This window comes from Python bivittatus, unplaced genomic scaffold (assembly GCF_059951505.1).
Source record: "Python bivittatus isolate LINGU-HERP-01145 unplaced genomic scaffold, Pbiv_v1 ctg000020_np1212, whole genome shotgun sequence".
In the NCBI taxonomy this organism is placed as follows: domain Eukaryota; kingdom Metazoa; phylum Chordata; class Lepidosauria; order Squamata; family Pythonidae; genus Python; species Python bivittatus.
This window is the reverse complement of record NW_028277030.1, coordinates 56,095,115-56,239,293: the sequence shown is the minus strand read 5'-3', so window position 1 is coordinate 56,239,293 and position 144,179 is coordinate 56,095,115.

Below are 144,179 nucleotides of genomic sequence, written 5' to 3'. Positions count from 1 at the left end.
TGGTGGCTGCCTCTGATTTCATAAGGAAAGGAATGTCATATGGGTTTTAACCAAAGAAACAAAAACATAAAAATATTAGCATTTAGTACATGGTTGTTGCAAATAACATATTTTATTGAGTGTTCATACCTCTCTGAGCTACCCAAAAAAAAAAAAAAGTCTATTTCCCACAAAGTGGAAATGTTTCCACAAAATGGAAATGTTGCTTTTTTGAAAAATTGATTACAAATAAACAAGTAAATAATTAGACTCAAGGAATACTGAATCTTCAATATGAAAATTAGTATGGCCCTAATTAAAACACTGACGTACTGTTTTAATTAAACATTATTCCTTTACTAATGCCTAAACTTCTGCAATATTCTACTGAAGTCAACTGATGTTGTATTGGAGTGTTATTTAAAGCAGGGTTCCTCAACCTTGGCAACTTTAAGACGGGTGGACTTCAACTCCCAGAATTCCCTAGCCAGCCTTGGAGGCTGGCTAGGGAATTCTGGGAGTTGAAGTCCACCCATCTTAAAGTTGCCAAGGTTGAGGAACCCTGATTTAAAGGGTTAACCTATTAAGGCTGAGTACACTTTGAAAAGGATTTGGAAGAACTGCTTAGGAATTTGCATAGTGCAGCCCCTCTCCTTACCAATCAAAGCTGTCAATTATTGTCACTTTTAAAACAGCCACATCTCTTTTCACTTTTGCGTGGAAGTCTGTCACATAGATGTTTGCTTTAATGAGTAGCCGAGACATGCTGCACTTTCTGAAGTAATTCTTTCAAATTTCTGAAACAATTCTTCCAAATTATTTTCAAAGCAGGCATGTTCCTAATATCTTTGTCTTACTATTTCTTGAACTCTTCAAGTAAGGAAAAACTACAAAGATTTTAATGAAGTACTGAAGACTGCCGGTTAGTGTCCTTGCAGACCTCTAGGGATAATGTTGCTTATGGGTTCTTCTCCAGCATCATTATAATCCTAGTCATCTCTACTGAATACCCTAATTACCACTTTAGGCTGCTGCTTAGACACATATGAGCTAATCCTCAGGGGCTGGCTATTGTCTCAAGTGCTGTGCCTGACAATATTACTGGATGTTGTGATCTGAGACACTGGCTGCTACAATGGATCTAAGCTGTGTTGTGGCTTCTTTTCAAAAGCTCTCTTGGCCTCCAGAGAAACACATTCAGAGAAACAGAAAGCTGCAGCAGGAGTAGCAGAACTGTGCAGCATGGACCAATGAAGATGGCAGCATTTCCAAATGGGATTCTTGTTATGGTGCTTCAAGCGATGCCACTGGCATTAAGTTGCAGGAAGTCCAGAGCACTCTTCTCTGGGTTACGGTTCATCCCAAATAAGGGGTTTGTCATGTGGCTATACCCTCTATATGGCTTCATATAAGAAATCAGAGAGAATTAATATGAAACAGCCTAATGTAGAAAACAGGAGTAATACTTTTATAATCAGTCATAGTAAACAAATGGACCTCACAACATTTTCAGTTTTTGACCTCTAAAAATAGCTGGAGGGTACCCACTTGCAGGGTAAAGCTTGCTGTTTACACTGAAACAAATTTTATTTACAGTAAGACAAAAACACTATCAAAACTGGATCACAGGGAAGCCAGCATCTCAAACCCAGTGGTACTTACAACCAGTCCTCAAAGTTCCAGCTGTCACAGCATCCCTGCAGTCATGTGATCGTGACTCTTGGCAACTGGCTCACAATTACGACGTCTCAGCATCCAGCAGTCATGTGATCATCATTTGCAACCTTCACTGCTGGCTTCTGACAAGCAAAGTCAATCGGGAAGCCAGCAGGAGGTCGCAAATGGTGACCATGTGACATCATGCTTAATGATGGTGTAGGATTCACTTAACAACAGCAACTGGAAGTGCTGGAAGTGCTGTCACTAAGCAACATGATCATGTGATGTTGTGCTTTATGACCACATTGCTTAACAATGGAAATTCCAGTCCCAATTATTGTCATTAACTGAGGACTACCTGTAATATCCAATTACAATCAATATAGAATTAATTCAGTCCTTAAGTTTATCATTAAATCTAAATCATACTACTTCAGCTTCTCATTTTTAGAACATATTAAAAAGATTATTAAGAGCCTCACATCCTGAATCCATTTCATACTATCAGATGAATACAATTCTTTCCATTTAGGTAAGATCATCCTCTTTGAGAAACTTCAGGCTTAACAGAGCCAAAACTTGTCATAAAATGACAAATTCCATATTTTATGAATATAGTTTACCACCTCATTTATATCTTTATTATATTTCTTTCCAAAGTTGTATTAATCAAAGCAGTGCCAAGTTGGCAAGATAAAGTAAATATGAGTTACAAGTACCTCAAAATTATCTTAATGCACAAAAAAAATCTGATGTCCACCCTTTTTTTAACATTCTTTGAAGGGTCCAGTATACATGAAGTGATATTTTCTGAGGAATAAATTTCATTCTGAAATCATGAGAATTCTATTTTATGCTTTTTAAAACCTGGACCTATTGATTTTCCAAGTTTGGGTATTCCAATTCTTCATTCCACAGTTCATATATGTGACTTCTGCCAACTTTCATTTTGCTTTTTTAATTCCTTATAAAACTGAATTGTTGGTTTCACTTCAAATGTTTCATCTCTTAAGGTTGCTAAGATTGTAGGTGTCTCTGATGCTGCTAAAGCATCTGGACCATACTGTTTATTCAGTACATGTTTGAATTGTATACATTGCCAAAAGGATGTTATAAATCAATCATACTCAGAACACAACCTTTCAAAGTCTTTAAAACAGCCATTAAAAACCAACTGATTTAAGAATTTTTCCCTTATTTGGGTCAGGCATTCCAAATCAACATCTTCCCATTAACTTCATGTTTGAATTGTTCCACAATTTCTCAGTGTGATTCTGGTTCAAAACGAACAACTTATCTATTAATAACCAAATATGTCTAGCAGCTTTCATGACTGGAAAGAAAGATACCTGTTTCATATACCTGGACCCTAAACTTGCCAAGATGTCAGAGGAGTCACATTTCCTCTCCAAACACATGCAAACATTATATATATATAAAAAAAGTGTCCATTCCAGAAAAAGGTAGGTGTTAAAATGGAATCCAATGGTACAGATGAAAATCTGGTAATTCACAACTACATTCATGATACACAACCTCCATTTAGTCAAAGATATTCAAGGGGGTTTGGTCTGCCTTCAAAAAATTCCCATTAATTTGTTGGTGTAAAGTCTCCAGTAGGAATTAACATTAGAACCCGTCTTAAAATATACATTCATCTTGATGTAATATTTATTTAGTTACATTAATCTTGCTCCAGACACTTAGTGGAAGTTTTTGCTATCGAATTATATTTCCTGAAATTGCATCTATATATTTAGACATTTTTAATTCAGCATATTGTGAGATATTTAAAAAAAAAAAATCCTCTCTCACCCCTATGGGTGGTATGTGTCTTCCTCAATCTCGGGTCCTCTACCAGAGGCCTGGGAGTTTGAAGGTTCTGTGCAGTATCTTAGCTGTTCCTAGCACTGCACTCTTCTGGACAGAGAGCTCAGATGTTGTTCCTGGGATCTGTTGGAGCCACTCTCCCAGTTTAGGAGTCACGGCCCCAAGTGCTCCTACCACCACTGGGACCACTTTGGCCTTTACTTTCCACATCCTCTCTAGTTCCTCCTTCAGGGCCTGGTACTTCTCCACCTTCTCATACTCCTTTTTCCTGATGTTGCTGTCACTTGACACTGCTACATCTATCACTACCGCTGTCTTCTGGTCTTTGTCTACTACCACAATGTCTGGTTGATTGGCCAGTACCTGCCTGTCCATCTGGATCTGGAAGTCCCACAGGATCTTAGCTCTGTTATTCTCCATGACCTTCTGTGGAATCTCCCATCTGGACTTGGGGGGGGGGGTCTAGCCCATACACTGTGCAGATGTTCCTGTACACAGTGCCAACTACTTGGTTGTGCCATTCAGTATATGCTGTTCCTGCCTGCATCTTACACCCTGCCACTATGTGTTGGACTGTTTCTGAGGCCTCTTTGCAGAACCTGCACCTTGGGTCCTGTCTTGTGTGGTAGACCCCTGCTTCTATGGATCTGGTGCTTAGTGCCTGTTCTTGTGCTGCTATGATCAGTGCCTTAGTGCTGTCTTTTAATCCAACCCTTTCCAGCCACTGATAGGATTTCCCAATGTCAGCCACCTCAGCTATCTGTTGATGGTACATCCCATGCAGGGGCTTCTCTTGCCATGGTATTTCCTCCACTTGAACTTCCTCCATGTCTGCTGCTGCCTGAGGCATTCTCTCAGCAGCTTATCTTTGGGTGCCATCTTACTGATGTACTCCTGGATGCTCTGGGTTTCATCCAGGACAATGGCTTTGACACTTATCAGACCCTGCCTGCCCTCTTTGCAGCTGGTGTACAATCTCTGGGTGTTGGACTTGGGGTGTGGAAACCTCTGTACGTTGTGAGGAGCTTCTGGGTCTCCACATCAGCAGCCTCCATGTCTTCCTTTGGCCAGCTCACTATACTGGCAGGGTATCTGATGACTGGCAGGGCATATGTGTTGATGGCATGGATCTTGTTCTTCCCATTCAGCTGGCTCTTCAGGACCCGTCTTATCCTTTGGTGGTACTTGGATGTTGCTGTCTTCCTTGCCTCCTCATCATGGAGTCACCCATGTGACTGTGGGACACCAAGGTATTTATAGCTGGTCTCTATCTGCTATGTGGCCCACTGGTAGTTCCACTCCATCAGTCTTAACTACCTTCCCTCTCTTTACTATCATCCTGCCACACTTCTCCAGTCCAAATGACATCCCAATGTCCTCGCTGTAGATCTGTGTCAGGTGGATCAGCGAGTCAATGTCTCATTCACTCTTAGCATACAGCTTGATGTCATCCATGTAGAGGAGGTGGCTGATGGTGATTCCACTCTTGAACTTGTACCCATATCCAGACCTTGTGATTATTTGGCTGAGGGTGTACAAGCCTATGCAGAACAGCAGTGGGGACAGTGCATCACCTTGGTATATGCCGCACTTGATGGCCACTTGTGCGAGCTGTCTTGAGTTGACTTTCAGTGTTGTCTTCCACAGTTCCATTGAGTTCTTGAGGAAGGTCCTTAGTGTCCTGTTGACTTTGTATAGCCCCAGGCATTCACAGATCCATGTGTGTGGCATTGAGTCATAGGCTTTCCTGTAGTCAATCCAGGCTGTGCTCAGATTGGTCTGCCTAGACCTTGAGTCTCGGGCGACTGCTCTATCAATGAGTAACTGGTGTTTTGAGCCTCTGGTATTGTTCCCAATGCCCTTCTGAGCTGTGCTCATGTACTGGCCCATATGGTCTTGTAGCTTGGCAGCTAGGATGCCTGATAGAACTTTCCATGTTGTGGGGAGGCAGGTTATTGGTCGGTAGTTAGATGGTGCTATTCCTTTGTGAGGATCTTTCATGATCAGCACTATCCTTCCTTGTGTTAGCCAGTCTGGGTGGGAACCTGCTGCTAGCAGTTGGTTCATCTGTGCTGCTAGGCACTCATGCACTGCTGTTAGTTTCTTTAGCCAGTAGGTGTGGATCATGTCTGGGCCAGGTGCTGTCCAGCTTTTCATGTTCTTGACCCGCTGTTGGATGTCTGCTACTGTGATGGTGACTGGTTCTTGTTCTGGGAAATTGCTGTGGTCTGCTCTCAGATCCTGCAGCCACTTTGCATGGGTGTTATACGTCTTCCCTTTCTCCCATATGTTCTTCCAGTACTGTTCAGTTTCCACTGCTGGTGGCTCAGCTGTTACTGTGTGGTTGCACTGCAGTTGGGAGTACACTTTGGATGGTTCTTTGGAGAACAGGGCATTTATCTTCTTGATCTCTGCTTCTCTAGTGTATCTCCTTAGCCTGGCAGCCAGTGCTGTGAGCCTTTGTTTAGCAGTCTCTAGGGCTTCAGATGGAGTCAAGCCCATATAGTTTTTCAGTAGCTGAGTCTTATCCTTAATCTCCACACCCTTGTGTAGTTCCACCAGCTGATTGACTTCTCTCCGAGTTGCCTTGATCTTAGCCTCCAATCTTATTTTCCAGGGTGGGTATGTACTGCTGTTCTTCTTGATTGTGTAGCCAAGCATTTCCAGGATTACAGTGGCTGTAGCATATACCAATTCATTGGTTTCAGTTATGGTGGTAGTAAGGATTGCCTGGAGGGCTCTGTTGGCATCTTCTACCATACTATCTGATGGTACTTCTCCACTGAGCCTTGGTAATCGGACTTGAGGGTTGACTGTAGCTAGTTTATCCATGATCTTATGCCTCATATCAGCTGCTGTGTTCTGTAATGAAGGGGGTGGCAGTGACATTCCAGCTTCAGGTGTTGGCTGCACATCCAGTTGTTCTTCCAGGTCTGCATGAGTCTGGGTTGTAATGTGGAGTTGGTCTATCTCAAGTTGTGAGAGCAGCTTCCTCTTCACTATGTTGAAGCGCTGGGTAACAAGTTGTTTCTCAATTAGTGTGGATGTAGGCCATCTGTCTATCCATAGTTCCCTCATACGTTCCATATATCCCCTCTCATTAGGTCTGCTGTTGTAGTAGCATTCCATCAATTCAAAGTTCTCTTGTCTCGTCCATGTATGGTTTGTTCCAGTAGCCCACTTAACATCAGATTGTCCTGGTTCCCCAACATCTGACGCGAACCTTGTTAATCCAGGCAACGTCCGAGATGGAATGACTCTCTGAGTTCGTGTCACTCTCATATTTGAGGCAGGCAGGTGAAGCATTAGGGGGTCTTTGCCCAAGGACCCCTACTGGTAAGGTAGGTACCAGCCGGGATTTGAACCCCGGTCTCCTGCATCAAAGGTGGTGTTCTAATCACTATGCTATCCAGCCGTATATAATATATAACAAATCCATACATTTGAATTGTTTAAGAGTTAGTATAAGAGTCCGTATAAATTGTAAATCCTAATTTCTTTCAATAATCTATAGTTAATATAGAACCCAAAGACAGCAGAAATAGACCTTTTCCAATTGATAGCGTAACTAGAATAATAATTAATATATATATATATTGCTGTGCAACTTCAATAAGCAAGGTCTATCTATAAGATGTTCATATCAAGTCCCTAAGGGTACCTGGACTCATTATAGTAATACCTATAATATTAGGTAATACGATTTATGATCTCCACTAGATATATATTAGCATATGAGTTTCTTGCTTTCCTTAGATAGCGATGTATTAATGACCCATATATGTTGTGAATATAAGAATGATATTTCTTATATTGCTGCACATGGCCTTTTATGTGTGCTTTTTTTAAGTGCCCTGAACATGACTGAACTTAATTTATCATTTACCCCCTTTTGTTTTGCCAAGTAACCTTGAAGCAAGAAGAGAAATTGATAATGCATCACTTTGCTTTAATGAATGGCTTGTCAAACTCCAGGGTGGGTGACTTTTTCTTTGGCTACAAACTTTTCTTTCACACCCAGATCTTCAGTTGTTGGGATCTGGATCCATGCCCTTGGTCACATCTGTCAAATTCTTCATTCAATGTTCAATCACTGTCTGGAAGCTTTATGTAATTAAAGGATTGTTTATTCATGATGACTCATTTTGGTTTTTTGTTTCTCTTGATGTTTGGCCATCTCTCTCTGAGATTTGTAGGGAAGAAGATTAATCCAGATTAGTTCATTTCTGTCTTACTATTCCACTCACTTAAAGGCCTCTTCCCATTATACTGTCTGGGGCTATAACCTTTTTGATCTGGCAGAATGCCATCATTCCCATGATAAATGTTTTTGAATTATTTTCATAACCCAGGTTTTTATTATAAATTTTGCTCTCCATCAAGTACTACTCTTTGGTTTGTCTTCCCTCTGCTGTCTTTCACATGTCAATCTATACCTCTGTGGCATGTAATAGAGTCGTAATAAGTTGGGGACTTGAATGATCAGGGGCAGATTTTCATGCAGAAGCATGGTCTTTGACTGAATAAATCATCACACAGTCTATTTAGTTCACCATTTAAACACATTTAAATAATCATTTAGATCATGTGGTGTGGGACTCCAATACATAAATAAATAACCCAAATACTTAATAAAATTAATTATAAAATTAAATGAAATCATACTGATTTTTAAATTAGGTCAGAAAAACAACACTAAAATACCACCATGATCCCAGACATTTGGAAATGCTGATGATCAGCTGCCTCAGGGCCACCTTCAGGCTAGGTCTGAGTAGGCACTGGCCTAGGATGCCAAAGCTTAGGGTATGCCAATGCCACCCCTCTTTCCGAATCATTCTAAAAATGCCAATGGTCACATTGGTGGGAGGTGGCACCATCAGTTAATGTGGCCTAAGGTGTCATACCGTATTCCCATGCGGTAGCACCGAGCTGCCTCTGATGCAAGACGTTATTTTACTGTTTACTCTCACTTTTTTTCTTTGTCTCTATGTGTATGCTATAACAGGGAAATGTTTTTATGGGCATAGATCATATTTTTGAAGGGACTGAACCACGCTGAAGCAATGTAAATAGAGCTGTGCCACATGCATGGCTGCAGGCTGGGTCTTCTGGCATTTTCTTGCTTTAGGAGACAAATAGGAAGAGGAATGACAGTTTAAGCCTCTTTTATGGCTTACTGTCCATTTTCATGTGTTTTCTATCTCAAATCCATGTGCTGCATTACAGTGATTATGATCAGTTTCAACCACAAAAAAAGTGTAGGGGGGCACACCAATTTAGATTTTTGAGGGGGGAAGGAAGGGACAGAGGAGGAGAGGGAGGGGGAGAGACAAATCTTAAATAGATTGTTTTACCTATTTAGGAAAGTTTAGTGTTTGTTTTTTTTTAATAGTGAGTGGGGTAATTGCTGGCTTTTAAGAATTGTTTTGACTATTATTGTAGCTGTGTTTTAATACTTTCTTTTAATACTTTAATAATTTTCATACTTGTCCAAAGTTTATGCTCACTTAGTTTATTGTTACATCCTTTCTTTTTCACGTGAAACACCTTGTGAAAACAGATAATTGAGAAAGCTAGTTAAAAATATGCGAATTTCCCTAAAATGAATAGTTCCCAGCATAGAACCTCCTGTAAAGCAAGGTATTTTCCATCTCAGAACCTGACTTTGAACTAGCTTTCAAAGGACCACTTCACTTCACTTCTCTTGGCAAAAAACATTTCTATGCATGTGAAGTGCATACACAATAGGCTCTTTTCTCAAAGCAAGGCAGCCAGATGAGGCAGATCAATGACTCTAAGAGAAGCCCTGAAGTGGTGCATGCTCACTCTGCACACCCCTAGCAATCAGCTGAGTTCTATGCTTCAAAACAGAGCCCTCTCCACCTGCTCTCTTTGAAAGATCAATAGCAGTTTGCAATATGGAGGGTCAGTGAACTCAGCAGGTTCTTTCTCCATTCACTGAAATTCCTATCACATTGGCATTGCAATAGTGTTGTGTCCCCCCGCCCCCCCCACATTAAACTTCATATCTATAATCAGGGAAGGCAATTTGGGATCCATTTGCAGTTCTTAGTAACAAGATGTCCCAGTGATGATAATGTTGGTTAAGATCTAAAACTTCATGTGTTCCACTGGTACAAGGGCCTCTTCCTTCTGGACTTTCTTCCACTAATTCTTCCACTCAACTGTCCTCCTTCACCATAAAGTTCCATTTGAAAAACTTAGTTCCATTCCACTGCTGTTGAAGATGTGCTCTTTCTACTTATTTTGGTGATTCTTTTAGGGTTTCTTCGGCTTATTTTTGGTTCTACAGGGGAAGTTCATATTTCTTTCCAAATACTCAAAGGCCTTAACTGACCATTATGCAAGGTCCAAGTCTATGGCTGTGCAGTTGTTCCATGGCAGTTCATAGCTATAGCCATATGATTTCCCATCTTCTAGCCAGCCATGTTTAGGATCTCTGATCCCTGCTCCAATCCAACACTTTTTAAGCAGAGTTGTTATTGTAAGTATTAGATGGGGGACCATTTGGGAATATCAAGTCTGTGGATTACACTGGAAAGTCAAAAACAAAGCAAATCACTTCAGAAGAAGGCAATGCAAAGCACTGGTATTATGCTGGAAAAAATGCATGGCTGTTTCAATGCGTCCATGTAAGTTGTGAGGAATCAAACTTCACTCAAAGGCTACTTTACTTTTACCTTTTATCAGCTGCTGCTCCCTGTTGTTTAATTGATGCTGTCTTCATAAGCTTTGTTCAAAGATTCCATTACTCTCCCTTTGGCTTTATTTGTTTTGTTTTATTTGGGAGGAAGGCCCTACGTCTACTTCCAATGGTAAAAGATGGTGGCAAACCTACAGCCTCATAAATGCCCTGCCAACCTTTACAGCACTGGCAAATTAATTGATATCCAATCACTCCAGGATGATTAAAAAATTGTTCAAACGTACACACCCACACATTCTTTCTCACACATATTTTCTCTCTCTTTCTCACTTACACACACACACACACAATATATATATGTGTGTGCGTGTGGGTGTGTATATGTATGTGTGTGTGTATGTATATATATATAGTGAAATAGTCAGGGATAGCATAATAATAATATCAAATAACCCAAATATAAAATATCTCATGAATACAATTCCCTCTATAGTAAAAGTTGATAAACATACAACAAAAGTGAAGCTGCATTTATTATTTATTTATTTATTTATTTATTTATTTATTTTATTTATTTATTTATTTATTTATTTTATTATTCTTTATTCTTTAAACATATTCTTTATGATTTTATCACAAATAGAAACCTGGTTCTGTACAAACTCAGACTGATCATGACATGCTTAAGATTAGATTGAAGCGGTGATTCCAACTGAAAATCAAAATATCACTAAGAAGCTTATCAACTACTACCAAGAGAGTATTAACTATCCAAATCCACTATTCTACATGATTGTGTTGAGTGTCCTAGAAAAACAGTGTAAAAGCTTAAAAGAACATCAGTCTTGAAGAGATAATGAAGCAGTACCACTGAAGATGTGAAATTTATTTATATATCATAGAAAGTCTCAGATAACATCAGCAGCTGGGATAGGATGCTTTTGGGTTTTCTTTTTAAATTTCACTTTCATTTATCAGATGACTATGATGACTTTTTTAGTTTTTTAACTATTTTGATTGAGGCATTGCAGGGATGGCAAATCTGGGTCTTCTTAAATTACAACTTTCAGCAGCCCCAACCAATAACAGATGTTGGAAATAAGCATCTTGATGATGTCACATATTCCCCAACCCCAATGTAGTGTCCAGATTAATTGATTCAGTGACAAGACATTGCACCTCAAGCGTTCTTTGTGAGAGGGATTGGTTATTTATTTATTTGTTTATTTTAGATTTAAAGGCTGCCTGACTCCAGAATGACTCTGGGCAGTTTACCCTAAAAAGAAAAAAGAAAAGAAAAGAAAAGAAAAGAAAAGAAAAGAAAAGAAAAGAAAAGAAAAGAAAAGAAAAGAAAAGAAAAGAGAAACAATAAAAAGAGCAGAAGAAGGCCATGTATGTCCCAACAAAGCATTCTACGTATACAAAAGAATAGCACACCTGACAAGGGCTCCCCAACCAGCCCATCTTAAGGACTGGGAGAACAGCTAAGTTTTTAAAGACTTCCAGAACACCCTCAGGTTGGGAACCACATGGACCTCTATTTTATTCAAACTTTGTTACTGCCCCTTTTCCAGATGGGAGGGGAAATATTATCATGTCATGGCTTAACTAAGCACATTTCCACATTGGTATTTTATTATCAAAGTGGCTGTTGGATGTATTCCTAATACTTTAGGGTTCACCCAGTCCAGAAATAGTTCAGTGTTACTGCTGAAATATGAATTATTGCTGAAAGGTTCAGTAGTAGCTTAACAGTCAGGACTAGGATTTTACAACTTGAATCAGGCAGCATAGCCACTGAATAAGGGAACAGGATCACCATTTCCTTATTCAGTGAAAGGAATCATGGGATAATGAGTTCATTTCTTCTTGATTTAGGGACACAGTTGAGAAAACCACCATGCATGGCTTCTTAATGGATTGGTAGCACATAGAAATGTAATGCTTGTTGGTTGCAATATGCATTTCTATGAGAGTAGATTTGACAGTGTCATCAAAAAGGATTCCACTGTAGCATGGTTGACTACATGGGACCGGAAGGCCATTCATAAGCTTCCACAAAGGGGAGGCAAAGGAAACAAGTAATGAAAGTGTTGCAGCAGTGTGATAGTTTCATATTTCTGCCTTTTCATATTTCTGTGTGACATTGTGACACAAACATGAAAGGGTGGAGCTTGCATTGTGATGTCACAATGCACTTTTCATTATGTTGGTGTCATAATAGTTAAGAACAGGCATACTCTACAGGGTTCTCAGGATGGGCCTTCTTGAACTCTGTCCCTTTTCTCTTCTATGTATGGATCTATCTCTGTCTCTGTCTCTGTCATCCCTCTCTCTCTCTCAGCATAGGAACATTCTGTTATTTAAGTTAATCTTGATTATTTATCTGGGTTATGTTTTTGGATGCTTTAATCCTGTTAACCTACGGTACGATTGCAAGGTGCTCAGAGTTGGCCAAAAATTGGAGTGGCATATAATCTAACTAGGATTATAGTTGTCTAATCTGTCTAATTCTTATTGACTGTAATAAAGGAGAAAATAAGGAGACCGAACCAGCAAACAGAGTTACAAGGAGGCAAACTTAATGTAATGTTCTAAATGCAGAAATCAGCAGAAACAGGCAGCAAATACTACCTTCATTCCAGTTAGGGATCCCATTGTTCCCCCCTTCGGACTCAGTCAATTTTCTTTATTTTTTTGAACTGCCATATGACAGCAGGTAGCCATCATTCACTCCATCATTAGAAGACAAGGACTTGAAAAAAGTATTGTCCCCACATCATAGAAATGGACAAATTGTTTAAATAAATCCTGTCTACTGCACTAATAATTCAATAATCCAATATCTCACTCTCGCTCTCACTCTCTCTCAATTTCTCTATCTTCTATGACTGTTTACACCTGCAGTGTTTTGAATTATGCAGAAGCTAGGTAAATGTTCATACAAATTGGCCAAAAACACTGTTATACACACATGCATATTTCAGTCACTTAGCTTTTGTTCTTTGTTTTATTTATTTATTTTGGCAATTTATATGGCTGCCCAAGTCTCCAACTGCAACCTTGGTCAGCTAACACAGGATTAAAATCAAGAACAAAAGTTAACCTAAAAAAATAAAAACAGCAAAAAACATAGCACAAACAAGGCCAAACCATAATCATATTCACTTTTGCAACCATACAAGATGGGCTCATTAAATCCTTCTTTTGAAGGTTATTAAACACAAATCCCATATAAGTTCTTTTAAAAAATATATCACTACCACTGTTTGCACACAACTTTGCATAAAGATCCTCCCCCTTCTCCTCCCATGGCCTACCTTGGGAGAAAAATTAGACCAGAAAAGGATAAATATTAGTGGAATTTGTTGGACATTATCATTCATGCTGTTGTGAAATCCAGTAGGACTGGACCCCCCAGATTCAGTCTCAATGGGACTTGTGGCAGAATTGTGTTACATTCCTACTGAGTACAGGCAAAAGCTGCTCTTTGCCACAATACTGCTTTGATATACCCTGAGATTAATTGCCTTTTTTCTCTCCATGAGTATGGATCAGTCATGGGAAAGAAGTGATAACAGCTTCTGCTATTTTACCCAGCCATCGGTCTGGAAGCCAGATTTAGGAGGTAAGAAAAGAAATTAGTTGGGAGGAAAAGAAATTAGTTGGGAGTTAATTGCTCCTCATGTGAGTGAGGAGTGGAAGGGGTGGAAGTAGCCTAGACTTTGTCTCAGCCAGCCTATCATTTATGTTCAACATCTTTAGTCACTGCATCCTTTCTTGATAGTTACTACACATCTGATTTTTAAAAAACCTTGTTGCCATATGAGACTGTCTATTGTATACATATTCATATTTGTGTTTACATTGTAAAACCAAAATACATATCTAAAGAAAAAACTTCATAAATATTCTTTTCCTCACCTTTGATTTGGTAGTCAAATTAATGGTGATGGTGGGAAATCTTTATTTTAAGAATATATGTCAATTTTCAAAGCTGAAAAGTTCTCTGGAAATGTCTTACAATCTAGAAAATTTAAGAATAAAACATAATAATTCTACTTATTAAAATAAAAAAGACATTTCAAATTATCTGTAACACTGATAACTAAAAGCAAGATATCAAAACATCAGTTAAATCACTAATTCAAATTACTTCTATAAGAATTAGTCCAATCCTATACATTAAAGGTGGGTTGAACAAAGAGCATGAAACATATCCAAAATGTATAGTAGAATATTTCTGGTATTACCTGAACCATAATGTTTGTAAATCTCAAGCCAGATTGCCTGACTGGTTACGTCCCATCAAGTCATCACTGACTCTTAGTGACCACATAGACAAAGTTCAATTTAAATAATATTTATCATTTGCTATTAACTGATACAGGTTAAAAATAGATATGGTAGCAAAGCAGTAGCAAGCCTTGAATAAATAAAGGTCCCAAAGAGCTATATCTTAATGACAATAATTATACTTTGCAATATCGAATGTATAAAGTTCATCCTTGCCTTGTTCAATTAATGATCTGATATTGTAGAATCTTATGAGATCATGATACATAGAAATTAAATTTGGGACTGGCTATCACTAATTTCAAATAGAAAAGAGAATAGAAAAGAGAAGGGGTGGCTTGCTGATGCCATGGATCCCATTGCAAACGTTCTAATGGGTGGTATAATTTACAATGTAGAAGAATGTTATAGTTTCCTCTGAATCATCTGAAGACAGAGGCTGAAGAGGCAGACCGGACAGACCATGAACATACAGAGTCAGCAGGCAGATAACTCACAACAACTCTAGGAGACAGTAAGCCCGAGCCAATAGGGCCTGATTCAGACAATGAGGGGCCACATTCTGGCAGGGCACTTAGCCCAAGAGACAATTACAAAGGGCAGACCAAAGGCAATCATCATGTCTCCTTGAGGGAAGAGGCAGAAATGGGCCTAATTAAGCCATGCCGGCCCTTGGGGCTATATAACAACAGCCCCCAAGCCCTTGCCCTTCTGTGGGTAACAACTCTCCAACTTCAGCTCTGTGCATCTGTTGCTTTTCCTCCTTGCCCTGCATCCAGACCCTGAATTTCCCATTCAGACCAGCTCATGTAATTCTCTGGTGCCCAAACCCTGGAGTGTCATGGCAAATGCTTTTATCCCCACTTCTCCCTATCTCCTGCTAGCAGAATGAGAATGATTCATATTTCAAGGCAAACCTTAGTGCTATCTGGCTAATTATTGCCAGCTCCTCTAAGGGAGTTTACAATATAAAAATAAAGCCTGCTACATTTTGAGGCAAAATGGCAGTTCCTATGTGAGGCTGCTTATAAGATCCACCATTTGCACTTAGCTAAATGAGTTGTATCATACCTTATCTTGGAAATCCTTTCATATATCCTAGCGTATCTTTTTTCACTAATAGCAGGTATAGCATTCTTAGGCATCTCTGATGCGGTGTCTGAAATGTCCCATATTCAAAGGCATAGGCCAACATTTGGGAGCCAAAGGCTACATTTAATAGTTTTGGGAGGATGAAGGCCATAAAGTAAAGTGCCTTTTTAGACCTTACAATACAGTGTTCATGTTTTCCCCCTCAAAATGTCAGGGAATCATGTTAGGGCTATTGCATTTCAGCTGCAAAACTCATGCAATCACTACATAATGGCAAGGAGATAAAGTTTTCTGCATCTCTTTCCTTCCATCTCATAGTGGTTATGGATTTTTGTTGCTCAGATGGGAGCCCTAAGGAATGGACAGTCATCAAGGATTGCAAAAAGGGATTTGGGCTCTTAGGTCTTCTAAATGTTCTAGATTAGTGTTTCTCAATCTCAGCATGCTGGCTCAGGAATTCTGGGTGTCGAAGTCCACACACCTTAAAGTCACTGAGATTGAGAAACTCTGTTGTAGATTAACAAGTCTGGCTTTCTTTCAGTCATGGGGCAATTAAATGACATCCAGCCAAGAGTGAACCATGAGTACAATGGTTTCTGCTCGATTACAGGTAAGCAAGCTAAATTCCTTTTGCTCAGTTCTAGTCAAAAAACTTACATGTGCCCCTCTTATTATGGCACAGTGATACCGTCTTCTTTCTCCGCAATGTGACACACTAAGGCTTTTGACAGAACAGAAACAGAGGAGATATGTACATTGCCATGTTTGATTTCTGTCAGAAATCCACCGATACCACTCCAGTTGCCTGGAACTGTCATTTCCCCTGAAGTCCGCTGCCGGCTCGCGGAAAAGTGACATGTGGCAATATTTACATATCACATGCTTTTGCTGTCTTTGGTCTGCTATATATAAATCTTGAGGTTTTTCCCCTTCCTTTTCCACTGTGACTTCCTGTCTTCTGGATAGCCCTGATCCTGCAAGGAAACATGTATTTCATAATTTAATGCAGATGCATGTTTATTCTGCCTCTATGTGGTCACTGAATATTTAACAACAGGATCTATCTTTATTAGATAACACAATTTCAGAAGATTTTTTAATCTAAGAAGAAACCTTCAAACTTTGCCTCTATTAAGTGTCGGGACAGGTAATGTACTGTAATGTTTTTCCACTACTCAAAAGAAAAGAAAAATATATTTATTTATTGAGCAGGTCCTATAAATACTCCTTCTATAGCCTGCTATTGGGGTATCATCAGGGTCGTACACTTTCTGATATAAAAGATGTGGCTAAAATACTGAAACAGAAGACCATGGCTCTGAATTTTTCAAATTTAACATTGGTTCTAAAGACCACATTAGATAGTACAAGGGTTTTTTTTTCCTCCTACGTATAGTCAGATTTTATTTCACTAACCTTTTCTTCCAAGAAGCAGAGACACACATTTCTTCCTGATGAGGAAGTCTGTGTAAGTAAGAATCACCAGGCTAGAAATGGGGAGACTGTGAGTTCTAATCCCCCTTTAGGCATGAAAGCCAGCTGGATTACTTTGGGGCAGTTGCTCTCTCTCAGACCAATAAACTTCACATGGTTATTGATGGAAAACAATACTGTAATAAAAAAAATAATACCCTAATCAAGGAACTACCAAGGACAAACCACACACATACACCCCACCAACACCAAGCTCAGAGAGCACCAAGGACTCCACAGTTACCTCCCTATGCTTGCCCCAGCCCTGGAGTTGACATTGAAATGAATCCAACTGACTTAGTCTGCAAAGAACAATGAAAGTTGTTTACAGCAACCCTCTTACTGCTCTGGCTCCTCTCCCCCAATATTATGATAAGTTGTGAGAAGTTACCTCACAATATTTTATTGATTTATTTATTGATCATATAGATATAGCTGCCCATCTCAGAAAAGAGTGACTGGGTGGTGTACAACACTCAATTAAAAACCCATAAATAAACATAAAAACAATCATTAAAACTAAAAAAACTATAAAAAACTACACAAAACAGGAGAGGATGATATTATTTATTTATTGATCATAAATGCAGAATAGCTTCACCAACCTGTACTGAGCAGAGGCAATGAAGGCAGATAAGTAAGCTTGAATTCACTATATAAACTGCCATGAAGTACAATATCAGATGGCCCACTTCAATGGCATCCTAGAGGTCTTTGGTTTTAATGTGGGCTTGCAAACCTGAATTGGATTGGATAGTATTTATACTGTGAAGCTCTTGGTGCTCTTTCAGCTTTGCTTTGCTTGCAGATGTTTTATTACCCAACTAGGTAACATCATCGGGGTAAATGAGTGTGGGGTTTGCTGCCTGTTTATATACAATAGCTTTCCCTGCCAATTTGGGGGGGTTATGGTTTCCTCCTTGGAAATTCCTTAATTAGAGTATTGTTTTCCACCTGATTACTTGTCAGGTGTTGATCCCTGCTTATCTGAATGTTGGCTGCTGGAGGGGATGTGTTCTAGTCCTTTTGTTTCCTTCCTAGATTTTTGTCGTCCCTTTTGCATGGTGTGTAAATGTGGTTTATCTCTATGTGTCTATTGATGGCTGATTTGTCTGAATGCCAAGCTTCCAGGAATTCCCTAGCATTTTGGATTTGGCTTAGTCTAAGATGCTAATAGTTTCCCAGTTGAAACTGTGGTTGAGTCTATCCATGTGTTGTGAGATTAAGGAATTTTTGTCATGTCTTCTGACTGCTAGTTGATGTTCATAGATGCGTCCTGCTAGTCTTCTGCCTGTCAGTCCTACATAGTGGATGTTACAGTCCTTACACTGTATGTTGTAGATGACTCCTGTTTTTTCTTCTTGGGCTACTGGGTCTTTTGGTTTACTTAAGATATTTTGGAGGGCTTTGGTTGTTTGTGTGCTATGGTGATGCCATGTGGTTGCAATAGTCTGTTGTTGTTTCTGAGATGTTTTTGATGTATGGGAGTATTATCCTATCCACGGGTTGTTCTGGTTGTGCTGTAGCACGTTGTGCAGTATTTACATATACTGCTGAAAGCTTGTTTGTTGGGGAGTGGCCTGAAGTCCTTGAAGCAGAGGAGGGCAATTCCAGGAAAGATTGTTGAAGTTGTAGAGGAAGAAGCCCCAGGAAACCTTGGCTATTCATTGTCTTCACAGAGACTGAAGATGATGGGAGATCAAGGGTTTTACCAGTAGAGGAAAGCAAGCTGCCAGGCTGACTCAAAGAGCAAAAATTACCACCAGTATTTAAGTCCTTCCTTAACTCTTGTATAGGATGTATATAGGGTTAGCAACAGAACAAAACACATATATCTGTTAAGCAAGCATTATACAGTGCACAAATCCCCAAGAAGAGCCCAGGTTTGGCATTTTTAATTGTACCTAACGTTGCTAGTTCTGCTATGGAATTTGGGAAATTTAAAGTAAATGCTGGACAAATGGTTGCTTTTATGTCTGGTTGTCTGAAGAAAAGAGGGGGGAAATCTGAAATGGTGTTTTGCACTGAGTTTCTGTTATATCCTGAGAACTCATAGGAAGCCCTCATGACATGATTAGAGACAAGGTAATCATAAGGACTCCTCTTTCTGATCACTGGATCCAGCTGAACACCCAATCTATATCCTGCTACATGCATGGGGCCAGAAACCAGTTGCAATAAGTACATACTCACCATAGGACAGATGAAATCCTAAACTATTCTTGACTGAGTTACCTAACCGGGCAATGAAACATTTGCAAGAAAAGAACCAAGCTCAGAGAACCCAAGGACTCCACAGTTCAACCCTGAGCTACACATATTCACCTCTATGAGCAACCTCAGCATGATTTTCTGTGTTAGCTTTCAGTTAACCTTATGTCTGCTGGAAAGTTTAGTACTGTATACAAGAGGATCCCTATATTTTATGAAAAAGGAAAAATCATATTCTCAGGGACAAGTTCTTACGAGTATGAAGTCCACCTCAACAGAACTTAAAAATAAAGATGGGAGGAAATTAAGACTATGCTGGTAACTGTCTTAATGCTCATGACAAATCCTCACATGGGATTTTTAGTGCCAGTTATCTAGAAAGTAGTTCTGGTGACTAAGAAAGAATAACTCCTTGAATGGAACCATATAGGAAAATCTTGGTACAATCAGAAGTACTTATACGAGCTCTTTGTAACAGTGTCTAGCTATATATCGTTCAGTAAATAGTGCATTGCACAAGCTCTTTTGCTATTAGCCAGTTAGTTAAATGATAAAACATTAAAAACATCTGTTTTAAAAAAAAATAAAGGGGGAAACTTTTGAAAAAAAGCTTTCTGCAATTAGTAACATTTTGAGGTTGTTGTTTGTACCCATTTCTATTTGAGTTAGCCAACTGTTTCAAAGCATATGAACTGATGTAATAATCCATATTCCAAATGATAGCTGGCAGTCATCCACAGATTCAGAGAATGATAAAGTTACCGAATAATTAAACTGTGGAGACAATAACTAAATGATACATCTAGTCCAATTCTGTTAAGAAAATGTCTTTATTGCCTACTTTTTCAAGTTCACTGCTTCCTTTTCAGAATTCTTGATGCAAGCTGTAAATATTTATGTGAATTGCTGCCTGGATGGAATTATCTAAATAATTTAGAATTCTCTAAATAATATTTAGGGAGAGAAAGGGGGGCATATCATTAATGATGAATGACTGCAAAGTTCCTTTTCCTCTTTCAGAATAAATAATAGCATACGTTTTGATGATGTAGCCCTGATTTTATTCTACAGCCCAGATGTGCTTGGACAAGCTACAAATTATTATATTGCACTCAAAGAGTTTCAAAAGCAAGCTTTTTATCATTGTTTTTAAATGTAAACATCTGTGGAAATTTCAGCAATTGAGCATTATATGAATTGTTTGATTTATAGAGCAATTACAAATGAAGTGCTTTATCACTTCTGAATAATCTAAATTGATATTAGGTATGTATTAGAAAAATAACTTACAATAAATGTCTTATTTTGCCAAAGGGCTAGGGTTAGAGAAGCCAAGATAACAGACAAGGAGTAGTATCTAGGAGTAGTAATCAAACTTTTTCTATTTCTTCTATATAGTCATAAAAATTAGAAACATCAAGCAACATAGAGATTTTTTACATTTTGCATAAATACTAGTGTTTATGTTGGGTTAGTGTAAAATGGGAAAAAATTCAAAAGGCCCCTATGTTTTAACTATTAGGAAACGTTGCAGAAAGTGCTATATGAGACTGGCAGGTTTAAAAATAGTGTCTTCATTCTCACCCCCACCCCACCCCCACAGATCACCAAAACTGAGGAACTCAATTTAACATGTAATAGTAAAAGTATATTTGTTATTCACTGAACACCCTACTTTTCCTCTCCAAAAAAGGTTGGCACTCAAAGAAACATACTAATAAACAAAGATAAAACTAGCAATCTTCAATAGTCAAAACCTAAAAGTATCAATAAATACAAAAGCACAATAAGACATGACAAACAATGAATGAAATTAAGCAACCAGGGTGAAAGGATTACTTAAGCATTAAAGGAAATGTTTTCCATTTCTGGCACAGCATTATACAGAGGAAGATAAATTACTCTCTTGTGGCAGGGACTTCCACATGGGAGACATGACTTCTGAAGAAGATCTCTCATCTTAGTCATTAATAGTGACTATGAAGGCCATGAACTACATAAGAAGGGATGGAAAGTTCACACAGTAAGCAACACTTCTTCATATCACTTTGTCCCAATCCATTTAGGGCAGACCTTCTTCAACATGAATGCCTTACAAACATGTGACTATCTCCTCCCAGAATGTGGTGGCGGCTATGTTAGCTGGGGGATTCCAAGAACTGAACCCCATATATCTGGAGGGAGCCCAGACTGGGGGAAACTGATTTAGAACTTCAGAGTAACTTGGATCAACTTTGGAACAAAGCAGCAGTCAAGGCAGCTATTGTTTCTCACAATGTCTTCAGGTTTTTAGTCAACATAGAAAGATGATGAAATTTATCTCAAATGTCTAGGTTATTACAAACCTGTTAAGGAAAAAAACTCTTTATAGATTTAGCCCCGGGAGTCTAATGATGTTAAATTGCCTGGCATAAAAGAGGGGACCATTCTAGTTAATATGTTAAAGTATATAAAGGAGGAAAAATTCTTCATAGATAATGTGCTGGAAACAAAAGGTAACTAAAAACAACTATCAGTGAAATTGCCTGGAGCGTCAAAGAAATTATTATACAATGGAATCATATATTTTTCCTATGGTAATTACAGTATTAATAATTAATAAGGTAATAATGCATTAGAAGGGCCTTTGATATTAGTAAATAAGCAGTCTAATTATTGCCCTATAATATGGAAGATACTATTGACATTTCTGTTTATTACTGAAGGAATTAATGATCCTTGTAACATGGCCAAGATCGAGTCATTTATTTCACAATGAGAAAATTTGATTTACTGCATTGAGCCAACTAGTTACACCCAGTGAAAATAATGCAGCATTATTTATTGCAGATTCTATTATTGCTACTACTACTACCATTATTCCTATTGTAGATGAAATAAGTAAAACTTAGGAAAGTGTCTTAATTAGATTTATCTGACAGTTCCTAATTTAAAGACAGTCCAGTCCATACAATCTTTTGATTTCTTACTCCTATGATAACATTTGCATTACATCCTAGTAGAAAAGTTTTTCCTGCTTCTATGAAGACCTACAACACCTTCTAGAACTAGCACCAAAAAAAGATGTCCTTTTCATCATAGGGGATTGGAATGCTAAAGTAGGAAGTCAAGGAGTAATCGGAATAACAGGCAAGTTTGGCCTTGGAGCACAAAATGAAGCAGGGCAAAGGCTAATAGAATTCTGTCAAGAGAACAAGCTAGTCATAGCAAACACTCTTTTCCAACAACACAAGAGACGACTCTACACATGGACATCACCAGATGGTCAATACCGAAACCAGATTGATTACATACTTTGCAGCCAAACATGGAGAAACTCTATACAGACAGCAAAAACAAGACCAGGAGCTGACTGTGGCTCAGATCATGAGCTTCTTACTGCAAAATTTAGGCTTAAATTGAAGAATGTAGGGAAAGCCACTAGACCACTCAGGTATGACTTAGATCATATTCCTTGTGAGTACACAGTGAAGGTGATGAATAGATTTAGAGGATTAGATTTGGTAGACAGAGTGCCTGAAGAACTATGGACGGAGGTCCGTAACATTGTACAGGAGGCAGCAACTAAAACCATCCCAAAGAAAAAGAAATGCAAGAAAGCAAAATGGCTGTCTGATGAGGCTTTACAAATAGCTGTGGAAAGAAGGAATGCAAAAAGCAAGGGTGAAAGGGAAAGATATAAGCAACTGAATGCAGATTTCCAGAGAATAGCAAGGAGAGATAAGAAGGCCTTCTTAAATGAACAATGCAAAGAAATCGAGGAAAACAATAGAATGGGGAAGACTAGAGATCTCTACAAGAAAATTGGAGATATGAAAGGAACGTTTAGTGCAAAGATGGGCATGATAAAGGACAAAAAAGGCAGGGACCTAACAGAAGCAGAAGAGATTAAGAAGAGGTGGCAAGAATACACAGAAGAACTATACAAGAAAGATCTTAATGTCCCTGATGTCCACGCTGGTGTGATCACTGACCTTGAGCCAGACATCCTAGAGAGTGAAGTCAAGTGGGCCTTAGGAAGCATTGCTAACAACAAAGCTAGTGGAGATGACAGTATTCCAGCTGAGTTATTTAAAATACTAAAAGATGATGGTGTTAAAGTGCTGCACTCAATATGCCAGCAAGTTTGGAAAACGCAACAGTGGCCACGGGATTGGAAAAGGTCAGTTTACGTTCCAATTCCAAAGAAGGGCAACGCCAAAGAATGCTCAAACTATCGCACAATTGCACTCATTTCACATGCTAGCAAGGTTATGCTCAAAATCCTACAAGCTAGGCTTCAGCAATACATGAACCGAGAACTACCGGATGTACAAGCTGGGTTTCGAAGAGGCAGAGGAACTAGAGATCAAATCGCCAACATTCGCTGGATCATGGAGAAAGCACGAGAGTTCCAGAAAAATATCTACTTCTGCTTCATTGATTATGCAAAAGCCTTTGATTGTGTGGATCACAACAAACTGTGGCAAATTCTTAAAGAGATGGGAGTACCAGACCACCTTACCTGTCTCCTGAGAAATCTGTATGCGGGCCAAGAAGCAACAGTCAGAACCGGTCATGGAACAACCGATTGGTTCAAAATAGGGAAAGGTGTATGACAAGGCTGTATACTGTCACCCTGCTTATTTAACCTATATGCAGAGTACATCATGAGAAATGCCAGGCTGGAAGAATCACAAGCCGGAATTAAGATTGCAGGGAGAATCATCAACAACCTCAGATATGCGGACGATACCACCCTAATGGCAGAAAGTGAAGAAGAACTAAAGAGCCTCTTGATGAGGGTGAAAGAGGAGAGTGCAAAAGCTGGCTTGAAACTCAACATTAAAAAAACTAAGATCATGGCATCTGGACCCATCAATTCCTGGCAAATAGAAGGGGTAGAAATGGAAGCAGTAACAGACTTCATTTATTTGGGCTCCAAGATCACCGCAGACGGAGACTGGAGCCATGAAATTAAAAGACGCTTGCTCCTTGGGAGGAAAGCTATGGCAAGCCTAGATAGCATATTAAAAAGCAGAGACGTCACCTTGCCGACAAAGATCCGCATAGTCAAAGCTATGGTTTTTCCAGTAGTAATGTATGGCTGTGAGAGCTGGACCATAAAAAGGCCGAGCGCCGAAGAATTGATGCCTTTGAACTGTGGTGCTGGAGAAGACTCTTGAGAGTCCCCTGGACTGCTAGGAGGTCAAACCAGTCAATCTTAAAGGAAATCAACCCTGATTGCTCATTGGAAGGATCGATAATGAAGCTCAAGCTCAGATATTTTGGTCACCTAATGCGAAGAGAGATCTCTTTGGAGAAGACCCTGATGCTGGGAAAGATTGAAGGCAAAAGGAGAAGAGGACGGCAGAGGATGAGATGGTTAGATAGCATCACTGAAGCAATGAGCATGAAACTGAGCAAACTCAGGGAGGCAGTGAAGGACAGGAAGGCCTGGCGCAATATGGTTCATGGGGTCGCGAAGAGTCAGACACGACTTAACGACTAAACAACAACAACATGAAGTGACATTCAGTGCATAAGCAGGCAAGGTACAGACCTGAATACCAGTGAGTAGTTTAAAACCAAATACCACTTATGTTACAGGAATAAGATTCAAGCATTCGTGAGTTGTGTTGGTGTTGGTGCTGTTGGTGGTGAGAGGGGTAAAAATTACATGTGCTGTAATCCCCGCACCTTTAATTTAAGAAATGATAGGATAAGAATATTAAAGTATAAACAGCACTGACACTTCAAAACTAAAAAAAAAAAAAAAGTTCAGGGAAGCAACCGATTTGTAATGAAGAAATATTTTCTCTTTTTCATTATTTTAAAGAACTGTTCAAACCTCCTTCAGTTCTACTTATTAAAAGCCCATTTCTCAAGATTCCAGCAACAGTACGTCACTTGTGGATAGAGCATATAGAAGGATCTCTTCACATAGTCTCAGTCCCCAGGCAGCTCTGAAGGTGATCATTAACAAAATGAAGTCTAGTTAGTTGAGGCCTGGAAAACGGCTAGCAGTCAATATATCTATTTTTGTTTACGAACAGAATCGTCTGTTCATAACTGGTCAACTAGCTGCGTACTGCATTTTGAACCTGATGAACTTTCTGGCAATGTTGAAATCTAGCTCTATATACAACTGTAACCTGGTATGTCCACAGTGGAAGTCAATGACTTCAAAGCAGCGAGCACGGCTGGCTGATCAAAGTCACACTTCTTTTTAAATGCATGCCACACATGTTAGAAAGGGGTGAAGCTTTGATTGCCTGGTGATGCTCACTTTTTTGACATTGTTGACCACCTCTGTGGATGCCTTTGGCTATAATCCAAAGATAAGGCATGTGTCACCTTGACTAAATCAGATATTTCTAGGAAGAAGTATAGTTTACACTTCAGCTGAATAATGGAACAAGCTATTGCCCAACCTCAGCATTCAGGTCTATAAGTCAATCCAGGAAATTGTTAAATCACAAGATTGATCTTTCCAAGTAGACCCACAGTATCCAATTGCCTGATTTGCCTTTGTATTACCCATTCGCGCCTCTGTCTAGCTTGGATTCAGTTTCCATTTGTTGTCCCATTCATTCCATTGCAATGAAGTGTAAGACATTTGTTGAGATTCTTGGATTGTCATGAAAAAGGCAGAATTAATCACTCTCTACCTAAGGATGTCAATCTTCAAAAACTGCTTCCAGTATTATCATATTAATTTCATATTTCATAATTCTGGGGGCTGAACAGAACAGAACCTCATTGGCCTCCACAGGTGAATAACTCTGTTGTTGGAAGAAGTCCTTCCAAACCATCTTCTGAGAAGTCACTGCAATTAAAACAACTGTGAACAGAGAATATAGCATAATAAATGGTTCTGAAAAAGACAAGGGATAACAACACAATTCATTTTTAAATTTATAAACTGTATCAAGCTTTCAGATGTCAGAATTACAAAATAGATTTTAAAAGTGTTATTCTTTTAGTATTTACCAAAGCGATATAAGGGACATTCAGAATAATAAAGTACTGGTGCAGGCGCTAGCGATAGTGGATTTTTTATAATCTTAGTTGGAAAGGAACTAGTCTAATTCCAAGATCTTTCTCAAAATTGACAAAATGTCAGAGTTTATTTTCTTGGTGGGGGGGAGGAACCTGCAGACAATGATCTGAGTCCAAAAGGGAGCGAGGGAGGGAGGAAATGTGTGTCTATAACTACACAAATATGTATTTGTGTCATATATGAATGCTAATGTTAACCCGTGAATGTCATTTTGTGATTCCGGTATAATACAAAAAACTGAATATCAGTATAATATTGTTACAGCTGACTTCTTGTTGAAGTTGGTACTTCTCATATGGACAACATTGGGTACATTTGATCAGCAATATTTATGCTTCTATTGTTTCAGTCAAGAAATAATTTTTGGTTGAACAGGTTTCATGCAATGTAGGAGCTCATGTGATCTCATGTAATTGCTAATATACGCAGCATTGATAGAGACTCAGGGAAGACAACAGTGTCCTGAACTTCTATTTCAGTCTGATAATAATAGAACAGGTCCTCTTCATAATCTCTATGCATAATAAGTCCATAAGTGTATGGTAGAGATTCTTTGAACTGGAGATAAATATCATTCCTGCTACAAAAGACTCATGTTTCATTCATTACTGCTATGGAGAAGGATCCTTTCCTATTATAACCTCAAATGTGCAGGTTTTCTTGCTAGTATGTCATCCAGAATTTTGCTTAATAAAATTCTGCCTTTTCCTCATACCAACCCCAGCTATTCTTAAATGAATTTTCTAGAACCTCTACAAATAGAATAAGTCTGAGGAATGTTAATAAGATAAAATGTCTTAATTTATTACCTAGGAGAACACTTAATTAAAATCAATAAAGAAAACTCATGTGAAAAAGAGCTCCAAATGCATCTGATGTTCTTCTTATCTCCTCCCAAAAGCATGTCCATTTTTTCTTATTGATTTAAAATGAAATGTTGCTATATTTACATACCTTGTGGTCACAGTCAAATTGTTAGTAAAAAAAAAAAAAATTCCATCATAGTAAGACTGAGGAACTGATCTATAACTCTACCCAAACTTCCTCAGACATCTGTAACAGCTAATAAGAATAATAATTATTTAAAATATGTATCAGTTATTTTTAATCCAAACAAGAAAATCAAAGCCCTGTACATAAATAAAAAGAACATTGAAACAAATTCATATTAGAGGTGTTTAAGGCAGAGCTATTCATTAAAGCAAATCATAAAATGAAGTAGATTCCATATTCAAAGCCAATAAACAAAACAAAATGCTAAAAGATAAGCAAAGGAGACAGTGACATACAGTGGTTTATGTGTTAAACTAAAACAGGTTAAAGTTTATTCTTAAACATGAATGGAGTAAACTTGGTTAAAGATTTTAACCAAGATTTTAGCACTCACAGTCCAATTGATTTCACAGGGTTGTTGTTACTGGGTAAAAAGAAGAAGATCCACCTTGAGCTCTGGGAGGAAAGGCAGGATATAGTTCTAATGAATCAATAGATACATAGATAAAATCTATCAACTTAATAGATACACTGATTTTTTTCCACCGAGCAGAGGTTCATAGTCCCATAAAAATCCAAACTTTTTCTGGTAATAACGGAAGAAGGCAAAGATGATCCAGTGTGTATCTACTTTCTAATTATACATTTTGCTAATTTTCTCCCTCTTCAAAAGACAAGCTTTTTTTTAGAAAAAAAAGTAACATTTTTCTTCTAGTAGAAGAACGACTATCTGTTTGCATGTAGGAAAAGCTATTAGCATGGCAAGTACCCACTTAAGGCTATCCAACATTATGTGAACACATGTTTACAATTTTCCAAAGTAGTTTTTACAGTGAGGGGCAAGGGAGGATATTCAGGACCTCTTCTGCTGTTGGAACAGCATCTGGCAACCAAATGAGACAACTGGGCACAACCCTTAAGTACTTGAGGAGTATAGCTTCATGAAAGAGCTCTATGGCTATAGAAGGTCTTTGGGAATACACCTCTTGGTAGGAACTGTCTTGGTAGGAACTGCAAGGAATGGCAGATGATGAGGAATGTAAGGAAATATTAAACACTGAATATTCTAAAGTTAGTAACAGGCATCACCTGAAAATGCTTGAACATAATAGATGCTTGTATAATCAGCATTTGATACTTTAGAAATGTACAATATTCAGTGGTAAAACATCCGTTAATTGCAAAGTCAAAGTGTAATGGATGATCCAGCACTTTAAATGATTAAAAAAGAAAGAATATTCAAAACTGAATTGTATGTCAGTGGTCAAACCAAAACCATACTGTTAATTATCTGGCACCTCATACTTAACATTTAATGTTTGCCTAGGTTGTATTTAATAGAGAGAAGATGCTCTGTAATATTTTATAGTCAACATTTAACCATATGTTTTCAAAAATCAGCAGTATTTAATACTAGATAGCAATGAATGAATCAGATTATTTTAGTTCATGCCAGCTGAATAAAAACAGCACAAAAATGAATATTATAGGCATTTCATTCTAAAATAAACATGGTTATGTGTGTTTTATGGTAAAATACATGTTTCATATGCATTTTATAATGATTACACACAATTTCAATTCTTATGCATTTTAAGGCCAAAAATTGTTTCAGAAAATTCAGCAAATTGGAACAACATGCTGATTTGTGCTTTAATCCAGAATGTCTGTTGTTAATAAAAAACAATGGGGAGGTACAGACAGAGTCCAAGGGAGGTGTGAAGAACCTTTCAGTTACATTGTTACAACAAATCCACCTTTCCCAAAGTTTCATTGCATTGTTTTCATTGTTCATTTGTGTTCATTTTGGTGTTTCGATTTTTAAGGGAGGTACGTACATTAAAATTACACTATAGGGAGGAGGGATGGCAAAAAGTTAGGAACCCCTGCCTTAAAGGTTTACTGCTTCTCCAAAAAGTTACTCCTGGAAATCTTAAATGATGACTTCATTATGATGAGAGGATCCTATGGGAGAACGCATTGCAAGGATTTCAAAACTAAAACTTTGGTTTCTTCGTAGAAACTTTGTAGTATATCTTTTGTGCAGTCTGAGTGAGCCAAGAAAATCCATTGCCTTTCAATCACTAACCAGTATCACTACTGAGGTGGGCTCTAACTCTACTTAGCTGCTTGGATTTATTCAAGGTCAGGCATCCTGTAGGAAGTTAAAGGAGGATAGTGAAAAGCAGGTACTTTGATTTTCCATTGTCAATTTTTCTAAGTTCAGCTGGCTTCCATGAAGGTAAAATCACTAAAAAAACAAAAACAAAAAACCAACCCTCTCACCCTAATGGGTGGTACGTGTCTTCCTCAATCTCGGGTCCTCTACCAGAGGCCTGGGAGTTTGAGGGTTCTGCGCAGTATCTTAGCTCTTCCTAGCACTGCACTCCTCTGGACAGAGAGCTCTGATGTTGTTCCTGGGATCTGTTGGAGCCACCCTCCCAGCTTAGGAGTCACAGCGCCGAGTGCTCCTACCACCACTGGGACCACTTTAGTCCTTACTTTCCACATCCCCTCTAGTTCCTCCTTCAGGCCTTGGTACTCCTACAGCTTCTCATACTCCTTCTTCCTGATGTTGCTGTCACTTGGCATGTGTGTGTGTGTGTGTGTGTTTGTACACTCACATAAATGTGCATGCACACACATGCATGCACATACACACATATCTTGTATGTGTGCAAGAGAGAGAGAGAGAATTTGGTTCAGCTGCCTGTGGAGAATTCCTATACAAAACTTGCTGCTTCGCAGTTGGAAGTCAAGTGAGTGAAAAATTGCAATATAGCGGAAGTAAATATAATATTTTTTCAATAAGCTGTATAAACAAATTTCATGCAGAGAGAAGCTGTGTTATTTCAGAAATATGATTGAGACACTGGGGGGACACCTTTTCATCAAAGCTTTGTTTATCCTGTGATACAGTCTTCCAGTGGTGCTATTCTTTCGGATGTCTCTGAGGAACCGCAGACGTTTTGTTTTTGTTTTGTTTTTTTCACATGGGCAAATTATTCAGACAGCTAATATTTTGACCATGGTAGTTATTTTTCACAAAACCAAAACCAAAGAAAAAGGGCCATAGAACTGAATTGAATTCTAGGCATTTTGAGACAAGATGTAAATTATGCATCTTTATAGAACTCAGGGCTGTTTTATCCCTGCTTGATTAAGGGGGGAGCACGTAACAACCTCAGAACCCAGCCAGATTTCTCTTCCTCTTCTGCATTAGATATATAAAATTGGCTGACCGAATATAAGAGCTACTATGGAAACTGATAGCAGTACTGAACGTTGCAGAGCTCCCATATCCATATCTCTAACATTCTCTTCTTCTACCAGGCCTCCGCCAAGTGTGTAGAATCTGAGCCAAGCTGTTAATTTAAAAGGCTGCCTTTGCAACAAGCATAGGACTACCAGATGTAGAACACTCTTATTGTCTGGATTTTTGCAACCCAGATTTGATAGCCTACCCAAACGTATTATCAAGTGTACATTGGAGCTATTTCTAAGAAAATCCAGAGTAGGTTCTATAAGGATCTAGCTTCGCACATCATTGGAACAGATAGCTTTTCTGACGGTTCCACATGCTTAATTGGTCTTTGCCCATACAGTATTGCACCCAATCCTTCGTATGATTTTTGTAGAAAATGGATAAGACTCTAATTGGTTGCAAGAAGGCAGATTCTAAACATATATAAGGAAGATGGCTTATTAAAAAAAAAAAAAATTAAGAGCAACAGAAGTAAGCACTCAATCTTCTTCTGCTTTTATTGGAGAGAAGGATAAATGTATGTGAATCCAATGCTTCTATTGTGATAGTTCTCACCACTGTGAACCATAGTTTATTCATCTCAGTCAAAATTTATCAATATTTTCTCTTTATTCATTCTAGTTTTCACCTACTTAATGAAGTAGTCTGGATCAATTACAGTGGTACCTCTACTTACAAACGCCCCTACTTACGAAATTTTCAAGATACGATCAGCTCCGGCCCCAAAAATTTACTTCTACTTACAAACTCGCCTCGACTTATGAGCCATTTTCCACCCGTGCCACGTGGTCTGCGGCCATTTCCCGCCCATTCCACGTGGTCCGCGGCCATTTTCCGCCCGTTCCACGTGGTCTGCAGCCATTTTCCACCCGTTCCACGTGGTCCGCGGCCATTTTCCCACCCATGCCACGTGGTCCACGGCCATTTTCTGCCCGTTCCATGTGGTCCGTGGCCATTTTTCCGCCCATGCTACGTGGTCCGTGGCCATTTTCCGCCCGTTCCACGTGGTCCACGGCTGTTTTTCCGCCCCTGACACGTGGTCCGCGGCCATTTTTTCCACCCTGCCGCGTGGTCAGCGGCTGTTTTTCTGCCCCAACGCGTGGTCCGCGGACGCCAGAACGGATTAACGGTAATTACATTGGACCTTATGGGAAAATTTACTTCGACTTGCGACCAACTCGACTTGCAATCAGAGTCATGGAACGGATTAAGTTCGTAAGTAGAGGTACTACTGTACACTAAACAAACAAACAAACCCCGAGAAATAAAACCTAGTAATTATTCAATGATTAACAGAGGGAAATAAAAGGGGAAGCCTTTAAATACATCAATGCTACTATCTCAAAAAAGCATAGACATGTAACTTTAATCAGAAAAAACCATAACAACCATTAAAAATGCCTGGAGGAAGTTCTTCCTGCTGTTGAAAAGAATTTTGCTTTCTTGAGATCAGCTTTCCATAAAAGGATACAATTGCTGAGAAGGTCTTCTCCATTGTAGCAACCTGTTTAGATTCATTTGGTAATGACATCCAAATAGGGCTTCCAACAATGTATTGATTTGGCCAGGTACATATTACCAAAACCTTTATTCTAAATAACCTGACCCTATCTTCTTTTGATACATTCCTAAGCTTTTGTTTTTATACACACACACACACACACACACACACACACACATCTTTCACTTAGAAAAATATCATTTTCCTGAATTTCATCTGAATATTCTCCAACACCTCTTTGTGATGACAGCTTTCTAGAAATCCCCAGAATGATGTTATGATTGCAGAGATGCCAAAATGTTGACAAGACAGGCAACACAACTGTTGCTCGTATTACAGTATTCACAATCTGCTAGCAAAGAACAAAAAGGCAGAAAAACCCAAAGGAACATAACAGAAAGTAAAGAGGGAAGCTAAGGTTTGATCACTATCCTTCATCCTATATGTCAGTAATTCAAAGAGAGATTATTCTATCACATCTCTATCTCTGAGCAGTGAATTTGGAGTTAAACAGTTTAAACACACTTATTAGTCAGCATTATGTGTTATGCAACTTTTTCTATGTAATTTTTATGTCTTGTCAGAAGAAAATCCTGTTGAATTCATTTGGGCTTACTCCAAAGTAAGTTGAAAAGGATACAGTGCAATTCCTTGCATATCGATCTGGAATTTGAGTTGTCCACATTTTACATTTACTTTAGAACTGATGGCACTTTGGCATTTGTATTTTTCATTTTTTTCTTCCTTTCCCATTTTATCTTAAATAACAGATTTTTCTACCTTTTTAAGCAACAAGGATTTTCAGTAAAGTTAATAGAAGTAGAGAACATAACAGTTGGAAGTACCTTAGAGATCAGTTAGTCCAACTCCTTGTCCAATGCAGGAATCCACTACTAGGGCATTCCCTGACAGATGTTGAAATACCCCAACAAAGAAGAGTTCCACCTCCCATGGATGTCTGGTCCATTGTTGCACAGATGTTACCATTAGAAATGCTTTCCTGATGTCCAGCCACAACTGCCACCCTTGAAATGTAAGCACATTGGTCCTTATCTTGTCTTGTGGAACAAATCTGAACTCTCTTCTCCTTCACAGTACTTCAGGTATTTGAAGAAAGCTATCATGTGTCCCTAAACACTTCTCTTCTCCATATCTATATCCAGCACCTCCATCAATTCTGGATTAGAATTTTCCTTACCATCTTGGTTGCTCTCCTCTGGCCATGCTCCAATTTGTCAATGTCTTTCCTAAATTGCAGCACCCAGAGCTTCATACAATATTCAGGACTGTTATTCTACTGTAGTAGGCTGGTTGGCAGAATGTCAGGATCATAGGATTGCATCACTTGCATGCAATTCCTAAGCCCAGTTTTGGGAGTAAGCCTCATTATTTAAACATAAATATTCATAGGCTAAATTAACTGAGGAATCAGACTTTTCCACCCCCTTCCTTTTTTCATATCCCTGGAAAACTCTGTTGCATTCGTATTATGTTACCTTTGTGAATGCAATGAGTGTAAATGATCTTTCAATTTAATGTAGCTTACTTTGCCTTCTGCTATTGCATGCAACACTGTCTGAAGTGACTATTTTTCTTTTATGGCACATGGGAAGTCCATTAAAAAAAAAGTACTGCTATGCTCTTTGCTTACAGAACAACATTTCAATGCAGCCACATGCTACAATAACATAATGTTGATTATATTAGTTCTCCATATGCATGTAATAGCACAAACATTCTGCTGTGAAAACACATTTAGCTCAGCAAATTAGAGGTTACTGCAAATCTGTGCCAAATTCCTTTGAAGAGCCTAGAGGTGAGCACCACTGCATTCCTATGTTAATGCTGGAAACATGTGGATCTCCTTCACACAAACCAAGTTTAATCAGTGACTTAATCAAAAGTCCATGACCAAACATAATAAAAAGATCAGCAATACAATACAATAACTATAAAAAGGAATTATAAAAATTGTGAGGAAATCCTAAAACTGCAGTTAACAATTAATAGTAAATCCTCTGCTTTAGTTCAGTTGGGGATTTTTCAAGTCCCAAAACAGGTAGCACTGACAAGGTAAGATCACAATGTGCCAAATCATCATTAATTTGTCCTCTTAGGATGGAAGAGAACCTATCCAGCAAGGTTGGAGGTGAGAAAGTTCCCCAAAAGTCATGCTCCAGCCAGATAACAAAGTGTTGATCAGGCCCCAAGGAAAATGCAGTCTAATTCCAGTCATGTTAGAGCATTAGAAACATCATGTTACATATGGAACTTATTCCATAGTAAGAATTTTGACTGAATTGCTTCCAAACTAGGAGACTCCTTATAAATACATAGCCAAGCACCATATAGCATGGTGTTCTAGTTATTTGCTTCTCAATTCTCACCCAAAATAAACATTGTCTAAGTTCTTCCTGTAAGTGGCATGACAGAAATCAAATAAATACACTGAAGAAAATAATGGATATAACCTAACACTGATTTAACCATGTATACAACAGAATTTTATCTGTAGAATGGAATTCTAAATATGGAGATAGCATTAGCAGCTGATGAAAAAAATGCACTGGGCTAATGCCAGTAAGCCCTGGGTTAGGACATTCTGCTGCCTGGGGCCCCCAGTATCTCTTTTGCAGACCCAGAGTCCTCCAGTAATACTTTTCCTTTTCCCTTTAGGGATTTGGAGGAGTTTAAGAGGTGAAGGGATACTTAAGGCACATATTTCAAGCATTTCTTTAAAATGCTTCCCAATCCCTAAAAGTAGGTTCTGGAGCCAACTATTTCTTAAGTGTGCTCCACAGGCAACCCAAAGCTGGGCACAACTGGTATAAGGAGGGCACTGAGTGCATATCCATAACGCCTCAATTCTCCTACTTATACAAATTAGTACTAGTTCAACAACTTGCTCCCTGGTCATTAATATCTCAAATTGGTTTTCTGAAGTGGGTTTCATATTCTGTCTAAAAGAGGAATAGCCCTGAAGCATGTGTGTGAGAGCAGAGAAGTTGGGTTGTACAACACAACTGTCATGTTTAAAATGGAACTAGCGATATAACATGTGACTGATGTTGCCAGCTCTATGTAATCAGAACTTCCCCTTTTCATAGCATTAATTAAATCATGTTTAACATTAGTTTGAATGTACTTTTATGGCTTGGTTGAATCAAGTGGCAACATTCTAGCCACTTGCTGTGTCAAAATTAACTTTCTTGACAATGCTTACGACTTCCCAAAGGATTCAAGAACCAGGCAACTACATAAAAACAATTTGTAGGTTTGATTGGCACTTGTCAGTTGTCTCTCAGCAGAAAGTGCCAGCAGAACAAACCAGCAGAATAGATCATTTCGGGCTGATATTTGCTTTATTTTGAAAATGGAAACAACTGAATCATGTTTTTGATTTTCCAGCAAGGTTAATTTCTTTAAAAAATCATCAAGCTTTCACCAAAAACCAAAATAAATCTAACAAAACCAAACAGTGCCAGGAAGAAATATAAAATATGAACAAAGCAGAAATACAAAGTTAATGTACAGTATGTTCTCAGAACCTATAATTCATATGTAACCATACTGCTTTTTAAAATTTTGAGAAGCCAGTCATGTACCTAGTGGGTATACATATCCTTTTATTGCTTAAAAATAATGAAAATAATATAAAGATTCTGATTCTTAAACAACATTGTAATTGTTTTTATATTACATTATTCTGAATAATTTGAATATTATGTAATTCTCCACATAAGCCTAAACAGTAAATTCAAGTAATTAAAGATTTTAAATGATTGGCACCAATTTATTGTCTGGAAGATAGTTCTAGGCTAGATTCTCATATTCTAGCCTTGGACTGTACTACAACTCCCATATATAGACTATTGTATATTGTCTAAGGAATTGTAGAAAGCACCAAGTTTTATAATATTTTATAGAGTAGTACTGAAATGGATAATCATTTCTAAGGTCTTTATTTTTCTTGTGAACTTTGGTATAACATCAGGAACAGAATCAATATCTCCTGCATTTCTGGTAGTATCTAAATAATGCCAATTTTAAATTAAGGCATCAATTCAGTTCCAATATACTAGTAGTCCTTGCTTAGCAACCATTTCTTCAGTGACTGTTTGAAGTTACAAAAGAGCTGAATGAGGAGACTTATGGCTGGTACTCACAATTGCAGCCATTGTAGCATTCCCACAGTCACATGATCCCAATCTGGCGCTTGGCAACCTGCATGCAATTACAAAAGTTGCAGCATCTGTGGTCACATGATCAGCATTTGTGGCCTTCATTGCTAGCTTCCGACAAGCAAAGTCAATGGGGAAGCCAGCAGGAAATTGCAAGTCACGGTCATGTGACATCATGCTTAACGACCACATGGGATTCACTTAACAATTGCAACCAGAACTGCCGAAACTGTGGTTGTAAGTTGGTGCAGTCACGTGATATTGCATTTTATGACTCCATTGCTTAGTGATAGAGTTGCCAATCCCAATTATGGTTATTAACTGAGGATTACCTATAGTTAAAATGTAAATGTAATGAAGGAAATTGATTTATATGCGTGTGTGTGTGGTGTACATGTGTGTGTGTTACTGAAGTTCATACAGTATCTGTATTATTTGGCAGAAGATGGTGACGGCTTCAGAGCTTACATTTAAGCATCTCATGTAATTTATATAAACTTTACCTGAACATATAATAAATCTATATGTATAACTCTTCTTTCATTATCCTTTCATTTTACTCTTCCCCAGCATTCTTTCTTCTATTTCTCCCAGTCTTTCCCTCCCCTTTGATTGGGTTAGTGATTGTGACACTTGGAAAACCTGTACTTGAAACTGCAAAATAGCATAGACCAGGGCTTTTCAAACTTTTTTCAGGCCACGGAACCTATTAGTTAATAATGAAGATACTACTACTACTACTACTACTACTACTACTAATAATAATAATAATAATAATAACTCTTCCAGATCCCCTGATAAAAAGGCAAAGCTCTAGTGATAGAAAAGTGTCCAGATACAAATAAATGTTTTTCCCCCTTATTCTGTTTCAGAACCCTATCAACTTCTCACAGTACCCTTCAAACACAATTTGAAAAATCCTGATATAGGCTGAAAGAATCCTTGCCTTTTGTCATATATTTCAGCAGTAGATATCATCTCTTGTGGTGATAGCCATTAATTTAAACAATTGCAATTCAGCCTGTATACACAAGACAAACCTAAGAGCTGCAACCATAGACTGGCATCTCTTACAATAGTTTCCTTTATTCTCCTTAAAAACCAGGTAAACATGAATATTTTGCAGCATGGTACATGAGAAAGAGTATTCCTCAGGCAAGGTTAAAACATAAGACAACTCCAGTCTCCAACTCATTATATTTCTTAAAGTCGTGATCAGGAAGAAAGGGAAAAGGTCAATGGCTTTTGAAAATAAAGCAAAACAAAGTGATCAACTGTTTCAGGGTGGTTAAGGACTTTGCAGAGGCCAATTTAGGATTAGTGTCTTCAGTGAATGGCAAATCTGGCTCTGATAGGATCATGGACAATTCATGGCAGAAAGTTTGGGGAAAGTCTGAGGTCTCACATGAGCTGTGTCCACTGATTGGTAAAGCCTAAAAAGAAAGTCCAGTTAGGGTAACTTGGATTTTATCCTTTCAACAAGCCTGCTGGGATTCTGAATTTTTTTTTTAATTTTTTTTTGGAGATTATCTGCAAGTGGACTTCCTAGGACCATTTTCCAGCTGCTGCAGACAAAAAGATAATTCCACCACACAGCAAGATTGGGAACAGGATGATTGGAGTAGCTCAGAGGAAGGAAATTCAGTCAGGCTAATCATTTTCTCAGGAGATTTTGTAGGTTCTGGCCTGGCTGGGTTTAGCCATGCTGTTTATCTGTATAAACAGTCTAGAAAAACAGAGAGGAAGTAAGATTCATCACAGTTCTATTTCCATGACAGTTATGTAAATATCACAAAAGGTATAATAATATTCTTAAAATGTATTCAGTAAAAAGTATAAATAAAAATCAATTAGAATTGTATAGTCCAAAAGTTAAGAACAAATGAGTCCTTGCTTAAGAGGGGCAGGCTGCTGACTGAACTTTAAACTTTTTAGTATGCTGTTTTATGTTATTCCCCTCACCTCACTTTCACCCAATTTTGTTCCTCCCTTCTTCATCTTTTCATTCCTAATCACCCCTTTCTCTGAACCCATCTTTATTTGGGGTTGCTTTGAGGGGGAAGAGTCTTTTATTCTTTTGTTTCTGAATGAAGAAGTGAGTGCAATGTATGTGTGTGTGTGTGAGACAGAATTGTTGACTTATGAAAATGGTGGTTTTATAGAAGATATTTTATTTTTCAGGTAATTAATTTTATTTAGTAGGCTTGCCTGCCTGCCTGCCTGCCTGCCTTCTTTTTTCCTTTTCCCTTTTTCCTCTTTCCTTTTTCCTTTTTCCTCTTTCCTTTTTCCTTTTCCTTTTTTCTTTTTTTGTAATGCCCTTGTTTTGGGCAGGAGATGGGGGAGGGTGGCTTGTGACAGGTATATAACTACATGCCAAGTGTGACATACATTTGTACATCTTGACTCCAAGCTGACCAAGTGATGCTGTCAAGGTCACGTCCCAGTACCTGGAAATTGTAAATTGAGATGGGAAGGAACCAGCTTAAATTCAACCCTGATAAGGTGGAGTAGCTATGTGTTTTTGATTTTCCTGATATCTGGGATTTTCCATCTTTAGTTCTAGATAGGACTATACTTCTGCAGATACTGGTGCACAATTTGGAGGTCCTCCTCTATCCTCAGCTCCACTCAGAAGCTACAACTGATCTAGAATATGGCTGTGCAAGCACTTATGGGAATGCCTTGGTATGTCCATGTGACATGGCTATTACATGAGCTACTCTGGTTACTGGTGAGTTAAAGATACTGGTTACAATCTACAAAGTTCTTCAGGACATAGGTCCCAGTTATCTGAGGGACTACCTTTCTGCCATTGATTCTGTCCATCCTGTACAATCTGGCAGAGTGGGCAGGTCCAATCCTTGAAACAATATCCTCTAATAGATCCCAGGAAGTTTGCCTTCTCTGTTGTGTCATCTGCTCTCTGGAATGGTACCACAGAGTTTTACATTGCTTGGATTATGCTGATCTTTAAATGAGCCTTGAAGACCTGGCTCTTTCCCCAGGATCTGGTTTTCTTTTGTTGTCATGTATTATTCAGGCCTCATTTTTTTTCTTTTTTGGTTTTTATTAGTTTCGTCGGGTAATCTTATTGGGGACTTTTTTATTAGTTGTTTTTTATTATAGGCTGCCCAGAGTACATTAAGGTAGGCAGATCTATAAACAAACAGTGAGAAGGAAATGTTCAAGATACTTTCAGATGAAGTTTTCAACTGGCAACAAGGGTGATAAAATGGGAAATCTGGGTACTGCACAGGAAATTTGTATTTATTTCTTTGGTATATATTTCCTTTGGATAAATTATTGTCTTAAATTCAAGACTGTTTTCCTTTTGAATGAATATGGCAAGTTTATTATATCTACTGCTCTTCCCCTGTGTGTGTCTCATGCATGCATAAGAATGAACTAGGCCTGAGTCAGCATGACACAATTTTTAACTCCAGAATAGAATTCCTTCCAGATTTAGGTTTAGGTACTTAGTTTTAGCCTTCTTTTCTGAAAGTAGTACAGTGATAGTAGTCATCATAGTAGTAGTAATATGGATGCCTTTTCCACCCCTATCCACTTGATTGGCAAACAGGTTATTCAATTTTGTGGATCACAAATTTTTAGTGATGCAAGGAAGCAAAGGTGAATTTGCACAAAGATAAAACTATCAAATTACTTTAAGACATAATTTGGTTTGCTCAGTTTTGTCTTAGTCAGATGTATAAACCCAGCCAGTGTAGTATATCAGACACAGGCTATTATGACTTGTTCAAGAAAACAGAGTTAAAACAATCATGGTTACATAATCTGTGAATCCAATATTTCCCTAAACTGAACACTGCAGATTTTTGCAGAAGTAGAATTCCAGGGTCCTCCATTTTGTGTGTCACTTTAAGGAATCAGCTTAGTCCTGTACTGGAGTCTTGTTTCCCTGAGGTTTTTTTTTTTCAGATGTAGATTTAGTCTTTTTATGTACAAATCCTGGCAAATACTGATCATTTATTTATTTATTTATTTTGAAACACATCTTTCTCAAATGTCTTTACTGGATGAAATGTCATATGAAGTTTTTTAGTAGTGGGAATTGCAACTATACATCATTTATAGTATGTAGTAAGGGAGAATATTAGGTTATAACCCAAGTAATTTGCAACTACAATTGTTACAGCACAATGTGCATATTCATGGAAGTTATTCATGATTTGAAACATTGCTCTAGAAAACGTTAGTGTTCCACAACATTTTCTCATTGTCTCAGACTGAAACATATATGAATAGAGTTAATGATTTTCAGTGCATCTGGGAATATAACCATGTTGTATTCTCTGACAGTCTGTCAGTGATGTGTCCTTGAAACATGGTGAATGCTGATATGTTTTCAGAAGACTGCTCACAGATGGTACTAATATCTAATGCAGCAGTAGAATAATTCAATTATTTGAGTAACTAGATTTATTATGTATTATGTGGTTGTCAGTTAATACTATAATTAGCAGAAGTTTAAGTTTTATTTATTTTTTTTAGAAACAGTTTATTTAAGATGCTTTTTTATCTAGGCCATAAATGAACATTTTGTATATTATTGCCACTTTCTAGAAATGAAGGATATTTAATTCTGAAAGTCTTATATTCCTCCTAGACAAGACAACCCATACTGAGATTGTGAAACCAGTGCTCTAATAATGTTAAAACAGAGAAATTCGACTGGTTATAGAAGTTGTTTGGTGTTGAAAACCCTTGAAAAATAAGTGATCTTCTGACAACAGACTCCAATATGGAGGCACAGAAAACAAGGTTATTTTCCACCCTTCCTGTTTTGCTTTGTTCATGCAAATACATAGGCAATTCTACCCAATTCTGACACTTCAGAGGGAAATTAGTTTGGTGATTAATTTAAATATTTCTCCAAATGTTTCTAAGAAACAGAGAAACCCAGATGATCAAGGGGCTTGGTCACATTCCCTACAAAAAAAGAGAGTTCTTCCCACTCTCTCAAAAACTAGTCCTATGGGCCAGTCAGTGAAGTGGATTGGAAGGAGATTTACAACAGGCAAAAAGAAGTAGCTGTTCACATAGCACATAACTTATCTGTGGAATTAGTTAGCTAATGGTTACAGACTTGAGTAGCTTTAAAAGATCCATGGAGGAAGGTTTAAAAAGAGCTATTAGTAAAAAAAAAAAAAAAAAATCAAAATTATCTCCAGGTTGGGGACAGCATTTCCAAATACCTCTTTCAGGGGAACAAAAATGTGAACAATAAATAAATATTTTTTTTAAAAAAATGAGAAGTGCTATGCCTCCATCTCCTCCTTGTGAGCAGTCCGGAGACAACTGGTTGCCCATTGTGTGAAACAAAAGTTTGGATTAAGATGGGATTTAGCATGGTCTAGCAGGACTGTCCTGATGTAAATCAAAGGTGTGGTTTCAAGCTAGAAATGCTTTGAAGGATTAAAATGCAAAGATTCTACTACCCATCACCTGCTCTACCACCAATCTTTATGATTGTCCATATTTGGGATTGCCTAACACTAGAAAAACTTGGCTTTGGTGATTGATAGGGATGCAAGAGAAAGACTCTAACATTAGAGTTATCTTAAATTTGAAATTAGAATTTCAAGGAATTTTTTAACCTCCATGATGCTGTCATAAAAATCACAGAATTGCAGCCATAATGTATTAAAGTCACTGGGATGCTAGACAGGAAAGTTATCTAATTATAGGCTGAGGCAAAATGCTAGAGGATGTGTGTGTGTGTGTGTGTGTGTGTGTGTGTATGGATGGATGTGCATGAGTATATGTATGGATGGAGAGAGATGATTGGAATAATATTTGATAAGTCACAAGAACCAGCAACACAGTTTCCAGTAGTATCAGGGTGCACATGATGTAGTGAAGTGCTGTTCAGAGATGGGTCTGATCCAGTTTAATTAACCAATCTACCTTGTTAACACCAGTTTTTGTGCATGTATATAGAATCCCCTGTTAGTGAATGAAGATACTTTGAAAGAATGCTTCATTCATGTCTCCAATGAAGCAACGATCTTTGAAAAAAAAAACTTAAAAGATCTTTACAACTCTATATAATATCCCTAAATGGCCCCCACAGAGCCTCAAAATAAATATTTCATATTAAAAAAAGGAAATGATCAAAGTCGTTTTCCAAATCTTGTGTATTTTTGGGATTTTTGCAAGAGTTCTCATGATATTTCAGGCCAGAATATTGAAATCATGAGAATTCCAACTTCTTACAATTTCAGCATCCGTACACAAAAGAATGGACATCTCATGTGATTTGGTGATTTTGTAGTAGTACTGCCATGGTCTTTTTTTAGGTACTGAAACCATCATGTGAAATCCTACAATGTCACTACTATCTGAAAAAAAATCTTTTCCCTATATAACTGGATAATACTTGCTGTTAGGATACTCATATATACCTGAAGAGGATCTATAAATGAAATAACTTCCTAGTTCAGAGTAAAAGAAGGCAATTTTTCAAACAATAATTTTGCCCATATCACTGGGTCATGGATGTTCATGAGAATGCATCCGTTAACTTCCATATGTACCTACATGCACAAAGAGGTGCACATGCATAATATATAATAAGCCTTCTTGTATTCTTTGGAGTAAAGCTCCTTACATGTTCTTCTGTGATTGCTTCCTCTCTTTCTAAGGTTTTCTTCTAAAGTACAGTTAGAAGTGAATTTGAAAGACCCTTCTCAAGGGAACCTCCAAAGAATTCCATGGGACACCTGAAGAGGTGTGTGTGTAGGTGGGTGAGTAGGTGTGGTGTGGCTCTTTGGACCAACTAAATCGGTTTAAATGTTAGGATAGCAAAACAAGTTTTGTAACACAAGTGCAAACATTTCTGGAGGGAAAAAAGTTTATAAAAAGCAAAATCAAGCATAGAACAGGCCCATGATGGAACAAAGATTTTCAGAGTAGAATTCATTCTGAAAAAGAATACTGATGACCTGGTAAGTCTGATCGTGAAAAGTGAAAGCACCAGCTGCTATGTGTTGCTTACTCTAATGCACACTGCACCACCACCACCAGAACTAATGACTTTTCTGAATTTACAACCCCAATTTTCCCATTACAAGGATCATTTGTTCCCACTGGGAGCCATGTATCCATAATATAATTCATTAAGACATGTTAACTAATTGCTACCTTTCTTTTGCAGTTAATTAAATCAAATGAAGTCAATTATACTTTTTCAATTCCAGATTTTTCTTCTGCTTAACTAAATTAAGAGAGAGAGAGAGGGAGGGAAGGAGGGAGGGAGGGAAGGAGCATGCAAGTATTTAGATTTCTAGAAAGAAATGAAAACATTATCTGGAGCAGAAGGAGCAACATTAATACTGTAAAATGAAATAATTCATAAGTCAAAATGAACTGAAAGAAATACCACATTTTCTCTAATTTGCTTAACAGGAAATAATTCCTCAACATCCCTCCTGCCAAATTTTACAAGAGCATTGCTTTTATAAAAAGATAATTGCCTGACTGAAAAGGTAGCTTTAGAATTTGGTGTACTGAACTTAGTGGAAATATTTAAATATAAGTCTGTGGTGACTAGAGATAGAGAATGAATTGTGTTTCATTTGATTGCCTAAAATCACTTGATTTGTGGAGTTGGATAAGACTGGGGGCAGGGATGAATGCAAAACATTCCACAATTTTTTCAGCCTTATGTTAGTTTCCATTCTGTTTTCACCTGTATCAGCAGTTTTTTTTTTTACTCCTGCTTTTTCATGTGCCTATCTCCTGATTTATACATGTTTGTATGCAACGTTACCTAATATAATAGTGTTTAGTGCATATAAGCATTTTGATGGGGAAGAAAATGGGTGATTGAAATATAATTGCATTTCTGCATTATATGGTAAAATTCAAATTATATAAACATGCATAAAGATCTAAAAAGAATGGAGGTCTCTTCCTTTCTTAATTGGCCGTTTGCCCTGCCCCTGAGCTGTGTTCCCTCACTCTAAGGCCTTCAAAATCCTTTCTCTACCTGTTGCATCTCCTCTGGCTATGGCTAAAGGCAAAACCAGTTCCATAAGGAACCTGCCTTCCATATATGTGGATAAATACAGAGTTGCTCTTTGTCCAACAATGGTGATATCCACTCTAATGAAAGACCAAAATATATATTTTCTTCTTTTTACCCAAGGGAGAAAAGATATCATCTCACTGAAATCTTATAATGATTTTCAGGCAGATTGATATAGGAGATGGAGGCTTGGCCTGCAGAAAACTTTTTATATAGCTTTCTTTGGGCAGACTACATACTATCACATATTATTTTATAAGACAACTGGGCTCATTTGATGTTCAGATTTTTTCCCCTAAGAAGGAAACAAATAACAACCTCTTAGTCTCTCAAGACTTCAGATTCCTTCCAGCTCTTTTTGCCTTCATTTCACCTTAGACAAAGCTGCCATTCATCCATCTTTTCTTTGACATGTGGCACAAAACCATTCAACATCCATCCGCTTTTTTATTTTCCTCTGAAATGGCTCTTCATTTTCTTTCTTTGAAGAATAAAGAGATGCTCTTGTGGAAGAGGGAACAGTGAGTTGCCAAACTAAAAGTAACAACCTGTTCATGTCTAAGCATCCTCTAAGTCAAAACTGGAGTGTGATTCTGATATTTAAACAGTGACAGGATGAACGTTGTTGTGAATCTGAACACACATCATTGAGGCATTTCATTTCTTAGAAACACTGTTGAGATCCAACTCTAAGAAGTGACTAGTTAAGTACTGCATATGGTCATTAATGCTTTTATGTACTTCTCCCATAAAAGAGAGAGCAGATTAACAGAGTAATAAAAAATCTCATCAGCTGAACAGAAGAGCAGTTCCAATCAAACATGAATATGGAAAGGAATGATAGCAACCTTAGAGATATTCCAATCTCTACAAAATGGTGGTGGTTATTGTTCAAAAATAGTGGTATCCTTTAGCAACAAAAGGAACACATACCATAAAGTCAGCAGCCTATGTTGACATCTCCTTTTGTGGTTACTTATTATTTGAGTTTATAAATTGTGCTGAACCATAATGGTTGGATTTGGTTTTGTGTGCAGTGTGAACTCAAAATTTTGTTTCTAAGTTATGGTTCACAGTTTAGCATGATGTGTTGACCTAGCCAATTCTTCTAGATTCATTTAACATTAATATTTTGGGGAGGTACCTTTGAGTCAGTGTTGACTCCTGGTGACTGCCTGGACTAGTCCCTGCAGTTTTCTTGGCAAAATTTCAAAAGTGGTTTGCCCTTGTCTACTTATGAGGGCTGAGAGACAGTGACTGGCCCAAAGACACCCAGCTGGCATCTTGCCTAAGGCAAGACTAGAACTCACAGTCTCCTGGTTCCTAGCTTGGTGCCTTAACCATTACACCACACTGGCTCTCAACATTACTTTTAAAAACTGTAAATTAAAAAAAATGAAGAAAATAGTTTGACAGGGAAGGACAATGTAGGAGGTGTATTTCAAAAAAAGTTATCTGCAGAGAAGGGGACTATCAGATGTGTGGTGGCAGAAAAATCTAATAAATGTAAACTAAATATGAACAACTGTGCCATTGTAATCTGGATTTCATGCTTTTTTAAACATCATGAACTGAAAAATGTGGTTTAATAATTCCAATCCTTGTAGAATGTGTAAGTTCAGCCGTTGTGTAGTCCAGTGCTGCTTTTGCCACCTCACCACCCCTCTAACCACTGGATCTCCCTACAGAGAAAGGTACATTGTCTCAATTGTTACAGCCTTTCACTGTCTGGGCTAATGAGGCTGGAAAGGTTTTTTTTCCCCCCTCCTCTCAAACTCCAATAGAATGGAACAAACTCAGCCATGACCACATGCAGTAAGAACATAGATATAAAATGGGCTGATCCTCCACCTGAACTTGGCTCTTCCTTGCCTTTTTTGTGATGATACAGGTGCTGTTTATGCAAAAACAGATTCTATTTTTAATTGAACTATTCCTTCGAGAAAACTATAAATTGTATTTCACTTTATCTCTTCTTTGACAGAGCAGTTGTAGCTTCCCTGGCTTCTTGACCCACTTATATGCTGACTTTTCTTGGAAATGTGCTCCTTTCTATGGTATTGGTATCATTCTTTCCATGGGACATATGCCTTTGCTTTGGGAGATTCTTCTATTGCATAGGCCCGAAAGTTGTGAGGAACACAGTTCTGCGGTGGCTAGGTAGCAGGTCATACTTTTTAATATGGGCCTGAGGTGCTGTTATTGTACCATTAGTTTTTATGTACAGGGTTTGTTTCTGTAGTTTGACCTTTGAATGAATGAATGAATGAATGAATGAATGAATGAATGAGGGTATTTATTTTTTAACTGTTTGTAGCTTTCACTTTTATTGTGAGCCACCCAGAGTCACCCATTGGGGGAGATGGGTGGCATACAAATGTAATAAATAAATAAATAAATAAATAAATAAATAAATAAATAAATAAATAAATTCTCCCTGCTCCATAACTAATTCCTTTCAGAGCTAGTCAACCTCATTGAATGGTTGTATACCTGGGCTGGTTGATGATTTTAATCTTCCCTCTCTGGGTTAAGAAGTGGCTTTGGAATTCATGGCCACCATGACAACTATGGGCTTGTCTCAAATCTTCATAGGCCTAAATCACAGAGCTGGCCTCATACTGGACCTGGGTTTTACTTCAGAGCAAAACAGATGCAATCTTGTGTTGGAGAAATATTTCTACAAGTCGTTTGTCATGAACAGATCTGTTCCTCATGACTGTGGGATTGACTTGATCTACTCCCTGGAGGCTATCAGGGCTTGGGTGCATACAAACAGGCTTAGGTTCAAACCAAGATATATTTATTTATTTTATTTATTTATGTATTAATTCCCCCCCCCATCTCCCCCCAGTGAGGGACTCTGGGCGACTCACACAAAACATTAAAACCATAAATATATATAAATACATAAAACATCAAAATTTTAAAAACATTACTAAAAAAGGGAAAAGGAAAGTCCAAGAAGATGAAGAATCTGGGGCCAAAGACAACAGGCTTCTATGGGGCTAGCCATCCCCACGCTTCAAGTATTCCCTCCCCACCTCAGGCCAAGTGACAGAACCAAGTCTTCAAAGCCCTTCGGAAGTCCAGGAGTGAGGGGGCCAATCACACCTCCGGGGGCAGAATGTTCCAAAGAGTGGGGGCTATTGCAGAGAAGGTCCACCTTCTGGACCCCACTAATCAAAGTTCTTTTACTGAGGGGGTCCGAAGCATGCCCTGTCTGTGTGATCGGGTGGGACAGGTTGAAGTCATGGGGAAGAGGCGGTCCCTTAGGTAACCTGGTCCCATGCCATGTAGGGCTTTAAAGGTGATAACCAACACCTTGAATTGGACCTGGAAGCAAACTGGTACCCAATGCAGCTTGCAGAACAACGGCGTTACATGGGGCCTTCTTGGGGCTCCAAAAATAGTCCACTTGGCTGCATTCTGGACCAGCTGTAGCTTCCAGACACTCTTCAAGGGTAGCTCCATGTAGAGCGCATTGCAGTAGTCTATCTGGGAGATAACAAGGGCATGACTGACTGTTCGAAGGGCATCCCGATCCAGGAAAGGGCATAACTGATGCACAACCCAAAGTTGTACAAAAGCCCTCCTTGCCACGGCTGCCACCTGCTCTTCAAGCAGGAACCGTGAGTCTAGGAGGAACCCCAGACTACACACTGGGTCTGTCTGGGCAGTACTACCCCATCCAGCACCAAATTCCTGGATATAGAGGAGCCATTAACCCACAGCCACTCCATCTTACCAGGGTTCAGCTGAAGCCTATTGTTCCCCATCCAGATCCTTACAGCCTCCAGGCACCGCGAAAGGGCAGTCACGGCATCACTTACTTCATCTGGGATGGAGATGTATAATTGCGTACCATCAGCATACTGATGATACCTCATCCCATGATGGTGGATGATCTCACCCAGCGGTTTCATGTAGATGTTGAAAAGGAGTGGAGAGAGAACTGAACTGAACCCTGCGGTACCCCACAAGGAGGGGCCAAAGATGGGACCTCTCACTCCCTATCACCACCGATAGGCCCTGAAGAAAGGAGGTGAACCAGCACAATATTGTGCCACCTACCCCCAATTCCCTGAGTCGTCCCAACAGGATATCATGGTTGACGGTATCGAAAGGTGCTGAGAGATCAAGGAGAGCAAGGATAGTCGCACTTCCACCATCCCGCTCCCACCAGAGATCATCCATAAGTCCGACCAATGCTGTTTCCATTCCATAACTGGGCCTGAAACCTGACTGGAAGGGATCCAGATAATCCGTTTCCTCCAGAACCCTTTGGAGCTGTGATGCCACCACTTTCTCAACCACCTTCCCCAAAAAGGGGAGGTAGGAGACTGGATGAAAATTGTCCAGTACAGTAGGATCCAGGGAGGGTTTCTTGAGGAAGGGGTGCACCAACGCCTTCTTAAAGGCAGCTGGAAACACTCCCTCCTGCAAGGATGTAGTAACCATCGCATGGATCCAACCATATGTCACCTCCCAAGCTGCTTTCACCAGCCAGGAGGGGCATGGGTCAAGATGGCAAGTGGTGGCCTTCACAGTCCCCAGGATCCCTCAGGAGCAACAGGATCAAACTGTTCCCATATAACTGGTTAAGAACGGTCCCCTGGTATTTCCTCAGACCCTGCCCCACACTTGGAGTCTAACTTGGAATGAATCTGAGTGACTTTGTCCTCTGAAAATTCCTCTGCATGGCCCTGCAAATGAACACCCACATCCCCCTTGCCAAGGAGGGACCTAGTGATTTTGAACAGGGCCGCCAGGCGTCATTCTGCGGATGCGATAAGGGTGGAGAAGTATTGGCGCTTCGCCGCTCTTATTGCCACAATGTAGGCCTTGATAGCAGCTCTAACCTATGTTCGGTCAGATTCGGTCTTTGTCTTCCTCCAGCAGCACTCTAGATGTCTCTTGACCCTCTTCAGCACCCTCAACTCCTCTGTAAACCATGGGGAGTGTCAGGGCTGATGTGGCAAGAGAGGTTGCATAGGTGCAATCCTGTCCAAGGCCCTGGCCACCTCCCTATTCCAGGCAGCAACCAAGGCCTCCACTGGACTCTGCAGCAGATCCATGGGAATATCCCCCAGCTCTTTCTGAAACCCTGATGGGTCCATCAGGTGCCAGGGGAGGACCAATCGCATGGGTTCTGCCTCCCTGCGGAGGGGGGTGGTATAGGAGAAACTCAGGGTCACCAGGATGTGACCTGACCATGACAACGGGGAAAGCTATAGATCTCTCCTCAGACCACTTTGCCATTGCTCCAACAAGAAAATCAAATCCGGCATGTGGTCACTGTCTCAGGTTGGGTCCCACACAATTTGAGACAGGCCCATGGCTGCCATGGTAGCCATGAACTCCCGAGCTGCATCCGAGGACTGCACCAGAGATGGCAGGTTGAAGTCCCCCAGAACCATAAGCCTGGGTAACTCCACCACCAGCCCCAAGATACCCTCTAGCAGCTCAGGCAGGGAGGCTGCCATGCAGCAGGGAGAGTGGAAGACGCATCCTCTCCTCCCCGCAGCCTCACCCGCTCCTCCCTCCTTCCAACTGGGAGAAACTTTGGCGCGGAAGGGTGGCCCCCTCCCCCGAGGGGTGCACCACACTGTTGGGAGCACGGGAGAGTCCGGAGATGTGAGTTCTCCAGCACTCAGTGTCAAAGCAAAGCACAAAGAACAGATCCACCCATTCCCCGGGCCTCCAACTTTGCAAACCAGCTGCTGTCCTGAGTGCACTGCACCTGGAGGGGGAAGAGAAGCACCGGTGTGTGTGTATGTGTGTGCATGCACGCGTGTTTGTGTGGTTTTTACTCCTCCCCTGCCACTCTGATTTTCAGAGACTCCCGAGAGGGGAGGAGAAACGGGCTTGGGACAGGAAAGCCAGGAGCAACCAGGCAGAGCAGGGCGCCTCCCTCCACACCGAGCCTCTGACTTTGCAGGCAGCCAGGGGGGCATTGTGCAGCAAGCTGCAGGCTCCATGCCTCCCTCTGGGGCCATCTGGAGCAGCAGTGCTGGGTTGCAGTGGCTGTCAAAAAAGAAATGTTATCCCAGCCACCAGCGCTTTGCTCTCCCAGCCCTGCCGCTTGAGGCGAGAAGCTGCAGGGCATATTGGCGTATAACACACAGCTAGGATTTCAGCCCCAAATTTTAGGGGAAAAAGTGGGTGTTATACACCGATAAATAGGTATATAGTAACAGAATCTTGCAAGTCTGAATGTGCTCCCCCCTCTCCTTTATCTTCATGAGAACTAGGGAGAGTCATGTCTGAGATGCTTACTCAAATTACACTTCTGCCCTAGACTCAGATTTCTCTTATCTGACTGTTGCCTTGGTTGCAGCTCTTCCTCCTATTCCTCAAGGTTATTCCTACTGCCCATTACATCAAGCTGTGTTGGTTATTGGTGTGTTTATAAGTCTTGATTGCTACCTATAAAACCCTTTATAGCTTGGGGCTAGGTATCTAAGAGGCCATATTTCCCAGGTAGATTCTGCCCACACAGCCCAGATTATTAGGAAGAGTCTGATGAAGCTCTTACTCCTCCTACTGTGTGAAGCTCGACAACATACACTTTCTGGGGAATTCTCCTCCTTTGGAGCAGCTTACCCATTAAGATGAAGATGGCCCCTGCTCTTATGACCTTTAGAGAACTAGTGAAAGTCTCTCTTTTTTGGGAGGCTGAGTGTATATAGCCATCAGTGCCAAAATGGCTGCTTTGATCATTATATAACTGTAGTTAATCAATTAATCAATCAATGTATCTTATCCTAGTAGAAGCTGGCTGGAGTATCACCACAAAACTTGCCATTTATCATACAGCTAGAATTGAGATGACCAAGAAGGAGCCCATGAAACCTGAGATTGTTTTTATTATTAGAATTGATTCAGATGATCTTGAATTAAAAAGTTCATATACTGAATATCTAATCATAATTTGCTGGATAATGAACAGGTTGGGAGAAAAAAGCCCAGTACAATTAGTATTTTCTGTTTACACTGATTTGCTGAATTAATGACACTAAAATAGTTCCAAGCCAGAAATGAAGTAGTAATAAACACTAATAAATTTCTCTGATTATTCATCTTTTAAGAAAATATTAAGTGCGTTGATGCAGAAAGTACAAAACAAACATTAGCAAAATATAATTAAATGAAATTGACTAATCAATAGCATAATGCGTTTTTATAATGATGTGCGTGTGTTCTTGTGTGTTCATAATTAGATACATCTTACTGCTCTAAAGTGTACACTTGGCTATATTTATGAAACAGATGTACTTGCAGGATCACAGAATCAATGCTGCATGAACATTTGACTATTTCCCTACGTCCTGGGAGTTTTGTGGTTGATAAAAACTCAAATATTTGCACCATGTTATCATACATATATACTACATAAATAGGTTCAGGCTGGGCATGATGTTTTATTTTAGATCCTAGTTTTGAGAAAAAAGATAAGTCAGCTACAAAGTTTCCTTTCTCTACAGCAGTACCCAGGAATATCCTGCAAAGCTGACTTTGCCAGGACATGACTTAGAAAGTACAGGATTCAGAAATAACTTCAAAGCCCAGGGAGATCTGTGGAAGCCTCAACCCAAAATGGCTTCAGCTTTTCTTTGTCCTCCAAACCAGCTAGTCTGTATACAAAGATAATCAGGGTGACAGATTTCCTATACATAATGGAACAAAGAAGGATCTACCATTGTCATTCCTGGGCTGCTCTATTTGGCATAGCAGAATATTTAAAATGTGCACTGCATGGATATGATGAAAGTATCATCGCATAGCTTCTTCCAGAGACTATTTCCTTGTGCCATGACCTCCATTATAGCAAGGCCTAGAAGGGATCATGGTCAGATGATGCAGTCACAAAAAATGGGCCATATATGCAATGTTATTATAGATTTCTTGGCTGCTTTCACTGTCACTTTGATAAATAAATTGTCAAACATACATAGACATTGACAAGTACAAATTTCTGGTGCTTTGCAATTTTTAGTTGTGTTAGTTTTTGTTCTTAAATTATTGGGTACATTGGGGCATTTCAGTTATAAGTAAAGAAAGATTTAAAATTATAACTAAAGCTGAGCTACCTCCAAGCATTTGCAAATAGATTTACTTTACTAATACAAAAGGACAGCCTTTTCTTTACTGCTCCTACACCCTCCCTTGGCATAGCTTCCAAGTCTCCTCCACACTGGAAAAACATCCAGAGAGACCAATATTTATGCTATGTTTTAAACTGAGTCTGATTCATCAAATCTATTTGATTTAACGTTGAATCTGAATATCCAAATCAATTCTTTCTAGGGGAGAGGGGATAAATATTAATTATAAATCAAGAAAACATCTACTTCAGTGCTTAATAGATCAGGGGAATGCCATGGTCATAATATATCTTGACTTCAGGAAAGCATCTGTCATAGTCACTCCTGATATCCTCATTTATATAATTGTAAAATAGGGGGTAGATGATACAACTGTTAGATGGTTTTGTAATTTGCTGAATAATCACACCAAGGGACTTATAAGCAGCTTACATCAGTTTGGAGAATAGTATCAAGTTGAGTGCCACAGAACTCTTTTTGTGTCCTGAGATAACACAAAACTAGGAGGAGTGGCTAATGCTTTAGAAGAGAAAGAAAATATAAAAAATCTAGGGAAGGTTGAACAGAGGGCTGAAATAAAGAGGATGAAATTTAACAGAGATAAATGCAACGCTCCATGTCTGGAAGAGAGAAAAAAATGAAAGGCACAAATATAGGATAGGGGAGACCTAGCTTGGTAGATGTACACATAAAAAGGATCTGGGTGTTCTAGTAGAAAAGAAGTTAACATGAGCCAAGTGTGATGAAAATGCTTAAAAGGCACATGTTTTTTTTGGGGGGGGGGGTTGTATTAGCAGGAGCATAGAGTCCAGATCATGGAAGGTAATTCTCTCACTCTACTTTGCCTTGGTCAGCCCCCCCCCCGCAAAAAAAAAACCCACTGTGTCCAGTTCTGGGCACTGCTTTCTAAGAAGAACATCAACAAACTGGAGTGAATTCAGAGGAGGGCTACCAAGATGATGAGCAGACTGGAAACTGAGTGCTATGGGAAACAGGTAAAGGAAATGAGTATGTTCAACATGCAGAAGAGAAGACTAAGAGGAGTTATGATAGTTGCCTGCAGATTAAAGGTGTCATATAAAAGGAGCAGACTTGTTCTCTATTGTTCCAGAGGGCAGGACCAGAACTAATGGGCTGAAATTACAGATTCAGGTTAGATGCTAGGAGGAATTTCCTGACTGTAAGAACACTCAAGCAGTGGAATCAGTCGCTTCATGAAGTGATATGTTCCCCTTCACCAGAGGTCTTCAAACAGAAACTGAAATGATTTAGCAGATCATACACAGAACAAGAAGTTCAACTTCTATGGTAATATGCTTCCACCTTTATGATTCTATGCTACATTTCTTATAATAGTCATTATGTCAACCTCTTTAATAGTCCACTTTTATGGATTATATCTTATGACAAGGTTAAGCTCTGTTAAGAGATCAAAGGCCCCATGAAAGACACACAGTGAGTTTAGTGAAGATATAATGTGAGTCTAAAAATATAGTTTAGCTGAATATAACTATAATTAGAGCAGAGATTCTTCCTGAAGAATAATATGTGGATGTTGGTAATACTGTCAGGCTTCATAGAGCTGAGAATGGAATGGCATGGCATGGCATGGCATGGCATGGCATGGCATGGCATGGAATGAAGATAAACAGATGCAAAATGAAATTGCTTGTTATGATACCTGCTGCAGTAGATAGCATTTGTATTGCTTTAATTCAATTACCACAAATTAATTGTGTAAAAAAGGTATATTAGTTCATGCCCAGTCAGGAAACTAATTTGTTTTCTGTTTCTGAATGTTAAAAAACTATTCTACCATACAATACTTCATTTGAATTGTACTATTAATTAATAATATTGCTGCTATTTTAATGTGCATTTTTAAAATATGACATTAAAACTCTTTGGGAAGGGGAATGTTTTCACCTAGAATGGCTAATGAAAAGAGCCTGTAATACATTTTTTACTAGGTCAGAATGTTTTAAACTCTAGATACTATAGTTGACCACCTCCTGGTATGCAACACATATAATAAGGCATTTCAGTATAAACAGTAATTCCTTCCCTCTTGAGTGTATAAAAACAGACTTAAAAAAGAAGTGTCCTGTTAACTGTAGCAACAGCATTACCAGTGTGATGTTAAATACATTGAAATTACTGAACCATATTTCAGATATAATGGAGATAAGGTGCTATATAACATTTGAATTACAGCTGAAAAAAACTAGAAAAACACATGTAGTAGACAAGGTAACATTATTACTATTACTATTATTATATTTCCTGTTCTTAATTGATGGGAAAAGCTCTCTAAAACAGTGTGTTGAAGTTCATTTTGCACTCCCCCCTGCTCCCACTATAAACACTGCTAGAGAACAGCAGAAGAAAAGTTTTGAGATATATTCTATGTATTTTAGAGCGGGTTTTTTTTAATGTATTACCAAGAAGAACATCTCTTTTGGACTTTTTTCTACCAATTTTTATTCAAATTGGTAAAAGTGAATTTCCTTTAAAAACAAAGAACTTTGAAGAAATGCTCATAATGGTATGTAAGGTTCTCATATTAATTTAGATACTAGGTAGCCAAAGTGTGTCTATATGTGTGTGTATGAATATTCTGTTTTTAATTGTACAAAAAAATTGAGCCTCCCCCCTGCCCCAACTTCTCGTCTTTCAGTTATATGCATTTCCAGTCCTAAAAATATAAAAAGAGATATTTAAATAGCCCAAATATTTGGAGCTGATGAACTCAACAGATAAGAAGACTGCATTGGAAATGTCATGTACTGACTAATGCCATCACTGGATCCAACAGAGCTGGACAATTTTCATCCTATCTGCAATAGATTACTGAGAAGGTGGTTGGCTTGCAGCTTCAAAGGGCCTTGGAGGAAGCAGATTATCTGGATTACTTTCAGTCTGGAGTCATACCAAAAGATAATACTGAGATGATATTAATGTGCAAAATCCTAGTAAAATGGAGTGGCTGTGTGTTGTGGACCCCACTGAACTGAAAAAGAGCTGAAAAATTTCCACCATTGGTCCTGAAGAGAGTTGCACTTCCCCCATTCAGAACTGGTGCACAATTTGGGGTTTCTCCTGGGCTAATAGTTTCTGCTGAAGGAACAGATGGAAGCCGTGGTCAGAAGAGCCTTCAAGCAACTCCATCTTGTCTAACAATTGTGCCCATTCCAGTTTGGGAGGCCCTGCTCATGATCCCTCATACCTTACTCACCTCCTATTTGGACTACTACAATGCTTTAAGTGGGGTGCCCTTGAAGATCACCTGAAATTGGTCCAAAATGCAGCAATGTGGATAGTCATAGCTGTACCATATAACATCACTACTTTGTGAGCTGTACTGATTAACAATAGGCTTCTGGGTGCAATTCAAGCTGTTGGCGATCACCTACAAAGTTATACATAGCACAGGACTGGATTATTTGTGAGACCACAAATCTCTGGTTATTTCTGTCTGCCTGTCCCACATGCTGTCACAGAATGGCCATGCTCTGGTTCCCATCCTTGAGGCAATGTGATTTGATGGTTCCCAGAGCACATCCATGAACACCAACCAGCAGTGAGAAAACACAATGAAAACTTCTTAATCTCACAACACATGGACAGACTCAACCATAGTTTCAACTGGGAAACTGTGAGCATCCTAGACCAAGCTAAATCCAAAAACATGAGGGAATTCCTGGAAGCTTGGTATTCAGACAAGGCAGCCATCAACAGGCACAAAGAGATAAACAACATCTACTCACTATTCAAAAGAGACGATAAAAAGCTAAAAAGGAAACAAAAAGATCAGAACACCTCCTCATCAGCAATCAACACCAGATAAACAGGGATTAACACTAGGTTTAACATCAATCAGTCAAGCAGTAAATCACTAATTAAGCACTAATCAAGGAACTACCAACTCAGTCAAACAATCAAGCAATAAACAACAGTCTGATCAAGGAACTACCAAGGAGAAAACAACACCCCCCACCATCACAGACAGTACAAGCTATTTTATATAAACAGAGAGCAAATCACACTCCCTTCTAGCACTGAAGAAGTTACCTAGTTGGATAACGAAATGTCTGCAAGAAAACAACCAACCTCAGAGAACCACAAGGACTCCGCAGTTCAACCCTGAGCTACAGATATTCTCTTCGGTTGGGACTTTGACTTTGCCTAGAATGTCTCTTCTTGATTTCCAAATCAGCTAAAATGACTTCCAGATGGTGCTGTGAAAACAAGGCGTCCATTTTTATTTATTTCAGTCAAATTAAGTATTTAATTATTATTCTAATAGTAATTAATTAGAAATTGCCACAAATGGCTTTTGACATTCTTGTGGGCAGAAAAAGTAGGCAGATGATTTTTCTAATATTCTCCAAAGTAGAAGTATTTTTCCAACCATTGTTCAAAGGCAGGAGTTCCTCTTAGTGGTGACAGCCTCAATACTACTGAAAGAGACTCTTAAGGAGGTATTGCCTTAGAATGGCTTTCTTTGGGATTTAATTGAAATGGAAGAAACCAGGAAATTGCAGTCCACCAGAGAGATGATTGTACAGTAAAAGTTAGAACATTCCCACACCCTCATTGACTACCTTGCATCTAAATAAAGAGCACACATTATGTTCGTGAGAATTCTTTTGAAATTATTATCTGCCACCTAAAGTCAGTTTGGAGTTGGGCAGTGCCTAAACTGTTTTGATTAAATTAAATTAAATTAAATTAAATTAAATTAAATTAAATTAAATTAAATTAAATTAAATTAAATGGAATAAGAACTTCTAATAGCAAAGAATATATGTAGCTTGGAGTTGAAGGGTTGCATTTAACAGACATGCTAACAGGACAAATAGCCATATAGATGCCAGAAAAGGTACTACAAATAATCAGAAATAAATTACTCTATTCTAGTAGAGCATTAAATCAGTCCCAAATGATGACAGAAAATTCCAGAAAATTGCAGCAAAATCCAAATAATTTTAAAGTTTTCCTCCCAAATAAATTATTCAGCACATGTATCTCCTGACAGCCAATTTTGGAGATTAGATCAAGAAGCAATGAACCACTGAGGCACTCAGTATGTTATTGTCATACTGGAATAAAGGAATAATTTGTAAAATGACATCTTTAAAACTTCCTTTTTAAAGCCTTATTGTAACAACAATAAAAACAGCATTTGCATGAAGTGATGTTCACATGTGAACTCCCACAGCTCACATTTATTTGTGAGTCATTTGTTAAGTTAAACAGTTCATTCTCAACTTCCTGTTGATTTTCCTGCAGGACATGAGATTTAAAAGAGGCTGTGCTGAGTTATAAGTCCAGAAATTAACTGAAAATATCACAAGTGTCACAGCTTAAGTGATAAGAGTGTTGTTGTTGTTCAGTTGTTAAGTCATGTCCGACTCTTCGTGACCCCATGAACCATATTGCGCCAGGCCTTCCTGTCCTTCATTGCCTCCCTGAGTTTGCTCAGTTTCATGCTCATTGCTTCAGTGATGCTATCTAACCATCTTATCCTCTGCCGTCCTCTTCTCCTTTTGCCTTCAATCTTTCCCAGCATCAGAGTCTTTTCCAAAGAGTCCTCTCTTCTCATTAGGTGACCAAAGTATCTGAGCTTGAGCTTCATTATCAATCCTTCCAATGAGCAATCAGGGTTGATTTCCTTTAAGATTGACTGGTGTGACCTCCTAGCAGTCCAGGGGACACTTAAGAGTCTTCTCCAGCACCACAGTTCAAAGGCATCAATTCTTCAGCACTCAGCCTTCTTTATGGTCCAGCTCTCACAGCCATACATTACTACTGGAAAAACCATAGCTTTGACTATGTGGATCTTTGTCGGCAAGGTGACGTCTCTGCTTTTTAATATGCTATCTAGGTTTGCCATAGCTTTCCTCCCAAGGAGCAAGCGTCTTTTAATTTCATGGCTGCAGTCTCCATCTGCGGTGATCTTGGAACCCAAATAAATGAAGTCTGTTACTGCTTCCATTTCTACCCCTTCTATTTGCCAGGAATTGATGGGTCCAGATGCCATGATCTTAGCTGTTTTAATGTTGAGTTTCAAGCCAGCTTTTGCACTCTCCTCTTTCACCCTCATCAAGAAGCTCTTTAGTTGTTCTTCACTTTCTGCCATCAGGGTGGTATCGTCTGCATATCTGAGGTTACTGATGATTCTCCCTGCAAACTTAATTCTGGCTTGTGATTCTTCCAGCCTGGCATTTCTCATGATGTACTCTGCATATAGGTTAAATAAGCAGGGTGATGGTATACAGCCTTATCATACTCCTTTCCCTATTTTGAACCAATCGGTTGTTCTGTGACCAGTTCTAACTGTTGCTTCTTGGCCTGCATACAGATTTCTCAGGAGACAGGTAAGATGATCTGGTAGCCCCATCTCTTTAAGAATTTGCCACAGTTTGTTGTGATCCACACAATCAAAGGCTTTTGCATAGTCAATGAAGCCTAAGTAGATGTTTTTCTGGAACTCTTGTGCTTTCTCCATGATCCAGCGAATGTTGGCAATCTGATCTCTAGTTCCTCTGCCTCTTCGAAACCCAGCTTGTACATCCGGTAGTTCTCGGTTCATGTATTGCTGAAGCCTAGCTTGTAGGATTTTGAGCATAACCTTGCTAGCATGTGAAATGAGTGCAATTGTGCGATAGTTTGAGCATTCTTTGGCATTGCCCTTCTTTGGAATTGGAACGTAAACTGACCTTTTCCAATCCCGTGGCCACTGTTGCGTTTTCCAAACTTGATGGCATATTGAGTGCAGCACTTTAACAGCATCATCTTTTAGTATTTTAAATAACTCAGCTGGAATACTGTCATCTCCACTAGCTTTGTTGTTAGCAATGCTTCCTAAGCCCACTTGACTTCACTCTCTAGGATGTCTGGCTCAAGGTCAGTGACCACACCAGCATGGACATCAGGGACATTAAGATTTTTCTTGTATAGTTCTTCTGTGTATTCTTGCCACCTCTTCTTAATCTCTTCTACTTCTGTTAGGTCCCTGCCTTTTTTGTCCTTTATCATGCCCATCTTTGCACTAAACGTTCCTTTCATATCTCCAATTTTCTTGAAGAGATCTCTAGTCTTCCCCATTCTATTGTTTTCCTCGATTTCTTTGCATTGTTCATTTAAGAAGGCCTTCTTATCTCTCCTGGCTATTCTCTGGAAATCTGCATTCAGTTGCTTATATCTTTCCCTTTCACCCTTGTTTTTCGCATTCCTTCTTTCCACAGCTATTTGTAAAGCCTCATCAGACAGCCATTTTGCTTTCTTGCATTTCTTTTTGTTTGGGATGGTTTTAGTTGCTGCCTCCTGTACAATGTTACGGACCTCCGTCCATAGTTCTTCAGGCACTCTGTCTATCAAATCTAATCCCCTAAATCTATTCATCACCTTCACTGTGTATTCACAAGGAATATGATCTAAGTCATACCTGAGTGGTCTAGTGGTTTTCCCTACATTCTTCAATTTAAGCCTAAATTTTGCAGTGAGAAGCTCATGATCTGAGCCACAGTCAGCTCCTGGTCTTGTTTTTGCTGTCTGTATAGAGCTTCTCCATCTTTGGCTGCAAAGTATATAATCAATCTGGTTTCGGTATTGACCATCTGGTGATGTCCATGTGTAGAGTCGTCTCTTGTGTTGTTGGAAAAGAGTGTTTGCTATGACTAGCTTGTTCTCTTGACAAACTCTATTAGCCTTTGCCCTGCTTCATTTTGTACTCCAAGGCCAAACTTGCCTGTTATTCCGATTACTCCTTGACTTCCTACTTTAGCATTCCAATCCCTTATGATGAAAAGGACATCTTTTTTTTGGTGCTAGTTCTAGAAGGTGTTGTAGGTCTTCATAGAACTGGTCAATTCAGCTTCTTCGGCATCAGTGGTTGGGGCATAGACTTGGATTACTGTGATGTTGAATGGTTTGCCTTGGATACGCACTGAGGTCTGTCGTTTTTGAGGTTGTACCCCATTACTGCCTTTCCCACTCTCTTATTGACTATGAGTGCAACTCCATTTCTTCTAAGGGTTTCTTGGACACAGTAGTAGATATAATGGTCACCCATATTAAATTCACCCATTCCCGTCCATTTCAGTTCACTGATTCCCAAGATGTCGATGTTCAATCTTGTCATTTCATGTTTGACCACATCCAGTTTGCCTTGGTTCATAGATCTTACATTCCAGGTACCTAAACAATATTGTTCTTTACAGCATCGGACCTTATTTTTGTTTCCAGATACATCCACAGCTGAACGTCCTTTCGGCTTTCTGGAGCTACTTGGAATTGCCCTCCGCTCTTCCCCAGTAGCATATTGGACACCTTCCGACATGAGGGGCTCATCTTCCAGCGTCATATCTTTTAGCCTTTTAACATTGTCCATGGGGTTTTCTTGGCAAGGATACTGGAGTGGGTTGCCATTTCCTTCTCCAGTGGACCACATTTTGTCAGAACTTTCTGTCATGACCTGTCCGTCTTGGGTGGCCCTGCACGGTATAGCTCATGGCTTCACTGAGTTATGCAAGCCCCTTTGCCACGACAAGGCAGTGATCCATGAAGGGGAAATGATAAGATTAGTTTTACATATTTACTGTGCATGTCTTTTGAAAAATGTTGCACAAGGCTGTGTGTGCTTCTCTGGAAGTAAATCATTCAATAATTACATAAGAGATTGAACTATTTAGGTTTCCAATCAATAGCTCCTAGCAGACCCAGCCAGTTTGACCAATTTGAGAGACTTTGGGAAACTGTAATTTCACTAAATCTGTAGTTCAACTATATCACACATTAACCAGTCCTGAGATACATGGAAACTCCATTTAGATTAAATGGATCATCTAGACCAGATATCTTCAAGATCATGCCAAAGACAATGTCAGATGAGACTTAGAGGAACTGAAGTCCAAGAGATCTGAAGGGTGCTATCTGGAGAGGGCTTATATGTTACTCTGATTATAGAACATAAGCCTCTTTTGCAGCTTTGGTGGATGAACTTTACAATGGGTTAGGCAGGAAAAGATAAAAATGACTTATGGATCAAAGACATTTCAGAAAGGTCTTTACCGACACTGAATGAATTGGAACAACTGTAAAAACAAATTAAGAACAAAATATTTCAAACTGAAAAAGAAAGAAAAATGTGGAGAACAAATCAACATAAGCAACTGTTTGGATGCAGCCAATGAAAATTCTGAACAGTCAATTCAACTTAACAAAGTGGAACCACAATTGGTGGCTGGTGTGGGTCTTCCAGGCTGTGTGGCCGTGTTCTTGAAGTTTTGTTTCCTAACGTTTCGCCAGCACCTGTGACCAGCATCTTCAGAGTGCAGGAGCACAGACAGAAGCAGTTCTCTCTGTGCCCAGGGTGATGTGACCCTTCTGTGGGTATTTATAGAGATCTGAGGGGGGGGGGGGGATTGGGTGTGTGGGGGGGGGTTGAGTTACTGAGTGGCTGCTTGTTTTGGTGTCAGCATCTGTGTGTATCTTCCTGGGGATTAGGCAGGGTTTTTTCTTCTATTGGATTGTTAACGAGGGGCTGCTGGGGGTGATTAGCAAGTTCATTGTGTGAACTGTTCACATGTCCTGGTGGTTGAACTGAGTTCATTGACCTTTTGCAGGCTGTATTTTTCAGGATTGGTAGCCAGGTTTTGTTGATTTTTAGACTCTCCTCTTTTTTATTGAAACCGTGCTGGTGTTTGTGAATCTCAATGGCTTCCCGGTATAGCCTGATATAGTGGCTGTTGGTGTTGTCCAGTATCTCTGTGTTTTCAAATAGGATTTTGTGTCCAGTGTGCTTGAGAGCATGTTCAGCTACTGCAGATTTTTCTGGTTGCTGTAGTCTGCAGTGCCTTTCGTGTTCTTTTATCCTGGTATGGATGCTGTGTTTTGTGGTCCCGATGTATACTTGCCCGCAACTGCATGGTATGCGGTATATGCCTGCGGCGGTGAGGGGATCCCTTTTGTCTTTTGCTGATTTTAGCACTTCTTGTACTTTTCTGGTGGGTCTGAAGATTGTTTGGAAATTGTGTTTTTCCATCAGTTTTCCCATGCGGTCTGTGACCCCTTTGATATAGGGCAGAAATACTTTGTTGGTGGATGGCTGTTTTTCTTCTTCAGTCGCATGTTGCTTTCTTGGTTTGATGGCTCTTTTTATTTCATTTTTGGAGTAGCCATTCGCTTGTAGGACCCAATTAAGGTGGTTAAGTTCAGAGTTTAGGAATTGGGTTTTGCAGATCCGATTGGCACGATCCATGAGGGTTTTGATAATGCCTCTTTTCTGACGTGGGTGGTGGTTGGAGTTTTTGTGTAGGTACTGGTCTGTGTGGGTGGGTTTTCTGTAGACTTTGTGTCCTAATTTGAGGTCTGGTTTGCGTATGACCAACGTGTCTAGAAATGGAAGTTGGCCGTCCACTTCTTTTTCCATGGTGAATTGTATATTGGGGTGGACGCTGTTTAGGTGGTTCAGGAACTTCTCTAGGTCTTCTTCATCCTGACTCCAAATTGCAAAGGTGTCATCCACAAATCAGAACCAGACTGTTGGGGTAGCGGGTGCGGTTTCTAAAGCCCGTTTTTCAAAATGTTCCATGTAGAAATTTGCTATGACTGGGCTCAGGGGGCTTCCCATGGCGACACCGTCCATCTGTTCGTAGTACTCATTATCCCATAGGAAATAACTGGTTGTTAGGCAGTGCTGAAATAAGGCTGTTATGTCTTCTGGGACGATCTGTTTGATGAGTGCCAGGGTGTCCCTCACTGGTACCTTGGTGAACAGGGAGATAGAATAGAAGAATAGAAGAATCTTTCAATAGAAGAAAAAACCCTGCCTAATCCTCAGGAAGATACACACAGATGCTGACACCAAAACAAGCAGCCACTCAGTAACTCAACCCCCCCCACACACCCCCAATCCCCCTTCCCCCCTCAGATCTCTATAAATACCCACAGAAGGGTCACATCACCCTGGGCACAGAGAGAACTGCTCCTGTCTGTGCTCCTGCACTCTGAAGATGCCGGTCACAGGTGCTGGCGAAACGATAGGAAACAAAACTTCAAGAACATGGCCACACAGCCCGGAAGACCCACACCAGCCATCGTATGCTGGCTGTGAAAGCCTTCGACAATACAAGGAACCACAATTGTTTGAGTATCAACAACAACATGGAATGCATCAAAGAAAATGTTAGACAAAGATGGCCTCCTTTGATAACTACTCAAAAGAATCATTTGAATAAAATTTTGCATACAGTAGTTGTCCCAATCAATAATGGCAAAAGTATGTGGGAGTATGGGGTATCCAGGAAGGACTAGCACCTCTGGTGGAGGGGCCTGCCATGACCTTTCTGGGGCTGCTCATTCACCTTTGGTCCCCATCTGGTGCTCAGCAATCACCTATGGCTCCAAGTAGCTGTAACACATGCAGCGGCCACACCCTGGTAAATTGTCTTGGCAGACAGGCTAAACCAGATGAACATAGCCGACGGGTCTTCAACTCTCAGTGAGATAGGGAATTTGTCCATTCCAGCATGCAAATGGACAAATTCCAGCATCTGGGAGATTGAGTGGAGAAGACTGATCAATAGTCCAACAGTCAAGAAGGTGTTGTGGAACACTAAGAGCACAAGACACTTAGATGTCCTGGTCATCCACTGCACCAGGAGAGGTCTCCAGCTGTAATGGTTCTCTGTGCCACTGGATTAAGGTCTCTTTTGCTGAAAGAGTGAGACTGCCCCTATGCAATGGCTGTTCAACTGAAACCTCCATCATGCACAGATTTCCATTGTGCAATTCATCTTCATCTATAGCTCATCTGCAAATCATCTCAGTCCCAACCAAATTGATTGAGCCCTGCTGCAATGAGGGACTGGTGAAGCATCAGGTGGAGATGGTCACTGGCAGTTGTAGTCCCAAACCTGCATGTGGGCGGTGTTTGGACTAGTGGTCATTCATCTCAGTACCCAGGGCAGCAGAAATGTCCTGCAGCACTCAGGATGACTGGGCAGCCCTTCTAGGATAGCACTGCCCACTCTTGCATGAGGGAGGGGGTTAGAAAAAATACTCTAAACATTGCCTGACCCAGAACATCTGGCTAGCTAACCGCGGCTGGCAGATCATCTTCTTAGCAGTTGAGCATCAAGAAAAATGAATCAAAGAAAACTCATTTTCAGAGTCTGGAATGTGCACACCTTGCCAGATAAAGACAAGATGTCAAGGCCTAAAAGACAAACAGCACTCATAGCAGCTGAACTTAACTGTTATAGCATTGACATTGCTGCACTCAGTGAGACCAGGCTGGCAGACAAGTGTTCATTACAGGAATGGGATATACATTCTTTTGGAAAAGGAAACCACAGACTGACAACAGGACTCACGAGCAGCTTTTGCAATCAAAACTGCTCTGCTGAAGAACATCTCTACTCTACCCAGTGGAATAAATGAATGCATTATGAAGTTCTACTTTCCTCTCAGCAAGTCCCGGTATATCACCATTGTCAGCACCTATGCACCAACTCTTATGAGTCCAGATGAAGACAAGGAAGGTTTCTATAAGGACCTGGACCAGATTATTCAAACAACCCCTGCCAGTGACAAACTTGTCATTCTGGGTGACTTCAATGCTTGGGTGAGGGCAGATAGCAACAACTAGGATGGAGTCCTCAGGAGACATGGAGTGGGACAACTAAATAGCAGTGGCTTGTTGCTTCTGAGCAAATGTGCTGAGCACAACCTGTGCATCATTAACATGATATTCAGCCTTGCAAACAAGTACAAAAATACCTGGATGCATCCCAGTTCCAAACACTGGGACCTAGTTGATTATGTCATAGTACATCAGTGCAACTTTAAAGACGTCACCATCGCCCGAGACATGCAAGGTGCTGAGTGCTGGACAGATCACAGGCTGGTCTGGTTGGTCAACCTGCACATAGCCCCTTTACATCATAAGCAACCAAGGACTATCAGAATGCCATTCAACATCAGCCGACTGCAAGACCCAGGCCAAGTCCAATGTTTTCAAGATATACTTAATGAAAAACTCTCTGGCAATTTATAACTTGTAGGAACCCTTTCTGAAAAGTGGATGCAGTTTAAAGATGTCATCATACACACTGCAACAACTGTACTTGGACTGAAAACCCGGGCACATCAAGACTGGTTTGATGAAAACCATGAGACCATTTCAGCAGCCTTCCAGGGGCTACGCAGACTGGTATAACAATCCATCATCTGTCTCAAAGAAAGACACATTTAAGCGCCCACAGTACAAAGTACAAACGGAACTGTGAGAAATGCAGGATGAGTAGTGGCAGAGAAAGGTTGAGCAGGTGGAACGTTATGCAGATATGCATGCCATCAGAGAGTTCTTCAGCATCATAATCAGTTTATGGCCCTTCTAAATCAGGACTCTCTCCTCTACTGTCATCTGAACCTAATCAAAGATCAGGAAGGACTGAAAAACTGCTGGGCTGAACACTTTTCTAACCTACTCAATAGGCCGTCCACAGTTGATCCTGATGTCTTACAACAGATTCCTCAGATGCTAGCCTTGGATGTCCTAGACCTGCCTTCCTCTACTGATAAGATCATGAAAGCAATCTCGCAGATGAACTCAAATAAAGCAACAGGACAGGATGGCATTCTTGCTTAGATTTACAAAGCACTAGACTCAAACACCTTGCAGGCATTCCAAGACATCTTGGAAGATATTTGGTCCACAGAGGAGATGCCTGACAACTTCTGTGATGTCCTCATTGTGACTCTCTACAAAAATAAGGGAAGCAAATCAGACTGCAGAAACTATACGGGTATCTCACTGCTGTCCATTGCAGGCAAGATATTTGCCCGCATTCTCCTGAACAGACTTGTCACTGTCTTGGAAAGGAACCTCCCAGAGGTGCAGGGTGGCTTGATATTTGCTGTGAAGGAAGTCCAGGAGAAGTGCATCAAGCAGAACAAGCCTCTTTACTCTGTCTTCATTGACCTGACAAAGGCATTTGATGCTGTAAACAGGGAAGATCATCCTAGACATTATGGATGCCCAAGGAAATTCATGAAGTTGATTCAGCTACTCCATAACGGAATGACAGGACAAGTGACCCATCACTTGTAATGGTGACACATCAGCTGCATTTGCCATTTCCAGTGGGGCAAAGCAGGGTTATGTGCTAGCCCCAGTCCTGTTCAATCTGTTCTTCACTTGCATGTTGTCATGTGTTGTCCAGGGTCTGAAGGAGGGAGTGTACCTCATGTACCATTGGAGGGTTCTCTCTTTGACCTTCACTGCTTGAATGCATGGATGAAGTGCCTCTATACAGTCATTCAAGAAACCGTCTTTGCTGATAACTGTGTGCTCCTGGCGAACAAAGACAGTGATCTACAGTTGTTGCTGAACAAATTCTTAGATGCTGCTACTCAGGCTTGACTATCAGCCTGAACAAGACTGAAGTACTTTACCAGTCTGTGCCAAATACCAACCCTATAAAATCAAAAATCACTATTGACAATGTCCAGCTGACAAACATAAACAGCTTCAAATACTTGGGAAGTATCATCTTGAGTGATGGGTCTTTGGACAAAGAAATTGGCACCAGGATCAGCAACGCCAGCCAGGCACTGGGGCAGCTGCATGCTAGAGTGCCCAATCAACACATCCATATCTCCACAAAACTGGAAGTCTATAGAGCTGTGGTTATCCCTTCTCTCCTATATGGATGTCAGTTGACTCTGTACTGAAGGAATATCAAACAACTGGAGAAATTTCACATGTATGCTCTCTGCTCCATCCTTGGCATTCATCGGCAAGACTTGTCTCCAACCTGGAGGTCCTGGATCATGCAGAGTCCACCAGCATTGAGTCCCTGATTATCAGAGCCCAGATGTGATGGGTGAGACATGTCATCAGAATGGATGACCACTGCCAGTTATTCTATAGTGTACTGGTGTCTGGGAAGAGACCTCAAGGTCAACCATGCAAGTACTACAAAGACCCTGTGAAAGAAACCCTTTGCCACTGTGACATCCAGCCAAGGGAGCTAGAAGTTGTGGCTGCTGAAAGAACCCACTGGCAAGCCCTGTGCTAGGAAGCCTGCACCAGCTTTGAAGATAAGCACCACCAAAAACTGATAGAAAACTGTGAGCAGTGTCCAGAATAGCACCCACAGTTACTACAACAATGGACTTCCAGTGCTCCCATTGTGCTAGACTCTTTGCTTCCAGATTGGGACTGCAGAGCCACCTCCGTGTCCACAGATGAACTGCACAACAGTGTGTCTTCTTCAAACCCCAAGGACTTGCATATAACGGCAAAAGCAATCAAAGAGACTAATCAGCTCAAGAACTAGCTCCACAAATGTAATAACAGTAGAATTGGGTTAAAAATGGAAAGTAAACCACCAAGTCAAAAATCAGATGCCAACGTAGAAAATTAAGTATAAAAAATAAATCAGTGTTTGAAAAGACATTAGCAGCTTTCAAAATTTAAAGCAACAAAAATTGAAAAATGAGAAAATAGAAACAAGTTAGAACAGCAAAAATATTGCAAAAGTCATGAAAGAATTTGTTTTAAGAATTGTGGCAACTTCTGAAAAAATGAACAATATGAAAGTAGGATCATGCAATTCCAACAAATCAGGCAATTTCAGAGAAATTAGCACTGTTCATTTGTTTTCAGAGCTTAACTGAGAACAGAGAACCAACTGAATCCCTTAAAAATAAGGAAAAAAATATTAGAATTTTGGAAAAACACTTGGGATCACCAAATAAAACACAACGAAAAGGCTACATGGGAATCTGGTATTGGAAAGGGGAAAAAAAAAAAAACAAGCAAAGCCTGAAAAAATGGAAACATTGTAGTAATAGTAGAAATTGTAAAAGAACAAACTAAAAAGGTGAAGAATTGGAATGTACCAGGAAAAGATGAGTTTCAAGGATTTTGCTCAAACTTCTATGTATTTTACATTCTCATCTTGCAAATCATAATCAATTAAATGTTGGAGCATGGATTAATAACTGGCTAACTCACTATAGGTTGAATGTTTCTGATCATGAAGGACAAAACACATGAAATAAACCAAACCATTTCCAACCAATCTCTTGTCTGTCTACAACACTCAAACTGTTAACAGGAATAATCCCCAATAATATTTGCAAATGCCTGGTGTCAAATTTTTTGCATTCTGAAGAGCAAAAAGGGAATTTAAAAAATTCTAAAGATACAAAAAACCAACTTTTGATTGATAAAAGAATATTTCAAAACTCAAAAAGGTGTAACACAAACCTTTATATGGCTTGGATTGATTACAAAAAAGCATTCAATTCACTACCCCATAGTTGTATTAAAATATTTGGAAAATGTTGAAGTTAATGAGGAAATTATAATGTGTTTAAATAATGCAGTGAAAAAAGGGAAAACATGATTGATGGCAAATAAAGAATGTGAAATAATTTTTCCAAGGAAAGTCTTTGTCTCCATTGCTTTTTAATATGGCTCTGATTCCCTGAGGATAATTTTGAATAAAATGTCACTCAACTGTGAATTCTCCAAGCAAGGGACAAGAAATGTACATTTGCTGTATATGAATGATTTGAAACTACACATAAAACTATATGTTTTTAGACATAGTTCAGATATTTAGTGATGACATCAACATGGAATTTGAATTAGAGAAGTGCGCAAAACTGTTAATAAAAAAGGGAAAATTGTATGCCTAGATGGAAGTGCAGTATAGAATGGCACTAAAATCAAAGCATTGAAAATGGAGGAAAGTTTTAACTATTTCTTGTTTTAGAAGCAAACAATATTTTGTATGCCCAAATAAAAAAAAAAAAAAGTGTCAAATACACAAAAGGAGTCAGAAAATCTTTGAAATCAAAGCTGAATGGTGGCGATACAATCAAAGCCATTAATACTTGGGCTTTCTGTGCAATGTGCTACACGGCAGGCCTAGAGGACTGGACGTAAAGTGAACTAGATGCTTTTGACCACAAGTCCTAAAAACTAGTGACAATCTATCATGTACTGCATCCCAAAAGTGACATAAATCATTTGTATTTACCAAGGAAAATTGGTGGCTGTGGTTTGCTGCAAGTGAAGTAGAGAGTGGAGGAAATCACTTGGGCTAAGTGATTGTATCAAAGCAAGCAAATAGAGAATGGTAGTACAATATCTACAAGGAAACATTCTGAACATGACTGAATCAAAGGTGGCATACAAAAGTAAACAGTTACAACTGCAAATGAAAAAGTGGAAAGATAAATCTCTACTTGGCCAATACCTGAAAGAAATTGAAGAGAGGATGAATGGAAAGAGAATTTGGTAATGGCTTCAGATTGGATCCATCAAAAGGAAAGGGAATGATTAATATCTGCAGCACAAGAATAAGCACTAGTAACATACGCTATAAAATGAATTTTTTAAAAAAATCTGGAAACAACAGCAAATGTAAATTATGCAAAGAGAAAGATGAGGCTGTTGATCACCTAATCAGCAGCTGTGGCAAAATTGTTTAGATAGATTTTAAGGCAAGACATGATCATGTGGCAAAAATGATACATTGGGATTTATGCAAAAAGTATGGATTTGAAGTCCCAAATAATTAGTATGATCATAAAGTTGACAAAGTGTTCAAGAATAACCACATAAAAATCTTATTTCCAAATTCATATGGATCTACATCTAGAATAAAACTTACTAGATGTCACAGTAGTTGGAAGGTGCAACTGGAAAAATACTAGAATAGCTCAAAAGCAACTGGAAAAATAATAGGACTTGACTATTGAAATAGAGAGAATAAATCCAGATTACTGAATAAACTGGCAATGTGTCCCCTATAATTATTGGAACATTGGGAACTCTAACTATAGAACTCTCAAAATAACTGAAAAAAAAATCGAATAATTTGACCTCACAACCTTTAGCTTACAAAAGCAGCTTTGCTCAGAACCACATGTATCTTAAAAAGCACAGTCATAGAACTGGAAGTGCCATTTAGGCAATCATGTCCAACCTCCTCCTCAGTGCAGCAGCTTAAATCAAAAACAGTCTTGAAAGATGCCTGAGTACATCCAGAGAACAAAAATCCACCAACTCCTTTGGTAAAATCAAGGGATGGATCATTGTTAATTGATCCTCCTATTGAGAGCTGCCAGCTCTTCCTTCTGGGTAGGATCCTGCTTTTTAATAGTGAAGATGGTGAAAATGGTCCTCTGCATGGTGGGAAAAGCTGCCCAACATTTCCCTCTGCAATTTCTAGGAGAAAGCTTTGATTGGTGAGAAGCTGTCAACTACAAGTTTTGATCTGACCTTCAAGACCAGACTAAAAGTATAAATCCTCAGTTAAGTAGATATTCAGTGGTTCTCTTCTCAGGTTCTCACCTGATGTAGACTTCGTAGGATAGCAGGAATTTTCTGGAGAAAAGGAAAGAGACTTTGTACTGCCCAAACTGTGCCTTTATTGGCTTCCTATGTACTGTCAGAAGCATTGATCAGGAGATTGGTCAGAGTTAATGTCTGACTAGATTAAGTTGTGGTACTAAGGCCCATGAGGCCCAGAAATAATTCAGAACTACACTAGCATTTTATCCCTGGTTTGGCGAGGTCAGAGCGAAAAGCGTTCAGCCTTTGACTCTGCTTTTCACCAGGCATCTTTCCCTAGTGTTGATGATTCTGGTTAAAATTTGTAAACTACTTGAACATGCTACATTAAAACTACATAATTTAATAAGACTCTGAAATACCCACAATGGAGGAATGGTTGGTGAAGATGACAGAATTAGCAGAGATGGCAACACTGACTTGTTTGATTAGGAAAAGGACAATAACCTCATTGATTTGTGACTGGAAACCCCTGATAGACTTTTTGCTGAAGAAAGAAAAAAAAATGAACTTGTGATTTATGGGTTTGATGTTGAGAAAAGGTAAACTATGAAAAGAAGGAAATTATGTTGTATGTTGTATGAGGCTAAAATATAAATGCATTTATAAGCACTGTTAAGAAGATCAGAAGCTGCTTCTTTATAATCTTTTCTTCTCTTTTCTTTCTCTTTTCTTTCTTTTTCTTATTTTCTTTCTTATCTATTCACTGTTTTTCTTTATTTTCTTAATTTCTTCTCTTACATTTATATTGTTTTTATCTTGTTAAACATTTCTTTAATAAAAATTATATATTAAACACCTATGTAATTTAATATGGGCATATTGTTACCTTTTGTAAGATGCAAAAAATCATCCTTCTTTAAGGAAAAAAATATTTTCTGGTGTCAGAAGAAGTTAAGTTCTACCAAAGGTCCCCACTGCTGCTCAGGGAAGATTCTTTGCCCCCCAGACTAGCTTTCTCTTCCAGTTGCAATGAAATTGACAAAATGGGAGGTTTAGTAACCAACATTGGAGTACAACTCCAGGAATGATATATCTTTGATGCATTTCTTCCTTCAGGTACCTCCAAATTCCCCTGTAGTTAAAGTCTTGTTATAGTTAGAGAGCTGTGAGATGCTATTGATTTTTTTTTCTGTGTAGAAAAGACCACTGCCCTAGGCAAAAAGTATATATTGGATTACTGCATCTTTTGCTTCTAATTTCCACTTTTTATATTTCAAACATACTAGGTTAGTTTTCCTTTAAATTGTTTATGCTTGGTGCAACCACCAGAGAGATATATAGTTGGATGCTATTTTTTCTTGCCATAGTTAAAAAAAAAAAAATCAAAAGTAGTATAATGTGATGCAGATGAACCAGAGTCTGCAATGGTCCAGTCAAATTTTATAACCCACATTGATGTCTTAATTTTTAAAAAATTGCAACATAAAAGTTAAAAACCATCAAGCTACTACCATTTATCTTGAGGTTCAAATGTTCACAGCAAAGCAGCATCGAGGGAAATACAATGAATTGTATTTTAATAAAAGAAGCAAAGTGTAATTTTTATTTCTTTAAAATCCCACGTGTGTAGCTCTTAACTTCAGAGCTCTGTGCAGTTCTTCAGAAGTTTTCCTTCTCTTCTTCAAAAACAGCAGTTTAAAAAAGCTTAACATATTTCCTACTAAACACAAATAACAAAATATTAACACTCAGTTTCTACTCAGGGAAGTAAAGTTGTGCCAGGACTATTTGGTAGTACGTTTTCATCTAAAAAAATCATCACCCATCACATTCCAGTTGTGTTGCTAGAAAACTAGGTCAGTTGTCCACAACTGAAACTCATCTGTTCCAGAATCTGGATTCCACTGCTGATATTATTACCATAATGGTACATATTTTAATTTTCATTGCTAGCCTCCTTGAATGCTGGATAGATAGAAAAATGAGCTATAAGCTGAGATAATAAATAACTATAGACCCCAAGATGTGGCACAGATCAGTGATGTACTATTCTGCTTTTGGAGGTCCATCAGCAACATCTTATTGCTTTTGGATGCTTGACAACCCAGTATTTTTCTTTCTTTTCAGCAGACCCTTGGGTATATACAGCTGCTAAAGTACATTCAGTCAGACAGGCTAGAAATGAGGTAGACTGGATATAAATACTACAAAAATAACAAAAATAAAAGATAAATCTTCAGGACATTTCCCAAAGTTTGCAGTGGCAATCTCTTAATAACTTCTTCCTTATTTTTAGGGACAATCATGAGGAGGTCAGAAGTGGGAGCACACATCCTCAGTTGCAGGCTATATGTGCCTTAGGGATGTGGCAAGAATCTCTAAGTCATTAAACAAAATATGAAATGCTTTGAGTTGTAAAACACTGAATCTTAACCACCATCATCATTATTGTGAAAACAACTCTATTCCAAATGTTCTTTTGATATAAGTATAGTCATGAAAAAGATATTCACTGATGACACTACGTTGAGGCTGTGGGATGCAAGAATCCAAATCACTGTGGTAGGGCTGGATGAGAAGCTGGGGGTGACTGCAACTGCCTGGAAGCCACAAATAGGTTTTGACCACAAGAAATAGGAGAAGCCAAGTTTGTTGGCAAAGATGCAGGTAGAAATGGGAGGGTATAGAAGAGCATGGAGATGGCCTTGAAGAGATTATGTGGTGTGATGGTATATAGGAAAGACCTTGGAGACTGGGCCAAGAGACATGGCCAAGGGAATGGTCAGATAAGAAACAGCATAGCCTACAACTGAATAGTGGATGGGGCAAGAGGCCCAGAAGGGACTCTCCCTAGTTTCTTGGTCTGTAAAGGGGATGGAGGGGAGAGATGTACTTTCAGACTTGCAAGATTCTGTCAATGTAGCTTTACAATAAAGTAGAATTAGCTCACCTAGTTGTGATTCCTATCTGGTTTACCCTGCAAGCCTGACATGTGGCAACTGTTGGGAAAACATGAACTTAGCCTGGGAAAACCAGAAGGAGTGAGAAAAAAATAACCAACCCCCCCCCCCACACACAAAACCCTCAAGATTGCCCCCCTTGACTCTTTCCCCCCTTGAGGGAAAGAGAAATGCTGTCAGGCTTCCAAGATTTTGTTATTATATTCTGTATCAATAAAGAGAGCCAGTTTGATGTAGCAGTTAAGGTATCAGGCTAGAAGCCGGGAGATTATGAGTTCTAGACCGACCTCAGGCATGAAGCCAGCTGGTTGACCTTAGGCCAGTCACTCTCTCTCAGCCCTAGGAAGGAGGTAATGGCAAACCACATCTGAATAACCTTGCCAAGAAAACTACAGGGACCTGTCCAGGCAGTTGCCAGGAGTCAATACTGACTCAAAGGCATACACACACACATCAATAAAATAGAGTTCTACTATGTCTTCTGGTGTCTGTTTCCTGACCTGGCCTACCCCAAAGGGCTGATGAGAGGAGGAAGCTAGAGCTTTATGGTATGCTTCCCCTAACTTAAGATATACCATAAAGTGAATAATAGTGCGTACATGGAGACACATCACACAAATTGGGGTGTGGGAAATATTTTGCTCTTATACTTCTGGCAGTTTGGAATACAATGCAAATTGTACATTTTAAACGGGCTTTTAATACCAAGAAATTTTCCTTGGGCAATTTTTAGCAATAAGTTTTATGAGTTATGGATTTTATGCTGTTTTATGGTTAGAGATTGACAGCTGTATTTTATTGTTATTTTATTGCTTTCTACACTGCTCTGAGTCTTGTGAGAGGGTAGTATAAAAATTGAATAAATAAAATACTAATTATTGAATGTTTTGCTAAGTCAAAGACACATGGAAAGTTCAAGACTCGGTATCCCCAAACACTTCAGAAACCTACACCAAATTCAGCATGCACTGAGAGGATTGTTACTTTCTTTCATAAATGTTTAGTAATGCTCTGGAATGACTTAACTAAAAATCTATCCAGTATGAAAGCTTTACTTGCCTTCTTAGAAACTCTGTCATCACCAGCAGCAGTACCTCTGAGTCCTGGGTAAGGTTAGCCAGGCTGACCCTTGAGGGGCTGACCCAAAAGCCAGAGACCCAAAGAAATACACTTTTCAGATGCTTCTTTGGGGACTGACAATGACAACAGCCCTCTCTCTTTTACAAGGGTCTGAATGATAGTGGGGATATTTTTTTCTGTCCTAGGATGAGAGATAAGATAGCTACTAGGGTTGCTTTTTAATCTTTTCTCTAGGTGAGAGCCACAGGTATCTGCAAGTGGGGAAAAAGGGGGGCAGGCAACCTGTATGTCATGATGCAACTTAAGTACTTTCTTCAGATGTCATGACACAAGTATTAAATTGTACCCTTTTCATGATGACATCATCATTTTGACATCATACTGGATGCCATTGGTGAGAGCTGCTGGGATAGATTAGTGGGGCTGGGGTAAGAACCCAGCCAGTGCTATGGTGCAACCTGCATATATATATATATATATATGTGTGTGTGTGTGTGTGTGTGTGTGTGTGTGTGTGTGTGTATTAATAGGCTAGGTTGATAAGGGCACTGGGAAGGAGGGCTATGGGCTTGTAAATGAGATATATAATTGAAATCCTCACTCTTTTTGCATCACAATTTGGGTTAATGTTCTGCTTTGTATTTTTATCTAGCTATATTCATCTAGGTTTCCCTTTCCAGTTTACATTATTTTTTGTGGCTTAGAGGAAAGTATTTGTGGCTTGAATATATTATATCAATAGTACTGGTGTCTTTATTCCAGCAATGCAGAGTAGAGGAAATAATAGTGGAAATTATTTCACTATTAACAGTGAACATTAATCTAATGGATTTTGAATTAGAATTAGTACGACCAATATTAAATTATACTGGTTCCTATTCCATCTTCTTTACCTAGTAAATATTTTGAAAAGCCTAGTCAAGTTTGCATAAGACCTGACATTATGCCTGTTGAATGCAGCCAACCTGGTATATACAGTGGTACCTCTAGTTACGAACAACCCTCCTTACGAATTTTTCGAGGTACGACCAGCTCCGGCCCCAAAAATTTACCTTGACATGCAAACTCTGCCTCGAGCTACGAACCGGATCTGCGGCCATTTTCCCTGCTGCCACGCGGTCGCGGCTTCCTGTGGGCGAGATCGCGGTAGCAAGGAGACGTTCGGTGAGGCTTGTGGTGTGTTTTGTGGCATTTGGAAGGTTTTTGGTGTGCTTGTCAGCATGGCTCCAAAGAAAATGCAGAGCAGGCTGGCAACTGACTTTAGACAGGTTTTTCCCCAGAACTGAGCCTGCAGCTAAGAGGCAAAGAAGAGAGGAAACCCCTGAAGGAGATCTCCCTGATGTCCCTTTGGAGGGGGACTCTCCCTCCAAACAATAACTGCCTCCCCACCCCATTCTCCCTCTTCATACTGTGCTGTACTGTACTTTTTTCATGTTTTTGAGGTTTAAAAATAAAATGCATATGTTTCAGAACTGTTTAGCCATATTTACATTGAACCTTATGGGGGAAATTTACCTCGGGGTGCGACCAAATTCGGAGGGCGGATTAGCTGTATTTACATTGAACCTTATGGGGAAATTTGCCTCATGGTGCGACCAAATTCAGAGGGCGGAATGGATTAACCGTATTTACATTGAACCTTATGGGAAACTTTACGTCGACTTGCAACCAACTCGAGTTGCAACCAGAGTCACGGAACGGATTAAGTTCGTAACTAGAGGTACCACTGTATTACAAAGAACTGGCAGGATGTTGGTGAGATTGGAGGTGCTATTTGGACTTATTTGCTGCCAGCCTGCTATGCTGTAAAGGAATGGTGCAGAATTGTTGGTCTGGGAATAGGGATCCCTTCACCTTTTCCAGTCCCACCACTCACCCAAGACTTCACTAGCTTCAAGGGTACAAACCTAGATTTGAACGGGCAAACAAACACAGTGATAATGATGGTGTCCCTGACTTATGCAAGTGGTCCCAGAGGTAGTGCTGGAGACCTCTTACAATTTTGATTTGAAGGTTCTCCAACTTTCATGTGAAGACTGTCTTAACAATTGTGGCTCAGGATTTCATAGTCTACATGGCTTCTAACAGGCTTCCCACAGATTAGGCATGTGCAAAATTCATTGATTAGGGAATGGACCATTCCAGAGAACTCCAGAACATTTTTTCCTTCCAGTCATTCCTTTCCAGGGTGGAAGATGAGGGATTTACATGATTTCTAGAAGTGGTTTGAGCTGTTCCAGGATTACTCTGACCCCCCCCAAACTATTTCATCTAGAATACTATGTCCAGAATACTTTGAAACTGTTCTAGTTCTGAGAAAACAGAATATTCTGGAGTTCTCTGGAATAGTCCATTCCCAGATCAAGGAATCTTGCACATCCCTAAAACAGACTCTAAGCAGAAAATAACTTTAAAATAGTCTGGAAATTACTGCTAGCTCAGAGCACAGCAATAGGGGTGGGGGTTGGGGACTTCTGAAGTTCCCACATAATTTTTGTGGTGAAACCACTTACCTGGTTTCTGTTTACCTTCTGAGTCCAATTCATGATGCTGACAAGGTAGATAAATAAAGCCATATATGGCTTATTTCCAAACTGTTCTCATATAGACCACCTCAAATTCTTCTATTAACCTACTGTTAATTCTGCTTTCCCTGTGCCAGGACACCATGGATCAAACTTCCACTAGAGTAGAATCAGGCCTCTTCTGTTCTACAAATTAGGAGGTGGCTTGCCCAGGATTTTTAATTGTCTTAACTGTTAAATTATTAAATTAGTTTTAAAGTATAGTTTTATTGTTTTTAATAACATTTTAAGTGCTGCTTTAATTGTATTTTCTAAAATTACCCTAAGGGGCTAAGGGGGGTGGATGACACATAAATTCTATAATGAAACAAACAAGCTTACAAGAGGGCAATGCTCAATATATGCCCCAAAGACTGAGGCTTTACTGTTTTGGGGAGTGGTATTAAAAGGTCTCAGTCTGCAGAAGATGTAAGTTGAAAACCTTGAAATTTGGCAAGAGGCCAAAGACACCTCTTAGTCTGGGGTTGTCTTCACCAGCATGGAAGCTCAGTCAACAATCTGAGGCAAGAGTTCTAGCAAGGAAGAAAACCAGCAAGTCACCCAGTTAACATTATTTTCCATAAACTGGTCTGTTTAAGCATGTTGTGATTTGATTTGATTTGATTTGATTTGATTTGATTTTAGGTAGCAATGATACAGATGTATTTGTGGATAATACCCATCCTAGAACTGAGTGTGCTCTGTAATGAGAAGCGTTACCTTGTGACTCCTTTTACTGATTTTTTTTCCCAGTTATTATAAAGACTAAAATTCTAATTCAAAATCCATCCACATTCTGCTTCAAAATTATTGGACTTTATCTCCATTGCAGATGGCTTCCTATTAAAGCGTTGTTCCTTTGCCTCTTGCTATTTTAGTTCCACTGCACTTCTTTTTTTTTGTTTGTTTCTTTTTCTTCTTTGTTGGCTACTATCCCTCGTAGCAGCTACTATTACTTTGGGGCAGAATGTCCTAGACAGGGTTTTTGCATAAGTAGGCTGGCAATTTAAGAATCTGACCACAGAGACAAAGATTTTCAAAATGGGCACTAATTATTCTGTTATAAAATGAAAGGATGGCTGCAACTTGCAATGGGTGGATTTACTTATAATTCAGGAAACAAATAAATAAACACACACAAGTGCTGATACTCCAACCTCACTATCTTTATTTCAAGGAAATCTGCTCCTGAGACTGATAAACTCATGAACTCAAGTGTGCAGTTTGGGGCTCATTCTAACGTAAATGAAATAATTTCCCAAGTTGTATTTCAGATAGAAAGTGGGTGGGGTGAAAGTTATATATTTAAATGTGGTTTTGCATATGCTAACTATCCAATGGACATGTTATTTAGTCTGACTTTAAGGATGACCTTTGCTAATTTGCACATAGTCTTCTTTCTTTCCCCTTTATCACTTAACAAGTTAAAACCAAGCCATCATCAGTTACTAGTGGCAATAAATAATGCATTCCTTGTACTTCTTTTGGTGCAGCTTTCAGAAGCTATAGTCTGAAAAAGTCCAAGATCAGGTTCGTGCTGTCTTGAGAGAGCTCCCTGCATTATGGACCATCTCCAACACACTGGAGTTCAGCCAGCCTCCAACAGTAATTATGCGTAAATGAACCTATTATGCTGCTCTATCGATCCCTGGTATTTTCTGTATCTTTCCAGCCTTCTTTTCGTAGTTACAAGCCTTCTTTTTGGAGTTACGTTGCTGAAAATCAACAGGGCCAAAGGCTTTCCTGAACAAGACAGTACTATAAATCATCAGGCTTACATTGTACATTAAAAACACAGAAATGGAAGATGGAGCCAGAGGTCCCTCCCCCTCAACCACTCTGCTTGAAGCTGCCATTGGATGCATTGCTTAAGTCAATTCAGCAAAGTGCAGTCCTACACAGTAGGAGCATTCTGTAGATGTTTTGCTATTTGTCACCCCTACCTGTCCAACCAGATTGCACAGGGATAACTACCTCTAGGTCTTGTCCCTGTGGGACCATCATCTAATGGGGCCTTGGCAGTGGGCTTTTTCCATCATCCCTACTTTCTGGATCTCCCTCCTAGTGGAGCTTCAGTCTCCTTCATCCCTCCTGTATGTCATGAAACTTGTAAAAACCTGGCACAAGAGGAGGGCTTCTCTAATATGCAGATGGTGTCTATAGTGTGCATGGTTTATTTATATAGATCTTGGGTTTTTTTTTTATGTATTGGGGGCTGGGTTTTGGGGGGGGGGGCATTGGTTAATTGCTTATTGTTCACCACCTACAACTTCCAGCAATGGGTGGTATTCAAGCAGAGTAAGTTAGTAAGTAGGTAAGTATATATATGAGTACTAGTATGTCCTTTGCATAGTGTGTTAGTATGAATTTGCCAATCAAACCAGCATGTAAAATGTTTCCTAAATGCATAAATGTTGCAACTCTTGCAATGAATACAGAGATATCTTCTCATGATTCCTAGCATTTGGTATCCCAGATGATTGTAAGATTTTGAAAACGTGATACAAATAACTTTTGGAATTTATGCATTTAGCTATTCTTGAGAACACAAGTAATCTTTAACTACACCTATTAAGCCTGAGCAATAGGCATATCAGTACTGGCTTCACATCTTCATCAACTATTTGACAAAAGATGCATGTTCTTAAACTCATGCCTCCTGCTCAGCATCGAAGTTGATTGCTTTAAAAAAGCTTCATGTATCAAAAAACAAAACAAACTAAAAAGAATCATAAGTGGTTGGAATTCATGATGCATTTATTACTCCTTCAGAGAATTCGGACCTGTTTGAAGTTCACCAGAAAGTCCATATACAATGTCATTGGCGTTGGCCAAAGGATTAGAACAATTTAGCTCTCAAAAATGTTCATTCCTTGTTAAAATCAAAAAGCTGACAAAAAATAATCCACATGTCAACACCTGGCTTCCAATGAATTCAACTATGCTTAGGTTATTCCAATGTCATTTGTATCTGAAATTTGTCATGCTTTATTTATCAATGTATACCAAATACAGTGGTACCTCGGGATACGAACGCCTCTACTAACGAACATTTCGGGTTACAACCAGCTTCGGCAGGAAATTTTTACCTCGGGTTACGAACTTGCCTCTACTTACTAACCGGATCCGCGGCCATTTTCCCTGCTGCCACGCGGTCGCGGCTTCCTGTGGGCGAGGTCGCGGTAGCAAGGAGACATTCGGTGAGGCTTGTGGTGTGTTTTGCGGTGTTTTGCGAAGGTTTTTGGTGTGCGTGTTAGCATGGCTCCAAAGAAAAAGCAGAGCAGGCTTGGCGGGAGTCAGGCTCTGAAGAGAAAATTGCCTCGGGTTGTGACCAAATTCGGGCGGAGGGCGGAACGGATTAACTGGATTTACATTGAACCCTATGGGGAAATTTGCCTCGGGTTGCAACCAAATTCAGAGGGCGGAACGGATTAACCGGATTTACATTGAACCCTATGGGAAACTTTACCTCGACTTGAGACCAACTCGAGTTGCAACCAGAGTCACGGAACAGATTAAGTTCGTATGCAGAGGTACCACTGTATCTTGTTTATAAAGTGTGATCATTTCATTGCATTAAATTGTCTTTTTCTGTAACGTTGCTGTCAAAGAATAATGATAGATATAAACCATCAAATGTGGCAAAAAATCCCAATTTCATTAGGAAGCATTTCAATTGTGTTTGTGTGTTGCTTCCTAATCTTATTATGTGTAAACTCTATGAGTTACAGAAAGACGAGAAACTGTTGGATTGCCCAGCTGCTTTGTATTCCTTCCCCTGAGATTTTTCAGCTGCTTCTAGCTAGCTTAAAATAATCTTTACACAAACAAATCTATTCTTTTGTTTTCCCTGTGTTATCTATCAAGTTCAATATAAGAGTGAGCAAAAATAATCACATGTATTCAGAAGTGCTGTATGCTATGAAAGGCTTGGCATGTTAGCATGTCTGATGCACTGGAAAATGAAAAGCAGATAAGAAACTGGAACCATGTTGGAAGAAGATCTATGTAGTAGACCAATGTAGTTTAGGATGTTAAAATAATTTGAAATGCGAGTTGATTTCTCTTCCTTGAATACATTCCATTTGAGGACTGCTTAAAAAATAAGTAGTGTTGAAAAAAGTCTATACAAATGGAAATGTGTACAGAAACCCCATATTAAAATCTACATACAGATATTTAGAGGACCTCCAGATGTCCTCTTGATCTGTCCATTGCTCTTAAGTGTTTACTTTGTACTGTAATTGGTATATAGGTGGGATACCAATTAAACCATTTATTTCTCATATCTGATCATTTTGTAATCCTTAGAAAATGATTGAGGAAAAGCTATTTGCTGTTCTCCACTTCTGTGAAATAAGAGGCCTGAGGCAGAAAGCACAAGTTTTGGGTTATGGTCCCATTTCTATGGAATAGCTTCCTCTTCCAAATCAGATTGTCTCCTCTCTGATCTTTCCAGAAGATGACAGAGTTCTTTTAGAGAGCATTTTGTGATTAACTTTTCACCATCATTTACTAGAATTCTTGCTGTGGTTTGTTTAGTTGGACTGTTTGATAGTGCTTCCATGAAATATTGTAACTATGTTTACATTTAATTATTTTAGTGTAATTTAAGTTTTAATTGTATTGGTACTGTAGATGTTTTAATTATTAGGTGCAAACTTCCACGAGTCCTCGGTAGATTTGATGGCATAAGCAAACAAACAAATTTTAAGAGTAGCTTTGACAAGCAGTGGACTTGGCTGGGTGGTGTGGCAGACTGATTTCGTTGGCCATTGTCTAACAAAAGTTTACATTGTCACTATTCAGTGAGCAAGCAGCTGATGCTTTTGTCTCCTCCCCTAATTTGTAACACAATTCCATTTTTTCTGGATTTTGGAATGGGGTATATTTCCTTCAGTCAGTCATTGTCATTCCTCACTTTAAAAAATGGAACCTGAACATTTTTAGTCCAAGATATTGGCTATGTTTCTGTTAGCGTGCCAATAGATATGTATTAGTGGGTGTATTCCACCATTTACAACTGGTAGAACAAGTTGAACCTAAATGTGTGGGACAAAGAAGTGGTTTGGACATTTCCACCTGTCAGAAGAAACTTTATTGAAATGCCTTGTACACTACCATCTGTTCTAATATGGCTTTTGACAGGTAGGAAGAAGGCCATCACAGTGAAAGACAGTGATGATTGCAGTGTGTTGTCTGCCAATTTAGTTTTTCTGCTGGGAAATTGGAAATGATTTTTTTTTTTTAATGTTGGGTGATGCAGTGCTGAATAAATGGTTCTGAAAGTGTGTTTTGCTACTAATTCTTCATAAAAATAGAGAGGGGGCATGCTTTGGCTATTACTGCATAATATGTAGCCTAGAGATTCCTGTCAAAGAACATGGGCATTAGAATTACCTGTTTTTTAGTTCAGATACACATATCCCTGTTGACTCTGGTGAATTAATTTTCTAATGTTTTCCCTCCATGATTTGATCTGAGGCAAGGGCATCTGCAGTGACAGCTACTGGCTTCCAAATGGCAGTGTGACCAGGTGATCAAAGCCCCACTCCTTTTCAACATGCATCACACACATTGCACACACATAAAAAGAGGCAAATCTTCAATCACCAGTCACAACTACAGTTGGAAGCCAGGGACTGTTGCTCTGGATGGTCCTGGTCTGAAATGTTTTGGATCAATTTATACATCCATTGTTTAGCACTATGTATGCATTAACTCTTTCTCCTGCTCCTGGTACTACAATGAACTGTGCAGACCATTTCAAGATGTTATGTTGCACTAAAAAAAAAATAATAACATTTCACCACCTTTATCTTCAGTTCATGGACAACTTCAGTGCAAAAAAAAAAAAATGTCTATGTTGTATTGATGCAGTAGACAACTGTCATAAAATAGCAGGTTCCAAGTAGATGTGCACTTTAATTGGAATTTTTTCTATTCTATCTTTGAGGGGACTGTAGATCATGTGGGAAGATTTGGGGACAAGGAAATGGGCTGCAGTGAAAGAAATCACAATGCCTTTATTTAAACAAAACAAAATAGTACTATGTGATGTTTTCAGCGCTGCCATTTTGGTTGCCCGTAATCCATCAATAACAAAAAAGAGGACTGACCCTTTCATGTTTGGCTTTATGTGACAATGCATTTGCCATTTGTGGTAGCTAATGAAAGCATGCGATGGATGTCTTGATAGAAGGGAAGGAACCTTCAGGGTCCCTTTTAACTATGCCAGAACATTGTAGAAGTGCCTTTGGAAAGCTTATCATTCATTAGTGCTGCCTGAAAGCTAGAGGTACCTAAGGAAAATGTTGTTTTGAATGTAACATTATGTGTCCTACTCCAAGGGCTCATTCTCTTAATGAAGAGTGACCTGTGGAAATTCCAGTGGTGGATGCTGAGGCAATAGGACTGAAGGGCATAACTGGGATGCAGGGAAGGTAGCTAGAGATGCCATTTCAGCTTGTATTTTGGAATACAGATACCACTGATAAGGGTATTGGTAAAGAAGACTACATTGGTCATAACTGTACCTTTATTCATTCTTTCAGATAAAGTTTCACAATTTATGCCTGGGTAAACTGGTCTTTTTATCATGAAATTATATTATGTGTGCTGTTAAAACAGTATCTGTTGCTTTTCTACATCATATGTAGAAAATCACCATTCATTTCAATTGCTCTAGGGCACATGTGCTTGTCATCTATGTCCTCTTCTATTGAACAATGTCAGGGTATCAAAGAATAGATGTAATACGTACATACATATCTGTCATACTATTCCCTTTTCAGGTAAGCATTGTCATGCAAAGTGCAGTGAATTCACTTTATTACCTAGCCAAGATTCATGGCAAAGAATCATCTGTCTAGCAATATAGTACATAACATTGATTTTCTATCTAACTTTGCCATGAAATTTTTGATTGGTTAACATAGTAGGCCTATGAAGTATCAGGAATTCTGAGAAACATATACTTCCATTTATAGGCTTTCTGGGGCTATCTGCAAAATTGTCAATAGTTATGAGATTTACTGGCCTTGATGGAGATGTTGGCATTACTGGAAAAATGAAACACTCTTAATGCTATTATTTGTTTGTTTGTTTATTAGTAACTTGCTTTTCCTCTAAGACCTCCTTGGGATCTCCTTTCATTTCAGGGTATGAAAGGGGATGTCCTTTCAACACTATGCATATCTAAACTGAGTTTTGCAGATAGTTGAATTCTACCTCATCCCGATCCCATGTGTACAGTACATTAGATTTTTATCTACTGATGAGAAGAATGTAAAAGTCTACTGAGCAGCTAAATTAAATAGAAAGAATGTAATACTCTAAATAAAATTAAATACATAAAATTGATAACTGATATCCGTCATCTTCATACACCTAAGGATACAATTGCTGTAGGAGGAAAATTAGGAAGGATAAAAAAAAAACAAAAAAACACCTTTATGCCACTTTTGTGATCGGTGCCAGGACAAAAATAGGGAAGATTCTGATCAGGGGGACTTAAACACTTTATGGTATATGACAACCCTCTAGGAAACAAACAAACAAACAAACATGAAGGATATGAATGATAACAACCTGAACTCAAAACTGTGTATTACGCCACCAACTAACTGCAGCAGGAGATTTCACATCTTCCATAACAGTAGGCAAGTTCTTGCTAGAAAACTATGAGCCATTTCTTTGTGTCTGACCCTCAGTGTGTCATTGATCATGGTGATTTCTTTGTATCACTTAAAAATATTATGTTGTTGTTCTCTTCAGTTCAGAAGACAGCAGCACTGAGAAGAAGGGTGAAGGACCAAATGTGTGGAAGTCACCAAAAATTCACATTAAGCAGCAGTTGATAACTTGCAATGAGGCTACTGATGAAGACAGGAAAAGCAAGGTAAATTCATAAGAGTGAATATATCATACTATGCATAAATTCCTGTTTTGGTTCCTCATCAATGACCCCAACTGCTTTGCTGTTAACCACACAGCAGCAATATCTGATCTTATCTTCCTAGAAGATTTTAGCTGCAATGGTATTGGTGTTAATTCAGTAACAAATTACTTCTTAGCATCTGTAGTAACAAGGGACCTGTTTAGTGCATCCTCCTGTTTTTGTTTAATTAAGGTAATGTTGTATTGAAGGTAGGAAAATAATATTGCACTAAGGTTATGAAGAAGTCCAGCTTCTGAGAAATGTCTTGCTTTATGAGTTTACAGTGTATCTTACTGTGCACTGTACACAGATTCTCTTTCCTGTACTAACTATGATACTGTCTGTATTCACATTACATAGTTGATCTGGTTTTTGAGTCATCAATTTCCAACTTTAACACAATGTATCTAAACATGGCTGGGAAAGCACGACAGATAGATACTTTTGCATGGAGAAGGAAGTTTGAAGAAATGTAATATCACATCTCGGGAAGAAAATGAATAATTTCCAACCACATTGAATACACAACCCTATATAGACATCTCTAGAACTTATTAAACCCCTTGTTTTTCACATTTTTTTTTTTTTGCTTTTGCTTCCTTTTGTTTAAAAAATTGCTTCAATAAAAATATAATTAATATTTTGCTCTTTTTAGCCATGTTTCAGTAATGATTAAATTTCTTTTTCAAAGCAATTCCACTTAGTGTTTGCAAAAATGAGTGTTTCCAATGCTAAGTTTATATTTTTTTACATATCTGGTAATAATTTTTTTGAAACAGAAAACAATGTTTTATTGTATATTGTCACAAGTAACTTTGTTTGGTTGGGACTACACTCTACCCTGAGTATGGGTCTAATGCTTTTTAACAATAACTGTTTATTATTTTTTCAAAAAAAATAAAGGGATAAAACAATGCACAATGAAGCTGAATAATAATATTTAGTTGAATATTTCAGAGCCATTAAGGTTTCTAGATGTAAGAATGGATATAATTTAATGGCTCAACAATCAGGCTTTCCTAATGTTACTTTATTCACTCCTGTGGTTTGTATTAATGGTAGTGACTTCATGAATTATGATTGCTAAACAACCAAGATGGCGGTAGAGAACATGTTCTGTTTTATTTCGTGATGTCTCCCCTAGTGTTTCCATTTCAGTGATTTTCTTTCTTTTTCAAAAGATCTATTACTGGCCTTTGTAATGTATGAATCTTGACTGCCATAGCTTTATGTGCACAGTAAAAATAGGCATTGCTAATTTTTACTGTGGGTAATGCTAGAAAAATAAACAGCAATGCAAATTACCAATTCACTCATCATAGTACATAAATACTATCACTGGTAAGTAAAAGAAGGCTCTCATTCAATGAATCTTGCCTGATGATATTATCAGAAGAACAACTGATAGACATGGCATCCAATATACTGCTTTGATCAGTGATATTAAGTTCTGAGTCAAAGTGTTTTTAATTTGTTACCTTGTTGCAGCTGAAATGTGGCATAATTAGTTACCAGTTACAATAGTGAAATCACTGTGCTCATTACATGTCCTTCAAATTTCACCTAAATCTAAACCACAGATGCACACTGAGTTTGGAATTCTCAAATTTAGAGTTTGAGTAGTGCCTTAAGGTTTATATACCAATTTCTAACATTTACAGTGGTGGCTTCCACAAAGAGGTACATGAGTGAATTAAAAATGAAGGAAAAATGAAGGTTTTCATTGGACATTCAGAGTTGTATCTTTGAAACAACCTATGCAGAATATCTTCTCAGTAACCCAAATTAACCTCCATATTGCCAATCACCAATACCTGCCAAATAGAACGGTTCTAAAACAAAGTCTTAGATGACTTCAGAACAACTACCAGATAAATCTCAATACATTTACAGTTGCTTGGTAAGTCTTAACTCTGGGACCAAAACAGAAACACAAGACTTGTAGGTTTCCTGCTTTCCAATAAATCATCTGAACAGTCTTTTCCATGGTAAAGGAAGAACCAATACATGTTGTCATTGTGTATGTGCAGTTCTTGAAACATATCAGCATCATGGGCATCATCAACACTTACCTTTGATTTCTATGATCCAGGAATACCTTGTTATTAAATAGGAATGTAACGGAGAAAGAAAACAAGGCTTCAAGTAACTCATGGAATAAAACGCAACTATGAAAAAATGGAACACATTACCACCAGGCATACTAACTAGCATTATCATGAAATGCCATGGCATTCCTTGCAGCTTCATTCAAAATCCTAACCTTCTGAACATTACATTAACCTTTTAACTATTTAACTTTTCAGACATGGGACTCACCTATGGTTTAAGCAAGCATTTGGGACCTACAGTACCTCTTAATATATTGTCTTATATTTTTTGTGGTATGTGCAGAATTGTTGCTGATAGGGTTCTGTTGCAGCTTTAAAGACTAATGAACATGAGTGTGTTTGAACATTATTATTAGCCCTGTAGGAGGTAGATGTACTTGGCCTCTATGTGCCATGGAGGCAAAGCAGTTCTTGTCATAGAGGTATTTTGCACCACTAGGATGTTTAGCTCAACAGTTCCATTAGCTGGTAGAGACTTTGATATGTGTTTTGCTTCATCTGGCACTTCCAGTAGCTGATTGGAATCAAAATAGGCTTCTGCATATGCACAGCATCTGTTCAGAATATTTTCAGGGTCCCGGAGTTGCTAGATGAGGCTTTGGAGAAATGCAAAGTGAAGCAGTTTGGAAAATGTGCTTTCTTTTAGCCATGATGCTTAGTGAAGCAGCTTTGAAGGGTGTTTCATGTTAACTTCAGTCAAAGTGAAGTATACTTTGAAGCTTGGCACAGCTGTAATTCTTATTTAAAGACTGCCTTATATTAATATTTTGTTTCATAATCTAATGCATGCACATACTCACAACTTTAAAAAAAACTAGATGAAATTTGGTTTCAACCCAAGAAAGGATAACCACCTGCTTAGTTTGTTTGTTTATTTATTTGTGCCTTCAAGTCGGTTTTGACTCCTGGCCACTGCCTGGACAAGTCCCTGCAGTTTTCTTGGCAAGATTTCAGAAGTGGTTTGCCCTTGCCTCTTTCCTGGGGCTGAAGGAAAGTGACTGGCCCAAGGTCACCCAGCTGACTCTGTGCCTAAGGTGGGACTAGAACTCCCGGGATCTCAGTTTTTAGCCTGATGCCTTAATCACTACACCAAACTGGCTCTCTTGCTTTATTTAGCTGTTTATTATATTTACATCCCACCTTTCATTCAGGAGCTCAGTGTGAGGTAGCTTGGCTGATAAAGAGCTTGGTGATCTCAAAATCACCAAGGGAGCTGAAGGTGGACTACGACCCGGGTCTCCTGGCTCCTTGTTTAACATCTTCATCACTGTACTGATTAAGTGTAAGTACACTTTCCTTTACCAATGGATCTTCATAGGTATTTAGAATGGTAGACACTTTCTGCAGTTTTCAGGTAGTTTTCAGTAACATACTTTTTCTTCCAAAGTGACCTAACCTTATCCTGCCCTGCTTGTACAACTCCAATGTACAAGTTTTAAGAATGCTGCAGATAAGGATATGTATATTCATGGAGAAATAAATTGTATTTATGAAGAAATAAATCAGGTGTACGTGTGTGTGTGTGTGTGCGTGTGTGTAGTTTACTTATTGTAGTTCCCATGTCTTTGAAGATTTGGGAGACTTTAGTTCTTAGGAAAATGAGACACTGACTGCCCAGGCTTGTTCTATGCATGGTGCTGACAGTTGTTATGCTTTACTTAATCCTTACACCTTTGCAAAGACATTTTGTTCCTGACTTATGGCACTTTGGCTGTTTTAGTTCCAGCTGCCTATGTCTCCCCTGAGCACCAGCTGTCAAGTTTGTCTTACAGTGTATGGTGGCTTGGGGAGCTCATCAGTAATGAGATCACCAAGCTGGGGACTCTAATTTGACCAGCAGAATAAATTCACTGCTCTAGTAATCTAAAAGATAAAAAACAGTGTTCCCTTGTGAGTAAGCATACATATGTGTTTGCTAAAATCCATGACATTCTTAGCACAATTAGGGACTAAAAGAAACTTTGTAGAAGAAGGATGTTTTGTGGTTGCTGCCTGTTCCTTATACACATCTACTCTATCACAATCAGAACTTCTGTTGAAAGTAGGAAAGGAAGAAAGCCAAGGGAACACATTCATAACCTATCTGCTATTGATTTTCATTAAAACTTTGGACTATATGTCAATATTCCAGGCTGGAAAAAGGTTCAGAGAAATTAGTGGTGGAAACTAAAAGAGTTATGATCAAGTACAGGTAGTCCCCAGATTAAGGACGAGTTCCATTCCCAAGGTCTGTCCTTAAGTCAAATTTGTATGTAAGCTGGAACAGTATGATTGTATAATACTGTATGAGTATTATTGTGTAATTAACTCAAACCATTGTGTATTCAACTTGAATCATTGTGTATTTATTTTGCTAGAATAGGCTCTGTTCTTAACTATGGGTCATCTGTAAACTGAGCATTCTTAACCCAGGGACTACCTGTAATGACTTTTTTTTTTCAGAGTAGTAGGTATGAGTATGCATTACATTATGTATACATGAATGTGAATATATTACAAAATGGAATGATTCTCAAGTTGATAGAATAGGTCACTCTACACAACTCTGGAGAAAAACACAAGTAATGAGAACTGACTGTATCTATAGTTATGAAAATTTCACCATTCCCCCCCCCCCAATAAAATTTCAGTTGAAAACAAATATTTCCATCCCTTTGAGGAGATTATGCTAGCACTGACATGTTTTTTGATTGGACAAGAGCTTCCTATTAAAAACATCACAGTTTCTTTCAGGAGGAAGCTTCCCAGAAAGGAATGTTAGGGGAATGTGATGGAAGGCATGAGCGAGGAGGATCCTGGAATGGAGCTTCAAGGTTATAGGGAGGGGGAGAGATATTCCAACCATCTCCTCAGCCCCCAGCCACAGTGTGTGAAAGTGAAGAGAAGGAGATTGGCCCCTCCCTAAGGGATTCAGGGTTATACTTGCTGTCGTTGGGGGTTAGAGTGAGTCTGGTGAGATTGATGTCAGGTTTAGCCCAAGAACCACAATGAGACAGTCCAGGAACAGCTCAATTACTTTATTTAGCTTACACCTACTAGACAGAATCTCTCCAGACTAACTCTAACCCCCAACCACAACAGAAAATGGGCTGTGAATTCCTCTTATAGTGGAAGAAAGGCTTGTTGACCATCACAATCTCCCTTAAAGGGAAACTTCTTCATAAGGCAAGTCAGTGAGGTGGCTGGTGCAGCAAAATTAGGAACAAATTTAGAGTAAAAATTGGCAAAATGCAGAAAATGTGTGTTCCAAATTGTGTGGGGGGGTAGTGGTGTGTAGAATGGGTTGTACTTTGGCTGGATCTACAGTACCTTAATACTTTTCAAGAAAGTACCATGGTCCAAACAGTTTAATAGAGGCAGATCAAATGTGATTTCTCTAGCTTGGCATAGAAACTGTAATCACAAAGCGGTTGTACCACTCAAATTCACTCAGTGTGGTGAGAAGGATCTTCACAGTAAATGGGCAAACTGTCCAAATACATGATTTAAAAAATCATGAAAAAGTAGGATTAATAAATTGCATGAAGACTGATGGGGTATTTGCTAATTGGTAGGATATTGCTGTGTATTGAAACTTTCTATAAATCAAAGACAGATAAATATTCATGCCTTTTTATCTGAATACGATTATAAGATTGCAAAAAGGAGTGCCTGCTGCAATTGTTCCAAAAGTTCAAAAATAAGAGGTGGTGGTCTCAGTGGCTACAGAGTTCAGGAGCTGGTAACTATCTCCTAGGGAGGCATTATAAGGTAGGAACACAGCAAAAGAGGAGGAGGGGTAGATAAAGCTTTTCCTGTAAGTTCTTATGGATAAATTATTTTCAGTGGGCTCACTCTGTATCTGACATTAGATACTAAAACTGAACTCCAGGAATGAGACTAATTTTCAGTTTTCCAGTCAGAGAATTGGTGGGGACAGGTTCTATAGCATAGCCCGAATATTTGGCAAGCAAGGTAGGGGGGAGTTCTCAAGGTAGTGAGTGGTAAGGTCTAAGCTCTGCAGGCTGTGAATTTCATGGGATGGGGGTCAAAGGCTACGTTACCCTCCTTGCAATGAATATGGGTTGAGTCTGAAGCAAGTCCGTTCCCAAAACTATTGGAAAATATAAGGGGAAGTCTAAATAAACTTGCAGGGATGTCTGATTATTGCTGATGGTGAGTAGCTGAGCTTTTATATAGTCTGTGACCAGTCCTAAGCTTAGAGCCAGCTAAGAGTTAGTTGTATAAACCTTAACTGGAGGTTGGAGAGGCTGAGTGGGTAAAGTTCAGTATTCGTATAATACTTCTGTCTAGCCTGAGAATCCTTACAACAACATTCCGTTTATTGAAAAGTTTTATAAAATAAAATTGTTTTCTCTGCATAAGGCTGGGGTTATGGGCTTAGAATCAAGTGCACTGATAATGTTAATAAATTAAAACGAAACATAACCCATTAGCAATATAATCCCAAAAAATGATACAGCATTTTCAACTGGCATTTTGTACTTTTTTTTTTTTTTTTTTGTGGAGAAAACATATTTTCAGATCATGGTACTGCCATGGATATTGTAATGGACTGTGAGAATAACCTTGAGGAACAGGAAGAAGAGCTGCAACAGACAACAGTCAGATTAGAGAAATCTGTACCCAAAGCAGGAATGTAATTTGAGAGAGAATCTCAGACCTGACCCTCCCTAGTTCTCTTGAAGATAAAGGCAGGGAAGGGGGAGGCACATTCAGACTTACAAGATTCTGTTACTGTAACTTTATAATAAAAGTAATATTAGCATTCATAACTTTGGTTTCCTGGTCTGGACTACCTCTGACAGATATCCACATGGTTTTGCGATATGGACATTTTTGTGAATTAACCAGAATGTAGCCATTTTTTGTTCAAATGAAGCCATCATGTCATAATAATATGCTAAAACATGCTGAGCTACCTGAATTTCTGGAGAAAGAATAATCCCTGAGAACTGGTAACTTACAGGAACAGTGGAAAAGTTGAAACTGGTTTGTTTACTGATATAGAATGGAGTATGATGATAAAGAATGTTCAGATCCTCTTCTTTTGCTAAGAAACACAAACCAAGTGTAGACCTGAATTTCATCCATGTATCCTAACATCTTCATGACTAGTTCAGAATAATGCTTTCTCACCTTCTCCTCCTCATAGCCTCTTCTCTATCTGTGATTAATTGCTGACATTTTCATTGTTACATGAAATGTCTGAAATGGAGGCCATAGTGACTAGATCTTCAACAATGTTCATATCATCACTAACATCACCCTGTGGAACAGGTTTAGTTTTTGGTAATGAGGAAATATCTAATAGCACTATCAGAACCAAAGTGACTACTACAATACTTGCAAACATCCAGTTTCTAGCCAAATTACAGAAACATACATGCATGCATATACCCGTCATATAATATAACCATAACTTTAGACTATTTATAATCTTGGTTAAGAGTTCATTAATCCAAACCAATTCATACAATCAGGATACTTGGTGAATGCTTGGTGATTATGTAGATATTTCTATTTATTTGCCCAGTTTTGAGTTCTACCATTAATATTCTTTAGAAGCTTTCCAAAGGAATCATAGGGTTGGAAGGGACCTTGAAGATTTTTAGTCCACCTCCGTATGATGAAACATTACTTACTGGTTTTGCCTGCAGCATCACAACTGTCATGTTTCATTATAATCTTGGTTGCCTTTGCAACTGTACCAGATCTATTCTTATAGTTCCTTCCCTATCCTACATATTAGTAGCTAGAAGTTTCTTGCCAGGATTCCTGGTTATGATAATACATTGAATGAGATCTTCAATCACCCCATGGAAATTTGTGGAATCCAAGAGAAAAACATTGATAGGGACGTATTATTTCTTTGCAGAAATTCTGTGCAGATTTAGTAGAACTGTGCAAAGCTTTGAAGAAGTTCTTTGCTTCAAAGAAGCTTTGATCAAATCACTTGACCTATTTGTGAATTTAGGTGAAGATTTGCTTCAAAGCAGGGAATGAAATCAGGGCGCTTTGAAACATTTTCCAGTCTTTTAAAGCACTTTGTAGATTTCAGAATATTGGCAAAGCTCATCTACTCAATTCCTAGACAAATGGCATATAAAAACTAAATTCTACCAATCTCAACAACTTCTCCAAAATTAATTTATTTTGGATATATACACGCACACTCATTTGATGTTATTTCACTACTTAAGGAGATTGATTCTGAGCAAATGGTTATTTTGTTAATATTTTCTCTTAAATGCCGATATACATGTCCAATACAAGAGTTGTCCTACAAATTAAATATATGATACCTAATTGTTAACAGAAAATATATATATATATATATATATATATATATATATATATACACACACATACATTTTCAAATCTGATTTTTTTTTATTGCACTGATTGAAAAATAGAATGGAGAATCCTGCTGATAGGAAGATGGAAAGGCAACTCTGTCTCAATTATTCACAACTCTTTACAGCTGAGAGGTATTCAATATGCTTATCAATTTAGCAGCAGAGAGAAAATATCATTGATTGTAGCAGTCAAATTCTTGATACAATGTGAACAATAAAAAGGTATCTTTAGAGAGTTCCTGCTGATTTGCATATAAAACATTCAAAACAAGTATAATCAGTAAATTCTGTTATTTACTTCTCACACAAAATATGTGATACCTCTTCAAGAGACCTTTTATGTGCCCTGACACAGTAGAATAAATATTCAATATATAGAACCAATATTTTATTCTAAGAATATAATATAACAACAAATATAGATGAGTTCAATAACCTATTGTTTCCAGCATCCCACATCCCACCATGGCCAATCAGATGCCTCCAGAAATACAACATCAAGGCTATAACTGCTAACATCTTTTGATGCAATCCACATATCATCAATTCTGCTGGCCCCATCAGTGAGCCATATAAAAATGATACCTATGCATATTTTCTTGGAAAGTTTGGAAGTTTTTTATGATTGGAATTCATAAAAAGAACCTACCTGTATGTTTACATCTTCTCCTTCAAATGTTATGCTCATCTTATACTTTCCAGAAATGATGTGGCTTTGGTGTGGAGAAGTATGGACCCACTGTGACTATATGGTAGAAGCTCAAGTGAATAGCATTATAGCTTTCATAGGATACAGACATTTATGCTACTTTCATCAGCAGTGAAAGGAAAACAAGAACTGAACTAAGTTTGCAAAGAAATATTGCTAGATGACATAGTTCAGATTCTGATGTTGTTTTGCTATTATTATTTAATACTCCTCTAAGACCCAGGAAATCTGGATGACAAGGACTGCCTTTCATCAGCTGAGGAGTATTTCCTAACTTATTCATCCCACAGTAATATTTAGACTGACTAGTATAAATGTTGTACTTGGAGTTGCACTGAAAAATAGTTAGAAGCTTCAGATGAAGTATAAGCATCCATACATCTAAGGTAATTGCCAGAGGATTTCTCCCAGGCAACCACCTTCTGAGATAAGATGGATAGTAATATGGGAGTCCATCTCATCAATGACACACTGTTTTGCAAGTAGATAGTTCAATATTTTATTATCTGTGCTAGTAAAGCAATATTCCAGCCTGTGGTATTTTAAAAGTTTGTTTTAATCCATATTTTTTTTTAGAAATCATGTTAAAAAAATACATATTCATATTTTAACCTGATGTTAAAACAGCCCTAACATATGAAGCTTTGCACATATTTTCTCCAAATTTACATATTGTACTTGTTAATGTAAATTAAAACTTTTTTAAAATGCAAATTATTCTGTTTTTCTTCTCAGATATACACATCCCATTGAAAGTTTTTAAGGCATGTGTTTCGTCACTGCAAACACTTTAGATATAGCTATAGATATAGATATAAAAAAAATTCCCCTCTCACCCCTATGGGTGGTGCATGTCTTCCTCAATCTCGGGTCTTCCACCAGAGGCCTGGGAGTTTGAGGGTTCTGCGCAGTATCTTAGCTGTTCCTAGCACCGCACTCTTCTGGACAGAGAGCTCTGATCTTGTTCCCGGGATCTGTTGGAGCCATTCCCCCAGCTTAGGAGTCACGGCCCTGAGTGCTTCTACCACCACTGGGACCACTTTGGCCTTTACTTTCCACATCCTCTCTAGTTCCTCCTTCAGGCCCTGGTACTTCTCCAGCTTCTCATGTTCCTTCTTCCTGACGTTGCTATCACCTGGAACTGCTACATCTATCACTACCGCTGTCTTCTGGTCTTTGTCTGCTACCACAATGTCTGGTTGGTTGGCCAGTACCTGCCTGTCCGTCTGGATCTGGAAGTCCCACAGGATCTTAGCCCTGTTATTCTCCATGGCCTTCTGTGGAATCTCCCATCTGGACTTGGGGGGGGGGGGTCTAGCCCATACACTGGGAACAACACCAGAGGCTCAAAACACCAGTTACTCATTGACAGAGCAGTTGCCCAAGACTCAAGGACTAGGCAGACCAATCTGAGCACAGCCTGGATTGATTACAGGAAAGCCTATGACTCAATGGATCTGTGAATGCTTGGCATTATACAAAGTCAACAGGACACTAAGGACCTTCCTCAAGAACTCAGTGGGACTGTGGAAGACAACACTGGAAGTCAACTCAAGACAGCTCGCAGAAGTGGCAATCAAGTGCGGCATATACCAAGGCGATGCACTGTCCCCACTGCTGTTCTGCATAGGCTTAAACCCCGTCAGCCAGATAATCACAAGGTCTGGATATGGGTACAAGTTCAAGAGTGGAATAACCATCAGCCACCTCCTCTACATGGATGACATCAAGCTGTATGCTAAGAGTGGATGAGACATTGACTCATGATCCACCTGACACAGATCTACAGTACAGCGAGGACATTGGGATGTCATTTGGACTGGAGAAGTGTGGCAGGATGATAGTAAAGAGAGGGAAGGTAGTTAAGACCGATGGAGTGGAACTACCAGTGGGCCACATAGCAGACATAGAGACCAGCTATAAAAACTTTGGTATCCCACAGTCACATGGGAACCATGATGAGGAGGCAAGGAAGACAGCAATATCCAAGTACCACCAAAGGATCAGACAGGTCCTGAAGAGCCAGCTGAATGGGAAGAACAAGATCCATGCCATCAACACGTATGCCCTGCCAGTCATCAGATATGCTGAAGAAGTTGAGGTTGACCGCTTCTATGAAGACCTACAACATCTTCTAGAACTAGCACCAAAAAAAGATGTCCTTTTCATCATAGGGGATTGGAATGCTAAAGTAGGAAGTCAAGGAGTAATCGGAATAACAGGCAGGTTTGGCCTTGGAGTCAAATGAAGCAGGGCAAAGGCTAATAGAGTTCTGTCAAGAGAACAAGCTAGTCATAGCAAACACTCTTTTCCAACAACACAAGAGACGACTCTACACATGGACATCACCAGATGGTCAATACCGAAACCAGACTGATTATATACTTTGCAGCCAAAGATGGAGAAGCTCTATACAGACAGCAAAAACAAGACCAGGAGCTGACTGTGGCTCAGATCATGAGCTTCTTACTGCAAAATTTAGGCTTAAATTGAAGAATGTAGGGAAAACCACTAGACCACTCAGGTATGACTTAGATCATATTCCTTGCGAGTACACAGTGAAGGTGATGAATAGATTTAGAGGATTAGATTTGGTAGACAGAGTGCCTGAAGAACTATGGACGGAGGTCCGTAACATTGTACAGGAGGCAGCAACTAAAACCATCCCAAAGAAAAAGAAATGCAAGAAAGCAAAATGGCTGTCTGATGAGGCTTTACAAATAGCTGTGGAAAGAAGGAATGCGAAAAACAAGGGTGAAAGGGAAAGATATAAGCAACTGAATGCAGATTTCCAGAGAATAGCAAGGAGAGATAAGAAGGCCTTCTTAAATGAACAATGCAAAGAAATCGAGGAAAACAATAGAATGGGGAAGACTAGAGATCTCTACAAGAAAATTGGAGATATGAAAGGAACGTTTAGTGCAAAGATGGGCATGATAAAGGACAAAAAGGCAGGGACCTAACAGAAGCAGAAGAGATTAAGAAGAGGTGGCAAGAATACACAGAAGAACTATACAAGAAAGATCTTAATGTCCCTGATGTCCACGCTGGTGTGATCGCTGACCTTGAGCCAGACATCCTAGAGAGTGAAGTCAAGTGGGCCTTAGGAAGCATTGCTAACAACAAAGCTAGTGGAGATGACAGTATTCCAGCTGAGTTATTTAAAATACTAAAAGACGATGGTGTTAAAGTGCTGCACTCAATATGCCAGCAAGTTTGGAAAACGCAACAGTGGCCACGGGATTGGAAAAGGTCAGTTTACGTTCCAATTCCAAAGAAGGGCAATGCCAAAGAATGCTCAAACTATCGCACAATTGCACTCATTTCACATGCTAGCAAGGTTATGCTCAAAATCCTACAAGCTAGGCTTCAGCAATACATGAACCGAGAACTACCGGATGTACAAGCTGGGTTTCGAAGAGGCAGAGGAACTAGAGATCAAATCGCCAACATTCGCTGGATCATGGAGAAAGAGTTCCAGAAAAATATCTACTTCTGCTTCATTGACTATGCAAAAGCCTTTGATTGTGTGAATCACAACAAACTGTGGCAAATTCTTAAAGAGATGGGAGTACCAGACCACCTTACCTGTCTCCTGAGAAATCTGTATGCAGGCCAAGAAGCAACAGTTAGAACCGGTCATGGAACAACCGATTGGTTCAAAATAGGGAAAGGTGTACGACAAGGCTGTATACTGTCACCCTGCTTATTTAACCTATATGCAGAGTACATCATGAGAAATGCCAGGCTGGAAGAATCACAAGCCGGAATTAAGATTGCAGGGAGAATCATCAACAACCCCAGATATGCAGACAATACCACCCTAATGGCAGAAAGTGAAGAAGAACTAAAGAGCCTCTTGATGAGGGTGAAAGAGGAGAGTGCGAAAGCTGGCTTGAAACTCAACATTAAAAAAACTAAGATCATGGCATCTGGACCCATCAATTCCTGGCAAATAGAAGGGGTAGAAATGGAAGCAGTAACAGACTTCATTTATTTGGGCTCCAAGATCACCGCAGACGGAGACTGCAGCCATGAAATTAAAAGACGCTTGCTCCTTGGGAGGAAAGCCATGGCAAGCCTAGATAGCATATTAAAAAGCAGAGACGTCACCTTGCCGACAAAGATCCGCATAGTCAAAGCTATGGTTTTTCCAGTAGTAATGTATGGCTGTGAGAGCTGGACCATAAAGAAGGCGGAGCGCCGAAGAATTGATGCCTTTGAACTGTGGTGCTGGAGAAGACTCTTAAGAGTCCCCTGGACTGCTAGGAGGTCAAACCAGTCAATCTTAAAGGAAATCAACCCTGATTGCTCATTGGAAGGATCGATAATGAAGCTCAAGCTCAGATACTTTGGTCACCTAATGCGAAGAGAGATCTCTTTGGAGAAGACCCTGATGCTGGGAAAGATTGAAGGCAAAAGGAGAAGAGGACGGCAGAGGATGAGATGGTTAGATAGCATCACTGAAGCAATGAGCATGAAACTGAGCAAACTCAGGGAGGCAGTGAAGGACCGGAAGGCCTGGCGCAATATGGTTCATGGGGTCACGAAGAGTCGGACACGACTTAACAACTAAACAACAACAACAAAATAGTGAGCTAGCCAAAGGAAGACATGGAGGCTTTTGATGTGAAGACCCGGAAGCTCCTCACAATGTACGGAGGTTTCCACCCCAAGTCCAACACCCAGAGATTGTACACCAGCCACAAACAGGGCGGGTGGGGTCTGTTGAGTGTCAAAGCCACTGTCCTGGATGAAACCTAGAGCATCCAGGAGTAGATCAGTAATATGGCACCCAAAGATGTGCTGCTGAGAGAATGCCTCAGGCAGCAGCAGACATGGGAGGAAGTTCAAGTGGAGGAAATACCATGGCAAGGGAAGCCCCTGCATGGGATGTACCATTGACAGATAGCTGAGGTGGCTGACATAGATGATATAGAGATAGATAGATAGATAGATAGATAGATAGATAGATAGATAGATAGATAGATAGACAGACAGACAGACAGACAGACAGACAGACAGACAGACGGATATGGATATGGATATGGATATGGATATGGATATGGATATGGATATGGATATGGATATGGATATGGATATAGATATATAGATATAGATATAGATATAGTTACTGATACAGACATGGACACAGATACAGCTACATAGTATTGGTACAAAATTTTCAGAAGTGTATCTTCTTCTGAGATGAACATTTTCCTAATATAGTCTGATGGGAGCAGGATATCCAAATTAATTCCCAGTGGAATCATGGTGGAATGTGTTTACCTCCTTATTTATGGAATTTCCTAATCAGCCAAACAGGGGTGAGAAGGGAATTCCAAATTACTTCTCTTTTACTTTATTTATTATAACTAATAATCAATTAAATAATCATTAATCACATTTATAAACATTACTGGAAAAGCATGTGGTTATTCTCCAGAAAAATCCCATTTATAAAATTCATCAGGTTAAAAAAGAAATCTAAGAATTCATAAAACACTGCATCTCAGTGCACTAGGAAAAATGATAATCAGGTGTACCAAGGGCATTTGGGAGGGAGGCTAGGAAAGCCAAGGTGACAGCCTTGACTGCACGATCAAAACCCTGCCCCCTTTTTATGTGCATCACGGGGGAGGGGCATTGTCTGCACAGCTGTGGCCGCCATATTGACTTTTTTGGCCCCTCCCTCCACAGACCCTTCTGGGTGCATCTTGTTTGCTACCAGGGTACTCACTGTTGGTGGGTAGTTTCAGGGTCCTTCCTATTCCTTCCCAGGTACCTTTAAATTTGAAGGACTAGAACCTTTTCAAACAAAGGAGCCCATCAGCTTTTCTTATGGCTGAAAGTCAGGTGGCATATAACATTAATAAATTATTATTATTATTATTAATAGTAGTAGTAGTAGTAGTAATAGTAGTAGTGGTAGTAGTAGAGCAAGACACAGGGACCATAGCTGTCTTTATTCCGAGGTGGTATAGCCCAAACACAAGCGTAGCCCAGAGTATCCCTCCTCTTGGGGAAAAGGCAAAGAAAATGAAATGTTTCTTCCATTGTGTTCCATATCTGCATTTTGTGTTTGTAATTCATTTGCTTGTTTGCAAATTACAATTGGTTCTGCAAGAACAGTGTCAGGCAACCTTGGCCTGGGATAAGAGTTCACTGAAACAGATTAAAACATGCCATCGCTTGTGCATTGAGACATAATAAGGCACATATTCTGTCCCATCACATCATAATCGGTTCCTTGTAATGCACTGCGAAACAAAGAAAAAGAAAAAAAGCCACGGCCCATAAAATGTCCAGAGGATGTTTAATCCAATTAATGAGGGTTTATGCTATTTTCATAACTAAATGGGTGGTGTTTATGAAAGGAACAATGGCCAATTGTTACTATCAGTAGTTAATTACTGATTTACTCTTCTAACAAACATAAGTATCACAGGGTGCTTTTGCACTGCTTAATTAAGAGGCAAGCAGAAAAATAAATGTTCAGCCTGCTTCTATTATATGCCCCAGGCATCCCTGACACTATCAATTAACTTAATATTTTAAAAACATAAACAGTGCGGGCATGCATCATACTGTAATAGTTAGTGGTAAGTGAGCAATTAATTTTTTTCTTTATTATTCCCATTTGGGCCTCATAATATATTTATGCAGTAGGTTAGGTTAAGAGAAGACGACTGACCTTGCCCTAGAGCAACTCTTACCACTACATTACCTTGAAGTCACATAACCTGAAAAGAGCAAGGAGTAAGTGGTCTGGGCCCTATTATTTCTTTTCTTCTTTGTTGCTGCTTCTACTTCTGGAGACTTAAGACAGTACCAACAGAAGCAAATATATGTAGCTCAGGGTTGAACTGTGGAATCCTTGGGGTTGGCTGAGCCTGGCTGTTTTCTTGCAAACATTTCGTTACCCGGCTAGGTAACATCTTCAGTGCTAGAATGGGGTGGGGTTTGCTCTCTGTTTATACACTCTTGCATGCTGTGCCAGTGTTGGTGGGGCTGGGGGCTTTGTTTTGTTCCTCTGGTAGTTCCTTCATTAGGGTATTGTTCACTGCTTGATTGTGTGCCTGGTGGTAACCTTTGCTTATCTGGGTGATGATTGCTGGTGAGGAGATGTTCTGGTCTTTTGTTTTCCTTTTTATTGTCTCTTTTGAATAGGGTGTGGATGCTGTTTATCTCAGAGAATCCCAAGGATTCTCCTCCACTTAAGACAGTTATTGCGTTCCTATAAACTAGGGGTGCTTCAGCTGGAATTTTTGCTCTCAAGCTCCCAGTGGGATTTGGCCAAGAACTTTTTGGCTTATTTACTTGAACCTATTTCACAGGGTCTTGTGAGACTAATGTGTGGAAAGACTGTATGTACAGTAGTTATCCCGGAGATTAAAGTGCAAAAGGTAGAGATTTTGAACCCTTTTACCATGAATTGCTTCCTCTCTCCTACCAAGAATGAAACTTGCTAAGCTACAAATCTACCATATTTTTCCGACAATAAGACGCCCCCATGTACAAGATGCCTCCCACTTTTCTAGCCCAAAATTTAAAAATCAATATTTTAAAGATAGTGCAGAACACATTTTTATTTAGTAATTAGTTAACATTGACCTGATACACTCGGTGGGAGGAGGTCCAAACTGTGTCTCTGCAGCTCTATTTCCAGGCTCTTTTGCATAACTGATTCCATTCAAGCACAAGTGAAACTGCCGATAGCTTGTCTCTGCAAACAGCCTTCCTCTAATTGGTTTGTAGCATCAGCTGACGTCAGTTACATCAGGTTCGAGATTGGAGGAAGTCTGTTTGGGAGACAAGCTATTTCACTCGTGATTGGAGGCTAGCAGTAGGAGGAAGCCTCTCTGCAGAAACAAAGTATGGGCAGTTTTGCAACCGCGATTCTCGGCTGACTTCCTTGAATAAGACGCCCTTCAGTTTTTAGGGTAAGGATTTTAGAAAAAAGTATCGTCTTATAGTCGGAAAAATACAGTATTCTTGTTGCATATATTACCTTATATATATAAAATCACTTGTTCAACTCTGCAGTTTTTTGTTTTGTTTTGTTTTGTTTTGTTGTGTGCCTTTGAGTCAGTCTTGACTCCTGGCGATTGCCTGGAGAAGTCCCTGCAGTTTTCTTGGCAAGATTTTTCAGAAGTGGTTTGTCCTTGCTTCCTTCCCAGGGCTGGGAGAGAGTGACTGCCCCAAGGTCACCCAGATGGCTTCATGCCTAAGGCAGGACTAGAACTCACGATCTCTCAGTTTCTAGCCTAGTGCCTTGACCACTTCACCACACTGGCTCTCTACACCTCTGCAATAGCTAATGGGTAATAATCAACAGCCATTGTCCAGGTTTCACAGCTCAGGCTTATCATCTTTTTCCTACTTGTAAATCAAAGAACTGGATTAAAGGGGACTAAAGGGTGTTAGATCCATGTAATTTCCTTACTTCCATAGTTTGACCTATAATTTTTTTCTATATTTGGAAATAATTATGGTGACAGACATAAGAGACAGACCCCCTCAAAACACACACACACACACACACACACACACACACAAGAATTCAAGAAAGCTGGGGACAGAGACGAACAGATATTGTACATAAAAATGCAGTGACTGGATATCGAAAGCAATATTGATTGTGTTTCAATATTTTACAGAAAATGTATGTTGATTTGAATGTATTAATTTTTTAATCATGGAGTAGGATCCACTTTGGAACTCCCTCCTATAACATCATAGAACACCTAAACATCCTTGGCTGATCTCAAAAAGCTAAGCTAAGGACAGGCCTTGGGGATGGGAGACCATCTGAAAATACCCAGGCTGTAGGCCATGTTTGGAAGTTGCAAAAACCTTCTGCAAGAAGGCAATGACAAAAGCATTTCCATATTTTTACCAAGAACACTACCTGGACATGCCAGGAGTTCAGTCCATTCGAGGAGATGTTATGTTTATCTTTATGAATGGAACATTCGGATGAACAATGATTTATTCAGTATGAATAACACAGTTTCAGTAACATCTGCACCACCTCTAAGACTTCAAGAAAGAAATTGGCAGACTGGATAGTAAGGCTGGAAGTTGCATGAAGGGTAAGGAAATTAGAGTCTTGGAAACAAATTCTCCTAAATGTTTGTAAGCTCTTTGTTTCTGATGATAAAGTGTTTGCTTTCAGCATTTCTTTCAAAGGGTAACAGTATTTCAGTGAAAGTCTCATTGAAACATCATCTGATGTTTTTAAAACTATTTAATTCAGAGATGTGTGAATGCCTCATTTTTTATGGTGCAATCATCTCCCCAGCATTCTGTAGCCTTCCCGACTTCCCATGATTCAATTAAATCCCAAGGGAAGAACTTCTCCCATTAGGCTTTTTCAGAGTGAAAAGGAGGCTTCAATGATGGAAAGATGTACTGTATAATAGACAACATGAAGAATAACCCCTTTGCCCTCTTGAATGCTAAGTTTAAAAGCATCAGCAAGAGAAATTTGAAATATACTCTCAGATATGCTGAGAATAAAATAGAAAAACAGAAGCCTGTAAAGCAGATTTCTAAAAAAAAATGTCTTGCTCTACAAAAGAAGCTTCTGTTTCTACTTTGTTTTCTGGATATTTCTTAAAACATGCACACCTACACACCCAGGGCTGGCTCTAGATGTTTTGGTGCCTTGGGCAAAGTCATATTCTGGCAGCCCCTATGGTTTGGCTCATCTTCTGATTTTATTAGGAATTACAAAAAGGCGCCTTCTTCTTTCTTAACTATATTTAACCTTTGAGTGGGCACACTGGCTTATAGAGTGTGCTTTTCAGGTTTTGTGTGTGTGTGTGTGTGTGTGTGTGTGTTTTGGAAGACTTTTCAGTTGTGGCACCCTCCAAGTCATGGTACCCCCCCAAGTCGTGGTGCCCCTAGGCCAGTGCCTATTCAGCCTTAGCCTAGAGCTGGATCTGTACGCATCCATACACAAAGGGAACTTGAGAATACAAGGCAGGATAGCTAAACAGTCTCCAGACACTGCTGTCAAAGCTTCATTAACATTTCAGCATTTTACTGAATGCTGTTTAAGCAGCAAAAGAACAGCATAAAAACAGAAATGGGAAAAAGGAATAAGTAAAAGAAATGAGTGCAACACTGTCTAGCTGTGGACCATTATAAGCATGTAACATATCAATCAACAGTCAATCACCCCTCTGTCATATGTAGGTGGAAAAGCCAAGTATTTTCTCACGTTCCACTTTCTCTTCTTTGTTGACTCCAGCTTCCTAGATGGTTACAGAAGACCTAAGCTTCCAGATCCTTGCCTTTACTCAAACTCTTGTTTCGTGCTAAGGCCGATTTAAAATAAAATAATAGCTTCCAATATGCTCAGCAGGGATACTAGGAGCGGACAAGCAGAACTATTCATATGATATGGTACTAGCAGTACTAGCTGGGTATTCTACAGACCAGGCCAATAAGAACATGCTGTTTTCCCAAGACCATCCTGAGAAAAGCTACCTCCTCTGCCAGCCTACTGATTGATAACTTCTTTCTCTGGCGTTATTATATGGTGGCTTGGTTGTATTTTATTTGCATGGCTTTGCTTTTTATTTGTCAGTTATTATCCCAAGTACTATTATTACTGAACAGTAAACAAATATTAAAAACACACAAAAAATAGACAACTTTCTTGTCTCTCCAACAATAAATCAAGGAGCTGGCATTGTTAAGTGTCTTAATGTGATATTTGGCATCTCTGCCGAGAACTCGTGCCTACAACTCCCAGCATACCTCACTGGTGTTCATGATGACTGGGGCACTTATCTGAAGAGTTACTTTTCTTCATTCGTATAAAGGTTGGCCCATAAGAATGCCAATTGAAGGAATCATATGATTGCTTTATAATATTATAAGTGGCATATTGATTAGCTCTGTGTAAAATATTAGATTGGAGATTCGACGACTATTTTATTGAATCTCCAATCAAATTGGATTACTAAATCAAGGTGTCAGTTTGAACTACCTGCCTCTGAATCAGGTTGGATCTCTATACCTGTGCATAATTTTTTTCCTCCTAACTTAATCCATTTTGCAAATCAGATTGACTTGAATCTGAATTGAACCAATGATGGGAATGTTTTATGATCAATTTCACACATCCTACTACTTATCACGATAAGCTTCTTGTAACGAGTTGACCAATTTTTGAGTAACTTTCCATGGAGCTAATTAAATCTGCACCAGATTATATCAAACAGCAGAGATTTAGTCACTCAAAGGAAAAGAAACTACTGTTCTATAATACGCTATTTGTATTTTTCTGATTTAGCAGATGTGAGTTTCACTGTATACACAGCATTGCAAGATTATGTCAAAAAATCTAGTTAAAAATGTTGGGGGAACAAATGTTGCCTGGCAATCTACAGGAACTATATGTTAATAAAGTCAGAACATAAAGCAATGTTGCAATAACGTTATTCAGCTATTTTTCAATCACTAGCTTATGTTCATTAGATCACAATGGGTAATGAAAGCTATTGCAAGTAGCATATTCTGGAAGCCCTTAACTAATCACATCAATGTTATTACAGCAGAGAGCATCTTTCCTCTTATATGGCTTTGCTACATGTATTGCAATGAGAACTACAGCAGTGTTCACCATTGTTGCCTGTTTGGGTAGAGGGAATCCCTTTATCCAGGAGATCACGTTCACCATACTTTACCTAGCAGTCCCCATGTCTTGACAGAATACAAAATGAAACAGCGGTGATTTTGAGCACCATTTAGCAAAGAGCTAGGGCTCCTTTTGGTAGAAATGGAAAAGCTAATATCTCTTCACTGGCTGGCCACCAAATCCCATTGCCAGCTCTGGTTCTCTGCTTTTGCTAACGGCAGCCAAGAAAACTAAATGGGATGAGGAAAGTATGCTGATAGTGCATTACATGTGCGCACATGCACACACACACACGCACACACACGTTATTTTAAAAGGTTCAGAAATGACATGTTTTGAATTACTATACATTACCAGGGAGGGGGAAAGAAAAAAAAAGATCCGTAGCGCCACTGCATTTGGCAACAGCCACACATCTTTGAAATGTTCATTGACATCCTGAGGGGATCAAGCCTATACTACAAAATCTTAATTTTATAGCGTTTTTGTGCAATCAGGCTTTTTGGATGGTAGACATATGCCCAGGTGTTTATTCAGACCTAATATACTTATTTCATAGTCTTTCTGCCAGCCACAAAACACCAGCCAACATTGGTGCTCTTTTTTTGGTCCCTCTCTTTAGACATCTATTTCTGCTTCCCAGTGTCATCCCAGCAGACCCATTTCCCAAAACAGCACAATTTACCCCAGTTAACAATAAGTGTTTCTGTGCAAACTCATCCTCTGTTAGAGGTAATTAATTAAGTTCTCCATTATCTTGCAATTGTTATGTTTTTAACATTTTTTTTCAATGGGGAGGGAACGGCAAAGACTGATGTCCTTGCACTTTCATAATTACATTTTTGAAAAAGTGCACATGAGAAAAATGGGGTTTTTTTCCTTGTTTCATTAATGCAGTTAATAGATTGCATTACTGATAGATAGCAATATTATAAATATATAGATGCGTGAACCTGTGATGTTCAGACCTATGATAAATAGTAGTTATAACAGCAAGGGCATTTCTAATTCAGGCTAGGCAAAAGATTGTCCTCCCCCTTCCACCAACCCTGACAAAATAAAGTGAATCTAAATATGCAATCAAGGTTTCTTCTTGTATGTGCGAAAGCCTCCAAAGTCTCTCTACGTGGCTGCTGTAGAAGAAGGTCTGCAAATGCCTTCTTCCAAAATCCTATTCAGGGAGATGTGTAAGTGCACCCAAATGAACACACTTACAAGCTCCTCAGCCACCTTAATATTCTGTGCAGAAACATCTACAGGCAGAGGCAATGGTGGGCTTGGGGGTGATGGGGCAGAGTTTGGGTGTCCATGCTATTCCAAAGACACTTTAAATTTTTACATCCAGTCTGCATTTCTGCTTTTGATCCCTGTACAAAGGGAGAGAGGGAGGGAAGGAGGAAAATGATTTCATGATTTTTAGCAGCAGGACAAAACCAGCACCAATGCTACAGCTTATGTGTTCCTTTCTTACCTTACAGAATGAGATCCAATTTGGGAAAGGGCATACTTTTTCCCAGTAATGCCCTGGGAAAGACTCTTCATCAGTGTTCAATTCCACTGGGCATTCAGTGCCTCAGAAGAGGTGGAAGGCAAGCCACATGTTCTGAGGACAGCTAAGTCAAGAGCTGAAGTGCTGCAAAAGTTATTGGTGGATTGATTGATTTAAATTTATAAGCCACCCAACTCTAATGGACTCTGAGTAGCGTACAAAACTAGGGGGAAAAAACCATAAAAACAGAGAAAAACATTAAACCAAATGAACAGCCCAGAGTGAAATAATCTTACAAACATAAATCAAATAATATCTAGGGCCCTAGATAAATAATAACACATCAACCCCAAGCCTGGGACCAAAGCCAGGTTTTCAGAGCTTTCCAGAACCCCTAGGAGAGAGGGCATTGTCAGTATCTCTGGGGGGATGCTGTTCCAGAGGGTGGTGGCTATGACAGAGAAGGCATGCTTCTTCAGTCCCACAAGATGACAATATTTAATAGAAGGGACCTGGATTCCACCCACTCTGCCAGAATGTCCTGGGTGGACAGAAATGACTAGAAGAAAGAGGATTCTCATAAAAAGTGTCCCTCTCATTTTTAAAAGGAACTATGCCTAGGCCAATGGTCTTTGTTTTTGCCATTCCCAAAAATTTCACAGTATTCCTCCATCCCAAATGGTCATTTTAAAGGTCTTTTGACTTTCGTATAAAGCATGTTGTATATGGAACAATAAGTGTATAATTTCATATTCCTTATTGCATAACATTTTAGGACAGTGGCTGTGTGCTGCTAAGGTTCTATGCTGGCTGAGATTAAATGAATAAATCAACAACTTCCCTTATCATAATATATAATTACAATGAATTAAAAAAAAGAGAAAAGGTGAGAGATACACAAAAAATGTCAGGTTTGCTAGTGGTCATAATTATTTGAAGGTTAGGTTAAATATCAGGATAGCCATGGTTTTTGTAACGTATATTCAATGGTTACAAAGAAGTAGAGGTCATTGGTGTTTATCCCTATGATTTGAAGGTGCAGTCAGTATAGTTTAGCTGTGAATTTTCTCAGTGCCCATCTGGATATTTGGAACAGACTGCTTTTATTAGATTTATAATAACTCAAGGTGCTGTGTGTAGCGTTCCTTCTTCCTATTTTTCCCTACAACAACTACCCCGTGAGATAGGATGGGCTGAGAGAGAGAGAGAGAGAGAGAGAGGGAGAGAGAGCACAGTTGTCCCATAATCATCTGGGGAGCTTCTATAGCAGAGGGTGGAGTAAGCATATGCAGAGTAAAATTACCATTTCAGCATCTGGGGTTAAAAGAACTCCTTAAAAACTGAAAAAGCTGTGCTGGAAGGTCCATCTCCTTTCTTTGATTATGACTATGCCTAAAGAATTATTGACCTGAAGTGGGAAAATTGCATTTGTGATACACCTTAAAACAAAGCATGTGTGTCCTTATATTTGCAGAACCAACCAAGACGTTGATAATATTCTGCAAATTAGGAGCTTTATCTTTTGCTAGCATTCATATATAGCAATTCTTCTATGAGATTTCTATTCTACCTCATCCTCTGAAATATACAGCAGTACGGTATGATTATAGGCAGAAAGAGAAGGGAAATGTGTTTATATGGTGCTCAATAAGGGCCTTTGTTACATTACTTTTGACACAAGAGGATTCTCGTGGGTCATTCCAATCCACAAATATATCTTGTGTGAGCGAATAATATATACAACCGGCTCCCATGACAGGCCTGCAAATGGCAACACTTGAAATCCAATTTGCAGTTCCAAAAGTAGCCACTCACATGTTGTTCTATTGATTCACACAAGATCTTTGCAAGTGCATGCAGGCATAGGAGGGACCCCTGGGAACTTCCTCTGCATACAGAAGCACAATAAGGAGTAAAAGTGTAATTCAGGAGGCTTAGACGATAGACTACAATGGCTCGATTTTGCCCAGAATGAAAGTTAAGAGAGATGCATTCTCTTCTCTCTTACACACACAAATACACATGCACAAACTTGGTCTGGAGGGTTAAGGAATTGATAGCAAATAAAAGCTGCCTTACTTTTTGTATAAATGTGGTGTCAAAAGAACCTCCATGGCTGTTCTTTCTTTCCTCTGCCTGTTTATTGTTACCACCACTTCCTTTTCTTACTCAAATAAATTGGACAAGAGAAAATCATGCCTCTGAAGGGACAGACAGATACCCTTGGCCCCTAAAAGCCATATCTAATTACATGTGTCTTCCTGGCAAACATACTGCCTATAGTGAAGCTGCAGGTGGAATGCTAATGTAGGAAAGATACCATGGTGGAGTTTCTGCACCCATATCCTGTCCAAGCCTTCCTTTCGTAAGGAAACAACCAACTAACTGACCAACCAACTTTATTCTCCTCAGAGTATTCACCACCAGACTGATTAGCTCCAAATCTGGAATGTTTATAAAATACGTTTTGCCTAATGGAAATGCCAAAATGCTGTCTTATCCAAATAGATGACCTTAAGGTTCTGCTGGGGTTGAAGGTGACAAGAGATAACAAGATCAAAAAGTTGGCTCATAGAGAATAACTGTCAGCCTTACAAAGTAGACCACACAGGTAACATGACCAGATGAGTGAATTCTACTTTATGTAAGGTTACATTAACAGAATCTTGCAAGTCTGAAGGTACATCTCTCCCCCCCGCCCCCGCATCCCTTTTACAGTCCAAAAACTAGGGAGGTTCTCTTCTGAGCTTCTTGCCCCACCCAAATTTCTGCTGCAGGCTAATCTGCCTTTTATCTGACAGGTCCCTTGATTGTGTCTCATTGCTCTGTCTCCCAAGGTCATTCCCACATACCATTATGATAACCAGCATCACACATCATCTCTTCAGTAGATGGTACAGTGCCAATTAATTAAGCCCTTTCTTTGAACCTACAGGGTAAATAAGAGCTGAACTAGGAATTAGGAATCTAAGAGAAGGTGAGTATACAAGTTTAGAAACACATATATAAGTGGCTCATATCATGTTCTGTTAAGATTTCCTTATTTAGAATGCTTTTGAGAAAAAGTACACATTTAGAGGGGAAAATGCTTATGGTACTTTCATTTTAGACTGTCAGGTTATCAGTTGGGTGGTGATAAACCACAAAATATTATAAACAACTTACAATATGGAAGCCAGTGGAAGCGAAACTACTCTGATAAAGCTTGGGTTATATCCAAATTACTTACTTCTGCCTTTGTGAACTTAAATAAAAGAGAAGCATTTGGAAACTGGGTGGTCTTGCCCTATCCCCATCAGATCTTGAATCCATGTTTGTGCATCCCTGGTGACAGGCATAAACCATTAGCCTCCAAAAATAAATATTTATCCTAACCCAATTGCCCAAAGCGATCTCAGAACTAGCTCCTTAAGGACTAGACTATATCACCAAAAAGGCAACTCTTCAAAAGAGAACCATAGGAAGGGAAGAGCAAGTGCCTGATAAAGTCCCAATCAAGAGATTTTAGACTATTAGAAGCATTCAGATTTACCTAATCCCTGTTCCTCATCCAGGTTTCTGGCTTATCATGACTGATACTTCCTGACATGTGACTTGGGGGCCGAATGGATCTGTGATACTAAGATTCTCATAGCAGAGAAAGACTGAATTACCGTGATGGAGCCCAACTTCATGGTCAGTGTGGGAATCCAAATTAGTACATCCCAAACAGATGGGTATCTGGCCTCCACATCCAATGTAGAGGAAACCACCACATTTGAGGATAGCTGGTTCCATCACTAAATTGCTGTTACTGTTAGATGAGTCAGAATCTGCCTTCCTATAACTTAATGCATTATTCAGTGCGTTATGCCTTGCATTCTGGAATGAAAGAGAACTATACATATGCAAAAACAAGAATATCCATCACATTTGCCACATCAGATTTGAAGAATTAAATGAGTATCCTTTATATATGCACACACAAACACAAATTATGAGTATGTGGACAAAATTAGAAGCTATGGAACTGAAAATCTCATCTTCCCTTATTTTGCTCACTGGAGATGCTGGTAGTTGTGATTCAAAACCACCTGGAGGGCCACCCATATCCCATTGCTGATTGTAAATACATTTGATTACTCTCAGCATGGGGAATAAAGTGACAAGGATAGAGGAAGCACAAACACATAAATATTCCTACTTCCTTCACCCTGAAAATGCCCTCCTGAGTTTGTGATGCCAGGCTATCACAACAGAAAACACAACAGAGACGAGAGCCTCACCTCAGGGTCCCTAATGAGTTGAATGTGTGATGCGGTCCTTTGAAAAGGCTGCACAATTGTGTATTTCCAACCACTTGAGTTGTGCTGAAATTTTGTTTCATTTTATTTTTTTAAGCAAGAAGCACTAGCAAAATGCTGCAGATTCTTGGTCTTCCACTGGAAACATCTGGGTGTCTTAGAAATATAGGTGCTTTATGTCAATGAATATATCCTGAATGCGTTGTGGCTTTGTTTTTGCCTTCATTTTGGGTAAGTCCCTTCAGATAAACAAAATGAAAGTAGCATTAAATGTGGTTTTAAGAATGGGAAGTATAGAATAAATACCTTTACTCCATACTGCACAGAACACATCCCATGAAACAAAGCAAAGAAAAAAAAATGCCACATACTGTTCCTCTAGTTGGGGAGAAAGGGTGGGGGAGAGAGGGTTATTTAATAGAAGCTGGCCAAAACAACTGCAAGACTTTGAAAACTACGGTGCAGTACTATTGTAACATTTTTTCTAAGGCCATTAATATCTATCTGCTTGTTGCTTTTTTGATGGAAAAATTAGTCTGCAAACTGCTGCACCAGTTAAAGATGGAACAATCTTCACAAAATCAAGAAAGAAAAGTGTGTGCGACATCACAGAGTTTTCTCAACAGCTCCAAGCTGATCACTGGGAAACTTGTTAAATTTGGAAGTCATCTGAAGCTAGCCATCTCCAATTTCCATTCCTGGAGACAGAAGATTCTCTGATTTTATTGCCCTTGTATTTGACCTCACCTTTTAATGTAGTTGACTTCCCTTTAAAAAGTCATCGGCAAGGCTGCTTCAAATTAAAAATTTAAATTAGATGATATATCTCTGTTACCATGCTTTGTTTCTCTGTCAAAAGATAATTTGACTACATTTTACCAGATAGGTAAAGTCTCCTTCAAGCTGAGTTGAACTCCTGGTGAAGTGGACATGTTCACGTTACTTTCTTGGCAACAAAACCCAAGTGGCTTGTCATTGCCTTGTGGGATGATTTTCAACTTCCTGGTCTAGTTTATAACTATAAGGTTATAAACCAGGTCAGCTAAGTACTGCCATGTGGTTGAGCAGCAGTCAGAAGGCTGACACAAATGTAATTGGGTCCATGCTTGTGCAGTAAAATCATTGTACATGCTGGATAGAGACTCATTTATTGCAGTATGACAGAATGTAAGGTTCTTAATAAGCTTGGCATCACTTGTGGTCAGTGGTCAATGGTCTGGCTTTTGGAATCTTGGAAAATGAGAAAAAAGTTGGCACCAGCAACAACAGAAGTTTTTGAATTTAGAGAAAAGGTAGATACAATTCAATGTGTTTTAAAAATATGTCATTATATCAAGCTAATAAAAAGAAATTATAAAAATTGCAGACATAAGCAGCAAAAAGGGGCAAAGAAAGATAAAGGAAAGTAGGAGAGGTTTTAAATATATATCAATTGAAAAACAATTATTAGACAAGTCCAACTCATTTTTTTCAGTAGCCTTAATGATTATCGGTGTCATAAAGACCATTGTATTTATTTAATATTTTAGATTTGCATCCTGCACAATAGCAACCCTGTAAAAGAGGCTGGGCTGATGATGGACTAGAACCTGGGTTTTCCCAGTCCAGCCCCTTCACCTGCATACTCTGCTGGGTCTTTAAAATAAGAGCTAGAGCTTAGACCCATACATTTTATTTTGCTTGGGGTTTTTTAATCAAATAGCATCTTCATCCAAACTTAAAATATACAGCCTGCTGAAGTATAGAACTAGGGTTATACACACTAGGCCATGAATAAGGCATTAAAACAGTTAATAAATATTACTTGGATTTAATTAAAATTAAATATAATTAATTGATATCATCCAGACATTGCTAACTAGTCATTCAAAAGCAAACATGCACTTTTGTTCTTTCCCATGTCATTTTCAAAATGAATTTTGGGAGAATTTTGCATTGGATAGCCTGAATATCCATAAATCCTGAAACTGGTCCTTGCTTTAATAATCCATTAATTTTAATCTGAGTTGGAGAACATTATCAATATAAGCCACATTGTAGTTTGGGCTTTAAAATTTGAGCTTAAAAAAAACAACAACTCAGAAACAAAGTTGCCCACTTAAAACACACATACACAAGCAGACACACACACTGACACAGATGTGAAACGCTTTTATGGATTAGAGATGACATCATGGGTATTCATGCATTAGATTTCTTTGCTGAAACATGACTTTCAGTGGCAAAATCCATTCATCTTACATAATGCCTTTTAAACACTTTTATTAACTCCTTATGCAATACCATGCATGGTTTAGAAGGAAAAAAACATCTTTAGTAGCAGATGTAAAAAAAAAAAAAAAACCACCCCGCAGTAAATGCCTACCAGAATATTTTATTACATTACGTATTATCATTCTATGTGGGTCTTTGGATCCTAGTCTTTCTTTCATCACATCAGAACAGCCACATTTCCCTAAAGATCCACTTCAGCTTCCAGTAAAACTGCCTTTCCTCAAACAGCAGCATAAATGCTTTACAACAACTGCTTTCAAAACAGAGGGGAGTATCCAGATCGATCCAAAACATTTACAGACAGAGAGAGGCTCATGGAAGCACCCTAGAGAAACCAGCCGCCAGAGAGAAGACCTACTGCTGGCACCAGGCAGCCTCATAAATCACCAGCATGAACTGGTCTTCCATGCTCCATTTTCGAGACTGAAAAGATGGAGACTGAACCAGATTGCTGAGCCAAAAGTTCCCCACCTTCCCATCAAGAGGAAGTTGGCAAGAAAGTCAAGGCAAGACATGAAGGCTGCACATTCCTAGTTATTAGAAGAGGAGGCTGAACGTTCCTAGTTACTCAGCGTAGCCAGGATTGAAAGGGCCCCTGGTAAGATACCTGATTGTTGGATGGAGGGAAGGAATACATGTTTCAATGTTTTCCCCTTCTCCATTTATCTCTTCCATTCCCATTTTTCCCTCTTGATGCTATTATTGTTTCCCATCCTCTTTTTTGTTGGTTGATGTTTTTACCTTCCTAGCTGCACACCAAGTCCCACTTTACCTTTTCTTTCAGTCTTTAACTCTGAAAAGGAATTGGGTTCTGGGCAAAGAGAAGAGAGCAGATGGCCCTGCCGAACCACGGCTGCATTTCTGTTTCGAAGTACATCTGTGGCTTTAGATAGATGGAGCAAGAAGAGCCTAGAACCACTGCAGCCATTAGGAGCATCCCTACAGAGGGCCCAGAAGAAGAAATATCTTCCCTTTCTCCCACTAACATTCCCAGGGAGAAGGAGATAATAGAGCTGCAGATAAGAGGCTGGTCATTTGTATCATTCTGTCAAGTGGGGAGTAGAATTTTTATGACATTTCTACTGTCCTTGCCTGACAATGAATGGATTGGCTGTGATTCATGAAGCTACATTAGTTTTCAGTTTTGTTGCTCTCAGTAAGAGAGAAAAATAGAAGAAAATGGCTGGAGATGTTTACTTACTTCTATTAGGCAGTGTTTGCAGAACACAGAGCCATCCAATCCCCTTTCAGGCTGGCCTGCTGTGCAAAACCAGCTAATCTGATTACTTTATGTGTCAGAAATGTTAGATTAATGGAACATTAGAACAACTGAGTAAGCCATGGTTCAGTTACTTAAAATGCTCTTTTGTGTACAGAGTTTGGTGGCAGTCAAATAAGAGCAGAGTACAATGTATGTGAAAGGCAGCATCTCATGCACACATTTCTGGGGCCTTTTCAGACTGCCCAAAAAGCACGAGCACTTTCTAAACTAAATACTAATTCTCTTGGAAACTCCTAGTTATAGCAGAGGGAGTTCAGTGGATGCTCTAGTCCTGAACATACTGTAGAATCCCATGTATCTTTGAGCAAATGATGTCTTGGGAGCACAGCTAAAATGCTCAAGATTCCCCTATCCTTTCTGTATTTCTCAATTTAAAATTGTCACCTAATGGAGTAACTTTATAAATTAGAACTTTGCTGGAAGAATCATACGGACACTCTTTCCTCAAATTATTTATTATTATGGTTGGTCGCACAGTCAGCCAGATGTTTAGACTGGATTTGGCATTTTTATCCAGGTATCATCGCAGGATGTAAGCTGTTCCCAGTAAAGCTGCCTTTTGCAATTGACTGATGGTGATTTTGTCAATGCCAATGGTGTTCTAGTGGTGCTCCAGATGTTTTGGGGTTGCACCTAAGGCACCTATAACTATTGGTACTATCTTTGCTTTCTTTTCCATAGTCATTCTACTTTTATTTGCAGGATGATAATGATGATGATGATGATGATGATGATGATGATGATGATGATGATGATGATGATTTTCAAACACTAAAAGAAGATTGTTCATTTTGTACTTGGTTGCTGAGTTTTCTGCCCTAGTTGCTATATAAGCTGTTTGACTGGATCATACCCCACCCACTCAAAAGATAAAGTCCACCAATTCCAAAAATATTCACCTAAAGCTAACACCAAACACAAACATTTCCAGGTTGGTAAGAATGAGTAATAATTCAGTTTTCATTTTAACATGCAATCTTAGCACATCCGGTTAACACTGTGAAATGCATGTTTAAACGTCTAAAGTTCAACCATGGAAAGCTAAATTGAATTGCTATAAATTATGATTTGGTTTTCTTTCTACTGCATCAGAGATAGCTGGCATTTAAATAAAACTGTGAGCTGAACCTTCACTCTTTTTCCTTGTAGTTGCCTGCTAATTAATTAAAGTACTGACACCTTATGAAAAGTTTATTTTTAATAATCCACAGTTTTCTGAAATCAGCAACGTACTGTAATTGATGAATTGTAAGATATGGGCAGAACATACTTCTTTCTCTCCCATCCATCTTCCATAAAGGTGTTGTTTTTGAATACATTTAATCTATGCTCCATAAAAATGACTGCAGTACCAAGCATTCTCTAGTTTCAGTGTTGGGAAGAAAGAGAAAAAGACTATTGCAGTCCAACAGGTCATACACTCCTCTACCAGCCTTCTAGCACAAAATGAGAATATTCCACTTCTTCCATTCAATTTGTTATTATTATTTTCCATTTTTCTACCATTTTCTACAGCTGTGCGCCTTTCTTGTCCCATTTGTTCTTTTCTCCTACAAGTTACAGCCAATCAGAGAACATACAGTGGAACATGGATCATAGCATTAAATAGGACAGCTTGAAAAGTCCAAAGTGAAATGTTCAGCATTCAAAATGCAATGACATGTGGAACCATGTAAAAGCACCACTGTGGTCTGACAAGATGGTAGTAGTCTGAAGAGCCATCAGAATTAGCAATGATCAGTTCAAAAACAAGACAGAGATCAGAAGACAAAATATGATCAGATTTTATAGCGAAGGCTCAGGCATCAAGAAACAATGCAGAAAGCATGGTTTTGCAGAATTCATAAGAATTTGTAAGAAATGGTCATAGTTGTGGTCAAAGCAATGAAATGCTCCATAATTCAAAGGGTGATCAGAGTTGGTAAAAATATGTCAGAATCCTGAAGGCAGTTTGTAATGCAAGACAAGTTCTAGACCTTGGGGAACAAACAGAAACAGAGTTATGAATCTTCTAGCATAAAGTTGCTTCAGCATTTATTCTTCCTATGCACAAGGCTGTCTCTGTGTGCTCCAACTCTGATCTGCAGCCACAGAACTGTGGATCACAGTTAGAACAACTTGCATTGCTGACATTTTGAGTATAAATAAATAACTTTATTGTGATCATTAACCAGCACAACCATTTTGATTCAAGAAACACCTTGGGCCTTAAGGAGATTCCCGTTTTGGCCTCAAGTGTACAAGTTTGGAATGTCTTCTCCTCTGCTTCTGGGACTGAAGATAAAGGAGCTAGTATTACCATTACCACTATCTTCATCTGAGCTAGTATTACCACATATCTGGTTTTATTTTTCCTATTTGTGACTTACATTGTAGTGCATAGCTGTGTTTTTGAAATATTTTAAAATGTTTGGGATTCTGATCTATACATAAAATTTACTTTTTTCTAATACTGTGATGTCCAGCATGTTATGTACTAGATTTCAATCAATCTGACTTTGCAAATCCCACATGATGTTTACTTGATCATTCTGGAGCAGTTTTTCCAATGTGCCATTTTTTTTGGACTTCTGGTGAGAACATGGTGGCTTAGACACCTCTCTGTGATAGGGGGAGATAACACTGCAGCTGATTGATGGCTAGCAGCAAGCGCTGGATGCCCAACTTGCTCTGGATAAAGGAGGAAGCAAGGAAATCAACCCGTTTGGTCTCCTGACAGCTGTTCCTCAAAAGCTAATCATGGAGACTGAAGCCTCTGCAAACAGCTCTCAAGTTGAGTGGCTGGGAGGCAAGGGAACCATCTCCATTCGCCGCTGTGTTACAACCCTAATGGACACTAGAGCTACTGATTCTCATTTCTTAAACACTTTGGCTTAGAACTATTTTTCAGCTGAAGAGAGACTTTCCTGTACAACAGATAAGTAAATCTCTTGGGGCTTATCCTTATTTTGGGGATTTTATTTTTAAATGAAGAAACAGAATTTTAAATTAAGCTGTTAATTCACAAAAAGCTGGAGGAAAAGTGGAATTTAAAAGAGACTTAAAATTTACTTATAGGGAAAAAGGAAGATTTATTTGCTAAAAGTTTATTTTTTCACAAAAAATGTACCATTTTTGCTGTGCCATCATGTCTTGTCTGATAATCTATCTGGACAATTTTGCTACAGCTGTTTATTAGGTAGTCAACAGTCTCATCTTTCTCTTTGCGTAGTCTATGGACATAAACATTTGCTTTTGTTTCCGCTTTTTTTTTCATTTTTATAGTATCAGTTGCTAGTGCTTATTCTTGTGCTACAGATATTAATCCTTCTGCTTCCTTCTTGATAGAACTTATCTGATGCCTATCTGATGAATTGTCATAAGTTTTCAGGTCCTGTGATCTGAAGTATCTAGTTCAGCTTGTGTCTAGTCAATAACACCTGTAGTGTAATGTATTATATGGACAGCCCATGGTGTTAATTCTTTGATTGTATTATCTCAAAGACCTGATTTTAAAGCTTTTCTGACTTGCTTTATCAGAGCTGTTTTTCTTTTTTCATTTGGGCATGCATCAAAATATTGTTTGCTTCTAATATACCCAAATAATTATAACTTTTCTGTATTGTCAATCTTTGATTTTAATGTCATTCCATTGGTCAATTTCTTCTGGGTATTCAAATTTTCCTTTCTCTGATAAATTTCTTTTTGAAGTTGTTAGTAAAGGTTTGAAGTGTATTTAAAAAGTATTTCATTAGATGATTTTGCATGTAGTTTCAAATTATCCATGTAGAACAAATAGGAAACTTTTGTCCACTGCTTGGATCATTCATGGCCCAATGACATTTTATTCAAAATTATTGTCAATGGAATCACAGCCATATAAAAAAGCAATGGAGCCAAACAGTCTTCTAGGAAAAATCCTTTCTGATTTTGACTCCTCCTGGGTCTTCTGTGTTTGCCATCAGTGGTGTTTTTTCCATTTTTATTGCATTATTTAAAACTTTGTAATTTTTTTACTAATTTCAAATTTTTCCAAACATTTCTTAATCCAATTAAGGTTAATGAGCTTTTTTTTTTTTTTTTTAGTAATCAATCCAAGCCACATAGACATTTGGAGCAACCATCCCTCATTTGTATTTTTTTAAGAAAGGTTATGGAGCTATGTAGGGCTTAAAGTCATTCATGGAAATGAACAATCCTTGAAAACGAAGGAGTCTGGCAACTTTGCAGCATGGCAGCTTCCCTCGTAAAATAAAGAAATAATAAAACTTAAAAAAAAAAAAACTCAGGTGAAGCAGGCAGCCTTACAGGCACAATGCAGGGAGTCTCTAGGCAATTTGGAGCTCTCAGGCATCAAACTGGGGCTAGTTGCTTTAGCTATCCAAAAGAAAAATAGGCAGTTACTTAAAAAGACAAACAAAGCGAAAAAAACCCAGAATTTAAAAAGTTTCTATTTACAAAACCCAAACACTTACCCTTTTTCAATTTGGTCATTTCCTTATTGAAGAGATTTCTTATCAATGCTGAAAGATGTTGTTCAAAGAATACAGGGCTTAATGTCCATTTTTACCCAAATTTGTAAAAATACCTTTGTACGCGCACATTTTGCTTCTTTTTAAAAGGGAAAGAACAGGTTTGGTAATGGAATGGGGAAATGCTGGCCAGTCTTTTGCTTTATTTTGTTTTAAACAGGTTCAGCAGCGGAGGAATGAAATGCAGGCATTTTGTTTTGCTTTACTTTGTTTTAACTAGGTTAAACTAACAAAAGTTTAGTTTTCCCTTTTAGCCCAAGTGACCAAAGAACTGTAAAGCTGTTGTCATTTCTTTTTTTACCAGTCCTGAAAAGGGCCATCCACAGAATGAAAAGCAGTTGGCATTTGCTTTCCTGGCATAGATGGGAAGGGAAGAGAAGCAGAGGGATCCACCAATCAGGGGCCGTGTTTACTGCAATCTGGACAGATTCAGATCCAGAAATGAATTTCTTAAGCTGGCTTCATTTTTAGCCTGTTTACATACAGAAGACAGGTAGCTGAAAGCTGCAGTGTTGAAAAATCCTAAGATTTTCTCTCTTACTATGCTGGTTTTTGATTTCTGGTTTGTTTGCTGTTTAACGTGGGGAAGCAATCAGAAGTGGTATGTGATCTGTTACCCACTACCACTTAATTCTACTTTCTGATAAGATCCAGTTGCAATTCTTAGAACAATTCTGAGATATTTTGCTACAGTATTCAATTTTTTGTAGACATTTTCTGATTAGATTGCCATATATGCAATAATGATAACCTATTTATAATATTGTATGTATAATTGTGATGAAGCTCCATCACCTAACGCTAGTCTAACTTAAGAAGCCACAACAACTAGGAACATGGAACTGGCACTTTAATCAGGCACCCAAACAAATAAGTTTCTAATGTTTTCATTACACAGAACCATCCATTTTTCACAATTATCTTAAAAGGCAACAGATGAGGGATTCATCAAAAGGCCAAGAAATCAATCAATTGTTGTCACTAAAATAAATGCAAACAATAATTTGACTGAGGGCAACAGTGAGCAAGCTGCTTTGAATTTATAATGCAAGGAAGATCTTCATGGCTGACTTCCTCAGGTTTACACATAGGTCAAGCGTGAAAGGTCAGTAACCACTAAAGGCTATTAACTTAATTCTATGTTTGACATACTTCCTTTGTTCAACTCACACTTCAGAATGCTTTGATGAATTACAGAAATTCTTTTCCAGATATTTTTCTTTAGCATGTTTAGTCAGGTCATCTAGAAACTATGAGAATAGGACCTATTTAGAACTATTAATACAGTTGAACACAATTGTTGAAACCAACCCAACAATCTGCATTGGGATGCAAGAAAAGATATATAGTAACAAATAGAAGTTTTGATTCTGAAGAAACTGGAAAAAATTCTGAAGTGCTCAATATTTTCCCAGGCTAGGGATGAAGAGGCTGAGGTGGATATTTTTCCTCATTGTTTATCTGTGATATAAGCATCCCCACATTAAGGCAATATTATTGTTGTTGTTGTTGTTGTTGTTGTTAAATGTTTTGGCTGCCCAACTCCAGTGGGCTCTGGGTGGTACACAAAACTAAAAAAGACATAAAAACAGCTAAAAATATTAAATCAACAGGCAGCCCAGACTAAAATACCCTAATAAAAAAATCCAAAAAATAAAACAGGTGACATTAAACAAATAACAAACATCAACCTGAGGCCTGGGACCAAAGCCTGATTTTCAGAGCTTTCCAGAACCCCAGGAGAGAGGGCATTGTCAGTATCTCTGAGGGGATGCTGTACCAGAGGTGGTGACCATGACAGAGAAGGCACGTTTCCTAGGTCCCACAAGATGGCAATGTTTAATGGAGGGGACCTGGAGTATACCCACTCTCTTGAAACGTACTGGGCCGGCAGAAATGATTGGAGATAAGCAGTCTCTCAGATATCCAGGCCCTTTAGGGCTTTATAGGTAATAACCAGCACCTTGAATTGCACTCAGAAGCCAGCTGGCAGCCAATGCAGCTCGTGTAGCAGTGGTGACACATGGACACTGAGAGGCACCTGTTGCTGCTCATGCTGCTGCATTTTGAACCAGCTATAGCTTCTGGATGATCTTCAAGGGCAGCTCCATGTAGACTGCATTGCAATAATCCAATCATGAGGTGATCAGGGCATGAGGGACTGTCTGAAGGGCCTCCCGATCAAGGAAAGAGTGCAACTGGTACACAAAATGAACCTGTGCAAAGGCCCTCCTGGCCACAACTTCGACAGTAGCTGCAAGTCCAGAAGGACCCCCAAGTTGCGCACCAGTCTTGACAGTACAGCCCCATCCAAGATCAAAGGTGGTGATTGTGTCACTAAGAACATCAAAAAGTGCTTAATTTTCCCACTTGTATTGCATCCACAGATAGTTGGATGAGGCACTGCCTTGTCTTGTTATCTAGGAGGAATTTGACCCTGTAGTTCCTGAGGAAGTGGGTAGGATCCTCGGGACTGTTAATCTGGCAACCTGTCCTTTAGATCCATGACCCTCCTGGTTAATTAAGGTTTCCTAAGAGGTAACATGTGATTGGGTCCATGTGGTGGTGAATGTATCCCTGTGTGAAGGGGTGGTTCTGCCTGCCTTGAAGGAGATGGTGGTGAACCCCCTCCTCAAAAAGCCATTGCTGGACCAATGGTCCTAGACAATATTTGTCCAGTCTCCAACCTTCCCTTTTTAGAAAAGGATGTTAGAAGCTGGTAAGATTGCAGTTTCAGAAGTTCCTGGACCCTTATGGACAGATGATCAGAAGGAGTATCTGGACCCTTTTTTTCAGCCAAGTTTCAGAATGGGATATAGTACAGAAATGGGGTTGATCACACCTGTTGATGATCTCTGGAGCTGAGATGGAGGTGGTGCTACCATCCTGGTTCTCCTTGATCTCCTTGCAGCCTTCAATACAAACAATCATAGCATCATTGCAGGGATAAAGGGTGGGAGGGGACAGTGTTTCAGTGTTTCTCTTCCTTTCTGTATGTCCAGTTCCAGTCAGTGTCTAAGCAGGTAAATTTGTGCAAGTTTTGTCTTCCTTTTGAGATATGAGGAAAAAACAACATGACTTTAATGCCTCAAGCATAGTGGAATTTTAATCAATTCATACATTCAGTTGTAACTTATATTCTGAGAAACCAGGTCATGGATCAAACAATGTACAAATATGAATGAATTGATCCTCTATTTAGAGGCAAGTTATCTAGGATTTTAGATTGTAATTTCCTTTAAAATTAACCACTGGCTAGATTAAAATTCTAATTATATCACTGAATTAAGATGTATTGTTATCATTGTTGCTGTTGTTACTTCAATTCGTATGGCCAACTCTCTCGCCTAAGTGACTCTGGGTGGCTCACAAGAAGTAAAAAAAAAAAAAAATCCAATAAAAGCAAGTAGATAGACAGATAGACAGACAGACGGACGGACAGACAGACAGACAGACAGACAGACAGACAGACAGACAGACAGACAGACAGACAGATAGATAGATAGATAGATAGATAGATAGATAGATAGATAGATAGATTATGGATAGTTTCTATATGTTTATGTGTGTGTGTATATGTATATGTGTGTGAGTGTGAGTGTGTATATACGTACATACATACACATGCACACACACACTCAGACACATATAGAAACCATCCATAAACAATTTGAAACAGAAAATCATGATCAGCGGCAGAATCCATCCATACATTAGCTCAACACAGCACTTGTAAAAACTCCCACCATTGCCAGATCTCCAGGCACAGCAATAGAGCCATGTTTTCAGGGCCAGGAGGATCAGGGCCAATATAAGGTGTGGGGGGATGATGTTCCACAGGGTGGGTGCCATGGCAGAAAAGGCTGTCTTCCTGGGTCCTGCCAGATGATACTCTTTTGTAGACGGGACCCATAACATGCCTCTCCTGCCCATAAATGTTAGACTAAACACAAGAAAGTTCTAGTCACGTTTTATTTTTGCTTATCTTTTTGCTTCCATTCCACAGTTGTTACTGAGTTCTGCATTCATCTCCATTGACGTGTTGGCAGAGCTTTTGTGTTGCTCTTCCCTCATTTGTAATGTTTGCAGAGGTGGAACAGCAGAGCTACACATCAATTTGTTTGGCACCAGAACTATGCACACACCTTCACTATTTTGAAACTCATCAGTTTAGGTCAAACTGCTGAAACTGATCTGGAAGACAGTAGAAGAAATAATTCCTTACAGAAATAAATCATTGTTTGAAATATGGACAGAGATATGATTACTTAAAGTTAAAATGACTCAGTGAGAATTATTGAAAGAAACATTGCAAGCATTATTTAATAAAATATATTTTAGTTCTATTTTCCCTATATTAGTAGTCTTAGGCTCTCTGGTACTTTCTTCTCCTGTTTTTCCACCATAAAACCAGAAAGCCCAGCGTTCAAGGTTATTTAAGCCTTAATGGGCTTGATTCTACTTACACACACATGCTCTGAGTCACATGGACCCTAATGAATCAACATGAGGATTTTAACTTAGTTCTCAGGTTTTCCCCTAGAAATGGATAAGTTCTTCTTGTCCATATGTTATGAATAAATCAAATCATACAACAGTATTTTCTACCTTTGAAGAAATGTTAAAACCTCATGCTATTAGACTCAGTCATCAGCTGATTCTCTTGATCAAATTCTTGGAACATAATCAGATAATAACACTTTTAGTATAGCTAATTTGATCTGAAGTTTGGTCATTCAACATAATAATTCAACATAATAGTTTTAATACAGTTCATTTGAATTGAATGTTTCATCATTCTTTTTTCATGGAAAAAAAGAATCCAAAAGAAAGGGATTAAAAACTATCTATGCTATATCCAACATCATGTAAATGGACATCTGCATCTACACTGAGACTTTTTCTTCTTCTCCTTTCCCAATACAGGCCAGCCAAATCTACTCTGGAGAATCCACAGTCCAATCATCCAGCAGTGCTTGTGTAAGGTACTGTAGAGTTGACTATGGGCAAAGGGAAGGAAAAAAATATCCATTTGTTATTATAAAAAAGAAACAACTAGAGAAGACACATGAAACCATTAACAGCATTTTCAAAGGAATAAAATTCACCAGAGAGGAAGAAAACAACAACATGTATTGTCAAAGGCTTTCACGGCCGGCATACGGTGGCTAGTGTGGGTCTTCCGGGCTGTGTGGCCGTGGTCTTGAAGTTTTGTTTCCTAACGTTTCGCCAGCACCTGTGACCGGCATCTACAGACTACAGCAACCAGAAAAATCTGCAGTAGCTGAACATGCTCTCAAGCACACTGGACACAAAATCCTATTTGAAAACACAGAGATACTGGACAACACCAACAGCCACTATACCAGGCTATACCGGGAAGCCATTGAGATTCACAAACACCAGCATAGCTTCAATAAAAAAGAGGAGAGTCTAAAAATCAACAAAACCTGGCTACCAATCCTGAAAAATACAGCCTGCAAAAGGTCAACGAACTCAGCTCAACCACCAGGACATGTGAACAGTTCACACAATGAACTTGCTAATCACCCCCAGCAGCCCCTCGTTAACAATCCAATAGAAGAAAAAACCCTGCCTAATCCCCAGGAAGATACACACAGATGCTGACACCAAAACAAGCAGCCACTCAGTAACCCAACCCCACCCACACACCCCCAATCCCCCCCCCAGATCTCTATAAATACCCACAAAAGGGTCACATCACCCTGGGCACAGAGAGAACTGCTCCTGTCTGTGCTCCTGCACTCTGAAGATGCCGGTCACAGGTGCTGGCGAAACGTTAGGAAACAAAACTTCAAGACCACGGCCACACAGCCCGGAAGACCCACACCAGCCAAACAACAACATGCTACCCGTCCTGGATATCTTCATCAGCAGAGGAAAGAACAGGAAATTAGACACCCAAGTTCATCGGAAGACAACCCACACCAATCAAGTACTCCATTACCATAGTAACAACCCAACCTCCCACAAGAGGAGCTGTGTAAGAACATTATTCAAGAGAGCACAAATGCATTGCTGCAACCCAGAACAGCAGAAAAAGGAAAAAGACCACCTATACAACATCTTCCAACAAAATGGATATCCATGTAATTTTATCAAAAAGTGCCTGACCACTCAACCTACTACAACACAACTTACACAAGCTATGAAAAGGATCACACTGACATACATCAGAAATGTCTCAGAAACCACCAACAGACTATTACAACCATATGGCATCTCTGTAGCACATAAACCAACAAAATCACTCCAAAATACCCTAAGTAAACCAAAAGACCCAGTAGCCCAAGAAGAAAAAGCAGGAGTCATCTACAACATACAGTGTAAGGACTGTAACAAACACTGCGTAGGACAGACAGGCAGAAGACTAGCAGAGCGCATCCACGAGCGCCAACTAGCAGTGAGAAGACATGATGAAAATTCCTTAATCTCACAACATATGGACAGACTCAACCATAGTTTTAACTGGGAAACTGTCAGCATTTTAGACCAAGCTAAATCCAAATATGCAAGAGAATTCTTGGAAGCCTGGTATTCAGACAAGGCAGCAATTAACAGACACATAGAGATTAACAGCACCTACATACTATTCAAAAGAGACAAAAGACCAGAAGATCACCTCACCAGCAATCTATCACCAGCAATCATCACCAGCAATCATCACCCAGATAAACAAAGGTTACCACCAGGCACATAATCAAGCAGCAAACATATGCTAATCAAGGAACTACCAGAGGAGCAAAACAAAACCCCCACCCCCATCAACACTGGCAAGGCATGGCACAGTATATAAACAGAGAGCAAACCCCATCCCATTTTAGCACTGAAGATATTACCTAGTTGGGTAATGAAACGTTTGCAAGAAAAGAACCAAGATCAGAGAACCCCAAGGACTCCACAGATTGCACAGTCCTGAGAAAGCAGGAAATGTGAGAAAGAAATTCAAAATAACCCCATCTTGATTTTGTTTAGTATATGATGGAATAGAGAGAAACTTGGACAGGCTTTCAAGATTCTGTTATTCTACCTTTGTTGTTGTTGTGTTTAGTCGTTAAGTCGTGTCCGACTCTTCGTGACCCCATGAACCATATTGTGCCAGGCCTTCCTGTCCTTCACTGCCTCCCTGAGTTTGCTCAGTTTCATGCTCATTGCTTCAGTGATGCTATCTAACCATCTCATCCTCTGCCGTCCTCTTCTCCTTTTGCCTTCAATCTTTCCCAGCATCAGGGTCTTCTCCAAAGAGATCTCTCTTCGCATTAGGTGACCAAAATATCTGAGCTTGAGCTTCATTATCGATCCTTCCAATGAGCAATCAGGGTTGATTTCCTTTAAGATTGACTGGTTTGACCTCCTAGCAGTCCAGGGGACTCTCAATAGTCTTCTCCAGCACCACAGTTCAAAGGCATCAATTCTTCGGCGCTCGGCCTTTTTTATGGTCCAGCTCTCACAGCCATACATTACTACTGGAAAAACCATAGCTTTGACTATGCGGATCTTTGTCGGCAAGGTGACGTCTCTGCTTTTTAATATGCTATCTAGGCTTGCCATAGCTTTCCTCCCAAGGAGCAAGCGTCTTTTAATTTCATGGCTGCAGTCTCCGTCTGTGGTGATCTTGGAGCCCAAATAAATGAAGTCTGTTACTGCTTCCATTTCTACCCCTTCTATTTGCCAGGAATTGATGGGTCCAGATGCCATGATCTTAGTTTTTTTAATGTTGAGTTTCAAGCCAGCTTTTGCACTCTCCTCTTTCACCCTCATCAAGAGGCTCTTTAGTTCTTCTTCACTTTCTGCCATTAGGGTGGTATCGTCCGCATATCTGAGGTTGTTGATGATTCTCCCTGCAATCTTAATTCCGGCTTGTGATTCTTCCAGCCTGGCATTTCTCATGATGTACTCTGCATATAGGTTAAATAAGCAGGGTGACAGTATACAGCCTTGTCGTACACCTTTCCCTATTTTGAACCAATCAGTTGTTCCATGACCGGTTCTAACTGTTGCTTCTTGGCCCGCATACAGATTTCTCAGGAGACAGGTAAGGTGGTCTGGTATTCCCATCTCTTTAAGAATTTGCCACAGTTTGTTGTGATCCACACAATCAAAGGCTTTTGCATAGTCAATGAAGCAGAAGTAGATATTTTTCTGGAACTCTCGTGCTTTCTCCATGATCCAGCGAATGTTGGCGATTTGATCTCTAGTTCCTCTGCCTCTTCGAAACCCAGCTTGTACATTCGGTAGTTCTCGGTTCATGTATTGCTGAAGCCTAGCTTGTAGGATTTTGAGCATAACCTTGCTAGCATGTGAAATGAGTGCAATTGTGCGATAGTTTGAGCATTCTTTGGCATTGCCCTTCTTTGGAATTGGAACGTAAACTGACCTTTTCCAATCCCGTGGCCATTGTTGCGTTTTCCAAACTTGCTGGCATATTGAGTGCAGCACTTTAACACCATCATCTTTTAGTATTTTAAATAACTCAGCTGGAATACTGTCATCTCCACTAGCTTTGTTGTTAGCAATGCTTCCTAAGGCCCACTTGACTTCACTCTCTAGGATGTCTGGCTCAAGGTCAGTGATCACACCAGCGTGGACATCAGGGACATTAAGATCTTTCTTGTATAGTTCTTCTGTGTATTCTTGCCACCTCTTCTTAATCTCTTCTGCTTCTGTTAGGTCCCTGCCTTTTTTGTCCTTTATCATGCCCATCTTTGCACTAAACGTTCCTTTCATATCTCCAATTTTCTTGTAGAGATCTCTAGTCTTCCCCATTCTATTGTTTTCCTCAATTTCTTTGCATTGTTCATTTAAGAAGGCCTTCTTATCTCTCCTGGCTATTCTCTGGAAATCTGCATTCAGTTGCTTATATCTTTCCCTTTCACCCTTGCTTTTCGCATTCCTTCTTTCCACAGCTATTTGTAAAGCCTCATCAGACAGCCATTTTGCTTTCTTGCATTTCTTTTTCTTTGGGATGGTTTTAGTTGCTGCCTCCTGTACAATGTTACGGACCTCCGTCCATAGTTCTTCAGGCACTCTGTCTACCAAATCTAATCCTCTAAATCTATTCATCACCTTCACTGTGTACTCACAAGGAATATGATCTAAGTCATACCTGAGTGGTCTAGTGGTTTTCCCTACATTCTTCAATTTAAGCCTAAATTTTGCAGTAAGAAGCTCATGATCTGAGCCACAGTCAGCTCCCGGTCTTGTTTTTGCTGTCTGTATAGAGCTTCTCCATCTTTGGCTGCAAAGTATATAATCAATCTGGTTTCGGTATTGACCATCTGGTGATGTCCATGTGTAGAGTCGTCTCTTGTGTTGTTGGAAAAGAGTGTTTGCTATGACTAGCTTGTTCTCTTGACAGAACTCTATTAGCCTTTGCCCTGCTTCATTTTGTACTCCAAGGCCAAATTTGCCTGTTATTCCGATTACTCCTTGACTTCCTACTTTAGCATTCCAATCCCCTATGATGAAAAGGACATCTTTTTTTGGTGCTAGTTCTAGAAGGTGTTGTAGGTCTTCATAGAAGCGGTCAACTTCAGCTTCTTCAGCATCAGTGGTTGGGGCATAGACTTGGATGACTGTGATATTGAATGGTTTGCCTTGGATACGCACTGAGATCATTCTGTCGTTTTTGAGGTTGTACCCCATTACTGCCTTTCCCACTCTCTTATTCACTATGAGTGCAACTCCATTTCTTCTAAGGGTTTCTTGCCCACAGTAGTAGATATAATGGTCACCCGAATTAAATTCACCCATTCCCGTCCATTTCAGTTCGCTGATTCCCAAGATGTCGACGTTCAATCTTGTCATCTCATGTTTGACCACATCCAGCTTGCCTTGGTTCATAGATCTTACATTCCAGGTACCTATACAATATTGTTCTTTACAGTATTGGACCTTCTTTTCGCTTCCAGATACATCCACAGCTGAACGTCCTTTCGGCTTTGGCCAGCCGCTTCACTCTTTCTGGAGCTACTTGGAAATGCCCTCCGCTCTTCCCCAGTAGCATATTGGACACCTTCCGACCTGAGGGGCTCATCTTCCGGCATCATATCTTTTAGCCTTTTAACATTGTCCATGGCGTTTTCTTGGCAAGGATACTGGAGTGGGTTGCCATTTCCTTCTCCAGTGGACCACATTTTGTCAGAACTCTCTGTCATGACCTGTCCGTCTTGGGTGGCCCTGCATGGTATAGCTCATGGCTTCACTGAGTTACGCAAGCCCCTTCTCCACGACAAGGCAGTGATCCATGAAGGGGTATTCTACCTTACTACAATAAAAAGTATTCCTGAATACCTGCTGGCTTTTTTCTTGTTCTGACCTATCTCAAAGGGTTGACAGCCTGTTCTGCTGGTGGTCAGATACAACTGAATCCAACCCCCTGGTTTTCAAGATTTCTCATCAAGATTCTGGTAATATGTCTTGTTGATATATAATTGTCGGGGAAATCTATCAAATAATCCATAATCTACTGTATGAAGGAAGCTCCATGAGCTGAGGAAATATCCCAGGTCATGGGTCTGGCAATGCCACTTTCCACTGTTTTATGGAGGGTTTGTGAAGTTCTATCTAGATTAGATTTCTACATCCTGTTTACAGCAATGACCATGCTGGTTGGAAATTATGGGCATTGCACACACATCTGTAGAACACCCAGACTGGAGAAAGCTAGCCTCGTGAATCCAATACATTTGTTTTATCCATAGCTTTTATGTTTTATCTGTTTTAAAATAGAGAGTTTTACTGGCTAATTATTATTTTTTTAACATACTTCAGAGGAGAAAAAAAATCTTAGTAGACTCTTTTTTTTACACCACCACATGGTTAACAGATTTCAAGGATGCACGTGTATGTGTGTATATATGTATTGATATCACCTCTATGACATGATGCACAAATATTATTGTCAGATATCAAGTCTATTTTGATTGACATGAATTCAATGTTACTGGGTGTTGATTTTGATTGAACACTCGGTTTAACATTCCAAGGCCTTGATGTTTTATATAAAAATGTTGTTTTCCTTCTGTCAACATGCACTCACTAAAAATGGAAACTGTGTTTAGGCTGAGTGGAAATCGACATTTCAGATGCCCCAAATCCCAAATTTATTCATGAAATTTGTACTATCACATCTATTCAGAAACTTATCACTTTAAATACCAAGTCCATTTCTATTTCTATAGCTCTGATGTGAAGAGAGGAACGTACTATTTATTATTCTGGCCCTGCAGTTTTTGTTGTTAGGTTTTATTTTAACATTGCTCCTAGAAATATGTCTGGAGAGATGCTCAGATATATTTAGGAATTAGGCTCCAACCCAGGGCATACTTATTTGTGTTGGCTAGAAATCTAATTTTTTTGTGCTTGTAGTTGATTCTGTAAGCTATTGATTTGCTTTAATGTCAGGGATACATGGCACATTTAGACCTTTAACTTATCTAAAGATTTAATAGGGAATTAGCCTAAAGAATTTTCACCTCTATGATTCATCTGAGATGGATTGATGTATATTGTTCTAAATGATAAATAAATATGCAAAATTCACGTGAAATAAACTGTGCATATAAATGAGCACTATTGGTGGTCTCCTCAATGATCAAGTTATATGATTTCATAGTAAAGAGAAAGAATAAGCATAAGTCAGTGTCTCTCACAAAATATAGCTGGAATCCTATCTGAGACATGCTCACTGTTCCAGAATGGTCTGCTATACTGGAGTATATAAGATAGTGTTGTGTGTATTAACCTAAGGCCCTCCAGCTTGGGCTCTGTAATTCTTAGTGTAAATTGAGTAAAGAAATAGGATTGCACATACTCATCTGATCACTTATGTCACCTGTCTGACACTCCCTGATGTAGGGTGACAACATTTTAATGGAAATTTTGCACAGGTTCACTTGAAAGTGAGCAAAACTTTCTTCACAATCATAACCAAGGTTACTTTGAGACCTGTAGCATAAAGCTGCTTGAGAAATTCCCTGGGGGAAATTCTCTGAGTTTCTGAAAGGAGGTGCATTTTTAAAACTCATATTCATTAACACTCCCCCATTAGCAGATATTAATGACACTTTTATGTAAAGAATTTGTTCTACTTCAGAACCGGTTCTGGAACTGTGCAATCACACCACATTGAGAGGCTTTGACAGTTGAAACACTGTAGTTTTATCGAGTTTGTTGGGGTTTGACTTTCCAATTGGCAGGTATTCTTGCTTAACAGAGATTCATGTGACTCCCACCCTTACATTGCTTAGGAAATCACTGAAGCCCTGTTTTGTTTTTGTTTTTTTCCCTAGGCCTTGGGGACAAGGTGATTGTGAAGCCTCCTTTCCTTTCCTTTCCTTTCCTTTCCTTTCCTTTCCTTTCCTTTCCTTTCCTTTCCTTTCCTTTCCTTTCCTTTCCTTTCCTTTCCTTTCCTTTCCTTTCCTTTCCTTTCCTTTCCTTTCCTTTCCTTTCCTTTCCTTTCCTTTCCTGCTTTGCTTTGCTTTGCTTTGCTTTGCTTTGGGTATGGTATAGTTTGGTTATGGTAGGTTTATGGTTGATACTTTGCTTTTCCTGTTGGTTGTGTTCCTTTTTATGTTTTTTTTTTTTTAATTGTAAGCCTCCCAGAGTCATCTGGAAGTCAGGCGGCCTCAAAATTTGACAAGTAAATAAATAAATAAACAAACAAACTTTGTTTCCTGGGTTTCAGGCAAACTTTCCCTCCCCATGTATCAGAATTCTGTACCTTTGGAAGATCTCTTTCAAACCCCAATTGCTATAGCTACATGTACATTATATCATTGAGAAAATAACTAATCATGCTATCGTCTCATTGTCACTACTTGGTGGAGTAAAGGTGCCTGTAAAAAAATTGTACTGTTTTATTTGCTAAAGGATAAAGAAAAATATTTACAAAGAAAAAAACTCTAAAAAAATCACATGTGCATAAATTACAATCACATTACAGGTATAAACATCTTACCTTTTGAACAACAGATTAAGCCTTGACCATAGACAGTTATATTAATCAGTCTTCCTGTTATGTATAAAAGGGACAGTTCAGAGGCTGAAAGTAAACACATTCCTTCAATCCAAGATTCTACATTTGAGGCTGTGGTTTCTTTCCAGCCATACATCATCATTTTCTTTGCTATACCCTAAACCTGTTATATCCAAAGTTCCTAACAGATTGACCCATTTCAAATATTTAATACATAATTGAACATTACTTTCTCATCTTTATACATCTTAATTTTCTTATCAATACCATATTAAAAAAAAAAGATATTAAACCACAGTGGGGCAACCAAAGAACCAGAATACATACTTCATAGAACGTACTTATAAAGGAAAAACTCAAATAATATATTATTATTTTTCATTTTCATTTGTATTATTCTACTGATGTTTTTAAATGTGTTTGCCACCCTTCTCACCTAAGTGCGATGGCGGCCATGTAAATGGAAATAAATAAATAAGTAGCTGCAGCGACATGCAAATTATTAAAAATTGAGAAAAGCTCTTGGCTGCAAAAATGCCAGCATGCAATCCTTTCATTCTTACAGCTCAGCAGAGGAAAGGTGGCTTGGTGGCTTTGCAGTTCTCATTCATAACAAACAATCTGATTTTCTGGCAAACAGACCAACAAAGGCATAAAACATGTACTGAAAACATGGATGGGAAAGCTATCAATTATATTTATTCCCATTTATTTATTTATTTATTTATTTATTTATTTATTTATATCTATCTATCTATCTATCTATCTATCTATCTATCTATCTATCTATCTATCTATCTATCTATCTATCTATCTATCTATCTATTTCAGGAAATAAGACAGCTCAGGAGCTGAAACACTGACTAAATGGTGGTAAGCTTTCTTTTGTTTTCTTTTTTGTACGGTCTTAATGGTGAGCTGGAGGAAAGACTCTTTGACTCATGGTGAGTTTTGTATGTTCTCAATGTTTCAAAGTTGGCTGAAATGAAAATCATTGTAGATTGGCTTCACAGTGCTTTGGTAAATTTGGGGGAAGGTCATAGCAGATAAGGCAGATAACACACCATTAACAGGGTTGCCTTGGGACTCCCCTAAGTAATTATCTTAAAGAATCCTAACTTAATTTCAGTGCAGTTTTTCATTTAATGCAGTGTGTGGTGACATAGTTCAGCAGCCCATTCGAAAAATACTTTCCTAGACTTGAAAACATTCTTTGAACAGACCTTTTCCATCATTAGCTTAACACAGATTTGTGCCATTATTCTTGATATTTTTGCTGTCACACTGTGATCGTGGTCCTGAGAATAGAAAGGAAAAAAGAGTTTGATTTATTGACCATTAATCAACCCTGCAATGAAAGTAGATGAATACAATTTAGAAAACCTAGCAAAGTAGCAGTAAAATATTTATTAGGAAATTAGGTGGATTTTTTTTTTAAAAAAACCTTTTAAAACTGTAGATTTTCTATCACCTCTCTTTTTCTGTTATTTTCAATAGCTTTATTACATGTTTACAATATTAGGAATTATGTCCTGCACAAACAAAACATGAAAAATCACAACAGATTGAATAGGAAAACCATCATCCAGCTGGCTTTTTTTACAACTGATATTTATATGAGACTGCCTATGTTTCCTAAATGTTTCCTATTAAGGGAGCACTTTTATTTATTCATCCATATGAGACTATCACAAAATACATAATCCCAACCTTATGTTTTGTGTTTCCATTACTCTCTGAATGATAGTTATCTTATATGAAATGCAGTGCAGAAGCAAAATGTTTCTCCATACAGGATTCCACATGGACCGATGTCACACTGAAAATACTTGTCATTGTGACAGCTCTTTCACATGCACCACCACAACATACAGACGATGATGGCTCAGAAGGTGGCCATTTCAGATGAATAATGCATAGCTGGCACATAACATTTCATAGAAGAAATCAAACCATATGGAGTCCTGCATAGGTGAAAACATTTGTACCTGCCTCCTAGGCCTCACTAAATTCTTTGTCAGGTTCTGGCTCCCATAAATCACTAAACAAATGCAGGAATCAGTCACTTCGGTGAGATTCAGACATTGTTTACTGCCATTGGATTCATATTGTTTCACAGCAGGAAGGGGACCACAATAAGAAAAGGAGCTGAAACGAGGCCATTCGATCTTGTAACTAGCTGCTTCCCTCCCTCCCTCCAAAGCAGTTTACGGTGATTCATTAAAACACTTGTATATTTTGTTCACCTTGATCTCAAAAACGAAGTGGGGTCAGACCTGGTTAGTACTTGGATTATAAAATAGATTGGGAAGTAAACAACAACAGCAACAGCAACATCCTGGAAGAAAGGGAGAGCAAATCACTTCCATATTGTCATCAAGAAAACTACTTAGTTACCAGGAGTCAAATTGGACCTCTTTTTATACAGAAGACCCTTGCATTTGCTGCCCCATGTTTTCAAGGAAGAATTCGCACATATTGTATAGCTATAGATGTGGCAGCATCTATACCAGTGTTGTCCAAACTTGGCCACTTTAAGATGAGTGGACTTCAACTCCTAGAATTTCCCAGCCAGCTATGGGAATTCTGGGAGTTGAAGTCCACTCATCTTAAAGTGGCCAAGTTTGGACAACACTGATCTATACCATCTGGAATCCTAATGGCAAAGCCATTCATACAGACTGTTGGCATCCTTTCTGCAGACTTTCAGTCTATACGCAAGGGGGTCAAGGCTTAGATAAGTCAGAATGTGGGATGCTAGGAGGAGAACTGGTGTAATCCTCCTCCACCTTTGCATGGCATTAGATGGTATCAGCCAGTCCCCTGAATACTAAATTGTCTGCTCCTTTTCCTCTCTGACATAGCTCTGAGGTAGAAAATGAAACAGCTCAGATGAAGAAGAATCATGGAACTGTTTTGAAATGGAGTGGGAGTATTTAAGAAAAAATCCTACCCGGTACAGTTTTGAACTGCTTTCATCTTTTGTAAATGCAATTCCCCCCCCCCACTTTTTTTAATGTGCGATGATCCTAATGGGAATACTTTAGAAGTGTTACCCTTATACCGTATCTCTGTATTTCTGTTCACAGAGTTCATTTTATGCAAAAATGTTAATTAACAGCAATTACAATGGGAATATCAAAAATCCACTTTAGCTTCTTTCATACTGGCTGAGCTTTGCATTAGGAATAGAAGTGCTATGACTAGCCATTCAAAGTGATTTCCTGCATTTCATTAACTATCTCCCAGGGACATGGAATGCTAGTTTAGCTTTAAGAAAATACATTGCTTCCTAAAGTATTTTGACAAATATTTGAGCAGTATGCATGCTATTTGTGTATCTGTCTCTATTATCTATCTATCCATCCATCCATCCACGCTACTCCCATCTTTCTTAAACAGCTCATGATGCACAATTTAAAACACAGTAATAGAACTCTGTAAAAACAAAGCTAGCATATAGATGCCAAATAACTGATAAAACAAAACTGTGGTGAGTTGAAAATAATATGTCATGAGTGTGGGGAGTAGAATAAGTAGATATCCTGAGGCAGAGAGTTTCCAAGCCTAAGGACAATAGTAAGAAAGCTGTCACTTCATATTTCAGACGGGATGAAGCACATGTCAGCTTCAATAAAAATAGTTGCTCACATGATACCTTATTAGTGGCTACACTAATCATTATTTTTGACAGAAAATAAAGATGAAGATTTTGCTAGGGTGGACAACATTTTAGAGTCCAGGGGATGCATAACTATTTTTGTTTTAATTTCCTTTTTCAGCCTTCAGGGTCCACAGCAGCCCAGTTGGAGCACACTGATGTTCCAAGATAAATAGTTAGTTTTTGTTTGGGGTGAGCACTAATGTGCTTTTGATATTCTCCATCAGATTTATGGACAGAGAAATTACATATATACATGCCTACCCATCATGCCTTTCAGGGTGAGCAGTGTTATGCAAAGAGCAGAAAAAGAGCAAGAAGTAGTAAGCCAATTAAATTAAAGGCAGGAAATAAGACCACAGAAAATGAATTCTAATCAAATCTGGTTTACACCAATGATTTTCATCATTAGGGGTACGCGGCACTCTTAGATTCAGGGGTAAAAGGGTACTTCAGAATGCAGGGGACTGCAAAGTGGCACCTGTTTACAACTCCTTAAGTCAAACACAACTTTTCCTGGGATTGCACAGTAAACAGGAAGAAGCACAGCTGCTTTCACTCATTCAGAATGCTACCCAATTTTTTCCTCCAAATAAATCCCTGATTCTTCCATTATTTCCATTCAATGGAAATAAAGTAAAACATGTAACTATCACCAATATATGAATTCATATGCATCTATAACAATCTGGATGACATCGATTCTGTGATGGAATGGAGTTATGAAGGCCACGCTCAGGGAGATAAGTGTTTCCTTAGCCCCCAGCATGAGCGTGGAAAGTTTAAGAAGATGAGACTGGCACCACCCTAAGGAATTCACGGTGTTGTGGCTTGCTGGCTTGGGAACTTAGGTTCAGTCTGGAGAGACTGATGTCAGGTTCAGCCCAAAGAACTCCATGAGACAGTGCAAATATAGTTCTGTTGCATTTATTAGCTTCCACCTCAAGACAGAAATCTCTCCAAACTGAACCTAAGTTCCCAAGCCAGCAAGCCACAACACCGTGAATTCCTTAGGGTGGTGCCAGTCTCATCTTCTTAAACTTCCCATGCTCCTGTTGGGGGCTAAGGAAACGCTTATCTCCCTGAGCGTGGCCTTCATAACACCATTCCATCACAGATTCATACCTTATGACATGCAGTACATTTTAGTCTTTTCATAATTAAACCATGACTTTAATTTTCCTATGTGTATTCATCAACTCTCAAGGTCAGACTATATGTAGTCATCACTTAACTATGCTAATTGGGACCAGAAACTCCATCACTGAGCAACATGGTCATAAATTGAAAATTCACATGACTGCACTGCTTTGCGACTGCAGTTCTGGTAGTCCTGGGTGCTGTCATTAAACAAGGACCACCTAGGTCATTAAGCTAGGGCCTCATGTGACCATGACTTGTGACTTCCTGCCAACTTCCCCACTGACTTTGCTTGTTGGAAGCCAGCAGGAAAGGACAGATCATGTGACTGTGGGATGCTGCAACAGCTGTAAGTATGAGGACCAACCATAACTACCACTCATTCAGTGCCATCATAAGTTTGAACAGTCGCTGAATGACTGGTCATTAAAAGAGGACTGCCTATAATGTTCACTCAGATCTAGTATATCCTTTCCATTACCTTAGTTTCACAAGCACACAAAATATCTACTTTCTTTCATTTAATTGATTAATTCATGTTCTTAACCATGTACTCCTCTTACATTCCTTTTTTTTTTAAATTTTATTAAAAGGAGATTTTACATAGATTTAAAAAAACTACAGACACATAAAAGAAAAAATAGGAAAAGAAAGAAAATATAAAAAGGGTAAAATTTAAGATTAAGATAAAAGGAAAGGATCTTCTTTGCATCAGTTACAAGCATAACAAATACCATCTCTACCCTCCCAAATTGCATAACATGGTTACCTTCTTCCCACAGACAAACACTTTTAATCAATAAATCCCAAAATCACCAGTTCATTTTTGTGCATTTTCAGCAAACATCTATAGAGTCTTTTGAACAGGTAATTGTAGTTCCCTCATTAATCAATTAAGTCAGTTTAGCTATTTCTACAAACCACTCCTCTTATATTCCAATTAGCAATCTTTCTATGGCATGGTTGTCAACATATGAGCCCATGAATTGACTTCCACCATCCATCATGACTTTAGTCAATCAAAACTTTCACACAATGTATTTTAGAAATATTTTGGGGGGAAAATATTATTAGGTATCAACTTTAGGACTGTAGATCAAAAGCAGGCAACACTTCAGAAGTAGCACTGAGAATGTTTGAGCAAATGAGATCATGCTCAGCTGCCTTTCTTCTCATGCTTTCCTGCTCTACTTCAAACATGCTTTCTGATTTGTGCTGGCACTGAACTCCTTCTGATTATTCTCCACTTTCTATCCAAGCTCTATCCAGAAGCTTTATTTTATATTCTAAATTCCAATGTATGTAAATGTTCAATCTACTTTAGTTATAATGGAATAGCAGAGCAAAAAAAAAGCACTCTCCTTTGAAGCTATTGCTTAATGAGGTTACATTTTCACTTGCCTCGTGAATACTAGCAGTAATATTCTAGATGGATTTGACCCCAAAGAAAGATTGCTCGGTGAAAGTAGTAAACTATTTATAATGAGTGGACATCAAGTGTACTGTATTTTAATGTTTTGTGTGCATGTGTGTGCAATTTTTAAAAAGTCACACTACTGTGATTTAAAACAGAACCTTAAATTCTACAGTAGTGCCACTGTACTTGGGATTTCTGTAATGAATGGTAATATTAGTCTCACAGGCATGATGAGACATTAGAAAATAATTATTTGTTGTTTGTCAATATTAGTTCTTGATTTTAAAGCTCAATCAATCTTATATTAATTCCATAAAAGCAATTTTGGGGGCTTACTAAATTTTTCTAGAACTGCTGCAGTGTTCCCAGTTTATAGTTAGGAGTTCAGGTACAGCAAGTTAACCCTTTAGCTGAACTTTGTGTTTCCACCAAAAATTGTTGCTCTTCTCCTTGATCTTACTAACAGTTTTGGAACTGAAACTTGCTTTGGTATTAACAAAAGCTTTCAAGTTAGCAGAGGCTTTGGGACAATTTTCAGAAGGACTGTGGTACATAGAGAACAGCTATCTCTTTTTCAACTCCCATGATTTCAGTGTTCCTATTAGATGCTATTTTTTTAGACATGAAAACAATCTTGTTGTTTTCATCCCTAAAAACACACACACATAAAAAGTGTAAATCTCAATTAATGCAGCTTTTCCAAATATAGTTCTGATTTTTTTTCTTGTTTCTCTGAATATATATTACACTATACACTCTTGGCCATATATTAACCATGGTTTAATAAATAACTCACAGTTGTTGGTATTCACTCACACTCTATATTATGAATTATCATTGGCTTTCATACATATAGCTCAATTTATATTCCATATCTCTTCTAGGATATCAAGGAAATGTACATAGAATTCCCTCCTCCAATTTCCCCCCACATCAGCAACTTGTGAAGTAGGTTGGATTGAGAGTGATGGGCCCAAAGTCAGCCAGTGAGCTTCCATAGTAAAGGCTGGACTTGAATCTGGGTCTCTTACCTTTTGTAGTCCAACATATCAACCATTAATCCACAGTGCAGTGGTTACCAGGCGTAACTGTAAACAGACAGGGATATTCTGAAGATCAAGCAAGATTGATCACACTTTCTTCTCGAAGTCTTCCAGCAGGCAACTTACAAAATCTGATCTTTCTCTTCCATTCAATAAACAGGTGCAAAGTTTTAAGAAACTTAAATGCTTACAACTCATAAAAATTATCACCTTTGTCGATTTTGGATTTTATCATTGAATTATTATCCATTTTTATTCCAAGGAGTTCAAGAAATTTTATTCTAATAACACTTTTATGGGGCTGGTAGGGCTGAGAGATAGGAGACCAAGGAGATTAGTGAGTTTCATGAATGAGTGAGGATTTCAACCTTAGTATACCCAGGTGCATTCTAACCTTACCCAGTATACAGTACATTGGCAGGGTTTCATACCACATAGACAATAGTTTGTTTTTATTATGATCTCTTGAATTAATCCACAATATCTGGGTTCTCATAAATTGTACCATGCTCTAGAGAACACAATACAGTAAAATCTTGGTTTAATACATTGCCATTTAGTGGATTTTAGATTCAATAAAAAATCTGGATCCATGTATCTCCCACCCCCCACCCCCCACAATAATGGACAAAATCTGGATACTTTATATACTTGTGGATAAGCTGAGAATTTTAGGTGCCAAAGTACACCCCTCAAATTTGGGCTTGGCTTATCTGCAGATGGGCTTATTCAGGAGTATATATGGTAGGTTTTCCATCAGCTTTTTTAAAGTATCTGTATAACCTCTATATGCTTGCAGAAAATCACATCCCTGGATAAGCAGACCCTTGATTTTTTTAACCACAATATCATGAAAAATGTGTTACCTGTGCATAAGCCAATTGTGAAGATTAAAACTTACAAAAATGTCAGGTGTTAGCTTATACAGGTAGTCCTCGTTTAACAACTCTAAACAGGACTGGAAATTCCATTATTAAACAATATGGTCATAAGCTGAAAAACCACATGACCATGCTACTTAGTGACGGCAGTTCTGGCAATCCTGGTTGCCATAGTTAAATGAGGACCACACGGGTCATTAAGTGAGGACCTCACATGGTTATGACTTCCCACTTTCTGCCAACTTCCCCATTGACTTTGCTTGTGAGAACCTGGCAGGGAGGGTCACAAATTGTGATCATGTGACCGTGAGACACTGCAATGGCTGTAAGTATGAGGTCCAATCATAACTACCACTTGTTCAGCATAGTTTGAATGTGTCGCTGAACAAGTGGTTATTAAATGAGGACCACCTGTACATGGATGGTTTTATACGCAAGTATATTCAGTAATTTGAAATATACTGGGGTAGATTTTGTACATAAGTAAAGTTGTGTTTTAATTTATTTGCAAAATTTGCATTATTTACATAATCACAACTTGTAAATCACATTATTTGCATAGTTACATAAGTACAAGAATGATATAACAAATACAAATGTTACATAATGCAAATACAAATGTTACATAATGATGTAAATTATGTGAAGGGCACAGACCCTAGATTGAACAGACATTTGGATTTTACAGTCACTGCTTTCCCCCCAAATGGTCTGTAAAATCAATATTTTACTGTATTCTAATATAACTCACTAAGCCAAAGCTGAAGCTTCTATGATTTGACACATGCCTGAATCCTATCACCTCTACTCCTGTAACCTCTCTATTGTAATGCTGGCTGTATGCTATCTTTTTACTGCTGGAAAAGAAAAGGTGCAAGAGATTCTGATTCATCTTATTTGAAAATGACACTTTATTTTTTATGTAAGGAGTTTCAAAAACAACTGTTCATATTTACCATATATGTTATATGAAATTTAGAAGCCATTATCTAACAAAGAATGGGATATACTTATAATATCCAGTAAAATCCATAGATATTAATCATGTCTTTTCATGTTAAACTGCAGTTCATCTGTAAAAATTATCTTCTGGGTTTCCATGCTAAGTCATAGCCTGTTTTAACAAGGGTTTGTTAAAACCCAACATGGGTTTTAGTGCAGGGTGTGAACCCTGCCATGGAACATGGGACTTATGCCAGGTAAGTGGGTGAACGATTGACAATATTGAGCCCAAATTAAGGCTATCACATCTAGACTGCAAAAATTCAGACAAGATAAGAGCAAAGAGATGCAGAAAATGTTGACTACTAGTAGTTATATGAATTTTTTCAGCACAGATATGGTTGCCATGTTCCAAATGTAATCTTTCTGTGTAGCTGTAAATTACAGCACATGGTCCTTTTTTGATTGAATGATGGCACCATTAAAAGAAAGCAAGAATGAAAAGTTGCCCAAACCAAAGATGATTGTAGCTTTTTGTCTTGATAATGATGAACTAATGATAACACTAGATATTGCTGTCTTTGATATTAGCAACATTCCAAATATGTGTATTTCTTGATTGAAATAAACTGTTGACTTCTCAGGTACATTGAACAACAAAGCTTCCTAAATTCTTTTCTACTTATGACGGAAGGAAGGAAGGAAGGAAGGAAGGAAGGAAGGAAGGAAGGAAGGAAGGAAGGAAGGAAGGAAGGAAGGAAGGAAGTAGGTATTCAAAGATAACTGGACAGATGAATAAATTAATTCAGACTTTTGTTTTTTTGTTGCAGATGGTAGATAGACTATGCTTATAAAGGTAGTCCTCGACTTACCACCATTTGTTTAGCAACCATTCAAAGTTATGATGACACTGAAAAAAGTGACTTACAACCATAGTCACGTGATCAAAATTTGGGCACTTGGCAACTGGCATGTATTTACAATGGTTGTAGCATCCTGGGGTCACATGATAACCATTTGCAATGTTCCCAGCTGGCTTCCAACAAGCAAAATCAATGGATAACTATGTGAATCACTTAATGACCATGTGATTCACTTAACGGCCACGATAAAAAAGTCATAAAATCAGGTGTGGTCACATGATGCCTTGCTCAATGACTGCACTGCTTACAATGAATTTTCCAGTCCCTGTTGTGGTTGTAAGTCAGGGACTACCTGTATGGTCATTGCAGCACTATTATTTTCAATAGAAGAGAATATATGTAGCTCAGGGTTGAACTGTGGAGTCCTTGGTACTCTCTGAGCTTGGTTGTTTGCTTGCAGACATTTCATTACCCAATTAGGTAACATCATCATGTCTGTAAGCAAACACCCAAGCTCAGAGAGCACCAAGGACTCTACTATCATTTTCACATACCTAACTGCTCAATAAGATTTTGTTAAAAAGCAGAAACAAAGTGCTATATAGAACTTACTCTATTAAAAAAAAAAAAACACTTAATCTCCCTGAATTGGAGTAGAGTTTATAAAAATAAAAGATTTCTGAGTAATGCTATGATCTAATCAGTTAAACACAATATTTCTAAAGAAATTATAACTATATATAAAAATTGTATTAAACACTGAAACAAGACTACTTAGTATGATGGAATCAAACAGAACTGCCATACTCTACGTGTATAATACAACAGTGTTAAACTAATGTAGTCAGAATGAAGAATGAAAGATCTGCCTAATTTCTTAATTTTAGCTGCATTGTGCCAAATGTTTTATAAGTCGTGGTTAAAGTGCCCAGCTAGGCCTACTAGACCTGGGATGCAAAATTCTAGATGACCATATAATGGCAGAAAAGAATTAAAATTATCTCTCTCTAACCTCTTTCTTGCCATCTAGAAGTTGAGATTAGAGCTACAAAAATCCTAACAACTAATAGCAGAATTTTCCACTTTTCATCTTCTTTCATCTTGTTAGAATTTTCACCAGTTCAATCAGACAATTGCCTCTGTTGAAGCAGGAAATATGAAAGGCCACATGAAGAGAATCTAAATCTTAGGAGATAAGAATATAGTGCTAGAAAAAACAGTTCACCTAAAACAAAGCTTAAATCCTATTTTCAAAGATGTGGGAAAAGACAGAATAATGGCCAGAAAGCAGGAAGTCTTAAAATTGTTTATTTCAGGACTGGAAGGATTATTCAGAAGAGGTA